The 144,179-nt window shown below is 41.2% G+C and overlaps 2 protein-coding genes across 9 annotated transcripts; one reads left to right on the top strand and one right to left on the bottom strand.

Annotated features, from left to right (window-relative positions):
• Window positions 1–32,081: 32,081 nt before the first annotated feature.
• Window positions 32,082–97,314, bottom strand: PTEN (phosphatase and tensin homolog). The gene is made up of 9 exons (XM_090056528.1): window positions 96,777–97,314; window positions 78,221–78,305; window positions 66,854–66,898; window positions 57,606–57,649; window positions 52,741–52,979; window positions 45,488–45,629; window positions 43,442–43,608; window positions 36,815–37,039; window positions 32,082–35,600 (listed from the first exon to the last, which is right to left on the bottom strand). The coding sequence occupies exons 1-9, from the start codon at window positions 96,853–96,855 to the stop codon at window positions 35,415–35,417; spliced, it is 1,212 nt and encodes a 403-aa protein (XP_089912654.1). The 5' UTR covers window positions 96,856–97,314; the 3' UTR covers window positions 32,082–35,414.
• A 9,521-nt stretch (window positions 97,315–106,835) lies between these two features.
• ATAD1 (ATPase family AAA domain containing 1) lies at window positions 106,836–134,991 on the top strand. Of its 8 annotated transcripts, XM_090057319.1 has the most exons (12): window positions 106,836–107,327; window positions 111,030–111,158; window positions 111,500–111,641; window positions 113,856–114,025; window positions 116,292–116,390; window positions 116,862–116,982; window positions 120,440–120,640; window positions 121,807–121,913; window positions 125,681–125,770; window positions 127,642–127,692; window positions 131,052–131,185; window positions 133,996–134,991. In XM_090057319.1, exons 4-12 carry the CDS (start codon window positions 113,864–113,866, stop codon window positions 134,114–134,116), a joined length of 1,086 nt encoding a protein of 361 aa, XP_089913445.1. In that variant the 5' UTR covers window positions 106,836–107,327; window positions 111,030–111,158; window positions 111,500–111,641; window positions 113,856–113,863; the 3' UTR covers window positions 134,117–134,991. The 8 variants fall into 8 exon arrangements, with proteins under 8 accessions (XP_089913445.1, XP_089913441.1, XP_089913449.1 ...); XM_090057315.1 differs by lacking the exon at window positions 111,500–111,641; XM_090057318.1 differs by lacking the exons at window positions 106,836–107,327; window positions 111,500–111,641 and adding an exon at window positions 107,410–107,428.
• Window positions 134,992–144,179: the final 9,188 nt, after the last annotated feature.

Below are 144,179 nucleotides of genomic sequence, written 5' to 3'. Positions count from 1 at the left end.
TGCAAGTGTGGGGATTCATATACTTTTGATTTATCATAGTCATCTTTTGTGGACCCCTTAGACATTATGTGGACCCCCAGGGGTCTGTGGACCACAGTTTGAAAACCACTAGCTTAAAGTCTCAGTAGACTCATGTTTTGGGGGGGAAAAAACAACCCAAAAAACAAAAAACCTTCCAGTGAAAACATTTTTACATGCAAATAAAAGTTTCAAGCAACACAAGATCAGTAGCTTGTCTTCACATCTTTCAAAATGAGCACATGTTGGCTCTGGCCCCAGCCTGAACTGGTAGCTGCTGATGTGGCAGCAGCCACTGCTACCAGACTGGGGTAGGGCCAAAGCAAGTATGTGTTTTATGCCCCAAGCTGGATCAGGAATAGAGCAATTCTGGAGCAGAAGCAAGGGTAAGCAGCAGGGGGTACAGACAACGGGCAGAGGGAACAAGTGGTGGGGAGCAGATAGCAGGAGAGAGGAAGTACCTGCCACCCCCTAACATTTGTCCCTGTGCCACTGCTCTCCCTGCTACAGCAGTGAGGGACAAGGGTCAATGTAAGATGACCTCCAATAATTAGAGTCCATACATGGAAATTATAACAAATGTGTAAGTTTTTCGTGTATAAAATATAATGGGGGGTTGTCTTAAATTTGGAGTCGTCCTGGATTCAGGTAAATACAATAATGGTTGAATTTAAATTTCTTAATTTAGGAAAGAGTTAACTCAAGCAATAAATTAAATCCGAGGCAAACATTTGACTGTCAGACCTATTGTGTGTTCTGGGTGTTATAAAGTGACAGTCACCACAGGATCAAGTCCCTGAATAAAGCAAGAAGACAAAGGAGGCAAAAGTGGAGGCTCTGCTATAACCTGTCTAGAGTTTAGTTTCTTTCTTTCGCTTCTTTTTACTTTTTTCTCTGTAAGCCCAATTTACCATACTGTGCCATCAATTCCATACTAAACAAAGCAATGTTTCAAAATTCATATCATCAGATGCTAGTAGGATCTGGTACGTATAAAACTGCATATATGAACAGTATATTATACTGGAGGCTGGGAAAAGGAGAAGTAGAACCTAATTTTCCCACTAAACATGTATGCTTTCATAACGGCAACTTTTGTAATTTACATTTCCTGTGTGCATGTGTAATTGACCTACAGTAAGGTGGAGAGGAAGTTGGGAATAGAGTAATGCACTATTACACTGCCTTTACAGTCTGAGAGTTAAATGGATCTATAGATCTATATTTGGGGACTGTATGCTTAGTGGGAAAATATATATATTTAATGGGAAAGAACATATATACTTCTCCCCCCCACAAAGATATAAGTTCTTACTTCATGAGGTCCCAAGTTTTTTTGTACGGGGGATTTATTTTGCTCTATTAGAAATGTAGCATTTATTAACTCAGGACTAAAAAAAGGAATTAAAAATGTGAGAAAAAGGTATGATATGAATATTTCCAATTATAAACTTTGTGGATTTCATATACTTTTTAAAGTATTTCCCTCATTTCCCAAATTAAGAATTATTAATGTCTCTTTAGGCAGACTATATATCATGTAGCTGATGAAATCTCATTGTTTTTCTGTGGGACTTTTCTATTTTTGCCATCTCTCCGTCTCTGTAATCCATTCTGAATATTGAGAATGTATAGTACCACTACAGGAGCTGCAATAGCTCTATTTCGTTTCATCCACCCCTATAATGTATGTTATCCTATTCAGCCTTAGAACAATTACTTTACATTGAGGGAGCCTTTTCAGTAAGCTCTTCACAATACACCCGACCTGAGTAAATGTTTTGGCTAATTCACTATTCATCATCTTTTTAAGATAAGAAAATAGATATTGCAACCAACCCCATACTTATTAATGATACTGTAGTGACTGTCACTTTATAAACACCTATTTTAGTCCTAAATGAACAAATGCTACATACTCCATTTCTTCTCCGTCTGGAATGTTGATCATTCCTCATTCATACTTTTGTTTCCTATCCATCCTATTTTCACCTCCCTTATCAAAATTGCAAACAAACAAGTTGTTGTCTTTGAAGATTTATTTGCACAGTTCAACTCTTTTCCTGTCATTAAATCTGGGTAAGTAACTGACAGATCTTTACTACTGAAATACTTTTAAAGATTGGCATCTTTGAGCAGGAAACAAAACTAAAACCTGAGGAATCATCATCAGGAGCATCTCAGATAGAACATTTTTAATCTTCCCTGACCCAGCTAACCACAGGAATCAAAATCACCATTTTTTCCTAGCCTGAACTTCTACCAAATATAAAGGGAAAATATAAAATAAAAGCAAAAACTTTCCATAAAACAAGGAACTAAGTTAGACCACTGAAGACAAAGGACCAGAAACAATTATACCCAACACATCCATCCACCTGTAAAGGCAATAACAACGGAACAGAAAATATTTAAAACAAACTCAGAATCAGCTGCCTACCACTAATAGGAACATTTGGGGTACAGACAGAAGTGACAATTTTTGCCCAATCTGGCCACAGAAAGCAGTTTATAGCCATCAAACACAAGTGCACAGCTTCAGACAGCTTCAGAAATGGCTAATCAGGTGAAATCTGAACCCTCATTGCAAAACATTTATTTTGTAATGTCTGTCTGTGCTATCTGCCAGCTAGCCTCAAGCTGTTTTCAGAATGGGATGGGGGAAGGGTGTGGAGAGAGTTAAGTCTGGCTGATGCTGAAGGTTAGGGTGGGTGTATTGGACCCTCCCCCCCAAGGGGGGGGGACTCCAAAACACCCACCCCACCCTCCAGTGTTGGCTGGAGAACTCTGAGAACAAGCTCCCTCTGTTCCCTTTCACCCCTCCCATTCTGAAAACTTTGCAGACTCAGAGGGAGGAGTGAACATTGCTAAGGGAAACCTGCTACAGGCTCCCAGCCAGCACCTAGATTTGCCTTCCCCTGAAATGAACAGTGAACTTCTGTTTGGTCCAGGGGATTGGTGAAACTCAGAATGCTTCCCGCAAAGCATTCTCAGTTACAATGGGGAGCTGCACTTTTGTCTGCAGCCTTGGAGTTCATTTTGCATCTGTCACCTGAGAATCTCAAAGTGCTTAACAAAGGTGTTTGGGTTTAGCACATTTTATAGATAGGCTTCAACCTTTCCCATGGATGACAACAGGCAAAATCCAATGGCAAAAACCCAACCTCTAGACTTTAACCAATGTGATTTTGCCTCTAGTATGAACAAAGATAGCTGTGCTTATAAATAATATTAGACTGTTATAGTTCAAAACTGGGTATTAATTCATATTGAACGTCATGTAAAATTTTTCTAATATGCAACTACTATAAGTGTAACAATGTTCAACATGAATTAATAACATTTCCCCAATAGGGAGGGACACAGTCATCATATTTTTGCTTCATTCTCAGCTAGGCCAATGTCTGTCCAATTTTTTTTCTGCTTAACTGGAACTTCTGCCTACATTACCTAAAATTTTGACTGCACTGTTAATAAATTGAATTGAAAGCTTAGGTTTTATATTTACTTATTAAGAACTCTAAGCATCTCTCTAAGCATAACCTGGTACTTGTGGATTCTACTGTCCTCCTCCTCTCCCCTATTCTATGTCTGCTTTAAAATCAGAGCAAGATGCTGAGACCACTAACAGATGTTAAATACTAGTGTGTATTTTTCTAGGAGTAGCATCTGTTTGGCCTCTTCCCAGGTTGTTGTTTTGGTCCACAGCTGCCTATTGCTGTGGCTGTGGCTCACGGGGGTTTCAACAGGATTATCCAGATTTTGGATCATCTTCTCCTCCTGGATTCAATCCTCTCTTTATTTATATCCAACTTATTATTTACATATACATTTGGTGGAGCATTTCTCTCTCTCTCTCCAAGATGATCCCTTGCCAAAATTATTAAAAATCAGAGTTTGAAAGTAAGAACAAACTGCTGATTTGGACATGTTTAAACTGAAATTCCCAGCAACGATTGTGTAGGAAACGTGCAACTACTGGGAGACTTAGGGTTCAAGGCTTTAATGAACACTGTCACTTTAAAAAACAAGTCATGGGATAAGGGGCCTTAATTTAAAGGACTAGGTTAATAAACAGTAGAGTGTAATATAGAGATACTGATGATCACTGATGGTCCTGTGACAAGCTGTGACCTGGCCCTGTGACGAGCTGTGACCTGGCCCAGGGGTTTTGAAAGGGCAAAAGATGATTGGAGGACTTGGGATTCCCTCTCCACACCAATCAGGCCCCAGAGACTTCCCCCCTGTGTCCCCTGATTGGCTCCTTGGGTCACCTGGAGGGGGATAAAAGGGACATCATGGGCTGACTCAGGAGAGACCAGTGAGGGACAACAAGGAAGGAGCTTCACAGAGCTGGCAAGAGCTGAGCCAGCAGGGTAGGAGCAGTTGCCCCAGAAGAGCCTGAAAGAGCAGGACCTGCAGGCAGTGGGACCCTCAGCAGTGCAGCATGCAGCCGGCAGGAGAGGCTTCCCACTGGGCTCCAGGATCCCCTGAGAGAGGCTGCAGCCAGCAGGAGAGGCTCCCCCGCTCCAGCAAGGAGAGGTTCCCAGCTCTGCTTCCAGCTCCTCCAATCAGAGGCCAGGCAGCTCAACATGAGGCCGGGGCTCCAGGAAGGTCAAGACCCCTAGCAGGGTAGAGCAGTGCCCCCAGTGGTGGCTGTGTGGCAGCTTTCCTGCCTTCCACCCATTCAGTCCTGGTCTGGGTTCAAGTCCCAGCTGAGGTGACTTGGGGTGAGTGAGCTAACAAGAAACAAATGGTCTTGCACTGGAAAGGGGCCATTGTGTTTCTCCCTCGTGGTACCAAGGCCCCATATTTCCTTGTCATTTGACATTTTGTGCCTTTTTTATATTTCACCAACCCACATTGTTTGTTTTGCTGTTTGTGTTTTTATATTTTGTTAACCTTGGTTTTTGTCAATGACTAAGTGTCTAACCTTAGTTGAATCCTGCCCCCTTGGGGCACTGTAGTGTCCACTATACCCTCTGATTTATGCCTGTTATGTTCCCAGTATTAAAAAGTATATGGTTAAGTCTCCATTGGTGGTCTGACTGCTCTATAGGGGGAGGAGAGTCCCTACACTTCCCACAGTGCTTGTGCACCTGCTTTGATCCCTTCAATTGGAGAGGGAGTACCTCTTGGAGTACCACCCGGGTTACAGTCCAAAAAAGCAATGCAGAAATATGCTATTTGATTAATGCAAAAAAGGCGTTGAGAGACTATCACGTTAAGCACATGACCAATCTTAGAACATGACTATTTGTAACCTTCAAAATTGGGGACCAGGAAAGATAACATGATGAAGCAGACTGAGCAACAGAGTAGGACCGCCTGAATCTGAAATCAAGATTTAATGTTTAACACATCATCAGGGATCCTGGTTTTCCCTGATAAAAAACATTGCAAATTCTCCGATATAAAAATCTCAATTTCTCTGGTAAAACCCACAAAATCTACAATTAAAATTAAATGCCGCCCCAGCCCTGATGGTGCCCCTCACTCCCCCCCCCACCACTACAAGCCCCCAGCCATGAGCAGCCTCAGGCTGACTATACCCTGCTTCCTGCCCCCCCCATGACCCAGCATGGCTGGAGACAGAGGAGCCACATGGGAATCTAGCCACTGCTCACCCAGTAATACACTGGTGATGTGCCTTCTGCTCACAGGGCTGCATTGAGGGAAGTGGCACAGAGCTGCACCCCTCAAAGCAATGGCAGATTCAGGAGATGCATTGCCAGGGCAGTGGTGGGGGAGTTGAGGAGATCCCTGTGCGACCCTGCTGTTCCCAGCTGTACTGGGTCATGCCTACGGGGCTGCAGAGGCCCCACAGGAGGGAAGCAGGGCAGAAGCTCAAGCCTGCAGCCTGTCCCATGCACAGATCTGGGAGTACAGTTCCCCCCTGCCCCCTGAGAGTGAAAGACATGGAGTGCCCAACTGGCTGCACATGGACCATGAGCAATGCTATTGACCTGCGACCAGGAGGCTACTCCACATCTTCCCCAATATTTCCCCATTCCCTGAGCCCCTAGCCAGCTCCCCGCAGGAGTGCCCGCACAGTCAACAGCACATAGAACCAGAGCAGTGCTATTGGCCCTTCAGGAAAGCCGCACATGGAGGCACCAAACCCGGTCAGGACAAAAATGCTGCTTACAGTCTCTATGTGCTACCAGCCTTGTCTTTCACCAACACCTCCATACCTTTCACCAACACCTCCCCCACTCTGTCAGCCCCCAGCTAGCTCCCTGCATCCAGTTTCCCCCCAAGACAGCTCAGGCTTCAGCCCTGCAATACCCCACCCCCTTGCAAGCCCCACTTACCTAACCTTACAGGCTCCAGGATAAAAAGTGAGCCTGAGGTAAGCCTTGGAACTGACTAAAAACCTCAGGCCTTACCCTTCCCACTGTGCAACCCCACCTCACCCCAACCCAGGGCTGGGGGTTTCCTGCCCTTTTTGCAATCAGCTCTTGCAGCCTGGAACCATGCCAGCCTGTGGAGCTCTTTGCAAAAGTGGGAAAACTGCTGGTTTCTCTGCTCAATGGGAAAATTCACTTTTTCTTTTATAAAAATGGGAAACCCATGGTTTTTCCCATTTTTCTATTGGACATGGAAAACCCAGATCCCCTGGTCATCATAAGGTTTTAGGCAAGTGACTTAAATTTAGCAGGCACATGTACACCATCACAAAGGGATACCAGGAACACTGCCATAAAGTGTACCCTTGATATGCCACAGGCATCAAATCTTGGGAATGAGGCCCTTAAACTCCACTGCTTATTGGCATGTGCTTGGTGTGATTAATTTGCTACATCCCCTTGTTTCCAGATTTTGAAAAGCATGGACCAGGAGTGAATGGGTGGGCCAACACAGAAGCAACATAGACATGTCCAGTGAGTTCTCGCTCCATAAAATGAAAAGCAATAATATTTCTCTCCTCAGCATATTTGACAGACTAGTTTATATTTGCAGAGTGCTGCAGGAATGGAAAACATTACCAGAATCTCACTCCAAACCAGAAACCTCAAATGCTTGGCTTCAATTTGTGTTGCAAGTTAGAGTTCAGGCAACTAAACCCCACCCTCTCTTCTCACTAAAGAAAAGGTTCAAAATGGATAAAGTCTCAGCCCTGAGGATGAAGACTCTTCCATTCTACAAGAGATGGGGCTCGTTTCATAACATTTTAAAAATCAGCCAACCTGAACCAGTTGATTCATTCAGTTCATGTCTATTAAATAAATACAAATAAAAAAATAAAACAAATGTTTACTTCTATTATTCCTGACACCTTGTACAGCAGTATCCACCAATACAAATTGCTGGGACGTGATATTCAGTAGGCCTGTGAGAAGTGGCTAGTATTTGCTTTGGATTTGGCCGGTTTGGGGGACCGTGATTCAATTCAGTGATTCAAATCACTGTCTTGAATAGATTCGCCAAATTTGATTTAGAGATTTGGCCACTGCCAAATTAGCTGAATCTCCAAATCAAACAGGCCCCATCCCCCACCGGGTCTTCCAGCCCCCCCATGGCTGCTCCACCTGCCCCAGCTCCTGGGTCTCTAAAAAAAAAAAAAAAAAAATCCCTGCACTCACCAGCTCCTGCCAGGCATGGGGAGTGATCACTGCTGCCCTCCACTGCCCTGCACTGCATGGGAGGCTCTGCCACAAGCCCCTGACGGGGCCGGGCAAGGCAGCCATTGATGGGGCTGGGAGAGTGGGTGGGGATTGGGAGGCTCTCGGGGGCTGGGGGAGCAGGCAGGGGATGGAGCCTGGCAGGGGTCCCCCCATGGTCCCCTCCCCTACTTACCAGCATGGAGTCCTGGGTCCAGCTCCTTGTGGCAGCAAGCAGAAACTGCCCAAATCTCTGAGTCTCTCCGAATCTTTTCCAATCAATTCAGACCTTTTTACTGGTCTCCCAATTCAATTCAGATTCAAAGATTTTTCTGCTGAAACAGGCTGACTCTCCTCCAAATTGAATCTGCACCTGAAGTTTCGCACAGCCCTAACATTCATTGTTACTAAGTATAAATGGCTACCAGGTCTTAGAGATTGGGGCCCTAAATTTTATGTTGTAGTCTAACATAAGTTATCCCTCTGTTTTGGCTAGTTACCACAGATGTACCAGTTACCAAAGTTTTGTACTCAGTGCAGGTATAGACAGTGATCAACTTACCCCTTAACATTCTCACTGTCTGTAGAGACAGTTCAGCTCCTTGATGCTGAAATGATCCCTTAGGCCTGTAAGGCCTAGAGCAGCCTTGACATAAGTAGGCTAAAAGTGCATTCATGGAGTTATGCTATTGTATAACCTGCTCCCTACAGAAAAAAGGGTCTGATGCAGCTTGTTTTTCTGCAAGAGTCTAATAATAAAAATGCTTGTTATGGATAAAAGGGTTTGTTATGGCACATTCCATCTGTATCTGAAGCAAATGGCTCCTAGTATCAAGACAAAGAGAAAAACAATGATAAAGTGAAGACATACCCCAAGTTGTTGATGAAAAACAGAAAATTGGCCTAACTGGTAGCTACATGACTACAGGACTATAAATATTACCCACCTTTTCCCGCCCCCTCTCTTTCTCTCCCCCCTTTTCCTTCCCATACCCTCTTCCCCTTCCTTTCCCCTCACCCCAGCAATGCCTGAAAACTGAAGATTTCTCTGCTCCCTTCAAGGAAACTTGCCCTCTCTGGAAGCCTGGCCAGCTCCTGAGTCATGTATTATTAGGACTGGTAATATACAGTTCCTTACTTGCTAAGACTGTATCTTGCTAAGATTACTGAAATTGCTAAGATTATATATATATGCTTGCTTTAAGTTAATACATTATAATGCTCAATAAAACTGATATATTAAAATGTTAACTGGGTTGGGCAAAATGAATAGGTCCCCAGCTCAGGGGAATAAATAGATTCTCATTTGGAGAAAACTGAAGCACACTAAGGCAATAATCAATCCTGCTGCTTGCTCTCTCTCTGTTTGGCAGAACCAGATACCACCTGGTTCTTAGGGCAACATCTCAAGCTAAAACAGATTGACCCCTTAGAGACACTTCCTGCAAAGCATGCTTTTCAGTCCTTTAATTAGTCTTATAGTTCCTGGCTGAAGCCTCTTTCATTTTTCAACATTTTTCTGGTGACTTCACTCCTTCAGAGGGGTGAGCACAAGAACTGGACATAACCTTCCACAAGTCCTCACTCCCAGAACACAGATCTCAAGATGATATTAACTCAATTCCAAACACAAGAGTTAATATAACCTCACAACTCCTTCTCAGGATTTCCCTCTATGTAAGTGTCCATACAGAATTGACCACAATATTACACTGTGAGCTTACATTTACATTAAGACTTCCTCTTCCCAAGTCTTTTTCAACTGCTGCTTATCATGCACAATTCCTCCCTGCTTTTCCTTCATTGCTAGACATACAACTTACATTAGACTTCATTAAAATGGACAGTCTGCTTGGGTTCCGCTTACTCAAGTGAGCCAAACTATTCTGCATCAGTATCCATTTTTTATTCCTCACTTGCACAATCTTTGTCATTTTCAGACTTTCACTGTTGATGTTATAGAGTTCTTTTATACCACCAGAGAGAGAGAGAGAGATCCCTTCTTTATTTTTCACTTGCACAATCTTCGTCATTTTCAGGCTTTTAGTGCTGATGTTATGTATTTCTTCTACACCACCAGAGAGAGAAAGAGACAGAGAAAAAGAGGGGTCAAGAGAATGGTACAGGACTCTGATGGAAAAATGCATTCAAGGATGACTCATGCTTAACGAGTTGTTAGTTAGCTAGTTTTTATTCTGTTCACCAGCATCTATTCTCCATAAACCCTTGCTGACTAGCAGTAATTATATTACCATATTTTAATTCTTTGTTGAGGCCTATTGCAGCAACTTCACTATTTTGCAAGGAATTGTTATCAGGATGACAAACGTATAGTTATAGTAACAGGATTGCCCCTTTTACACTTTCTAATTACTGATAAAATATTAGTTCTCTTTCAGGTTCTCTGTAACTTCCTTGGTATTCCAAGAGCTAACAGCTTCAAGAGCTCCCTAGCCAGGTCTTCTAAAGCTCTCAAATGCAGAATCTCTGGGCTTAGTGATTTAAAAGCATCTACCAAGCTTTGTCTACCATCCTTTTAAGTTATCATTGGAGTGGCAGATGTTCCATAATCCTGTGTTAGGACTACATCATTTGAATTTTTCCAAAATATAGAAAAGATTGTTTTTAATACTTCTAGTCTTTACCTATGTAGCAATTACTAGAAGTCTGGATTTATGTTTAGTTATAAATACTGACCTGGATTTTCTGGTCTCAGATTTATTACAACCTTTTTATTCCCCCATCAGTTATCAGCACTGCCTACCTCCTAACCCAAGTTCATTGCTATCAGCATCATCTATTTTCTATATACAGCTTGTTTGCTTTTTTAATAGATGTCACCACTTCCCCACAAACCCAGGTTGGTTTCCTAACTAAGGCAACCTTCTCTCGACTGGGTATCTACTAAAATGTTGCTAAACAATCACTGATCATCATTCATCATTTTTCTGCTTAAAGTCCCTCAACTGATTGAGTTAACATGTGCTTTCAGTTTTGTAATATGCCTTTGAAAGCTCCAAGTGTACATATTACAGGACTGTATTTATGCAGTATGTGCACAAAGGTAAGTCACAATCTCTAAAATTTCATAGATTTCATAGACATCAGGGCTGGAAGGGACCTCGGGAGATCATCGAAATGAAAGCTCCTGCTAAATTTTTATTCTGTGACAGATATCCACTTGCTAAATAAAGTGGAACCTACTGCAGAATTTCCCTTAGGGTAGATACAACACTTTAACAGATCTGTAATATTTAGGATATTTTGATACTGCATCCCTAGACCTTCAGCAGATAACACTCAAATCAAGGTCACCATTAACCCCCACCCCATGTAGTAGGCATACATGTTAAGAAAGTTGAAGTTGCCCTAAGCAATCTTTTGAGGGCTATAGCAGACACCATCTAATACCTCATCTTGCACTTAAATTTTAGGACAATTATTCATAAATCATACCCAAGTTCTCAGTAACTTGGAAAAAAGTAATGCCACTTTTGTCATAGAGCACTGTCTACTTCCCCTCCTTTTTACCTACACTGCCCTTCCTAACTAGGTTATAACTATTGTTTCTACTGTACCAGTCCTGGGAATCAACCCACCAGATTTCAGTAATACTAGGTAGATTGCTCATAAACAAGAGATTCCAGTTGCTTATTACCCAGGCTCTTAGACCTGATATAAAGCAGGTGAAGGGACATATGTGGTCTGGGGCAAAGGGCTTATCTTGCAGCAGTGGCAACAGTGAGGAAATTGGCTGCAGACCAGACAGTTGCCTGCTGTGGCAAAACCATGCAAATGGTAGCAGGCCAGGCAATCAAGGGTTGGGGTTGCACAGCCTTCCCTTGCACATCTAGCATCATTGGCCATGTCAACCAGGCCCACAGCGTCCTGGATTTTGTGGCAAACAATGCCCACAGCTAGCCACTTCCCCATCTTCTGGAGAAGTTTAATACCCATGACTCTAGTAGCCTGCCACCTAGAAGACAGGGTTCTCCCAAACCCAGAGCATAAAGTACCTTCTCCCCCACAGAACGTTGAACAATGTCCCAGATGACTAAAACCTTGCATCTTAGATTTCTTATGTAGTGAGGGGTATAGTTCTGGATCTCTGTCTTCCATCACTTGCAAAATGAGAAATAACTTTGTAAGACACATTTAGATATTATGCTCCTTTAGCACTCTTCCAAGTTCCCTAACACAACCTATAATCTGAGAGGAATATCTTGTAAAGCAATGTCTTTAATGCTAATAAGCTTCATTACCAGAAGATCCTCATTCATCAACTTGCATACAGTAATATAGCTAAGAAGGGACTACCAGCCCTGGGTGCTGAACTGGGATGGGGAGAGAGGACTCAAAAATAACAACTGCTGCATTGCTGGCTTAGCCTGGCTGCTACCAGCAGCAGACACCAATGCTGACTCATGAACCACTGCTGCCATCCAGGGCAAAGTGCCCAGGTACATCACTAGCTGCAAAACCTAGCCAGTCTTAGAGTTAGCTATATCTCCTGTATTGGTTGTAGGAAGTCAGCACATTATTCTGCTGTTCCCTGCAGAATTTTTTTTCCCATTCTTCTTAGTATAGAATGATCATCTGTCTTCCTCGGACAACTAAAGATCTTTGGAGCATGCTTAGATGTTCTCACAAGTTGGGTTAAAAAGTCAACTACCTGTGAATCTCCCAGACCTCTATATTTCATTCATCCTGATTCAGAGATCTTTCAAATTTCCTCCCTAGTAAAGACTTACCATCAATTGGGAGCTTCTAAAACATATGCAATTGTTAGTGGTCTGCTTCTCTAGTGATCACAGCCTACCCATCCTCGTTTGCCTCCAACTGTAGAGAACACAACATCTGTTGATTAGTTGTAAGCTGGCAAATTTCCTCCTTAGTTTCTCTGAGTCCAAGGAATTTCTTGTGAGTCTGGGGAGTCATGCTTCCTGAATCTAACCATCTGAGAACACCTTCGTTTTTCTGATTCTTTACAGTGTTGGTACTTGTCCTTTCAACTGAATCTTTTCTAGGAGTACAGCTACTAACTTACACTTGATACTTACAGGCAGGAAAGTAAACAGTACATGGCCAGTAGTACAACAACAGCTATCATGTGAAGGGCATAGAGCTGAACCTAAAATAAAGCCTCTCACAAGCCTCTAAGCTCCCTCCAAAATGATCTAATTCACTGCTTATGAGCTCACACACAACTGACCTTACCTTGGGCCTTGTGGCTCAGCTCTACCTCCTCATGAACAGAAGAAATAACCTCTCAGGAGTTTCGAATGGCAAGGGTGGATCAGACACCCAAGGACTGCAGCCACTTAGGAATGAGCCACAGCTACACCCCCTTAAACTATTCTTACTGCACCTGTTCACAGCTCACAAATTCGTCAAGCAATTGGCTTCTATCCTAAATTCTAGGCTCCTGAGGGAACCAGCAACAGAGTGGGCTTGTTTCATTACGCTGTAGACTAAGCTAATTGCTCTATTGCTGCTGTTTATTTTGGGGCTGAAATGTTAAATTGTGTTTGATTGATAGATTGTAAAGCACAAATGCAAGTCATTAGGAAGTTTGTCCAGTGTTTCCTCTCTAACATTTTTCTCGTCACAAACAAAAAATGAGTCTTTAAGTTTCTGAGCTGTTCCTAAACTGTGTTGGTATTATTTGAAAAGTCAGCAGGTTTCACAGGGGAGGGAAAAAGACTGGCATTTAATTAATTCTTACATGGCACACTTTTCTAGGGCAGAGGGTGAGAATAGAGGGTGGGGGGAAGTCTTAAAACACATGGGATATACTAAATATCCTGCTAATTTCCCATATACATGACAATAAAATGCTTTAGAATATAAATATGGACAATAGTCCTATAAGATGTAATATATGTGACATTTTCCAAGTCAGCCAAAATAAACGATGCTTCTGGTTAATGGAATACAAAATACAGAAGATGCTTTGACAAGCCATTCCAGGCAATCAGTACCTCACTACGAGATCTGGTCACTTCAAGTACCTTCCTGTTATTTTCACACACCTAACATTATGTTAACAGCTGCAAGAGCCAGGGTCATAGCTGCAGCAGCTTGGTCTGTATTGGGATCTTTTGATTCTTTTGAGAAAAATCACATGATGAAGAACACTCATGATTTTTTCACTCCTTTAAAACAAACCATCTGTTCTTCCTGAGAACAGCACCTGTAGGGAGCAGACTAGGGAGATGCTAGCTGCACAAGAGAGTCAAGTTCTAGTACTGCATCATCCCACTTGATAGTTCACAAGCACCTGTTGGAAAAATTTAATTAATACCATGGTACTTGCCCACCTTCATCCTCATTTAAAATTAGGTACATTATTTACAGATTAAAAAAAAAACAAAACCAAAGAAGTCTTTCATCACTTCTTCCAAAGTTTCTAAAAAGAATTTTCTATGCCCCGTGCAGAAAAAAAACCTTAGAGGTAATCTCCCTCCCCTAAAAAAAAATGAAAACAAAAACTGCAAAGTCATTTAGTATGACTATTTAACTATTAAAGTTAAGTCAGAAAGAAAAACATAAGAATATCAAAAAGTTGTGTGCCACTCAAGGCAAAACCAGAGCTGGATTTAAAGATTGAGACAAAATCTGTTGCATCCATGCAGATGGAAGGAAAGACATCTGTTGACTAAAAAAGTTACTGAAATTATTTTGAGAGAAGAAAGTTAGTTTATATATAATATACATGTGTCCGTACACACACACACGTTCCAGGATAATTTGTGGACTACAATCCAGTTTGGAGTTCAGTGAACTCTCCACTTTGGGAAGGAAATTGCTGTTAATCAATTGCAGCAAGCATGCAGGCTCGGGGCCAGTAAGAGGAAAGTCACTTTAATGGGCAAAGCAGATGTTGCTAAACTCATTGCAAAAGTCAGACAGGCTTGGGGCCAAGGGTTGCAGAAGGGGGCTGATTTAGCCTTCTGGAGAAAACAGATTGCTGCAGAAATGGAATTGTCGAGTGCAATGATCAGAGCTGGACTTAACTAGAAAAAATACAGAGGCCGCAACTCCATTTCTCATGTCTCTGGTTTTGTTAGGACAGATTTTAGATAAACTATTCAGGACCAATGTCTCGCTTAATTTGCTAGATCCAGTAGTGTTCCTTCTTCCAGAAATTATACAGCCCCCCTGAAAATAAATATTATTAAAGAGATGCTACAAATGCCCAGAAGCCACATCCTCTGCTGCTGTAAATTAGCATAGCTCCTCTGACTTCAAGAGATCCCTGCTAATTTGGGGTTCTGTCCACAAATGGTCATGAAGCCTGGAATTAGATTTTTTTCCAAACATATAAGCACATATTGGATCTAATAAAAAGCTAAAAGTGGAGTACTGATGAAGGATACTGACAGTACATAATTTGTAAATTTGTACATAATTTTTAAAAAAGGCCCAAATACTTCTATAGTGTTTCCTCCATTCCCCTGCTAGTTTCGTTCTTCACTTGGTATTCCAAAGTGCTACAACTACATACAAACTGAACTGCTTCTTGACAGTCTTTCCTCAGCTGACTACTCACTCAAGAAAGTAGATATTACACTAACCAAGTTGAAGTTCGTGTAAATGGTGTATAGAGAAACACATCAATAGTTTAAACATGATATGTAAAACCCTGAAAGGATGAAGTATTTTGCCTGTAGGGTTTTCCTTTAGTTTGGAAGACTTGTAATCCTAGTACATGAGAGTTTTTGTTTTGAAAAAAATAAACCTGCTTTATTTTGACCCTGTCTAAATTGGTCCCTCTGATCCATGTTTAGTACTTACTAACATAACCCAAGAGACAGAGACCATGTCAAAAGACCATAATGACTGACTGTTTAAATTTACTTAAGATTCCCAGAGCAACGCATACCATAATGCAAAATACTACCAACGAGCAATCAGTAATAGGAAGAGGTGCAGTCCCTTTTCATTATGTTATATGACAAAGACTGTCACATTGCCCAGCATTGTGAACTTAGAAGGAAAAGCTTTATTGTAATGCACAAGGGGTGGCTTTAGACTTTTGCACAATTGAAACTTTAGCGTTGTACTCGCATTTAATACACACACCAAACACCAGCAAGAGCAGGCAGGCAACCCAGTACAAAGAAGTTCAGTACAAGAAGACATTGTGTCGTAGCCATGGGCAGATCTAGCATTCTGAAAAGGGGAGTAAAGGGGGTGCGACCCTATGCTGCCCTTCACTGCCAGACAGAAGTTGGAGAACAGCCTGCTGAAGCAGGGGCTAAACACCTCACTTTGGGCCAGAGCACAGCCCCAGCCTTGGGCACACAGGAGCAACTCAAAGAAAAAGTACAGTGAATGAAGGAACAGGAAGCAGTCCCTTCTCCATCCTGCAGTGGGAGGTTAGGGAGGCTGCAAACTGATTTGTCCCTGCCACCCTTTTCTCCCATACCTGGAATTTGCAACTGAACCTGGTGCCAATTTCATGGTCTCAGTGGCTCCCTGACTCCCCACTACTACCCTCCACTGGCACAGGCCCAGGTTTCAGAGTCAGAGAGCACCCAGGGCAGCTGTGCCAGATTCCTCACAGCTTCCCCACCCCATGCCTCTTCTGCCCCAATGGGGAACTGGAATCTCCCTCCCTTTGCCATAGCAGGAATCAAAGGAGAATGCAGCTACACTACTAGGCCCCTCCTGGATCCACCTTTGGCTATGGCTTCAATCTTTTGCCAGAAAAGTATGTATTTCCCAGTTTTAGTCCAGGGATAAAAAATGGCTAAAAATAAGACTTTAGAATAGATGCAGATAAACATGTAATTATGACCCTATAATGTTGAAAAGGGTCTTGCAGGCAGATGTGTAGTAGTCTAAATGTTACATGACATTTAGCCACCTTCCTTTTCAGAAGGTTCTCTATTATGAACTCAAACTCGCTGTAGCATGTTTCAGTATGGACAATGCAGACTTTCACAGGCATGTCCCAAACCACATTAGCTCTTATTGTTTAAACTGGCTCTTAACCAGCTGTTAAAACATGCTGTAATGCTATCAAAGCATTTCTAATTAGCTTCCTGCTTTACTAGTACTTCAAAGTATTTCTGAAAGAGTTTAAAACAGCATTTTTAGGACACTTAACAACTATATTTACCAGGTTGCTCATCTAAAACTTTGTTAAAAGTGTTTAGGATCCCCAAATTTGCATTTTTTGTTTAAGAAATACAAGGTTAATTTCTTTAATACATTTCATAAATGCATTTCCTGACTCCCTTTGGCATAGTCTATATCAAAGAAGTGCACCAATATAAACTAATAAGTAAAGCTAAGGAAGGACCTAGTTAAGTACCCTGGAAATCACTTATCCTAGAAATCTTCGAGACTGGACGGTCACCTTGCTGGGGTCACTCGACCCCAGTTGTCTTTCCTGCCTAGTGTAGGGGGACTGGACCCAATGATCTGCAAGCTCCCTTCCAGCCCCTTACAATCTATGAAACTACAAGCCTTTACATAAGCACACTTAAGCCAGTTTAATCCTTGCTGATAATAAGTTGATATCTGTAAAATACTAGGCACAGTTAAATAAGCTTAAGGCTCTCTGTATTAAGGGTTTGCAAAGGCTTGGGAGGGGTTTTTTGGCCAATTTTGTTTTTAAATGGGCTGTTTGACCTTGTATTTTGCTGGCATAATCAAAACTTTAGGGACAGTAGTGCACCTCACTGCTATTCAATATGGAGGAAGACAGGCTTGAAAACAAGGACATTTCCTTGGATGAGACAATCTGCTGGAGGTGAATAGGATCTTAATGTCTCCACCCATCACCTCTCCCAGCACATTTGTGCATGCGTGTGTACACATGCGTACACACACACACTTTAGCGGGATCAGCCTAGCAGCTTTTCCACTAGAGTCTTAGTTCATAGCTTGGGTCTTTGGCTTCCCTTGCTGTTAGGGCTGTCAATATTGCCATCTGAACATAAAGGGAAAAAGCCTACTTCCACCAAAAACAGTGGGAGCTTTGGCAGGGACTTAAATGGAGCCAAGATTTGACCTAGGGTGCCTCATAACTCTCATTATAAACAACTGTAGCTGTTGTAAGCTCTGCATTCTACATCTTCCCAGACCCATCATTAGTTACTTACCTGTGGCAGTAGTCTCCCACATCAGGGAAAAGAAGAGTTAAACTGAATTTAGGGAAAGGGGATTGGGGCGGGGAAGGAGAGTTTTCCCAGCACTTCTCTGCCTAGTAAAATAATCAACTTGGAACAATTTTCAGGAACAGAAATTCATTAAAAAAAAAAAAAAAGGCTTAAGGAAAGGGTAGCTGTTCTAGCTTCCCTAGCTATTGTTTTAACCCTTCCTCTTGGTGACTTGATATTATTCAGACAATCTCTTTACAAGGAAATGTAAACGGATCAAACTTCAAAAGTAAAAATTCACTGGTCAAGCCAAGCTCTAAAATGAACTGATGAAAAGTATACATTTAGTAAAATGTTTGCATAAAATTGACCTACATGTACACTGAAACAATTATGTCTTTAGTGGCTATCTTGATTTTCTTCTTAGTAGTAAAATGTAGATGTCTTATTTAAAAAGTTTATAATATATGATACATCTCTCAAAAATATTGTTTCTATAGCATATGTCCCTTTTTCCAAGACTTAATTAAAATTGGTTTGATCAGACACTATAACATTTACTGCATTATTGCCAGCTTCAGCTAAAATAAACACCAAAAATCAGATTCCTGACTAAGAGAGACTGGCTGTAACAGGCTGTCAGCTTGAAATGACTCCTGGGATTTGTCATTTTGTTGGGTTTTTTTGCTTACTAGAGTCTTCTTTGCATTCCGGAAGATTCCCCTTTGATCTATAGTATATTTTTTGGTCTTAAGACATGTGCTTATGTGTTTATTTATCCATTTGTTTTGATCTTTCCTGGTCATAGATGCATTTTCCCATAGACAAATCTGCCTCCAAAATCTGTGCGCCAGCTTCTCCATTATCATCCAAGTTAATTAATACATTTTCTTAGCTTTAAAACTGAAATATTTAAAAACTTCCTCATGTATCAGCTTGAAATGTATTTGCTAGGACTCCCTCAATCCCCAGCACACTTAACCCTACACATACATGAACTCTTGCCATGCTTAGTTCCACCCTGCCCTTTCCCCTGAAAAAAATATTCATGACCAAAAATAGAACATTTTCCATTCTGAGAAATAAGCAGCATCCATGGGAATTCAGGGAGTGATGTTGCTCCAAAATATTTCTAATGGACACTCATGCAGCCTACGAAGTCACAACCCTGCTCTGGTGTAGTTGCAGTGCTCAGTCTCCCGAATTCCATTTTCATTTGCAGTCAGAATTCTAAGACATATTAATTGCCACCTGGAGAACAATGAAAAAACATCATACTGCCTTTTTTGCCACCAGGAAAAATGCTGGTCTTCTCCTGAGGAATTATTCTGAAAGCAGTTCCCCTAAAGTCAATTAATCAATCAATCAATCAGATGCACTAAATTGAGAACACAAGTCTTACTCTGCTGGCACTGTATGCAAGAATTAGCACTTCTTAATATCTTTACAAAAATATAGATTTTAAACAAGAAAGTACTTCAAATGGCAATAACAATAAATTATTGCCATCATACTATTAAGTGATACAAGAATCAGAAAAAGTACATTTTGTATATAGGAAGAGTGGTTTTATTTTTGTTGTTTTGTTTTTTAATTTTTCTCAAAAAAACTTTTAGGGACCCCAATATATATTCTATTACTAGCCAACGTCATAACCTGGAGGAATTAGCTGGTTGGAGTGCGATACATATGAATCCGATGCAAACTAGTTTTGAAAGGATCAAGTTTAAAAAGCTTCACTAATTTAATTAAAAACACTTTAAAAGGTGTGCAAGGGGTGTGACTTTACAAGAAGCAGAAGTTTCAAACACTGCCAAGGTCCTTAGGCCCCATTTTCAAAAATGGAAGACAATAAAGAGCTTAATTCCCATTTTCTTTCAGTTATAAGCAACTAGCTAAATTAGTTTTAAAAATCCCTCTTCGCCCTCTGCAAGCTAGCCTGGTGACATTCTACAGCAAAACCTAGGAAACCCAATCAGGAGGAAGTTGAGTTGACCAGAAAATTCTACAACATTGGTATTGGGCATCATCTATTTGTTAAAATGAAAACTTTCTGGGAACATTCTAGTTGGGATGAAACTTTTGCATGAAAGTTCTTAGTTCCAAGAAAGGATAAATTAAAGGAGAAAACTGAAAAGAGGAGGAAGAATAGCCAATATTCAGTTTTTAGAATCAAGGAGACAAAAATGTTACATCTGACCAATATGATTGTCTTCTATGGCAAGAGGAATGGCTCTGTGGATGTGGGGAGACCAGTGGAAGTGATATACCTTGACTTGAGAGGTTTTTGATGCAGTCTCCCATAATACTCTTGCAAGCAAGCTAAAGAAGTACAGGTTGGATGAATAGACAGGATGTAAGATAGAGAACTGGCTGGATCACCATGTTCTGAGGGTAACAGTCAATGGTTTGATATCTAGTTGGTAGCCGCTCTGAAGTGGAGTGCCCCAAGAGCCGGCCCAGGGGCCAGTTTTGTTCAATATCCTCATCAATATGACCTGGAAGGTGAGAGGGAGTACACACTCAACAAGTTTACAGATGACGCCAAGCTGGGCAAGGGGGAAAAGTAGTATATATGAAGGAGTGCAGGGCTAGGATTCAGAGAGACCTTGACAAATTGGAGGATTGGGTCAAAAGAAATCTAATAAGGTTCCATAACGACAAGTGCAAAGTCCTGCACTTAGGAAGGAACAATTCCATGCACCAATACAGGTTGGGGACGGACTGGCTAAGCAACAGCTGTGAACAAAAGGACCTGAGGGTTACAGTGGACAAACTGAATGAGCCAACAGTGTGTCTTTGTTGTGAAAAAAGCTAATGACATACTGGGTTGCACTGGTAGGAGTGTTGCCACCAGATCATTCCCCTCTGTTAGCACTGGTGATGCAACACTTGGAGTACTGTGTCCATTTTGGGGTGTCCCGTTACAGAAAGGATATGGACAAGTTAGAGAGAATCCAGAAGAGAGCAATGAAAGTGGTTAGAGGGCTGGGGTACATTACTTCTGAGGAGAGGCTGAGGGAACTGGGCTTATTTAGTTTGGAGAAGAGAAGACTGAGAATGGATTTAATAGCAGCCTTCAACTACCTGAAGGGGTGGGGGGGTTCAAAAGAGGATGGAGCTGGACTGTTCTCAGTGGTGACAGATGACAGAACAAGAAACAACTGTCTCAAGTTGTAGCAAGAGAAGTTTAGGTTAGATATTAGGGAAAACTCTCCCACTTGGATGGTAATAAAACACTGGAACAGGTTACCCAGACAGGTGGTAGAATCTCCATCCTTGGAGGTTTTTAAGACTTGGCTAGACCAAGCCTTGGCTAGGATTAATGTAGTTGGGGCTGGTCCTGCTCCGAGTAGGAGGTTGGACTGGATGACCTCCTAAGGTCCCTTCCAACCCTAATTTTCTATGATTCTATGATTCCATGAAATTCAGGTTCAAATTGCTATTCTGTCTGATTCAGTCTAAAGATATGAACTTGGGTCTTGCAGAACTGAGGTACGTGTCCTGATGCATGCATCTCATTTTTCACAAAAAAATCTCTAAAGAGATCTTTGGTCTGCTCTGTCATGGTTTGGGAATATTTCTCAAGTCTTCAAAATTTCAGAGGATGGAAAAATAATTTGCCATCCACTGGTGCCAGCAATAACAGAATGCTACAGGAAAGGGCTGAAAAGATACTGTGGGCAAGACTAGAATCATCCAAGTATAAGGATATTAATAACATCAAGTGAAATGGCTGCAAGCGTAGGAGGGCCCTAAAGAGCAGCGTAAGGGCAGGGGACACAGGATTCCACTCACTCATCCATTGCTATCCATTAAATGGCTGCACAAATCAACATATATATCAAGGCTTTTGGCCCCACATGCGTGTGGAAGATGAAATGGCTCCATTAGCCTCATCTTCAGACAGACCTCAAGGGAAGGTGATCCTCCTGCCATTCTATCCAGCCGCCACTCTTGGCCAATGTAAATGGGAAGCAGGGAAAGTATTTCAACATGAGACCTGGTGGTCAGAGTGAAAAAACAGACTTATTTACTTCACAGATTACCTACAAATCTCACTTTTAAGATGGGCAAAACATGAAAACCAGAAAATATGAACAAAAATGCTAGAGAATTCCAGCAGACCTGTTGACTCTTACACATGCTTACCGCTGCTGCTCTTGGGGTTGACATCTGTGAAATGCTGGCAGAAGTAGTTGGCTGCCGGATTAAATTCAAATGTAGTTCAAGGCCCTTATTTGGTTTCTTATACAGCCTCTCCCCAAGTATTATGCAGCTATACTGTTCTATTACAGCACTCATGATAACCCAGTCACCTCTACAATTTAATGCACCTCCTTTTAGTTCTCTCTCGACTAAATTATCATCTTCAGAATCTGCATGGGAGTGGGGAGGGGGGAAAATCAACAGCTCTTTCCAGACACCCACACGCCTCACAATCACACTTGCCACAAAAGACCCATGTGGACAACCATCTGCATTCACATCTCTGCACTGAGCTATCCCATTATCCATCTGTTATACCATATCTATACTCTTTCATGACAAGAATGCCTCCCAAACATTGCTTCCTTAAGACAATGTGACGGTTTCCAAGTAGCTCAGTTTTCCATTTGCAGACCAAGTTAATTTAAAAAATTGTTTACTCAAACTAAAAAACTCAGCAACAACCAACCCCCGCCCCAACAAGCCAAACAAACAACCTCCCCCCGCTAAAAAAAATTAAAGTAGTAAAACAAAATTTTGGGGAGGAAGGGATTCTTCCCCTTCCCCCAAACCATGTATACTTCTGGTAATCTCAGTTTTAAATGAAAAATCTTTTAAAAATGAAAAATAGCACCTACTTTGATTTCCCCCCTCCTCCCATTTTCAGCCAAAAAATTTAATGTGCACAATATAAATTTGCTCAATTGTTTTGGTCACCTGTGTTTTGGCAAAAACTTTTCACCCCAAATTTTTACCCATATCTTGTCCTTACCTTAATAAAGAAGTCTTCTCAGATTTTGGTAGCTTCTATATCATCCTATAATCTCCAACTGGAAATCACGCCTAGTGTCCACTTCCATATCAGAGAAGGTATTACTGGACTACTTTCATAACATCTTCCTAGACTGGATGACATTTCCACACAAGACTTATGGTCAGCTGACATTTGGAGATCTATATTTCACAAGTGACTGACTCTTCCCCCTTAAACAGTTTGCTTCATTCATCTGTTTCTTTCCTGCATCTCAACCTCCCGGTAAGATCACCTTCAGTTTATTTTACTGCAGATCCTTATGAAGTTGACTCCTGCTAACCTGACATCCCATGGAAGAGAGAAAATAAAAATTAGAGGAATGGATCATTGCAAGCAGATTTATCAGCTTCTAGTAGGTATTTTGTTTTCAAATTCAGACAGCTTGATGAACGCATACAGAAAAATTGTCCATTCCTGAGTTTTGTGGGGGTTTGGTTTTTTTGTGGGGGGGGGGGGGGGGTGTGAAGGAAGATGAAGGATTGTCTCACTGAGTTCCAGTTATCAGCTTCTGAGGGAAATATGCTACTTGGCTGGAGCAGATACACACAAGATTGTGCCCTCATATCCAGTCACCACCTCCTGTGACCACATTCATATGGTCCTGAAGGAAGGGATAAACAGGCATAGTTTAGCATATTTATAGCTCCCTAAACAATACCTAATATCTTGGTATGTATTCAAATGCCACCACTGACAGCTATAACACATTAGGTTCCTCTTCCTGTAACTAAGCCACTCCAGTTCTGAAAAAAGTTGGACTCTACATCACCAGGCAAAACATAATAGGCTCGTTACCATGAAAGGAAGTTTCCTTTTTCCACTTTAATTCCTTTGTAGTGAGTAGGACTAGGACTACCAGGTAACATTCTTGGCACGTCCATTCTGTTTGACTGGACAAGTCCTCCTGACACACACAGCAATTCACATAGCCAAACCTTTGACATTTATGCTACGACAGATCCTGAACCAAAGTATTTTCTCAATTTATCTTTAATGGCATTTTATTAACCCTGATCAAGGCTATCATTCTTACAATCCACTATTCAATATAAATATTCCATTACACCATTAAGTTACCAGATTAGACTCTAATGCCAATTCATGATGTACCCAGGACACTGCAAACATTATTAGCATTAAGTCTGACAACGCTAACCACTACCCTTAAGGAGTAAACTCCTTTATTCTCACTATACACCTGACTGTTGAAGATATTAGCTGTTTTGTACCATGATAAACTAGTCAAAAACTAAGCATCTAGAAGGTCTAATGGCACCTGAATGGATGCCTGGCTCACCCTCAGTAACAACTCAAATTCTACAGCTCCTGTTCAGAATGACATCAATTTGCAATTACTAACAGACTACCACATCATTTTTGTTTACAAACTCTTCTTACTCCTTCCCAAATCCAACTGGTGCACACCTTCTTTGTTGTAAACCCTAAAACCAATGTTCTCAATGAATTCAAATCAGCTTTTGAGTACAACTCCCTCCACTGCATTAACTGTCTAATACTTCAAACCTGGGTCTTTTAATAAACTGCGTCTTGGCCATGGCCAAAGAGGTAAGAAACTAATATATACAAAGCAAAAGCACTAAGGGCTGAAATTGAAAATGGACAGATAGTAGTTCATGTAGTTATCTTCTTACAATACCCCAACTTGCACATGATTCCAATTTATTATCAATATTAATTTATGTGCAGCCTCACATATGTACACTGCATATGCTGCAAGACAATTTTGTAGCTATCAAGCAAAATTCCTAGTCTGGTTCATCATGAAAATCCATCTAGTTGAGCATTTCCTGCTCTGGATAATATCTCTGAGAAAATGAGCAAAACTACTGATAAAAGACAGAGGAAGCAAATGTCCGTACAGAGCACATCTTCCCTCCATTTTATGAAATCAGGTCAGAAACATGGGGACAGTTTACAGGTTTGTAAGCAGTCCTGGAAGAGGGTCCAGTAACCATAACTGCCTTGGTCAGAATGTGGTCAGTAGGATCAGCCACACAATTGTCACCATGCTTTATGCTATGCTTGTGAACTTAAGAGATAAGCTTCCAGAAAAGACGAGAGATTCCTTGACCATGAAATGAGGAAAATACTGGAGCCTATTCCTTTGAGGAAATGTGCCCAGGTGAGGCCCTCTCCATGGAGTAAAAGGACCAGATCTTTTTGATGTTCAAACAGATCAACTGTGGATAACCCCAGTCTGGGAGAAAATGATCTGTAGAGCAGAGTACATGGGCGATTGGTGTCACCTTAGTCAGGGGAGCACCCTCCCTCCTCCCCCACAGCCAGTCTTGCCTACCAGGAGCAGAGGGGGGAATTCACTCAGGTACTCTAGATGTCCAAGAGGTGCATGGGCAAGAAAATGTTATTGATCCACAGTGATAGCAGATAAAACCAATGCAGGCAAGGCAAACAAAATAACCCTCCCCACAATTCTACACCTAGCAGTTCCAGCATCTATAGAAGAAAGGTATGTCTGGGCCAGTATGTAAGCTTCACCCTGTGGTTCTTTCTTGCATGTCAGAAGCCTGGAGATTGAGGGGGGGGCACCCTCCCCATCCTCCAATAGGGTGGGTGAGACAGGCTGGTGGTGCACCTTCTGTCCATGGTGGTCTCAGGGTCCCCCCTTGGGGATCCTTGGCTGTTCCGAAATCCTCCTTTTGTATTTTCTCTCTCCTCCAGTGACTCTTCATTTCTGGGTACCATTGATTGGTTTCCCTGTGGTCGTCATACTGCCCACATTCTGTGTCACGCACACATTTCAATTTGGTCATTTACTGGTGTCTTCATTTGGGCATACCCCAACCTCCTAAGTTGGCCTGTCAGCCAAAACCAGAAATCCTAGGGGAATCTGCAGGTGGTTACCGAGAGAGAGCCAACAGGGAAATTGTTTTGCTATCTTTTGTTATGGATTTTCAGGGAACAGTGTATTGCATGTCTTCAGTTTCCCAGCCTGTTTGTCTGCTGGCTTCGGACACAGTGGGCCTTGAAGGAAACTTGGTCACAAACAGGCTTTTAGAAACCAATTAACACTTGCCATTCCCCTGGACCATTATTCTAATGCACATCTACTCTACTTATCGGCCAATTCCAAAAAGCAAATCTCTAAATATCATTTTATAGCTGTCAATCCCACCAACGAGGCATCTGTCATGAGTGACAGTCAACGATAATGGTTAGAAGGAAAAAAATGGGATCCTTGTGCAGGAACTTGTTGGCTAGGTCCTTACACTATGCAAGGAAAGAGCAGACCATCAAAAGTTAAACACCATACAGGCAGGTGCATGCAATTGAAATGTGGTCTGATATGACTACCTGCACCTACATGATTCATGTGGAGGATGAAGATGAAAGTGCTAGCATTTCCTTGGAAGTCCCAGTCGAGGATAGTACAGAAGTAGGAGCAGAAGACAGTGCCTGTGCTTGTCTTGTGGCAAGAATACACTTGGTATTTATGTTCCCTTTTCAGGGGAGATGTGTAGAATCAGAGACCGAGAAGAGATCTTGGAGGGCATACAAAGTGTCATCCATGTTACAGCTGTTAAGTTCTGCTCTTTCAAAAGAGGTCCTATACAAGTACCTTTAGGAAGCTTGAAGTCTGGAAACCAGGATGAATATTGCTGTGGCCGTAGAGCATAAAGCAGTATGTGCAGCTAAGAAAAGTATTTGTTATATCCAAATCAGCCTGATGTGAAATTTGGCCATGAACTATCCCTTCCAAAAGCAGGCACTGAATGCTTGAGTATAACAACAGCCTATCAGCAATTTGTTTCAGGCTCAAGATCTTAAATAAAAATCATACTGGGCCAAAGCCTGGTATTTAGTAACTCAGAACAACAAGATGGCATGAATAATTTTCTTCCTAGCAAATCTACTCTTTTCAGCTTCTTACTTTTGGGCTGCTTGCCTTTTTGCTGGCCATGGAAACATATGCAGGTGACAGGGAGAGTGTATAGAACACTGCATCTAAAAAAGGGACCAATTTCTATTTGTCACTCCTCCCTGCAATTGGAGCAGAAGTGGCAGATATCTACCATATAATTCTTGTATGGTCTGTTATGCCTGTTGATATAGAAGGATGCTGTATTGGCTGCAGATTGCTGAACCTATGTGGGTTGGTTCTTTGACCTCAGTAGGAATTTTCAAGGTTTTGGTGACACTTCATGTAGTCTGGGAAATCTTGGGACACTGTGTCTGTGGAAAGACTACTGCCTTATCAGGAAAGGAGCCACTTTGTGGATGAAGGTCAAGCAAACCCTTCATTCTGGAGATGAGATCAGGTTAATCTTATCGTTTAGGGAGACCCAAAGGCTGAGCAGAGAAGAGAGGGCTTGCAATGTTAAAGCAGATGAATGGAGATCCTAGCTGGTATGATTTGTTGCTAGAACCCAAAGTCAAAACTGACACAGTTGAAAGACAGAAAAGGGCTACTAGAACCAGTGATTTGGAAACCAGGAGACAAATTGGTCCAGTGCTCTGTGAAGACAGAGAAAGTAACAGACTTCATTTTCACCAGGATCATTAGTTCATTCAAAAACTGTGAACCTAAGTGGCATTGACAGTAAAAGCAGATGTCCACTGAGGCACACCATGTCTGAGTGGAATAGTTGATGCATGTGCAGAAGCTTATGCTAGACTGTTGGATCTATTCTGCGCAAGTGTTGGGAAAGCCAAAAATGCCTGAGTTATCCAAGTTTTCTAGGCACTGAAGACACGGGCTTCCCAGAAACAGATTCTGGAGTTTTGGCACCAGGATGTTGTGTTTGATTCATCACAAAGGATTTCCACAGAGAACTTTGAAACAAGGGTCTCCTTCTGGAACAAGCAGCTAAATCTGCACTAACGTGAGGAAAACCTGAGGATGGCCCCCTCAGTAGCTGATTTGTACTCTTGCAGGTTTTGTGAATACCCAGATACTAGAGCCTGGCTTCCTGCTTCTTCTTGGCCCAATTTACAAGTAGTGCAAAGTCGTCCCTCCCCTCCCCCACAACATCATACCTGTCAGGGGGCAGGCACAGTACCATTACCGGAAGAACCTAACTTCAATGTTCTTAGGGGAACTTGAATGTGGCTAATGAGAAACCAGATCAACAGCTGAAGGAGATATCTGAGCACAACCAAGGGAAACATGGTTCTTGGAACCTAAGAAATGCCATGGAAAAAAAAAAACATGAAGCAAGAATTAACTCCCTAGGAGAGTTGAAACAAAGGAAAAGCGAAGGAATGAAAACAAAGACAGGTTCTAAAAGCAGCTCTAGACAAGCTGCAGTCTGAATGAGACTACAGAAGCTCCATTTTGAACCGTGGCCTCTGAGAGGAACTGAGAAACAGGGAAAGTGAACTTCCTTTTAGACTCTTAATGTAAAACAACAGAAGCAGTGGCAAGTATGCAGTTACAGAAAAAAAAAAAAATCAGAGTTTGAGTGCTTGAGGTACATGCACATCTACTTAAAAAATGTGGATGGACAGCACACATAGGACAACTAGCGCAATCCATGCAGAAAAGTTAATTGCTGAAAAACTGAGCAAACTGTGTTAAGAGCCAAGTACTCAAAAGTTAGCAAACATCTCAGTACATAGGCACATCATTTCTTATTATGTTGGAAGTTTACATGCACCAGCTTGTTTCATGTGCATCAAAAATTAAATCAGGCAGGAGTAACATATGTATTTCATCAATTCACATAGATCTAGCATTTTCTTGGTCATCTCTCAAAGAAAAAAAATGCTGTCAAAGCAATGAATGTAAAGGAGTTATGTTTAAATAATGCTTTCAGATTAAAATCTAGAATTCTCCATGAAAGTAAAAAAGAAAAGAAAAGAAAACTTTGTTTGGCAGTGAAAAAACTTACCAGAGACCAATGATAGCCATGCAAAGGCAGAGCAAACAACACAACAGGAAAAAAAAAGGAAGAACCAAGAAGCAGAAAAAATAGTAATTCTCATTTCAAGCAACACACGTTGCTTGTAAGAAAACCACTCTTTCCTTGCCTGCTTTATACAGATGTTTCTATTACATAAATAAGGATTACTAATGAAGGATCCAATAAGGAGGGGGTACATCTATGAAATAAAAGGAAATAAAGGGCAAAAACAGGTTAACAGAATTCTTTTCAAACATCAACAACACTCTGGAACCTGCATAGAGAAGAAAGCTAAAAGCCAGTACTGGCAATTTTACTTTGGCTATAGTTGCATCAGGAAGCATGTTCCCAGTGCTGAGCTCCTTAATTATTTTTCCAATGAGCTGTCTGTAAATGAAAGCTTTGTAATTATTTTAAAGTTTTATAAATGCAATTTTAATTTCAAGTTAAAATCCACAAAAGGCTTGGATATTATATTTTTGCTTTGGTATTCTTTCTTTGTTCTCTTCAATGTTCATATCTATATACAATATATGCATATGACAACAAAAATGCAATGAAATACAATCTTGGAATAATACTTATTTTCCAAATAACTTCAATTCTTGTGTAAAATAAGTAGACAGCTTCAGTGGGCTGGGAACACATCTCCTTTTATGGCTATAAAATACCTAACATATAGGTAGTAAAACTACTGAAAACTTTGTTTCTCTCTCGCACACTAGAAAGTAAGATTTAACCACTGGCTGACTGGCAAAGAAGGTTGAAAGAAAAAAAAAAATATACAGGGTAGTAGGTTAGATGCTCACAAATTCAGCACAGCATAAATGTACACACAATGAGTGAACTAGGGGAAAAAAGGCGAAAGTGAAAAACAGACAAACAATGTATTTTCTACCTTAGCTGCCTAGCACCTTTTAAAACTCCCTCTACTCTGTTTGCTCATAGGTGGGACTCTGAATAAATTAGTTCTCCACTGCTGGCTACCACCTAATACCCACCATGATTTTACTAGATACAATATGCAACTATATATACACACACATTCTCTCAAAATACGTAGGATCATCTCAACTTCTTTAAAGCAACATGACCAGGACACAATGAGGGATTCCTTTATTGGCATATACAGTTAGTTTATGAACCAAGACATCACTTAAAAAAAAAAGAAAAAAAAGTCTCATTTAAACGTCAACTATTCCACCTTTTTTAGCAGGATTTTAATCATTAGTTGTGATCACAATTCAGAAGTGATCCCATGACTACTTATTTTAGTTATAATTTATATTAAAAGAAGCAATTATTATATTTGGCTGCAAGTTGGCAATGCATGCCTACATAAGCATATTACCACCAGGATAATGATTTCACATTGCAGCACGGAGACTCACAGTTAAGGCACACTGAGAAGTTTGCACTGCGTCTGCCTAGGCTTCCCCTAGCCCATCTCTATATAATAAAAAATGATTAATTAAATCTCAAAAGTGCTTGCATCACTTCTAAACAAAAAACAGTTATTCCAGGTAAAAATGACGGCACTCCAATCCTGTAAGCACTGTCACACATTTGAAGCCAAATGCTCTTTTATCATTTTTCCTAATGAAGACAACTAGGAAAAGAAAAGGGAGGGACTATAGTACAAGGTAAATGTTAATGGCTTCTAAATGTGTTTTCTGTGAAATGTAAATGTAAATTTACAAAGACATTAAATTCATGAATGGAAGCAGTATCAGAGGAAGTCTCTCAAATGTGCAGCGTACTTGAGGTTTCACAAGTGGCATCTTTTCATACTGTTTTACTCTGAACAGAAAGCTGTATCTTTGACTCTATTCAGAGTCAGAAATGCATATAAACTAATTCAGAAATATCTCTGTCCTGGCCAGCAACAGACCCTCTTTAAATTAAATGTTCTAAATCTCTTTTAGATGCTCCTCTCTGAACTGAGTACACTTTGACTTCTAAACACTTCCATTTATTCTCGTTTCACATGAAAACAGCCTTAACACCATTATATTATTTAACTTTTGCTTAAAGAAAAAAAATTGAAAATAAGGAACATGTGGAACACCCTACAGGAGACTACTTCCCTGACAATAACAGACATTTAATCAAGTTTGGTTATGGCTACCTTTTAGAATAGATGACACACAGTAAGAATTCTGCAACACTGAAGTTGTTGACAAGGATTCCATTTGTCATTTCTATTACCATATAGAAATAGTGAATTGTTATAGCACCGAGAACACCATTTTTCTCCAAATGATCTCCAAAGCAGTAATCTAATCAATTCTTGAAGACATCTCAACCACATGCATATGTTAACACTTTAAAATTAAAAATGGGCAGTAAGGGTTCAGTAGTAGAACGTATTTTAAAAAAGAAAGAAGTTGTGCAATTTTCATAGTTTAGAGCCTTGGTAAGACATCACCACACACAGAATATAAAAATATTTTGTTTCCACCTTTTTCCAGAGCTAACCTGTCTGCAGCAACCTTGTTGAAGATATCCTTCAGACAAGCTGAAAATGAACAGAATACAGTATTTCTTCAAGCAAATACAAAAAATCTATTTTGAAACATGACTTTCAGACAGACCAGTGAGCAATACATTTTCTATGTTTTTTAATACAAAAAATATATTAGTTCACTAGGAAAAGACATCCTGAAGAACCTAAAACCACTGGAATTTAAATTAATAATTGTATGTCCCCCAACTGATTAAAATGGTATTTTCCTGAGAAAGTCCTTTTTCTTGTCTAAAGAGCTTAAAGGTTATTTAAAATAAACGGGCATTTTTACATGTGCTCTGGGACACCGCATCCAACACTTTAATTAGCCAGCCATGCTAATTAAAAACTCACGCCCCTGCACTGAAAAAATGGCAGCAGGCACTTTAAACTAAAGCTCATGATGTGTTTTATTTCAGTGTCCCGCCACCATTTAACCAGCACAGCGACATGTGGGGATGCTGATGTGTGACGCAAAAGGCTACCAGAGCACAGCTATTTCCATGCTTCCCCAGACTCTGTTAATTGGGTCTGCTCCAAAGCTCTGAATTTCTAGCACGTCAGAGCAGGCTCCCCGCACATTTATAGGAGCCCAATGTGTCTTGTGATAAAATGCTGATGTGAAAACCACAACATCAAAAGATGTGTGTTGCAATTCATGAGGGGCAAACTGAAAAACTGAAGTTGATATTGTAATATTCAAAATAAATGCATATGTCACATGTCTGATCCCAACCCTAGTTTGTTAAAAATAATTTTTAAAAACCTAAAAAATTAAAAGGCATTTTAACATGCAGTTTCATATTTTTTCTCTAAAGGCAAGGAACTTTTAGAGGAGTGCTGCTATTTTTGTGATGACATTTACTCTCTATTACTTACAAGTAAAATGCAACCTGAGCAATTTATATTAAAAACTTTAATAAAACACCCACACAATGACAAGAATGAGACTTTAATCAGTTTTAAGTGGAGTTTTAACACTAAGAGATAAAGGGTTGTTAAACACAATAACAAACGGACATCTGATTTGTATGAGGCATTAACCTGTACATGTCATATTTGATTTTTGTGTATCCTCAGTGCATAGCATTACACACAGAGCCACTGTTGCACAGCACAATAGTATTTGAAGAGGCTGAATCAGAGTAAGGCTGCTTAACAGACTGATTTTTTTAGTATATAGAGTGTATATATATATATAGAGAGTGTATATATGTATATATGCACTCCATATGAAAACAGACTGAAAATTTGAACTGGCAGAGTAAGAGGCAGCTCTGCCAAACATTGCAGTTAAAGCCCCTTTTAGTGCACAGTTCCACCCCTTCCATCTGCATGCATAACACTTTTTAACAGTATTTAAAGGTAAACGAGGCACTTTGTGGCAACCACAGGCATCGTTAACATATTGCACAAATTGCTATAACTAAACATGGAACTTGCACACTGGCACCCTATTTTTTTTTAAAGCTGAAACATTTGATGCTGAATGTAAACTCCACCTCATTTTACAATTTGTGCCACACCAAAGTATTGTGATGGTATTTATAGAACTGCCCTTTAGTAACTGTGGCAAAAATATTTCAAGTGGGGCTACAGATGATTTAGGGATGGTACAGGGCCTAAGAGTAAGCTCTTAGAAAAGTGATGCTTTCAAGTAATTTAGACATGTAAGCTGCTGCACGTCCAAGAATTTAAGCATACAGTCCAGAAACTCAAAGAGAGATTACCTATAGAATGCATCTCAAGCTAAGAATGAATACTGTCATAAATAAAGTTTTGAATAAGGACTAAAAAACCTTTCAGTCATAGTAATTCTTGTCAAGTTCTATAGGGATGGTAAATGAAATAAAGTATAATGCCATTTTTCCATTTCCAATGACTACACCATAAAATGTAAGCAAGGCATCTCAAAAAACACTGAAACATTCAAAATCAAAACCCTCATTCAGACCTTCACATTCCAAAGGAATAACAACAGTGCAAAAGCCCATTGTGTCTTATTTCCAATCTGGCCCTTAGCGTTACATACTGGAATAATACAAATTAAAATTTGATATTATGAGCCCAAAAAATGGGACATAGGACAGTGTCAATATCCAAGTATTTTAAAGCATGAACATTTTTGTTTATTAGCCAACACAACTTTCAACTGTTAAAAAAAAAACAGACAAGGTGAAATATGAATCAAAGGAAAAAAAGGTTAAATGTCAGGTCTCAAGTTAACCATCTCCTGCTGGTCAATTGCATCATGGAAATTATGAGTACTGGACCAGCATTCATGATGTTAAAATCTTATCTAATTAAACCTACAAGTCAGAAAATATTTCATTAACTTTGTTAGATGTTTAGATTATGAATGTGATGAGCAATATTAACCAACAGATAAAAAAAAAAGAGCATGTTACACCATTGTTTACCAATGTTATTTATATGAAGTCCTGCCTCTTCTCGTTGCAATTCATGATTAATGCTGTTGTACGGGGGCCCTACAGAATTCAGATAGTTGCTAACTAGGTGAGAACAAAATTTGCATCAATAGGGTAATTAAAGTGGGAAGAAGAAATGTAACTTTTGGATTCGCTATTCAGAATGCTTCAAGGTCATGGAGAATTTTATACTAACCAGAATTTTAACAGTTACTTCACATTTGTATACAACAGTAGTTGTACTCTGTAAGAAACCTGCAGTCTGGGCACATCAATTACAATATTCAAACATGAAGCTCGGTCCCTAATACTGGCGCTCTCTCGCTCGCTCGCTCTCTCTCTCTCTCTCTCTCTCTCTCTCGCTCTCTTCAAACAAATGATACAACATTGCCAGTTTAGAAATCTAATTCTTTTAATAGCAAACAACATGAGATAGAATATTTGGGACAAGTTTTATTTTTTAAAAAAAGTACACATCTTTATATCTGTCCAGTGTTGAGAATTTATTGCAACACTGGCTTCCTTTATACCATGTGTAATGTCTTTTTTTTTTTTTTTTTAAAACATTGTAGGTACTAAATATTCAAGTAAAATTCCCTAACAGTTAACGACATTAAAAAAAGTGTGCAAAACTGCAAAACTCATTGTAATAGAATGTGGAAAGTGAAAGTGGGGGAATGGCTGACAGATGTTTGATTGAATATATGCATCATAATCTTTAAAATAAAACACTAACCTGTAGAATCTCAAATTGAAATTTCCCGTGCACCATTACAAAATATTTTATATTTAATGAGAAAAAGCTTGCAAGGCAGCATATGATGTATTCACAGCAGGTATATGATTGAAAAACTAATAAAATATGTGTAAAATGTTGACTGGTGTATGTACTAATAACATCTGACTTTTAGCACTGGCCTTGATTACACAGGAGATGGAGCAGCCGTTACAATTGAGAAAACACATTTAATAATTCATTGTCAAATTTTATAACAATTTTTTCAAACCCAGTTTGGGTTGACAGCCTCCACATTTGTATGGTTAAGTCATTGTTACTATGTTTCTTAACTGTGACCCCATTATTTTAATATCCCTTCATTTGTGAGTCTTTAAGATGTTGTGGAAGGTTCATTCCTGTACCCCCTTTATATACTCCCTCTAGCTGCCTTTTCTAGCACCATTATGCTTAAAAAATAAAATGCACAAACAACAAGCAGTGACAGCAGCCGACTCCTCAATTGTCCAGGATGAATTACTGTAGCATGCTAAAGAAAGGTGCATGTAAGTAGCTGGATATGGTACAGTGTCCAGAGTCCAGCATAATATATTCCTTTCTGAGCATTTCCATTCCCCTATCCAAAAATACATGCATTAGAATGTAGTAAAACCTTTTAGAAACTTCTCTTAGCCAACTGCAGACTTATCTGTTGCCACGTAAGTGCAAAGAAAGGGGTAGGATGTGAACCTGTGTAATAAAAGCGCTTTTTCGCAACTTTGTTTGGTGACAGAACACAAAAGGAAGAATTCCTACGTATACACATCAGATCTGTCTCCACCTTTATAAAACTGGAATAAAATGGGAAAGTGCCATCTTTATATTTCCTAATTGAAATTTTAATGTCTTTGACACAAAAAGGTATATACATAACATAGCTACGTAACCTTTTCAACTGGACAAGTGTCAAACCCTGTAGATTTATAGGTCAAAACAAGATTGGTCAGGGAAGAATTGTTCCTATAACTGGTAATCTGACACAATGTCCTATTGCCATTCAAAAAGGTCCTTTTCAGTTTATTCAAGTTTGTCTCTGTGGTATTTTTTCCCAGATAAAAAAAATATTCAGACTTTTGTAATCTGTGTATGTTGATCTTCATCAAAAGGTTCATTCTCTGGATCAGAGTCAGTGGTGTCAGAATATCTATAATGATCAGGTTCATTGTCACTAACGTCCGGTGTTACTGAAGTTGAACTGCTAGCCTCTGGATTTGATGGCTCTTCTACTGTTTTTGTGAAAAATAGCTTCACCTAGAAAAGGAGCAGAACACAAAGTTAAGGAAACTTTTTTTTTTTTTTTTAAATTTACAGACATGGGCTAAAGCTGTACCCCAAAGGCTTTGCCGCCATAGCTATACCAGCCCACACACCAGCCAAATGGTCTGACAGTGAACAGATACCATACTAATAAAAATGCATTCTTGCCAGTAAAGTTTATTATGCTACCATCCCTCCTAAGTATTAAGCTATCCTGGCAGAGAACATAGTTTTGCTAGAAACGGTTTTACAGATTCACCAAAGTTTAGGGCTGGAAGGGAATTCATGAGACCACTGAGTCCAGCCCTTCTGCTCTGGCATGAAAGACTGCTGGGGTTAAATAACCCCAGCAAGTTCAGCACAAGGGGTTTCACATTCCCACATTATGGGAATATGAAACAACACAGCTGTTAAGATTTTCAACTGCAATGACCATTGTTTCTAACAACTACCACAGCAGTAAGCTATAGATTTTGTAATAAACTCAGTGTACAGAAGAAGACAGTAGATGGAATAGTATTTGATGAATCAAAGGAGTAATCTTTTGGCCACCAGCAATCTTTTGCTAAAATCAAGTCTACTCCAAACTGTCTGATACAATGTTACCTGTGACTTGCATTATTTTTCACACTCCATTTAATATTAATTTGCAGTATCTGTACAGACATGAAAGGTGTTTTATAAGCAACACGGAGATGCTAAAATGTCCAGAGAATTGTTTATTTCCCCTGGTATAAACAAGACATTCAATTTCATGAACAGAACCAAGTCGATGAACAACAAGTAAAGAATCCCACTCATTGATCACCCTGGCGCATCAACTCAGGAGCCAGTGATACCTCACAGGGTGGAAGTACTAGCAACACTGAAGACAGTGCAGCTATCAGGTTTTCTACTCTACTCCAAAATGACTCTTTCAGTTTGAAGGGATGAGCACGTTTATCCTAAATATATCATTCCGAAAGACATCATATGAAAAGCTGCAACTATTTTGACTTACCTTTACTGTAATTATTCTAATATCAGTTACTAGTAAGAAACAAAAAAACTTCAAACACTGGAAAACTTTTGTTAAACAACGGCAAATCCAAATGGAATTATCCTGTCTCAGTCTAAAAGGGTATCTAGCTAACAAGCTGTTCCTAGATAATGCAGTACATTGCAAGCTCTTCAAGCTCTATTTATTTTGTTTTTTGAAATATACTGACCTTGAAATTTGGAGAGAAATATCTGTTGGCTTTGTCTTTATTTGCCTTGTCTAGATCATTTTTTGTTAACGTAAGGATTAGATATTCCTTATCATTATCTGAGCGCTCTGTACTGAAAATACCATCAAGTTCCTGATCTCCAACTAGACTTCCATTTTCTACTTTGTCCAAATTTTCATCCAGTCCTATGAAGAATGTATTTACCCAGAAGTGAAACATTTTGTCCTGGTGGGTAGAATGGGGGGAGGAAGAAAAAAAAAGCCTGTATTAATATTTATCAGTGGCATAACTGTCATGTGCAAATCTATTTACTTGTTTTCGGGGAAAATGGTTTAAACAATACCAAGATGACACCCCATAATAGTCTACTCACTGTTTTAGTTTTACACAATGCAGATGAATCTGCATTAACCATATGGCTTTTCCTCAGTTAAATATTTTTATAGAAGTCATTTTCATTTCTTCCTAAAAGTCTTTTGTAAATCAAAAGTCTAGATCTACAAAGTTGATTAAAACTGAATGCAAGCAGCAAGAAGCACCAAGCTAAAATTTACCTGGAAAAAAAGAGTCATTTAATTCTATATACGCAGTGAAATAAGTAGCTTCTTTCTGAAGCTGATGAGTATACAGGCCTACTTTGCTCAGTAGCACTGCTAATCCACAAAGGGCTCTGTTCTGTAATTAGTATTAGTTTTCTAGGCAACAAAATGCTCTGTTTCCCTTTATTTTTTATATGAAAATACGTGTGGTGGTAAACAAACATCATTCAATAATAAAATCAGCAACAAAATTAGTTTTCCTTATGTAAATCATTTCACTAGTCAAGTGCTTTCTGATGCATGTGATGAGTAGGAAGCCAGGTATTTGCAGAGCTTGTGTACAAAAAAGGAAAACTAATAATTTATAACATTTATTTAGATATCCAAATTTACTGACATTTCTACTGCTCCAACGAAGACTGGGACACTTTCTTACATATACTGAGTACCTGACAGTTACCTGCAAACCTTCCCCCCGCCCCCATCTTACATTGTATCATAGAACTGCAGCATAAAAATGTAATCTAAATACTTAAACCAGGCCTCAGATTTGTAAATTACCATTCATGTTAAATCAGTGAGATTACATAGCCTGTTGCTGGAGGTGTTGTAGTGCACTCACAGGTGCTTGTTTCACATGCACCTTTTAGCAGGCAGTAACAAAAACTGTCCATGACCAAATTTAGTCTCTGAAGAAAATTAGAAGTCCACTATGCACATATTTATGTGGTATATGCTGAAAACTCCTGCATCTTTTTCCATATGTGGTTTTCTACATTCTGGACAACCAAGACCAGACCGGACCAAAAGATATCAAGCATGTTTAGTGGGCTAGGTCCTGGCAACCTCAGACTGCTTCTCACCCTGAAATCCACCATGACAAATGCAAATTCATTTTCCTCTTGAATCTTCTACCATAAAGCCCAAAATGGATCTTCCCATATTCAGAATAAAATGTAAGCAAAAGGATAAAACGTACTCTTACTGAGTAAATCTCACTACAGTTTGGTTAATGCTCAGATAACAACATACATATGTACAAAATGCAAGTTATTTCATGGCTTTAGGGTTTCATTTCTGCAACCCTGGTTTCATTAACCTTTTCTGGTCATTTAACAATTGAAATCACTTTTATATGCATGTATTTAACTACCTTTTAGGCATGTGTGCAGACTGCTATCATTGAGAAGAAAAGGCTCAGCTTCTGTCAGAAAAGCAAACTGGTAGATCTTTAGTTGTCAGAACAGCTTTTATGGACAATTAGCTAGCTAATTTTCACTCTAACATAAATTTCTTTTAAAGAGGCTATTAACCATGCCACACAACTGGATAGGGGGAAAAAAAAAGCTTGAAAAAAGTATCTTACTTTCATATTAAAACAAGTATTTTCTATAATGCAAGCAATATTTCAACACTTCTGGAGATAAATTCTTTCAAGTTAGTGAAAATATTCTTTGAATACATCCAAGTTAAAGTCTAGAGCAAGCAAAACTACAATTTTGCTATGATTTTGGACTTCAAAACCATATTTTGCTATGGTTTTGACTTTTTTGACAATATTTTTCAGGAGTCTTAAATCTAGGCCTTGCAAGGTACAGCAGGGGGTGGGAAACCTTTATGAAAGATGGGCTGCAGTTTGCAACCAAGCCACTGCTGCAAACTGCCTGTCCCTTGCTCCCAGGACCAGCACTTCGTTCTCTTGCTCACTCCACCCCAGTCGCTGCTTATTGTCATCACCAAGCACTGTAGATTCTTGTTGTCAACAGCCATTCCAAGGGGAAAATTCAGCAACAAGGGTAGAGAGCACGTAGGTCTGGAGTGGGGTGGGGGCATATCAGGCAAGTGGTAGAGTGAGACACAGGAACACGCCCATAAGAGAGTCATGCAGCAGAAAGTAGGATCTTTGGGGAGCTCCTTCTGTGATCCCTGCTGGCATATGCCACTGATCACCCCCCAACCACATGTCGGATCTGGCCTGCCAGCCAGAGGTTGACAACCCCTGAGGAAGAGTGTGTGAACCAGATACCCTGCCAGCCTTCAAGTGTTTCTTATTTCTAGTTCTTAAATTATTCAGAAGGGACTCCTTTGAGAAGAGCAAAAACAGCTGAGCTGCTAGATGAAAAGGATAAAGACTGAAGGGAAAAACAAAACAAAAATAAAACCAAGACAGAACAGGTCATAGAGACAGTTCCTTGCTACCCTCTGGGAGGGGCACTGATTAATTTAAAAATTCATCTGGAGAATCTTAGTAGTGTCTGCATCGTACCATGGTAATCTAGGCAACTCACCAATTCTTCTGCAAGCTTCCCACTTCTTATGTTACTTTAATAGAGCATTCAGGGCTAAAACGCCATGCAAAAAAATCTTCCCGTTAGCCAAAACAGGATACCCTAAAAAGGCCTGTTCACACAGGTGAAAAGTTTGGCTTGTTACCTTAAAAGTAAATAATAGTGTGGAAATCCAAAATGTAATTCTTTTTTTGGAGGCGAAAGTCAAACAATGATCTTTTATAGAAGTATGGTGAGGAATGTGGTAACATTGCAAATAACTGCTAGAAGCTCCCCCGAGGCAGAAATCAGAGGCTTTGCCTCCAAGCAAGTGAGCTTTCATATGGTCTTCAGTTTCACGCTAAGAAGTTTTAAGTATTGCAATCTTCTTCCTCTATTTCCTTGCTTGTCTCCTTCTTGGTTTCTACAGTACCATCTGAGCACTTACTTTTATTTCCTTTCCAACCACAGCAATACAAACAACTTGACTAGCTTTTTGAGATCATAGGTGCAAGGGCACGGGCATGTATTTATGACAAAACAGACACTTAAAGAAAATGAAGAAATTGACTAAATTTGTATTTCCTTCTTAAAAATACATCAATAGTTATTGCCAGTTATTATTACTGCTATCCCTTGCTGATGTGCATCTTAGTTTCAAACTCATATTAGATCAGCCTCCTATATTAAGCTATTCAATGTTCCCTTATTTTACAAGAGACCACGCATGTAAAAACAAACTTTCTGATATGGAAAAGGTTGAGTATCGTGGAAGGTTCTGAACAGCATTTAGTTCTTAATAGGAAATCAATGCAGAGCAGATAACCTGAGGAAGCATTTATAGCAACGTGTGTTAATGAACAGATAGGCTGCTGAGTATTTAGTGACTGATTCTTCTTTTCTAGTGCCCTACTCCTTTTCTATTTTTATGGGCTGTAGTTTTCCAACCTGGATGTCACAAGTGTTTATTTCCTTTACCAGCTCTGCATCCGATGGCATGAGGTTCTGTCAGAATCTCTGAAGCAGATATGTTTATACCATACTATTTTGGCATAAACAGAGAACAGCAAATTCTGTGGACTGATTTAATCATCCCAGACCTGATGAATTTGATAGTTTAGGGCACTAAAGAGGTAACAAATCTTTCACCATTACTTTAGTTAGTTTCCACTTTAGCCAGATGCTGACTTTGGTAACTACTAGATGCACTGGGGAGGTATCTACCTACATAGTTATAAAAATTACTCTGTTGCATGTCTACATAGTGCTGGCAATTCAGTTTGTGTTCTTTAGTGAACTGTAGAAGGATTAAATAAGTGGAATATGACAGGACTTTATGGGACTTTAGTATTAGAAAGATCTGAAGGTAAACAAGCACTTGTGCTATTATCTGCGAGCAGCTGTTGGGGACTGCTTTAATAATTCTCTCCCATCTCTTGACTGAGGCTATAAACAAGCCTAATTCAGCAGATTCTCAGGTGTAGAATCTCCTACGCAGGCTCAGCAATATTTTCCCATAGGAAGGCTGGAATGATCCGGCTCAAAGGAGGACCCAGCTGCCATCATTGCTTCTTCTTGCCTGCAGTGCGAATCAGGGAACCCTGCTCCAGCCAAAGCCACCTGATTATGGTGCAGCATGGGTAGAGCAGCGTTTTGAAAATGGCTGTGAAAAGGTTAACATTGGACTGCACCCCTTCTGCCAGTTAGCAGGGAGAGAGAAGCTGGCAGACAACTTGAAGCACAGCATCTTCATGCTTCTATTCCAGTGAAGAAAATTCCTCACTTAAGAGGTAACCCTTGATTATAGAGGGCTGATTGGTGAAGGAAAAGGAAGTTGCATGTGGTATGCAAATAGCTACAGTAGTTTGAGAAACTGGGATAGTTCTAGGGGTGCACCAATAGAGACTTTGAGGGCCAAAAGTGATAGCCAATTTTTAAAGAGGCATATTGGCTGATACCAATCTGATTTCCAATACGCAGCCTGGCAGCTTGAAGAGCAGTGTCCAGCTGGTAAGTCTGTTGTGCTGGAAAGGGAGGGGGAAGGGAAAAGGTGTGGGGGAGGGGGAAGATCAAGGCCCCTGAAGTGAGGGAGGGAGTGGGGCTGGGGCAGGTGCTGCTCAGCTGGGGTAGGGCACTGGACCAAGCCATGGCTCATTTGGGGGGTGTGGGGCGGGAGGCCGGCTCTCACTGCTGCACACACCCCAGGAGGACATGGTGTACCCCTGGATCTGTGCAGGGTGAAGGTGGACTGCCACTGCAGCCTGAGACCGGGTGGGACCTGGGCTGGGCTTGGCATGGCAGTGGCACTGGGAGAGGGGTTGGGGGGCTATGGCAAGTTTTGGGGTGGCTAAAACACCCCCAAGCACTGCTGCCATTCACCCTGAGCACAGCCCAGCCCCCACCAGGAAGAGCCCAGCACAGCCCCAACCCCATGCTCTCCCTCACCACAGGGGCCCCGATCTGTGCCCCCCAGCCCCTTCCCCTTCCACCACAACAGACTTATCAGCTGGATGCAGCTCTCCAAGCTGCCCATTTGCACTCCTCACCGCCTACATGCTGTGTTGTGGCTGTGTGCAGGCACGGAGCATTTATTGGCCACAACAGGCAAAAAAAAAAAAGCCGATTTCCAATACACTCAATTTTCTTTACATCAGTGCTGATGAAATATTGGGCCTACGTATTGGTGCACCTCTAGATAGTTCTCTGAGCCATATATTTTCACATGGAAGAATTAAGACACCTGGTTTAACAGGTTTAGGAATAATGTTTGATTAAAAATCTGTTAATTCAAACATCAATAATAAATCAGTATGCAGGGCAAATGCAAGACTTGGAGTACCAGCATATAACTTAGTATTTGTTTGGAATAACATGCCTAAGTTATTCATAGCTTTGCCACTCAGTTTACTTATCCAACAATGACTAATAATAACCATTATACCCCTCAGAAGATCCATGCATTCAATTATAAAATGATTGTTTGTCACATTAATCGTTTTTCATTTTATAAATGTATATTGTTACAGTATATGCAGTTGCCTCTCTCCTAATCCGCTCCCATATTTTCTTGTCTTTCTGTTATATTAACTTAGATTCTAAGCTCCTCTAGGCAGAGGAAACTACCTCCGTTATCATTAAATAATGTATATAAGATCATGCTACTATAAAACAATTATAATCATGAGGGGCAAACAAAGACTTTGTTATAAATGACATGCAAGTGTTTTAAAGTCAGTGTTTCCCAACCAGTGCGCCGCAGCACAAAAGTTTGCCATCAGAAATGAACAGCTGTGCCACAGAATTTTGCCATGGTGATGAGCTACAATAAGTATGAGGATGGGGAATGCCTTAGCAGGTGTGCTGTGGAAAATGTTTATTAATGCAAGTGTGCCTTGGGCTGGAAAAGGTTGGCAAACACTGTTTTAAATTACTTAAAACACTTATCTTGTATCTTGACTTCCTAATCTCCGCTCCTCAAATTTCCCTTCCTTGTACAGGTCAAAAAGCCTTATTTTACCTGTGACTAAATGGAACACAAACTAAAATCTCAGGTACCTGCCAGTATTTCAAAATGGAGAAGTATTCATGTGAAGTAGTACCTAAAATTAATCCAACACAAAAAAAAGCATGATTTTATTTCTACCGTAGGAGTAAAAGGCAGACAATCCAGAATCAAGATTCAGAACTCTGGCAAACAAGAGATCCAAGGATTCAACTTTTCATTGCCACTTTTCCAAAAATAGCTCCTGAATTCAAGATCTGCAACACAACCCTCCCCTTCTTGATTCTGCTTGATAGTATTTTCCGTACTAAGAACAAACCTTTTTCAACATCTTGTTCTGTTTGTGGAAGAACTCCACCTTGATATCACCACACACCGGCAATGGTTGAGGGAATTCAAAGTACATATATTTGTCTTCACGTCTTGAGGGTCCTGAAGGGGAGGTGAATATCTTTACTTTTAGCTGGTACACCACAAACTGAGGATCTGCATGGTAAAACACAAAGTGGTATAATTTCCCCATTAGTATTATCATCTGTCAAGATCTGACCAAGACGGTTAAATCAGAATAAACTAAAATTTGCCCCCACAAAGTTTTCTAACCAAAACTTCAAACTCAATGACAATGACACCAGGGACCGTTGATAGAAAAAAAAATCTGTCCTGAAACAGTTTCTGCTGGTGAAGATTCAGGACCCCACAACAACTTAGCTTTCATATCTTGAATTGAAACTACAGAGAGAACAGTTAATTACTTTTACACATTAAGAATATTTAATGTTAACATTACACAAAAACAACTAATATGAATGTTGCAACAAGTTTTTAGACTTCCTTCTTTGAAGAAGTTTGCATCATAATATTTTAAAACATTTGTCTTATACAGTAACTTTTACCTGGTGCAGACAGAAGTACACACTTATAACTAATATGCAGGCTGCTATAATGCTGACTAAAACAAAACAAAGTTAAAATATTCCATCACAAGGCCTGAATTTTGTCTGTGGCTGGAAAAAAAAAAGGGGGGGGGGAAACAAACTAAAATGCCCAAACAACTGGTGTTTATATGCATCCATAAAATCATTTTTTGCCATCTTTTTGCCTCCTTTTCTCACTAACTAGACTAGTTTAGTTTCTACAGAACCCTGCTATTGACTCCCCCTACCCCCTCTCATTTCTGTGCATGTCCAGGTTGCATGTTGCAACAACATTAGTTCAGATAACTCAGGAGGCTATGCTCGTTTCAAATTCCACTGTTAATTGCCCACTACTATAATGCCAGCACTGAAAGAGTGGAAAGCAACTTTCAAACATTAACAGAAAACAAATGCACAGTGCAATTACTACTCTGAAATTTAGTCTTTATGAGCACAAACAGGTGAATACAGGTTTTATATCAAATTTGTTTCAAGGCAATTTGCTTACATACATCATAGTTACAGATGATAATATCATTTATAGACCTTTTTTTTCCTATAAGCCTCTCCTTTAGAAAGAGGGCAGTAGGCATAAAATATCCAGAAGAATTAACAATTTTAGTCTCGAGTTAGTTTCTCAGTCATGGGATCTCGTTTCCACATGAAAACAAACATATCATTCATAGAAGCAAAACATCATTTTTCAACAGGAATTTTCAAAATATCCACATTCTAAAAAAATCCAAGGATTTAAGATTACCTAGGGCAGAAGATAGCTGGTATACCTCACATTAAATTTTTGAGTGGAAAATGTTTAAATCAAATAGCATCTATTTAAAAAAAGGGATAAAGCAAGTTCTCAGCTATGCTACACAAACCTCTATTAACTAGCTTTAGAAGAATGAAAGTGCATGGATCTTGCCACGTTTAAACCCAACAGATTCTAGCAATCTGAAGTAGTTAAACATGACTCTCTATCACAGAAGGATCAGAAGGAATATTAAGGAACATCTGAGTCTAATCTCTAAACACATACACTGAAACATGTAGGAATAACAGCCACAAATTGTTAGAGAAGGTTCAGACTGGACATCAGGAGACATTACTTTACAGTTAGGGCTGCCAGGCTCTGGAATGGGCTCCCAAGTGAGGTGTTGCTCTCTTCTATCTTGAGGGTCTTCAAGAGGAGGCTCGACACATATTTGGCTGGGGTGATATGATCCCAGCACCCGTTCCTCCCTGGGGCAAGGGGTTGGACCTGATGACCTGTTTAGGTCCCTTCCAACCCTAAGTACTATGATCTGACATCCTAAAATATGACAATCTAGTTTTACATTGTATTGGTATAAAATGTGTCTGTTCCAAAGATCCATGTAAAATAGTGTATAGAAATGAATACCTTGAATACCGTGTAAGAAAAAAAAAGAGAAAAGATTAATAGTACTTACTGCAAGTTCCGCCACTGAACATTGGAATTGTTTCAAACATCATCTTGTGAAACAGCAGTGCCACTGGTCTGTAATCCAGGTGATTCTTTAACAAGTAGCTATAGTAATACACATAGCGTCTCTGACTGGGAATAGTTACTCCCTAAATAAAAGGGAAGCCCAAAACTTCAAAAATTAGTCAAAACCATTCATTAATACTTCACAGCAACTGGCTCCTGCCTATTATTTTAGAACTTAATTATCTCAACCAGACCAATACGAGTGAAAAAAGGTGTCATATGGGAGACAAAAATTAAACACGGTATGTAGAAGTGACTGCAAAATAGTGCAGAAGTGGCCAAGCAAGCTATATACTAGCTAGCTTAGTTAGGTATTGGTAGCTGTGTAGTCACAGGAGAAAGGAACCTCAAGCACAGACCTGCTTTACAACAAAACATGCGAGACCACAGCAGACATACCCTTAATGACAATTTCTTTATTACTGGCCCCAAATCCTAGCAAGGTACCTAAAAATATGTTAGCGCAAAGCCAAAATCCAGCAGTGACAGTGAAAAATCATTTTCTTCTCTTCAAGCAGGCAGCCAGTTCACCTAGGCAAAGAGCAAAGCACTATACAAAGAAAATACTAACTTACACCATTCACTCAAAATATGCACACTTGTTGTGCAAAAGGTTTTTCAAATCTTGCTCATTACTAGGTCTTGTGCATACTACCTATTGCCAGTTCCACAACTGGTAGGAGGTTAAAAAGCTTCAGAACATAAACTTTCTCATTCTGTATGCTAAACTGACATAAATAGTAAGAGGCTTGATAGGTTGCACTGAAATCTGTTTTTCTAAAAAACATACAACTTTAGTCCCTTATTAGTAACAGAGTATTTATTGGGAAGACCTCTTGCACTTGCCATATTTTAAGTTTGTTTATTTTTAGAGACCCACTACAGATATTAAGTTCTCACTACATTTTAAGTCAGTAGTGTATTCTAACCACAGTTCCTAATAACACTTTCATTTGTAGTTCTGCAAAATTTTCCCATTATGAAACCCTTTTCAAAAAGTTTCATTAAGTTCAAAATGGAAAGAAGGTAGAATAGGCCACCTATCCCAAAATCCCTGTCAGTGCAGGACTGTTTAACTAAATTACATTTAAAAATACTGAACCAAAAATATGCTTAGAAAAACTAGAGTCAAGGAATAAAGTAATATTTTAACAGTGATTTTAAACTGAAATGCACCAGTACAAGTCACAACTTTTTTCTGAAAAGTGGAATAAATTGTAAGTGACAATCAGAGTCAAATTCCTGTAGAACTTTTATAACATACAGTACCTATCCACTCTATATTGTGGAACTGATTAACATACAGATTCAGGTAGTGCATTTTCAAACTAAAACAAAGAAAAGTTGCAAATATTTCTGAACTAATATTTCATAAACAGGCCCACACACTGGTCTTAATGAACAGGACAATGTTGAAGTAAAACACTCGGAACACTACCTTTATAAAGCAGCAGCTTTACACTGCAGAGCACAAAGAACTCCTTAAAATGTATTAATTCAGCAAATACCTCCATCCTAAAGAGGTACACAGCATCTGGCCGTTAAGTAGTTTTTCCCTTTATGAAAAGGTTATAAAAAATAAGGCTCCTTATCCTCTAAAACGATCCTAATATTTCATGAAATTGTATTTTTCCTACAGGACCTAAACACTGGCTTTCTGAAACCTGCAATCTAAACAGCCTACTCAACACACAAGATTTTGGGAAAATGTGTTACCTCAAGTAGTTGCCTTATCAAAACACTATCTTAAAGTAGCTTTTAGATCTTCCACTGAACCTGAACTTTAAAATTTGGAAACAATCCAAAATAACAAACAAGCAGCTGAGCAGAGTTTCAGTTTGGGAAGAAAAAAAAAATACAAGTAAGAAGTTTCCTCTTCTTATATCACCTAATTTCTGGAGCAAAGCCACAACATGTTGATGGTGAAATACTACATAAGCCAAGTGCCAGATTGGTATCTCAAACAGAAACCAATCTTTTCTCAGTCCATGTGACACTATACTCCAAATCAAATGGTCTCCCCGATTCCCAACAGAGACAGCCCTTTATATTAGGGTTGTGTGAAGCTTTGGTAGTCAAAATCGATTCAGAGGAAACTCAGCCTGATTCAGCAACCAAATCACCAAATCTAAACTGAATCAGGAGACCCATTAAAAGGTCCATATTGAATCGGAAGCCTCCAAATCTATTCAGAGAGATTTGGCACTGATTCGAAGATTCAGCCACAGACTATATACAGGCAGCAGTCCTCGACAAGGTTGGACACAGGTGCCTCCAGCTAATTAGTATGCTGTGGTGGGCAGAGGGAAGGGGCAGATCAATGCCCTCACAACGAGTGACGGATTGGGGCTGGGACAAGCTGCCCATCTGGGCCAGGAGGGGGCACGAGACTTGGGGAGGGTGGTACCCGCCACTGTACTCCACCAGTCCAGGAGGGCGTAGAAGTGGGCGTGTGCCCCCAGATCTGCATGGGGTAGACTGGACTGGACTGCGCTCCGGGTGGCAAGCCCCAGTCACCCACCACCAAGCTACATTCCACAGGGCAGATGGATCCAGGGCTATGCTCCAGGTGGCTAGCCCCAGTTCCGCCTACCCTGCAAAACAGCCCTGGCTCTGCACGGAGCAGTCCTGGCTCCACCTGCCCCACAGAGCACAGTGGAGCAGGGGCTACAGGGTGGCTGCAGCCACCCTAAAATTCCCCATAGCCTCTGCCGCCAGCCCCACTGCAATCTGGATGCATGTGCCCGCCCCCATGCCCTGCTGCTGCTCGCCCAGCTGGGGTGGGGAGGAGCAGGGAGGCTGAAGCCGCTTCTGCTGCTGTGCACCGCTTATCCAAGGCAGCACAGCAGCACCATCCCACACCTCCCTGCCCTAGCTGTGAGAGCAGTGGGAGGGCATAGCCCCTGCTCCCCAGCGCTTTCCCCCACCCATCCGGAGCACAGCCTGGCCCAGCCCACCCCATGCAGATCCAGAGGCACACGCCTGCTCCCATGCCCTCCCAGACTGGCAGTTCAGTGGCGGAAGCCCCACTCCTTCAGTCCCGTGTCTCCCCATCCCAGCTGGGCAGCTTGTCCCAGCCCCAATCCCTCCCTCGCTGTGGGGGCACTGATCTGCCCCCCACATGTCCCTTTTCTTCCCCACTCTGCCCACCACAGACTTACCAGCTGGAGGCATCTATGTTCAGCGTTGTTGAGGACTGCTGCCTGTATAGTCTATGGCTGAATCTCCAGATTCAAATCGGCTGAATTGAATCAGGACAGTGATCTGAATCACCGAATCATTGATCGTCCAAACCAACTGAATCCGAATCAAATATTTACTGCTTTGTACAGGCTTATTATATACCCAAATAGCTATGCTATATTAATGTGAATTTTTTCAGCATCCCTGAGGAAAGATTTAATGAAGTGGTATCATATTATTAAAAACTCAAAAATTGCCACTAAGTCTCTGGTATGCCTGTTCTTTCTTGAATATGGATAGAAAAAAAATAAAGTCTATATTACTCCTTGAAGGACCTGGAATTGTCCAACTAGACATGTTTTTAATAATTATAGGTAAGTTGTTCAGGTGTCAGTTTTTAGAACTGAACAAAAGTTAAGTGACACTTGAATGCAAAATCTCAAGTTTCAAAAACATTGACATGTAGTCTCTGACTGCTAACTGGTATTTCCTGAACTGAATCAAAGTATGTTGCTGCTCTTTCTTTTTCACTATAGCACAGACAGCATATCAAGAACAGCAAAGCCTTTGCAAGTCTTGACTACACAGTCCTCTGTAGGTACTCCACTGAGGTAGTAATATCAGCAGAAAACTGAAGGTGTAGACAAATTCAGGACACCAAATTTAACAGAAGACGTAATCCAAAAGTGCACTGAAATCTTAGATTGGTCTATCAGACATCAGTTCTGATATACTGGACACTGAATAAAGTCAGGTACCCAATCACAGCCATTCTAACATGATTTCAGAACATAATTTTTCATCTGCTTATTCAGACAGGACTATATTTAACATAATCATGATGTCAACGCCAGGGCATCCAGAGCTATTCCTCAAAAGTCAGGTGGAATGGATGGCATACATCCCTTGAAGGGAAACCTCTGCTAAAAACATTTCCACGGTCACTTCCATCTAGAACCAAACCTGCATCTATTAAGCTAAAACAGTACAGAAAACATGCGCCTTCTCAATGCCAAACCACCCCAGAAGTTTCTTTGATAAGATACTGGATAAAACAGAATTTTATTTTGGAATGGAAATAAGGAGGCAATGGATCTCCTGAAATAATCAACTCTGATGGTATAAACACACAATTCTTTTGTCCCTCCCTGCCATCTGCTTGCCTATGTTTAAAAGAATAGGGTACATAACTAAACCCCTTTCCAGGGGAAATGATACTAATTCTATGTAGTATCAGGTATCTGGTAATTTAAACACTCACTTCTAATCTGTTTCCCCTTTCCCATTTTCCTTGAGAAGTGTTAGACTGATTTCATGATAGAAATGTCAATCCATCAAGTTTTATGCAGGGGACTTCACGCTTACTCTGCTAGCTCTGAAGACAAAGTATTTAATAAATCAGAATACTTTTAACTAAACTGGAATGGCTCCAGCACAAGACAGGACAACCTGAAAAACTCCCTTTTAAAAACTATATTTTGCTGATGGCTGGAAGGCCTTTTTTCCACCACAGCATTATACAGGAGGAAAACGGATAAGGTAGAATGCTACCCGACTTTTGCCCAGAAAACTGTAACCTAGTTTCAGCATCTGTCATTTGTCTGATACAGTAAAGCATCCTGGAAAGTTTCCTTTTCCAGAATGCTTAAAGGGAGTTGCAATACGAGTACTGGAGACAGTACTCCTGACCAGTTAGAGTTAAACTTCTTCTTACAATTAGACTACTGTTTGCCACCTACATTATCTCAGTGCCACTAGATCTGTGAGTGGATAATTTATTTTGCACCTTAGCCACAAAATGTATCATTTACTAGTACTTGCACCATTCTCTGGACAATCTACAAACATCTTGGTACCTTGTAACCATAGCACCAAGTAATTTAGCATCAAATTAAAGTGTCAGTTTTCCTTAATCCTGTAAGTTTTGATCTTTGTTCAAATGGGGAAAGGTATTTGATCACCTTTGAGCAAAGCGTGGGTCTTTTGAGGCCTTTTACTTAGGACAAGAAGTCTGTTAAGACTGTTGCCTACAAAAAACTTCAATATTCTCTGGAGAGCAGTGCAGGAGATAAGACAGATCTATAATAGATATATGTATAAAAATAACTTCTGGATCTACATTTTAAGATGAAACCCATCTATAAACAGTATTTCTAATATTAGTTACCCAATTTGGATTTTTTTTTTTAAATCAGTGAAGGGGAGCTTAAGCACAGAAAGCTTAAATTCAAGATTACACAGCCCAAGTTAACTAAACCTTTCAGCTACCAGATCAAATAAAACACAATGTATCCCTAGCATTACAAATTAATAATTTTATTTCCCTCCTTTCATGTAGAACTTCATTATCCTTCTCCAAAAATAATTAAAAGTAGCTGTTTTTTAGAACTGTATGTTTCCTGATGTGATGTACATAACTACTTAAGCATATATTCTGTAAGACAACAGATTTAATATTCAGGATCTGCCTTCCAATTTTATGATGGAAAATCAAAAAAAACTGACTGAAGAACATAATTTACATGTGGGTTGCAGGTATTTTGGTCAGAGACTACTTATTTTTTACAGTGACACCCAAAACACTGTTCAAATGAAGCACAGTACCTGACTAACCATTCTGAAATACCATTTCAAATTCAAGTTACTCCAATATGTCCATTCAAAAGATTTATATTGAACCCATTTTCTTAATACCCAAAGTTAAGCTTATTGGGTTTGGGGTGAATTTCTGTATAAGAGCATGTGTGGAGGCAATTAGCCTTTAGAAGTTTCTACCTTTTTTGGGGGGGAGGGTGTTTAAACTCGAGTCACAGAAACAATTCTGGGGTTTGCAGAGAAGCCCAAGGAACTAGATTCGTTTACCAATCTAAAGATCGCTAGAGCAGCCATCTAATATGCTAAAAACAATGCTAACCAATCACAGGCCGGTTTAATCTGCTTTCTCATGGATCAGCTAGCCTTGTTAGTTCCTTAAAAGACATCCCAAGAAAGAATCTTAGGCCATCCACCCAGTAGAATGCAGGTGCTTATTAGAGAGCTAAACACAGAGATGAATATTTTTGTGCAATGTTACAGTAATTCTGAGACTTGCCCCAGAAAGGCCTGAATCTGACATTCAAAGGGTATATGTCTCTCTTAAGTACTTTATCAGTATACAAAAAAGAAAAAAAGGGAAGACAGCTCATTTAAGGTCATAAGACAAACCCCAATGTAGCTGGGAAAAATACAGATTAGAAAACTGAGGAGGGGGGGGGAAAGAAAAGAAAAAAATGGTCATCAACAAGAGATGGTCACAGTCAGGGGAAACAAAGACCCAATTGTACCATACAATCTTAAATAAGGCTGCTATGAGGTCTGACATGGGGTTAAAAAGTCAGAAGAATTTTCTATCATTACTACTTCTTTGAAACAAGGAATTCTTGTTATTGAAGGCCTGGTATAAGCAAGCAAATAGTGATGTACTCCATCAGACAAACTGGATGCAGTTAGCAGCATAGCTTACTAGATTAAAAATTGCATTCTTAAGGAACAGAAGCCAAGTAAAACAGAAGCAAAAAGTTATGCTGATAGTTAAAGCAAAATGGATATTGTACAGGTGGTTCAATATTAAAACACAAGAAGCACTGTAAGTAAAAAGCAGCAGCAGGTCTCAGGAGGATACAAAACTACAATAGTCCTATCTTCCAACTGGGTTGAAACAGTTTAAAAGGCAAGTTAAATCACCATCCACCAATTTTTATTAACAGAATGCAGAGCATCTTTTGAAGAGATAAATATGTAAGAGCAGTAATCAATCACTTCTCTTAAATATCAGAGACTAGGAACAGATTTTAACCTTGTTATTTTAATTATTCTTTGGAGTAATTTGCAGCATACAGTTTTAAAACCAAAGGGTTATTCAATTCAAGCAGTAAATCAACATCTTGGTACACTACTCACAAAAAAATATTTGTTGAAAGCATATCCCAAGGCATAGGAGGAAGGTGGAAAAAGCACGGGAAAAATACTCACCTTCTTGTCTCTGGTCCTTACTTCTCCATAGAAGTCTAGGGCTTCTTGTGCCTTTAAAAACTTGCCTCGATGTAACAAATATGCACAAATCATTACACCAGTTCGTCCCTTTCCAGCTTTACAGTGGATTGCTGCAACATGATTGTCATCTTCACTTAGCCATTGGTCAAGATCTTCACAAAAAGGTTTGATAAGCTCTAACTGTGGTGGGTTATGGTCTTCAAAAGGGTACTGTGCAACTGTAATAGAAAAAAAAGATTTCCAATACAATAAATTTAAATGTGAGATTTTAACTAGCTTTATTATATGGGCTACCTTTTATAAAAACACTAGTAAAAAACATCATGGACAGGTAACTGGATGGATTGTGTATGTTTGACAAGTGCATCTGACGAGCATAACTCTGAAATCCATAATTATAAGCTATTCAGCACTGCAGACTATTAAGTGTATATGGTGTACTCCCTCACAAATGCACAATTAAGTTTGGTGTTATCCAAATGCAAGGGAAGTACAACAAAGATAATTACACTGAAATGTATGCTCCGCTTTCTAGTTGTATAACCCAGTGTCCTTGGCAAACTTGAGAACAATTTTGCTCCTATCCAACAATATGCCTTGTGACAGGGCTGTCCAACTGCTGTCCCATGGTCTACATACAACTCCCTGAAAAGTTAGTAACCCACCCAGCCTCCACACCCCGCAAGCTGCTCTTGCCACAGTTGCTGGGCTCCTTCCTTCCTCCACCAGATTCTTCCTTCCTTTCCCCACTCTTGGCAGGAGAGGGTTGGACCAGGAAGTAGGACAGGGGGTAATAACAGACCACAGTATGAATACGAGCTGGCAGTGGGACACTGCAGCTAGTAGGGCACATAATACCCTGGCATGCATCAATCAATGCATCTCCAGCAAAACCAAGGAGGTCATTCTTCCACTCTACTCAGCACTGGTGAGACTGCAGCTGGAATACTGCATCCAATTCTGGGTATGACACTTTAACAAGGACATGGACAAGCTTGAGAGAGTCCAAAGAAGCGTCTTACCATGGCAAGCTATACAAGGAAAGGCTGAGGGATCTGGGACTCTTCAGCCTGAGGGAAAAGAAGGCTGAGAGGGGACCTGGTAGCAGCCTACCACTATACTAGGGGAATACATCAAGGGTGAGCAACTGTTTACCAGGGCTCCCAAGGGGAAAACCAGGATTAATGCCCACAAACTCCTGGAAAATCAATTCAGGCTCAACATTAGGAAAAACTTCGTCAGTGTCTAGACTGTGTAATAAGCTCCCTCCAGAGGTGGTGCAATTGCCTACCCTGGAAATCTTCAAGACCTTGCTGGGGTCACCTGACCCTCAGTTATCTTTCCTGCTTGGTGGAAGGGGCTGGACCCAATGATCTTCCAAGGTCACTTCTGGACTTGCAATCTATGACCACCTGCGTTATGCACCTGCTGGGGAAAGGGACCGGGCTGCTCCTGTAGGAAGAGGGAACCAGGCTGCCTGTGTAAGGGAATGGTATGTACAGATGGGGGGGGCAGGGAAGTGGGGAAGGAGGCCTGTCCACCTGTCTGCATGTCATGAAGCCTGTGCAGCTTGCAGCCCCTGAGTCTGCAGTCCATGCTTTGTACAGCCTATGGATTACTGGAAGTTGGACAGCTCTGCCTTACAACAAGCCTTTATTCCACAACTGTCATTTGGAAGTTCTATTTCCTTTTTAGCCAACATAAAACACAAATAAATCTTTAATTTGCAGAAGGCTTTGCATTAGTTTTGTTATTTGTGCTTAACGACTTATTATATGTTCCGGTTATGTAAACTTCTCTCCTAAGCAATGAGATTATTTAAGGTATAAAACAAAAGAGCAAATATACAATTATGTTGAAACCAGGAGATATTTTACAAGTAACTCTAGCACTATGAAGAGTACCACTCATGTATTTTTTTTTTTAAGTTTGCATGGACAGCTTATTCACCGACAATTCAGACAAATCCACTTGATTTTCTAGTCCAGCTAAAAGGGAAATGATAACTAACAGAAAATGAACACTAAATAAAATAGAAGGGTCCACAATACTTTACAGAATTAAATTAAGCTTTTATCCAGCTCAAGAAATGATCGTAAGCTGTACGGGTATATTTTCATATTACTAAGCTGTTTTGCATAGAAGAGTCCAAATATTCCAAGAGCAGCATAAGAAGGCACTTCAAACTGTTTTTGTACTTTAGACAGGTAAGAAGGAAGCTGAAATGCTTCTTTAAACACTACTCAGTGTAGCAGTGCAAAAATAAACTACTTAGATTCAATTTCAGATTTAGCTAAAAAACGTACATAGATATCTTAAACTGGAACTAGTCACAGTCACTGTAAGAAGGAGCCACAAAAACTGAATCTCTCCAGGGATCAGAAGGGACACCCTTCCTTGCAGAAAATAATCCAGAAGTATAGTAACTGCATCCTCTGAAGATACAACCATGGATTGGGGAAGAGGGGGATGCTATATTTATCTAGCAGGACAGTCTGAAGCTTTACATGGTCTCAGAGCCAGACCATGAAATAAAGAAAGGTCCAGGCTCCCCTCCACCACCTGTTAAAAATTCTGGGGAAACCCCTGCATGGAAACAAACTGAGAAAAGCTACAGCATACAAAGACTGAAGATATAACTAGATCCCCATATAAACCTAGCTTTTTGCCTAGAGACTTACACAAACTGTAGGCAAAAGCCCACTGTCCAAAGAGGACAAATGCCTTGTAAAGCACAGCTTTTATACAGTAGTTTTAGGGGGTTAGCAATATTTTTACAGTATACAGCTGTTTAACCTTAAGTATGGGCCAACTCCAACTTAGCCCACACCTTGGTCACTGGACCCCTTCTCCACAGTGCTGCTGCTTCACTCCACTGCTGTGGCCAAACTCTCCTGCTGGCCAAGGTACTGCAAAAGTCACCCAGCTCTGCAGGTCAGATAAAATGGCTCAGTCTGCTGGATTTGACCTGCCATCCCATGTTTTAGGATTGAGGGAAATACTCAGGACCTGGATTAACATCTGTGCTCTGAAAAATCAAGACATCAAAATACCCCCTTGCTTGGCACTCTAAGTTATTTTTTGAAGATCTTTACTACAGTTTTCTTTTCTGTCAGGGATGGGCAAAGGAAATGAGAAGCCTTGAGTTAGACTCATACATCAAATGCAGAACACTGCTTTATAATGATAAAAGGCAGGCAAACAGAAAAACTAAATGGTCTCATAACTGATTAAGCATGATGTTTATGAAATCTTATGCCTCTCTCGATTAGTGAATATAGAAGGTGCCACTCTGCTTTGTCTTCAAGTTGCTTCAGCTTAAGGTAACTGGTAAGGGCCTTGCCAGGCAGAGTGAATGGGATGAGACATAAGCATTAATATCTAATGTGCAGTGAAGAGATCTGAATAAATCAGTACTTCTTAGATTTCTGAAAATTGAACTCTTCATAACAGAAAATAAGAATGGAAGCAACCATGCTTCTCTGATCATTTGCAGTCAAAGGCCTAATCATTTTCACTTTTGCATCTCCTTCTCCCACCCTCAGAAATACTGGTGTCAAGCTTTAGTCTTTTTTTCTTAGGTGCCTAGATCGCTGAAATGCATGTATATAGACATTTAGATCCCTGGCAGACATTAATTTTTTCATATGATTAACATATGAAAAACATGTTAATCACACAGTAAATGGCAACATGCCACACACACAAATATTTAAGACGCGATAAACTGCCAAACCAACCACAAAATTATTACATATTAATATGGCACTTAACTTTGAACACGTCATGCAGACACCTAGTAAGAGCACAAGCATCTAAGCCTAGCCCAGCCCAGAAGTCTGGGTCTGAAGAGCCAAACTGGGGTGCTTTGAGACTGACATCAGGAAGCCTCAGGTGCCTGCTTTTCTTTTACTGTCTCAGGACAGCATGTGCCTGAGAATGGAGAGAGGCTACCCAATGTCAGATGTAAAGCACTGTGAGAACTGAAAAAAAGCAGGCATACAACCCACCTGCTTTTTTAGGGTCCCAAAGCAATGCAAGTCTATAAGGCCCTGAGGCAGCATGAGCTTAAGAAAGTGGAGATGCTCTCCAAAGACAAACTCATGGTGCCTCAGAACCTAAACAGAGCACACATGCATACAGCCTGGCATGGAGATACTCATTTCCTGATGCCAGGCTACAAGCCGCCAATAGGACCAGGACTAGATGGGTCCCGGTGCCAGGCTCTATACTTGCAGTCATATGACTGGGATCAGAGGGATTTTATGGCCAACCCACCCAAAAAAGAAAAAAATCACACATCCTGCCATACACATCTGGCACAGAAGGATGCACAGTTTTTGCAATCGGGCATACATGTCAGTCATGGGGCCTTAATGACAACATCTGGTAGATGTATTAGCTCCCATTTAGGCAAATGGAACAGTTCAAACCTCAAAGCCATTGTTTGTTTTCTCTATTACACAAAAAGAGAGCAATTAAATGAATTATACTCTGTTAATGTTCTATAGGACTTTTTTGGAATTGTAATACCACAAAGGCTTACATATTTAACAAAAGCTGAGATTCTAGAAGGCAACTTAGCATTGTCTGTTCCCATAGACATACTCCAGCTTCCAAGCTGAAATTCTAGCAATAATTGTCTTGAGCTCATAACAGTTAATTGCTGAAGACTACACTTTTTAGAAACTGTCAAATACTGCTACAAATGTCCCCCTGTAGAATTTCTAGTTATTACTCTTCTCCCTCCCAAATAGCCTAAGTTTAACATTATTCATTAGTTCAGAAAGAGGTAACTCTAGAAAAGAAATCTAACATTAATAAACCAGACAGTGCAAACTTACCTCTGCAATTAAATTTGGCGGTGTCATAATGTCTTTCTGCACATCTAAAAAGAAATGTTGGATTGTATTAGAATTCAACACAAATATTTATCTTATGCACATTAATGGGGTCTGTGCCACCTTGAAAGACAATAAGTCAAAAGAAACCACACATCTATCACCTGAACAGTTTAATACCTCAGCTAGATTTTACATATAAAATTTAGAATATATTGCTGTATAACATTTTCTAGCTGAGAAACAGTTGCTTACCCCACAGTAACTACCACTCTTCAAGTGGTATTCAGTGTTAATACCACTGCTAGGTCTCATGCAACATCAGAAGGTATTTTTCATTGTTCTTTTTAAAAGCAGCATTCACCGGAGCTATTCACACACACTATGTTTCCTCATACTCCAGTGCCAAGGCCAAAAAAGTGGAGTGATCATGATTCTCTGTTCAGAACACATTAATGAACTAGAATGAAGGCAAGATCACGGGATCCACACTGACAACATCTGCGGAACCGTTACTAGAACATAAGTAAACGTTTTCAATTGTGTATCAGTGCAGATCCCCCTGTAGGTAACTGACAAGCAGTACCCTCTTGATAAAGGGATGAACAACTAAATATCAACTGCAGTACTACTCTCTCACACTTCACATCTGCTATGGCAGTTAAGTCCAATGCATGATTTCAATGAAGGTCAGTGGGTTACTTCAGGTTCTACATTTGCCAATTTCTAAAATTAGCAATTTCTAAAGCATGTAAAGGATATTTCCTGAGCTGTACTGATGTCCTGTGGGTGAGATAAACCACAGTTTTACACCTCAAAGGAACACAATAAAAAACCAAATGAACAAACAAGTTTGTCCCCTGCATTTTTTTTCAGTGAGATGACCTGCCATTGCGAAAGACAGAACAGCCAAAACTAAGCAGCGAGACAGTCGGAGCTGTAGGGCTGTGGTGATATAGCAAATCCAGTGCAACTTCTCTCCTTACTAGGGGTGTACTAATAAAGATTTTTTGGGTCAATACCAATGGCTGACTAATAATGAGCCATATCAGCCAATACTGATCCAAATGCAGATATGCAAGCCTGGCAGACTGGAGAGAAATGGCCGGCTGGTAAGTCTGGGGGGAAAGGGAAGGGGGGGCGTAGATCAAGGCCTCACAGTGAGGGAGGGAGTGGGGTAGGGGCTGGCGCTGCCTAGCCAGGGCAGGGCAGGGGACAGAGCCGTGAGAAACTCGTCTGGGGGTCCCAGGGCAGGGGCTCCTGCTGCTGTGTGCACTCCAGGCAGAAGCGAAGGGGCCCTCTGGATCTGCACCTGGAGCGGAAGCGGGCTGCCATGGAAGGCTGGGGCAGCAAATAGTGCCGGGCTCTTCCTGGCTTGGGGACTGGGCTGGGGCTGCGCTTGGTGGCAATGCTACACTGTATCTACCTCATAGCTCCCCTCCCAGGATCACCGCCACCTGGCCCTAGCGCATTCCTGACCCCCCCCCCCCCACCTCCCCCTCCCAAGAGGCCAGTGAAGTCCTGGCTGTAAGCACACAGCCCACCCTTGCCCTGCATGCAGATCTGGGGGACACATGCCCCCCATGCTTCCCTTGGGGGTGCGTGCAGCAGCAGGAGCCTCCCCCCCACCCCAGACAACTTGCTCACAGCTTCATCCTGCAGCCTACCCCAGCAGGGCAGTGCCTGCCCCTGCCCCATTCCCTCCTTCACCATGGGGGCTTCAATCAATCTGCACCCTCTCATACCCCTTCTTCCCCAACAAACTTACCAGCCAGACGGTGCTCTCCAAGCTGCCAGGCTGCACTAATGGCTGCGTGCATGTTTCAGCTGCCCCCATACATGCAACATTTATTGGTGACATTACTGGCCACATCAGCCAAAAAAAGCTGATTGCCTATAGTGTCGATTGCCCTTTTATCAGTCTCAGTATGATATGGACTGATGCATCAGTGTACCTGTTCTCCTTACATAGAGAGTGCTTCAGTATAAAGCACTTGGGTTTACTGCAAACCACGGGGTGGATATACAGAAGTATGCATTCTGTAAGTCAAGAGTCACAAATCAAACTCAAGTCCATGACACAGGCAAATATCACCCTGAATGAACAGAAATGTTATGTACTTGTTTAGTCTTTCAATCTGCTTTCCTTCTAAAGGATAATTGATAATTTTATATTCTAAAGAATAAGCCTCTTCCTCATAATCCTCCTGTACTGTAGTTCCTACACAAAGCAACAAGGCCAACTCTTTTAAGAAATCTTTAAGAAGAGTCCTTAAGAGGTACAGGCGTGTGGGAAGGAGGAGAAAGAAAAAGGGTAGCTGTGGAGAGGATATGCACGACTCATTTGTCTGCTGTGATCATGATCAAGCCTGCTGGAAACGTCCCAAGCAGATTCTGAAAATATTGGTAGGTTTTACATTTGTTGTAAAGGGACTTCCAATTCTCCCATCAAATCTGCTGTCATGGGGATGGTGCTGGCCTTTTCTTCTGAGGGTATTCAGGCTCCTTACACTAAAGCCATGAAAAATGTCTTTTTTGAGGCTGGTATGATTTTGAATATAACAAGACACAACACAAACTCCTGAAAACTGCAGCATGGCCCTGAAGTCTAGAGCACTTCTTCTTCCCTATTACAAAGCTCCATACCCTTCAAAGACCAGATCTCTATAGCAGCTTGCCCCTTTTCTGAAATGCTTGATACTAACAACAATGTGGACTTCTTATTCTAACAGCCACAGCCTCGTGGTTTTGTCGGATACGTTCATGGCTATCACCTGGTTTCTACTGATCTTTAGCGTGAAAATCTGGACAATAAGGGCTTTTTTCCTGGCCAGGATGTTGTATTTTACAAACAGGGCATGCTACTTTACAATATGGAGCTGGGCTGAGACAAAGGTCCATTTTTTCAGTCCTATTCTTTTGAGATACTTTTGTGAACCTGGATTCCCTTTTGTACTTCTGCTGTCAGACTCAGCTTGAGCATGCTTATAAATGTTCAAGGCCCTTCAGAGATACCTGGTGCTTCTCTTCCACTCATTTAGCTGTAGACCGGGGCGGGGGGACACGGACACACCAAACAGACAGCTTGTGGGCTGAATTCAGACTGCAGAACCACTATCTGGCTAGCCAGGCTCCTGGAGGGTCACTGGACGTTGTGAGGGTGAGGCCTTCTGTGGAATTCAGGGCTCTTTGGTTCCACTAGCCATGACTATCGGTAGTGAGCTTGGCTCCTCACCACTAGACCCCTTCCTACTGGTGGGCCTGCTACTGTCGTCACCATGGTGGCTGCCCCCACACCCTGGACTGGATCCGGCCTGTGAGAAGCCCTGAAGGCGAGTCCTCATGTGGCTACCATGAGCTGTCAGAAGCAACTGAAAATGTAGGGACATCTGGCTGTGTAAAGAATGACCTAATAATGCTGCTGGTGATGTGGTGAATCCCCTACTCAAAATGTGAAGGTGGGAATCTGCTCCAGGACACAACAATCCCCCAAACAGAAAAGGTGTTGTACTGCAAGAACATTGGACAAGTGAGGTTTTGCTTGAGAAGGGGCCCAGAATTCCCTTCAGTCATTTACTGAAAGTAGAAGAGAGAGTCTCTACCTGTTATCAATGAAAATATGTAGCTCAATAAATGTACTACTAGTATACTTTACTAATGATAGGCATTGGATTCAGTTTAAAGACTCTAGACAAGCTCAGGCACCTCCACTGGTGGCAATAAGTACCAAGTCCTCTCCCCTATACATGATATCAGTAGATCAGACCTGGAGCCAGGTTTCAGAGGTTGGCTCTTTGGAGAAATGGTATTTAGAATCCTACTTGAGTGACTGATGTTAATGACCAGGTTCATACTCCACACAGCTCTGTCTGTGCCAAATTTTAGTTTCAAAGTCACTGGCATCATATCTATCATGGCTGCTAATGCCTTCTTCAATGCTTTCCCTTCTTTGGATTCCAGCATATGACATCCGCTTGAGGGAGACGTGGCCAGAGATCATTCTTTTGGCTACTCTCTGGATATTAGTAATAATTTCTTCTAGGTCAAAAGTGACTCTCGTGGACTCACAAGCATGTAATTTGAGCAAAGCATCCCTGGACTTGTGAAACTTCAAACAAAATCTAGCACAAAGAATCTGTTAAGAATACAGCTGTTTCCCAAGCAGATGAGGCATCGATTTTATCTGTATGCTGGAATGAGGTTGTCATGGTAAGTCCATGGCAATGGTTCTCAACTTTTTAGATTTAAAGCATTCAGTAACTTTCTAAATTTACTTTTTGAAATGGAGTATTGTTAATTCCACTTATTTTTTACTACAGAAAAACAGAGCAATTCTGTTCTAAAGAACTCAGAAAGACAACAGGAAGGTCAGAAATATTTCTGATGCTATGGATTCCTATGCAAAAATCTCTAGAGTTTATCTGGAGAATCGCGTGAAGGTGTCTCTGTACATCAAATGGTGTTAATACAGTATGGTACCCTTAAAAGAATTTCACAGCACCACAAGTCTCTGACAACTTATGTCTCTCATGAAGTGAAACAACAGATATGAAATACCTTGTGCAGTTTTAAGAGCATCAGACTCATGGCAATCAAAAATGGTGAAAAACAGATTTGAAATGCTCAAGAAAATAATGGGTTGGTAGGTTAAGTGTCAGGGGAACTGGTGATAGGTTAAAACGTAGAACAGTTGTGGCTGTGTGTTGTAATGGGAGCAGAATGCCACAAAGGACAGATGCACAGCCCCAAACACTCCTAGTTACAATATTCTGACAACACATGCAGGACCCACATGCATACCTATACTAGAAACCATGGCTGATGCACATTTTACATAAAATTTGCATACTTTTTTCATTTAGCACTTCAGAAGCATTTGTTTTAAAAATGCAATTAGAATGTATTTTAATACTATTTAAGGTAGTAGCTGAACCCCTGCCTAAAACCCCATATCCTTTTTACTAATGCCAGCAACCACTGTGTTTATGTAACCCTCCCTGCCATCAAAAATCCTGCCCGTTTTACTGTTCTCAATTTTTAAGAGGTACCCAAAATTTTAAACTGCCACAACTGAACTTGCTGCCAAACTGGCACCTTCTCAGTTCTATTCCCAATAATTTAGCTCACAGAAATGAAGGCTAAAAAGATGACAACAACCTATTTCCAGCAGGTGGTAGCACACCAGAGGCAACTAATCCCCTTGTAAAGAATGTGTACACAGAAGCAGAAGGGGTCACATTAATGAATAACTAAAAAGCTCCTTGCAAAGCTTCTCCTTTGAGCAATTACAGACTGAAGAGGATGAGAAACAAAGACCAGACTGGGAACAAAATGGGAAAACACTGTTTTTGGGGAGCTATAAACAGAAGATAAAAATAGAAACAGGTTAAAAAGGGGCAAAATGTGAAAATGAAGCTAAATGGTGAATATGCACAATACAAGTAACAGCAGCGAACAGGAAAAAGGGAGTTGACAAAGAGGAAACAATCACATTTATTAATATTTACTAGGAAACTGGAAGTTCAATTACTACAAACTATAATAAGGTTGTATCTGTCCAGTTTCAGCATTAGTTCAACTAAATCAATAATCAGTTTTCATAAAATTGATGCAGATGTCTGGTGTGCACACTGTTATAGGTGTCATACAAAAAATTAAAAGAATACGGTTACAAAGTCACGTACTCAGAAATTTAAAAAAAACCACATGCTAATGATACTACACTGTCTTACAGCACTGCTTTTTCCCAACAGGACTTCTGCTTCTTTTTTTTAAATGAAATGAACTCTCTTAACAACTCAAGAGTCTTGAGGCCCAGCATCATAGGGTTGTTCACTACTGGTTTTGTTTGTGGGGCCCCACACTATTCTCTATTCCCACAAGGGCCAAATGCTGGACCATAAGGACATTTACAGATTGTTTATCATAGATGTAGTAGCATTCTATTTTAAAATTCTGTTTTCATTCAAGGGCGTACGTTGTAGCCAGGTCAGTCTAAGGGCACAGGCAGACAAGGTTCTTTGGGTAAGTCTGATCCAGAAGAGCACCCACCAAGTTTATCAGGGGTGACCACCAGTATCTGGTGGAACGTTTGTTCACCAGAGCACCCCAAAGGCTGATGAGGTCAAACAGTTATAAACTACTGCAAGACCATTTCAGGCTGGATGTAAGGAAGAATTTCTTTACTGTCCGAACACCCAAGGTCTGGAACAGCCTGCCAGAGGTGCTTCAAGCACCTACACTGAACACCTTCAAGAGCAAATAGGATGCTTATCTTGCTGGGATCCTATGACCCCAGCTGACTTCCTGCCCTTTGGGCGGGGGGTTGGATTCGATCTTCCAAGGTCCCTTCCAGCCCTAATGTCTATGAAATCTATGAAACTGCAGATGCTTCCCCACCTGATGAAGAGTATTTAAAACTGAAAGCTTGCTAAGAAGAATTTTTCCAACTATCTAAGTTGGTCTAATAAAATGTATCAGATTTACCCAAAGAACCATGTCTGACTATTTTCATTCAATACATGGTTTTGGAAAAAATATTTTAAGCACAGTTTCTCACAGTGAAACTCCAGCCAACAAATGAATGTAGTGTTTTAGGAAAACCACTAAGTCACCTGAATATAGTCTAAAGTTAAACAAGAACAGAAAGTAAAATTGATCTTTTTAGAGCACAGTAGGGGTTTTTTGCATTGAGGTGAAGAAGACTGAAAACTGAGCTTCAAGTATGCACCAGCAAAAAGACAACCCAACTAAAATCTTCTACACGTCTGAAAAATTTGTTTCATAAATGGGTAACATTAGAAAACATTTAAAAGAGCATATTGACAATAAAAATATATCAAAACCACTTTTCTTATTACAGCTCTTCATTTTTAAACCAAAATTTCTTTAAAAAAAATCATTTTATCAATTGTTAAAGCACTGCACCCTTCACCTCTTCTAAAACTCGCAACTAATTCTTAGTTTTGGTCATAAGCTAAAATACAAACTGATCTAATGTTTTTGCTTCACTGTTTTTCCTGTCACCATCTGAGCCCATTTCAAATGACAAGCTCGATATTAAGCAGTTCAGCACTGCCTGATCTTGTGAATGATATCAAAGCCACACTTCACTGAAACTGACAGTTGAACTCAGCCCTAAGAAGCAGGAAGAAATGAAGTTATATTTATACTATTTTGCATTCTTCCAAAAACCAAACTGGTGCTTATAAATAGGATCAAATAATATTTCATGGGTGGCAGGCATGCTTTAGGAGGACAAAATAGTCTTCGGGTTGATCCTGACCATTCTAGTGCAAGACCTATTTAATAAGGACGTTAAGAGAATCAAAGCAATTTAATTTAAAACGTAATCTGCAAATCATCAACTCAAAACAATCTACTTGGCTTTGATTTTAAAAAAAACCCCAGAAAAAAACCCAAATGAATATTACAGGCTTCTACCTTTCAGAGAAGAGACCACATAAGACCACAAGATTGCCACTTGACAGACATCTCAAAATATCAATTTATCTCCCAAGTAAGCTAATAAAAATTCTCATGAATTTAGCTCCTGAAATGGCTATATAAAATTAGCATACTCCCCTTATATGTACACCGGGTAAGTAAATAATTAAAATTCAACAAAATGCCAGTATTGGTTGCCTACTGCTTATATTTATGACAAAACACCTTTATCTACATATTTCCACGTGCAAGAACTATTTCAGTACACAGTATTTTTCAGCTTAACTATCTACCCTGTAAGGTAATTGGATGCTAGTTAAGCATACAGAAATGGTGGAGAAAAGGCAGCTACTGGAAGCCCTGCAAATGACAGGAGCATACTGGTTTCACAACCATTTCCCCTGATTTTCAAAGGCTTCTAATAATGTCCCTGAAACTGTTAGAAGATCCGAAAGTGGCAGGAACTAGTCAATGTCAGGACTGTTAATCCCAGAGCACAGAGAGCACTGTGTACTCAGATAAGTGCACAGCCGTTTCAAGTCCCAAGGTTACACGCTTACATAGAGTACACTGTATCAAGGGATTTTAGAAACACTGCCCCTTTTAGGCTGTAAATAGTGCTAGCATGTCTTTAAGTGGTAAATTATATTCAGACTAGATGGCCTTCTAGACAGCCCACTAGTAAAAAAAAATCCAATAACTGGAACACATTCAAAAATTTCCAATAAAATCATTAAGTCCATTCCTACCTGCACCTTTTTGAAAGGCAACCCTACTATATTGTTTAAAAAGACATTCCATTCCTCATTAAGTTTCGCATGTTATGTATTTCTAATATGTTAAACTAGATATTAACGAGACAAACATTTTCTTTTATTATATTATAAGTACATTTAAGCTTTTAATAATTTATTGTTCTCAGTGTGACAATTATTGGGACTTGAACATTACACTGATATATTCAATTAATAAAAATAGAAAATAAAACAGAATTAAGGAAAAAGTAGTATTTTGGAAAACTCAGAGATCGATAAATCACAAGGATTACCCTTCTCAAATTCTATTTCTCCCTCTATTTCCTATCCCCGCCCTTTTAAAAGCACATACTCCAATTTCAACCACCACTACTGTAACATACATTATCTTTACATTTAAAAAATGAAGGAACAAACCCATTATCAGATTTTAAAAGAAGTTTCAAACAAAAGGGAAGTGAGGATCAAAAAAGAAATTGATAAAATCCCACGAAGTGTTTTAATATAAATAGTTAAGTAATACACAAACTACATCATTCAAAAAAGAAAATATTTACTTGTAAAAATTAAGACAACTCACCTCTGTCTGCTGCAATAACTTATTCAAAATAGTACACAGGAATAACAAAGGATAGATACAGATGCAAACAGGAGAACCTAGGCAATGATACAGCACTATGGAGAAGCAATAAGTAATAAGAAAATACATATTTTTCAATTTCTCTATAAGACATCATTAATATATCACAGAAGCCCTGCTGTGAATTACTTTTTCATTTCACCACATGGTTACAAGCTCTAGGATGGGATGCATGCCAAGTCATTTAAAGTAGATCAAGTAACATGAATCTATGCCAGCATTCCATTTAACCTCATCATTACAATTTACTAAATGAACTAACAGTGCTCTCAATCGTTTTTCTTGAACAAATTGTTTCAAGAAATCTGTAAAACAATATCTCAAACTGTCTCTGTATAGAAACCACTTTCACTTATAAGCTATTTTTAGAACAGGGCATTTGAAAGGTGTAGACATAAGAACATACTTACAGATTGTATATCTTGTAATGGTTTTTATGTTTTGAATCCAAAAACCTTAAAAGAGAAAAGGCAATGTATATGAATATATTATGTTACTATTATTTCAAAGATACCTTAATACATTTCCAGTATCACCAAAATATTTTCAAACTAGGCCTGAAGTTCAGGGTAATCCCCTCAGTATTTCTTGAAGGGGAAAAAACAAAACAAAACCACCCCCCCCACAAAAAAAACCAACCGGGGGGGGGGAGGAGAAAGGATCCTGTAACCCTTGCTCATACAAGCAGCTCCATTAATACAAAAATAGATACTTTTGTAAATAAAAGATAAAGGATTAGGTTGTCACTGTTAACTACAATTTATGTTTGGTAGTCACACTTCATTGATCAGCAGTGTAGCGCACTGATGCTCAAACTTTTAGCTCCAAGGGCCAGATGAGTGGCATGTGGGCAACCCACAGGCCAATCCCTCATGGGGTCAGCACCTGCCCCAGCCCTGTGCATACCATTTAGTGTTCAGGGTCACACACTATCCGCCTGGCCGGGGGACACAGGTCCAGAAATCTGCCAGCAGTCGAGCAGCAATTAGCACTGCCACCACTCCCCTGCTCCTAAATTTCTGAGCCTCTGGAAGGCTTGGCAGACCATGCGAAACAGCTTCATGGGCCAAGCACTGAACACCCTGGACGTACTACATTTTCAGCTCATGTATATATTAAAACGTAAAATTTACATTTTTATAAGAAGTATGAAGGTTAAACCCAATATATTTATTGTAAAAACAGTATTTCCAACTTAATCATACACTTGAAACTTTTTATGGGAAATATGTTATCTATTGAGCGATTCTATTACTGATTAATGCCACGAACCAAGAATTTAAAGAAACAGATTCTAAGAGATATAAATGACCATTATTAATAGAACTTTGACCTTCCCGACAAGGCCAACAAAGGTGCCTGGAAACAGTGAGGAAGAACATTATGGTTAGGGACCTACTCAAACTGCAAAAAAAATGGCAGTTTTCGCAGCAACCACAAAAAACCAGCAGTTTCCACAATTCTGTGCAGAATCCCCAGAAAATAAAACCTTTTTAAAAATAAAAATGCCAGCTCACCACCGATAGCCAGCACCTGCTGCAACCCACTGGTGGGAGAAGGGGGAAAGCGGGAGACAGGACAGGACACACCACTGGCATGAAGTGATGCAGCCAAGATGTCAACCACTCCCCTCCACTGCTGACTGGTTGAGGGCTGCCTTTTGGGCAGTCCTATCCTACTCTACCGATCAGTGGCAATGGGTAGGAACATAGGAAGGGCAACCCTCCCCACCAATCAGTTTCAGGGTTGGAGCAGCTGTAGTAAGTCTGGGAAAATGGTGGCTGGTGCTATATTCCAGCCATGAAATTACACATCTGCTGCCTCGATTTGGGATTTTTAATCATCTCAATTAACACAATTTAATCACTCAACTTCCCTTCCATTTGTGGAAATGTAATCCTCTGCAACAGCCTTAAATATTTCATCTAACAGCCCAAGGAAATTACTTTGGGCTAACTTGTATACTTTATGCTGAATTAATGGAGGAAGGAGAATATATCCATTGTGAAGTTAACTAAGTCACAGAAGTCAGGAGGACACAGTTTACGTTTTCAGAGTATTCTTACCCATATCTTTACCACTACTATTCATTAATGAAAATAAACGTTACATGCATAATTTTCACAGACCTCAGTTAAGACGATGTAAAGTAGACTTGCCGATTTACTTTTTCTCATGTCCCAAAATAAGTCTGAGGCATTAAGGTTGCAAAACTAAAACCAGATTTTTTTTTAATACTTCCTTCAATTGACATATTTCTGTCACACACAAAAAAAAACATGGTGGAAATCTGAGGCCAAATTTAATCAGATTTTTTTCCTTTAAGCAGCCCTAACTTGTACCAAGTTACAGTCAACAGAAGAGAAAGCCAGAACCTAAAACCAGGATGCCAGATTTCTAGTTCTCTTCTCTTATCACCACACTGCTCTAAAATCTGAAGCTGTAAGTTTACCTGAAGTCCTCAACTATTAAAAAAGATCATGTTCCCCCTGCTTTGTCCCTGCCTGTTAAGATACTGCCCCAAGACTTTTCTCTTATTAAGCAAGGAGGAAGACAAAAGCTATCTTCTCTATGGTGATGCAACAGAAACTCTTCATGCAGTAGCTCTTAGAAATTGAAATTGCCATGATTGTGTGTGTGTCACCTAGCAGTGTTCAATAAGAAATAACATGCAAATGTTTACACTGAACATCATCAACAATGTGTATTTGCACATCAGCCAAAAGGAATTTAATTAGCCATGGCAGAACATGCTGTTCAAAATGAAAAGAAACACAAGCTACTAAAATCCTGGAAAGCTGAAGCAAAAACAAGCTCTAGTTATCAGTCATAATACTCCAGAAGAGCCTAGAAGAACTTTGTGGTTAAACTGATGCGTTAAAATAAGAACAGATGTGAGTAGACATCGTGCAATACTGAATCCCAGACCGCAATTTCATCCATGGAAAAGGAAAAAAAAATATTTCAGAGCAAACTACTATTGGCACCTTTGTTGGCAATCTCAGGGATGTCAAGGAACTCTGTCAGGAAGGCTCATTCCTATAGGTAACTCCACCTAAATAAAGCTAGAAGGAGAACAGGGAAAGCTGAATTTATTTGTGCCAGTAATTTTAGTTTTATGGACAGATTTTCCAGTATCCAGAATTATCAAATTAGGCATTTTTTAAAACCCTAAATTAACAAAATACTCATTGCAGCAGTAGAAAAAAATATTGAGTGGCTGTCTATGAAAAGAGTATGTTTCTAGCGACAGAGTATTTGCAATATGATACTGTCATTAGTAAACTTAACATGACACTGACACCAACTATTCAGAAAGTATGTTGGCATGTCCCCAGAGCCCTTTACTAATTTATCCCGGACCTTGAGCAAATGTACCTTGTACATGAATTTTATAGAACATTTTATTAAACTCAAAGAAAATAAAGATTTTAAAAGTGAAAGATAGTTACTCCTGCTAAAATATTGCAAGTTAACACATTTGTACAGTCATGCTTCCTGTTTGAAAATGAGGAACTCAAGATAATGTAACTTAGGTCACGTCCAGTTCCTCTGCAGCCATTTAATTCACACACTTTTCATATCCAGAAACAGCTGATTGTGTTATGCTACTGGCTTTGCAAAATAGCTGTTTGCAAAATTAGTTCCTCCATGAACTAATACACCTAACTTTTAAATGATGGAATTAAGTTCCATTCATCTAACTTTAAGGTCTAATTTACAGACAACATATTGCATTTATATACTTAAATAAATTTTACTTTTCTACATTCTAAAACTACTAGGGTCAATATACAGAATTGTGTAAGACTGTCAGTCAAAACCAAAAACATTAAAACTACTTTCATTAGCATGCTGAGTAAAAATTTCCAGCCTGATTTTCTGATATTTCATGTCTAAAATCTTTTCTGAAGTGTGTCTATGTACACACACACACACACACACGTTATCCAGAGGAAAGATGCAAAGACCAATTGGCTTAAGTGAAAGCCGGAAATTACTTGAGATCAGAAATACCTTATGGAACACCAAGACAGATCTGCTCTTTGTGCCCATGTCTCCAGGCATTTCAACACAACCAGTCGAGGAACACACAGAAGTATTCCACATGTGCTCCATGTGATATCCCCCAAAACAAGGTTTAACCTACGACATATGTAATGTTCTTTTCAGGGAACAGCCTGTATGGTATTTCACCACAGTATTCCCTAGCATAGTGCTCAGACCGAGCAGACATGGCCATAGATATTGCAGACTGATACAAAGGGACAAACAGAGTTCTATGCATCACTCCTCAAATACTCTCAGAAAGGTTCAAAACACTGGTGATTCAAGATGAGGGTGATTCTCATCTGGGAAGTGTATAGAACAAGCTTCTCAGGAACACTATTTTCTAATCTTATTACTTCAATTTAGCATTAAGGAACAAAAAGCAAAAATTGATGCAAGTGAAGCTCACTGAGCACTGCTTGAAATGAAGGTAGTCTGCTATGAAAAGAATGATGATTTTGCAGATATTTTGACAGTCATGCATAAAAGTGATTCTTACTACAAATTTATTTTGCTTTCCACTAGAATCTTCTGCATTTCATTAGCCAGTACAGAAACTTGAGTTCAGGATGGAGAACACAGCTGTAGTCTCCATCCTGGCCTGCCTTGCCCTGTGATATCAAGTCTCCAACACTGGAACTAATGACAAATAGTCTGATCACTGACAGTGCCTTGTCAGGATGATGCTACTTAATACAGTAAAGCTCTCCTATTTTACCTTGGTGTGCGGTATGAAAGACCAGACAAAACTCACAGAGGAGAACTTGAGATCAGCCAAGCAGGCACCTATCTGTCAGTTTAGATTTTCTTCTTGCTCGGGCAGAACTAGTAGCATGTCTTGGGCCAACAGTGGCACACACCTACAAGACATTTTTCACACCCCTGGAACAGAGGTCCCAAGATGAAGTCCTTCAGTGGCCACTCAAGTACTACACTTCGTTCAAGTCATTAGGAATGCTTCTTTTTTCTTTTTTTGCCTAACAAAAAGCAAAGTGGATACGTGAATATTACCTTTACTCATATGCACTATTTTCACTTTCAAGAGAGAACTATCATCTATCTGTTGAGTAGATGTGAAGTATAGTAATGTGATGCCTGTGAGTAGCTGCAAACAGCTCTACTGAGGTAGGAAATCATTTCCTGCAAAGTGGTAAATGCTGAATTCCTTTGGAGTTCAGCATGCAAACTGCATGGAATAGGTAAGCTTCACATTGACAAACAGAGCAAATGTGAACAGCACTGAAAATGGTAATATCCAAAATGGGCCGCCTTTGAAGCCTGGTCCCTAATCTGTCAACCACTTCAATAAAAAGAAGCAATTTTTCCAGAACACCAATGTCCATCTCAACAAGATTAGGACACACTTTTCTAAGAGATGTGGCACACATGTCTGTTATCTAACAGTCAGTTTAGCATCAATTTGAAATTGGATACACAAGGAATAAGCTTTCATTGGTTTGGGTGTTTTTGCTTTTGGTGTTATTGAAGCAATACCCATCCACTCAGTATGGCTATGCTGCACAATGCAACAGAGAAATGTCTCATGAAGTGTCTAAACAAGTACAGCTACTGTAATGCACAGCACAATGCAGGCTAGTTTACTTGCTTCCTTTTTCTGTGGCTGTACTACCCAGCTGAGGAGAGTGATTCAGGTTATGCAAAGCTCCGTACTACCTACTATGCTTACAGAGAAGTTGTTCTCAAACTTATTAGACTCGAAGCACCCCTTGGAAAATGCCAGCTCTTAGTTTTCATTTTTTGACTACAGAAAAATACTAAAGCAATTCTTCTGTTTAAAAACAACAACAACAACAACAAAACACAACAAAAAACAAAAACCTCAGAAAGAACACAACAGATCAGAACTGTTTTTGATATTATGGACTCTTATTTGAAATACTGGGTCTCTCTCTTGAACCATGTGTAGGTGTTTAGACATCTAACAGAGCTAACACTATGGGCACCCCAGGGTGCTGCAGCACACTTACTGTGAACCACAACAGGTCAGAATATTTTTAGCATTATGGATTTCCATTTGAAACCTCTGCATTACTTTCTGAATCAGGTCTACACACCTATCAGGCTTGCTAACACCATATGGCACCCTTGAACCCATCTCAAAACACTGCACAATGTCATAGCACCCTGGTTGAGAATCACTGCTTTGGAGTTTCTAGTACCCAAACTAGTTTGCTTAGAGTTAGTGCAAGCATCTCAACACTGGCTTTTATTGTACAATGCAGAAGAAGTCTCAACATCTGAACACACAGCAGAATGGAATTTTCCAATTCTTGGTCTGAGAAAGTAAATACCTAACATAAGGTTTCCAGAGCAAGGAAATCCTAAAATTAACTGCCCCGTATCACCCAGCGAAAGTGAGAATGGCTACTCTGGAAGGCTGCCTCACCTAGTATCAGACTAGGATTTTTCTGGAACTAATGGTAACACCAGGCTGAGATTATCAGCAGTTCTCATTGATCTTTTCTTGCTATCCAGTGATGAAACGAAGAAAGATACCAGAAGTGTTGCCAGGTGAAAAGGAGATGCAAGGATTACTTCAATTTTAGAGTCATCTGGTGAAGAAGGCTGGGAAGCGACAAGATCTCTCATGGTTCCACATGGAGATGGAGAGAACTGTTCTGTATTACAGGGAGGGATCACTAATTTACTGTCCATCGGGAAGAGTTCAACTTCTATAGATTCATAAGAATAAAGAAATAACATCTAGGGAAGCCCAGAAAGATTCCCATAAGGTAAAGTGAATATACGAACACTGAAAACAACCTGAATTGACTTTAGTAGCAAAATCAGCTCCCTTATATGGCCATAAAAAAAAAAAGATGCACCTGACCAGACGCAAAGATACAACCCAGAAATTTTCAAGCCTCCATGCCAGAAAAAGTACATGAATGGCTGAGTGAGAATGTATGCTTAATTTGAAAGTTAGAGAACAATTTCTGGTCTTGTCTTCAAGTTAGTATTTGCATCAGATTTAAAATATATTCAGAAAAAAGTATTGTATGCACTAATTGCACCTCCCAGAAGTAATTTATCCAGAAAAACAAAATGCAATTCCTCAGCTAATGACTACTGCACAGAAAGGTTAAAACAGAAAACAAAACTATTCGTAACACTAAATCAACAACAAGCTTTTTGGACAAAGGTAAAATGTTTCCCCTATAGGGTACTATTCTTCACAAATTATGGTTTAGAACAATAGTGCTCAACCTTTTTTGGCCAGCAGCCCAGATGGGCAGTGCCTGATCCCTCCAAAAGGTGAGATCTGACAGGACCTCATTTGGCTGCGCAGGGGTAGAGAAGGGGGCAACCTGGCCCTAAATCAGTTGGGCAGTGGAAGGGGACTTGATCTTACCCAGCCAGGCCCTGCAGGGGGAACAGGGGGGGAACAGGGGAGGGGAGCTGTGACCCAGCCCCAATCCAGGTCCACAGCAGGAAGGGGGCACGGTTCAACCACAACCTGGCCAGATGGAGGGAAGGGGACATGGGTTGGCCCTGCAAGTGGGGGAGCATGGAGGGAAGGAGTGAGTGAGGCCTAGTCCTGAACCAGCTGTGCAGGGGGAGGGCACACTGCCCCTCCCTGTAGCAGGAAGGGGGTATGGCTCAGCCCCAACCTGGCTGGATGGAGGGAAGGCGGTGTGGCTGGGCTCCAAACTGGCAGTGTGGGAGGAGGGTTGTGGCCCAGCTCCAACCTGCTCTGCAGAGCTTAGAATTTGGCAGTGGGGGTGCATGGCATTATTAATGGGCTCTGCTCTCTAGCTGCCAAATTTTTCAATTTGCGGTGAGCCCCACGGGCCAGATTCCAAGGCTCCATGGGCTGCATTTGGCCCACAAGCTGGAGGTTGAGCACCTCAGGTCTAGAATGCCGAAGTACTCCACTAATAGGCTGTTATTTAAAAGGAGTCCTAGAAAGGCAGGATGATCTTGGATATGAAGAACAATGGGACAAGCTACCTAGAAAACCTATGGAATTTCCATTCGCTGGAGATTTCAAGAAGAGACTACCCAGGCATCTACATGGGACTGTTTAGAGACAGCAATCCCAGATATATAGATTTGGACTAGAAGAGTCTGAGATCCCTTCCAACCCTAAAACTCAAGAAGCCCTGGACTTACTGGGAATATAAAGCACACAAATATACACCATGGTAGCTCAAGAGTTGCTACTGAATCTGACTACATGACCCTGCTTCCCAAATCCTAAAAGCTAATGCTGACCTCCAACCCCTTTATTCCTCATGAAGATCTGTTAATGGACTCCACATTGTTTTAGACACACATCCCCACACAGTCCTTCAGAGGACCTGTGTCCTTCTCCTGAAATCCCATGTCCGACATTTTACAAAGTACTGTTTTAAGGAAGTACATCCAACTATACTGGCATTGTGTTTGTACATCTGGAGTACTTTTGCATCTAGACACAAAGACCTATTCACAATGCAAACTATACAGTTGCCTATTTCAGTACTGCCAGCCTGGTGCTCAACATAGCTAAGCTTCCGTAGACAGTGACAAAGCATGTTAAATCCTTTACTCTTAGCTGAGATAGTGTTTAAAAACAAGCATTTCAGCTAGGTATTTGGGGGCCACATTTTTGCCACCCACAAACTGCACCCATTTATATGCTTTAGTGTTCAACTATGCTCAATATCAACCACTTAAATTAGTTGTTAAGCAACTGGTGTTCATTATGGTTTAATTTTCTAGGACAGACAACATCAGAGAGCTCTGAAAACAGACACTATTACATCTCTTCTCCAGAAAAACTGATTCCTAATGTTCGAAATAATACTGGAAAAATCTTATTTCAGTTAAACAGTGCTAAAGATTCCCCAGTCCCCAAAAATTTTAAATTGGGCTTTTGATGTTTTTAGCGTGTTTATGAGCTAAAGATATTTTTTCCTCCTATGTATTTGCAGCTTTTCGATGTTTCCAAGTATTTTATACGTTAAAAAACAAAAACAAACCAACCAACCACCATTTATCAAGACTGAATTCTCCTTTGCTAAAGCCATAACCAAAACAGCAACAACGTTGCAACTTGAAAGACATTATTTCAAAGTGGTCATTAAACTGGTCAATAGACATACAAATATTCAAAGCACACAAATATTCTAAATCACACTGTAAAAGCTGTTCCAAGGTAACTTACATCTTTATGTTCCTATACCTAAATTTTTGCAACATTAACATTGTTTCATTCCAAATTAAGGTTACAGGCATTTAATTCACTCATACTTAGGGTGACCATGTGTCCCCATTTGGCCAGGACACTCCACAATTCTGTAAACTGGTCCCAGCTGGTTCATCAGAAGTCCCAGGATGGAGTCTGCCAAGGAGGTAGAGTGGCACAGCTGCTGCTGTGTGTGAGCAAGGACGTGTCATAAGCAGGTGGAGTGGTGCCTGCTGCAGTCCACCCACCTGCCTTGCTCCCACATAGAAGCAGAGATGCCTGCCTGTCTGGTGCACAGAGATGCCTGCCTGTCTGGTGCACCATGCTGCTCTACCTCCCCTACCAGACTCCCTTCAGCCTGGGACTTTTGATCAACCAGCCACAACAAATCTACAGCATCCTGGAGTGTCCTAGCCAAACTGGGAGATATAGTCATCCTAATTACACTGTCAAAAACATGGAGAGCCAATACTTATATCCTAAAAGCTGATGTGTGCTCCAAAGTGGCAACTCCCTCTCCTCTTGTAAAACAGTTAAAGATTATATCTGTCCATAGCTTTTGTGCACTGACCCCTCAGTGCTTGTGGGTTACCTTTTACTTGTTTTCCAATTGCTACAGGACAGAATTTTCAGAGCACCCCAAATTATTTAAGAGCATGACTCCTGCTGACGTTTGAAAACGTTTGTGATCCTAACCCATCTGTTCTTTTCGAATTCTTCTGCTCCACATTTAATCTGAAAGCTTAAAGTGGTGGTTTCCAACCTTTTAAAACTCAAAGCACCCTTTTCCCATAACTTTTCTGAATTCAGCATAAACTTTTCTGAAATGGGGGGGGTTTGTTTGTGTTTGTTTTTTAACTATGAAAAAACAACAGAGCAATTCTTTTGCTACAAAGAACTCAAAAAGGTCACAACAGGTCAGAATGTTTTTGACACCAGGGATTCCTATTTGCAATCTTTAGATTTATCTTGTGAATCACGCACAGGTGTTTGCACACCTAACAGAGATAATATTGCATGGCACCCTTATAAGGATCTCATACCTGGAGTGTCACAGTACCTCACCTAAGAGTCATTGCTCTAAAATAGCCTATGTTGAAATATACTAGATGCATTTTAAAAAATAAACTTGAGTTCAGAGTTACCTTTAAAATTTTATCCTTTTAGAGAACAACATCCTAGTCTTCCAACAGGGATAATCTGAACTTCTTTTGCAAAAAGAGCATGCTAAGTAGGACTTATTTATAAGTTGATTTTTTTCTTCTACACTTCAGATATTACCTGCATAACGAAGTGCAAAAGCCTTCATCTGTAAACCTGTTACTATTCACTAGCTGAAGTCAACGTTAGATATCTATATATATATAAAATTCTCTTTCGAAAAATAAAGGATGTGAACAAGCATCCATTCTGAAATGACATCAACTGGTGAAAAACTTGTGACAGTTTGGATAATTAAACCATTACTTCAATAGTTCTCAACTTTTTTAGACTCATGGGACCCCACAATAGATGCCACCACTCACCTTTCACTCATTTCTGCCTACAGAAAAATACAGTAACTCTTCTACTGCAAAACTCAAAGACTACAACAGGCCAGAATTTTTTTAATATGATCAACTCCTATTTGAAATTTCTGGGTTTAGCTTGTGAGTCGTTTGTAGGTATCTGCACAGTTAACAGTGATAATACTGTGGCATCCTTGAAAGGATCTCATTCCACCACCTGACAACCAATGCATTACTTTCATACTTTTCTATACTCAAAGAACCCAAGTTTTACCGTAAGATACTTGGAGGGAGGCCGTAAAAAGGAGGGAAAGTACCTTTTTTTTTCTCTCTCTCTCTTGCTGCAGAGAGGATGCAGACCAATGGTCTGAAGTTGCAGTGAAGTTTAGACTAGATATCCAGAAAAAAAACTCTTTACTGTGAGAAAAATGAGGCAGTGAAACACACTGCCTAGCGTAGGACACAGGTTCTTGTCCCTCTACTCAGGGTCAGATCGATCACCATATTTAGGGTCAGGTAGGAATTTCTACGCATGGTCAGACTGGTATGGACAGTATCAGGGGGCATGGTCCTCTAGCTGGCACCTCTTGAACATATAGACATTTTATAGAAGCAAAACATTGGCTACTGTGGTTCCCCTGCTTTACCTGTGGCAGGTTAGGGTGTTAGATCTGTGTTTTGTCAGGGTTGACAGTAGTCTTATGCAGAGTTTATGTTACGGCTGTATGGGATTGTCTGGATAGGGATGACCCTGCTTCAAGCAGGGGGCTGGACTAAATGACCTCTGGAGGTCCCTTCTAGCCCCACTTCTCTATGACTCTAAAAGCAGAACTCACAAATTCAATATATGAAACAAATGTCCAAACTGAAATCCCTGGAAATATCTTCTAGTTTTACCCAGTTTTTACTGAAGTGATCCAAAGAGCTATTTCTACACTCAAATGTACTCTATACAGTACAGCATATGAATGATAAATAACATAAAGGCTCAACAAGAAAAATTAATATCATAAAAAATTAAGTCTTACCTTACTACATCATCAATGTTGTTACGGTACACTCCTTCAAGCCTCTCTGCAGGAAAACCCATAGCAATTATGTTTGGATAAATATCTGAATGTCCAAGTTAAGGAAATATTTGGAAATGTTTTATAATACACATAATTACAACAAAAACATAATAGTAAACAGGCTCTAACAAAATATAATTGTTTAACCACTTCTATAGCAAGGAATTTAAAACAACAGTTAAAGGTTACTGGAAAGGGCCAGGAAGATAAGGGGATGGAAAGAGATGGAGAATATTCCAAATAAACAGTCCTGGAGCATATAATGTCTGGAACAAGCTTGTTGCAACCTCAGGGGAGGGGTAGGAAGAAATGACCCCCCTTCTCAGATATACTGCTGGACAATAAACAAATAAGCAAGAACCATTCAGACACATTTAAATGTTTAAATCAGTACAGTTATAACTGCTCTTAAGTATCTGCATTGAAGTCTTGCATACTGGCTAGTACAATTTCTATATACAGTATAGTTGATATATTACAAGGAAAAGTGCATTTACCGAGTTCCACATAGAAGACAGCAGCAGAGGAAACTTAAAAAAAGGAATGGCTATCTGAAGCCAGACCATTCACTGAATGCGATTTCTACATGAAGACTTAAGACCAATCCACTAACAAAACATTTAAGTTACTGTAATATAGCTCCTAATTAACAATCTGGCTTTATATTTTCCTCACTTTCAAATAATATCACTGTATTCTTCCAATTATATAACTAAAGCTAGAAACAAGGACAAAGCTAATAACACTACTTCAATATTTTTAGATTGAGATATTAACTCAATAGATACAATAGAGAAAAATAACAGAACTGAAAAAAGGATTAAAGTGCTAGAGATCCAAAAAAACTTTCCAAACATCACATCAATTCATCTGAAATGTGCTGTTGCTTAAGTTTAAGTATCAGGTTTGAGACTTACCTATCTACAAAACCAGAAGAACCAAAATTTGTGAAAAGTTATAAAAAGTGTGTTTACATACAATAGAACAAATCACATTCAAACACTGAAGGTATGGGTAATACATGTACTATGAAGCAGAAACTACTGCAACTTCATAAAATTTCTGTAGGTATCAGTAAATATTATAATTAAAGCTTTTACTGACCAGTCAAATATTAAAAATAAAGTCTTGCCATTTATTCTGAAATTTACCACACATTAGCCAAAAGATAAAATACTGATTTTTTTTTCTTTTATATCTTTCAAATATTTTCTTTCAATTTTTTTTTTCTGATGGTAACAGACCAAGTCCTAAGCACATTCATTTTTCCTTGACATGGAATTTACAGCTGTCTGCTCACATAGTAATAAACAATGCTGAATTAGTAGCCACAACAGTAAGTAGATGGCAGTAGTTAGCTTTCTCTGTTAGCAATTGTTACTTTTTCATTCTTAGGAAAAATCTTGTCTTAGTATGTAATAGGAACCACACCTGAACAATTAGTTACCCAACCAACTTATTTTTAAACAAGCCTACTCCATAGAACAAGCATCTTCCTAGGTTTCAGAGTCATACAAGTCTAGTTTCCGGTTTCAGAATTACACCTTTGCTCATAAAAATGTTTAGTCTCCAGTATGCACTAAAAAAAAATGGAGCTATAAAAAACTACTGTGACAGATCACACAAATTTGCATTAACGGAAACTTGAAACATAGGCATTCAAAACAAAAAAAAGCAAGGAAAACAGACTCATTTTGTCATGGCACAACTAAGCCCAAAGCTTTCCCCTAAAAGATTTCTCAATTTATGAAAACTGTATATAGAAGAAACTTTTTTATGCAACATGCTTCATCCCTGGATTTTTTTTTTTAAATAAACATCAATGTACACCTGATTATGATCCCCCAGGCCTTAAGTCACAAGTAGTCTCAATTCAGCAGGTTTGCCATCTCACTCATTTGAATTCTAGTTTCTGGTACTCAACAATATATTCTAGTATGTTGCTTCAACGAATCACAATATTGTACTGCTCACTATCTACATATCGGAAGAAAAACATCTTCAATATTTACTACCACTTTCATTTTCTGTCTGTGAAATAAGAACCAAACATTTTCTGGGATTTCTAGCTGGTGCAATCTGACATTAAGAAAACTATACCAAGATGAACAAACTGAGCATCTGACCAAAAATACTATTACCAACATGCAAGCTAACTGACAGTTACAAACAACACAAGTTCTTAAAAAAAGGAGACTTAGTGAAAAGTTCTCCACTGACTAGAGAGGTCTCTTGGCTGGATCCTGACTGTGGGGTTTCTCCCAGGCAGCAGCTGCAGAGCCAAATGATCACAGGGCAATTGGGGCTGTATCAGCATGGTGTTGTGTTTGCAACTTGAACATTGTTTGCCCTCCTGCTGTTGACAGCCAAGTACATAGGGGCTTAAGGGCCCTAAATTCTGCAGCAGGCCACTCCCCCTAGCCATGCCCCCCAACTTGCAGTAGCAGATCAGGAGAAAGTGGGGGAGAAAATGCAGTGGTTACTGAGGGGTGGGGCAGAGGCATTTCTATTCAAGCAGTTCAGAGACACAATTGACTTTATAGCTTACTATCAGCTCCCTGATTCCTGCTGATCTGTCCCCACTTCATGGGTGTTAACAACCCTCTATCCTTTTGAAGGATCTTTATGTTGCACTATGCAAACTCTATCCTTCCTTCGGCAGTTGTGCTGCCTGTTAACCATTCCAGGTAATCTCTCTACTATTTCACAACCCTGAAGACTGTTTTTAGCTCTAGCAAAAAACCTTAACTAAGGTGAATATCAACTCAGATGTCAGAATGATTGACAGTTAAGCACTAAAGGCACTGTCAAGACTCTCAAGGCTCACTTTTGTTTTATAAACTTGAATGAGGCATATATTTACCTATAATGATCACAGCACTAATCACACAATATCTTTTGACTATTTAGACTATTTTTGTCTAGCTTGTTGCATGTTAATCTAGCAAATTAGTACACACTGTGATAGTTGTATTTGTTTTTGCTTTGATCTGAAACTGAATATAGAGCTAGCACTTTAGCCTATTACTGAAGTGTCTAGCTTCTCTAGAACTGGAGAAAAATAGTTGCTGTGTTACATATTCCACACTATCTACACCTCCCTTTTCAAAATCTTCAATACACCCATGCCTGCAGGTAGCCCAGTATGACACAAAGAACAGGTCTGTGGACTGGATCAAGTCCACAGGTCATACGTTTAACATCTCTGGAATAGAGCATTTCTAAGCGTCCTACTTGTAAAACTGTCCTTGCTGCTCTACACCATTAATTTTATAAAACAAACTTCTATCTATGTGTATGAAGAGAGGTAAGAATTGACACAGGATGTTACAATATAACTATTACATCTGCCTACTTCTGTAGGGATGCATTTCATTCAGGGCCAAAGTTATAACAAACAAATTTGTACGGCTACAGGAACATACTTAAATCTAACAGCAGATGAAAGTTTGTGACCAGGTACTTTTGTCTATAGCCTATATGGGAACCTATAGACTGCCATCTCCAACTATGGAAGGTTTCTTCACTATCCAAGGCAGTTGCAGATGCTAACTCTGAAACATACTGCAAGTTTAAAATACAGCGTGTCAACTAAACATTAGAAAACTATATGGGGGTGGGGGCAAACTTAAACATGGCAGTGTAATTTTAATTAGCTATATAGGTAATAACAAACAATATAATGAAAAATGATGCTTCCTCTTGAGGAAGAAAAACAGATCTAGTGGAAAAAGCCATTCACATAAATAATTTGTAGGCCACTTCCTTGCCATCTTTTGAAATGGTATTTTTGAATTTGACAAGCAAACAAACTTCTCCATAATGCTGAGTTCATTCCCACAGCCTAAAGCATATTGTGTAGGAAAGGAACTCGAGATGTTAAAAAACAAACCCAAAAAACAAAGCCATGGGCCATTAGTTTTCACAATTAATTTTAAAAAGAGATCTTATTTTTCTTTATTAGACTTGCACTTGAATTCAACTGTAGAGAGGCAGTGTTTAGAATAGGGGTGTCAAAAAGATTAGGCCCATGGAGCCCAACCATCCAGCCTTCAGTGCTGCCTGTGGGTCTTAGACCTGCTCCACACACTACACATGGTGCTGGTCTGGAGAATGCACTGCATGCAGTGCCCTCACTGGGCTGGCCCTGCATATGAGAACTAGTGAGCAGGACCAGTCTGGCTTGGGCATCACATGAAGCATGCGCCTCAGACTTACCACACTGCACCATGTACCAGTCTGCATGCAGCGCAAAGGGCTCATCTGGTACACATACTGTATGCAGCACCCACGTTCAACTAGCCCTGCATGCTGGATCCATGGCCTACAGACCAGCCCTGCTTGGTGCGAGTGCCACATGCAGTGCACAGGGGCTGGACCACTACATACTGCATGTACCATATGGGGTCAGTCCAGGGTACACATGGCAGGCAATGACCATGCCAGTACTGGCCCTGGCATGCAGAGCTCGTCTGTGAGCCTAATCCATTCTCTGGACCAGCCACATGCCCCTTATCCAATAGTGCACAGATGAGTTTGATACCCTTGGTTTAGATTATGTTCATTTTAATACATTTTCATAGGTCATAATGGTCAATGCCAATAAATTAGGAAAAAGGATAAAGTTAGTCAACATTTAATTAAAGTAAACCAAAAAGGTCACACTGGTATTTCCAAATCATTAAGTTGTCTCAAACCTACCCCAAGAGAACAGCAAACATACAAAACTACAGGCTTAAGTGTAAACAGAGAAAAGTTCCCATTTAATTTTTTTTAAAAAGAGATGCAATTCATTAGATTTCCTGAGGAACTGATTTTCACACACAAAAAATACACTATTCAAACCTCCCCCACTACAGGTTAGAGCTGAATACTACCTAGAAATGGCAAATGAACAAGTTCTACATATTTAAAAACCATACCAGGCATAGCTGCATCTTTACTTCTTGAACAAATGTTAAAAGAGGAATTGCTGTTAAATTTAACAAAACCAAATAAAGAAAACTTTGCATACAATTATCAACATATTCCTCATAATAGACTGAAAAAAGCCACCAATGGGAACTTTTACATGTGCTCTAGGGGTGGGAGGTGCAGCACTTTAACTACAGCAGCTCCAAGAGCTACTTTAATTAAATCATAGCCATGTCTGCTGTACCAGCGCCCCCATGCTTAAAAAAGGTGGCAGGGTGCCTGAACTGATGCTTGTTGGATGAGTTTTAGCTCAAGCACCCCACCACCATTTTTAAGCATGGGGATGCTGATGCATGAGACACAGGAGGCTGCTGGAACACAGCAACTGCCATGCTCCAGACTGAACCTGCGCCAATGTGTTAGAATTTCAGCACGTCGGAGCAGTCTCTATGTTCATATATAAGCACCCATTCTTTCTAAAGTTATGTCTGGTCATAATTTTGTTCAAACTCAAAGTGAAGGCAACAAGATCATTAGAACCTAAAAAGACTACTCCAATTCTTGACAAATGCTACTGAAAGGTTGTATGTTACCTTTTGAGTTAACTCTAGTCATCTACTGGTTAGATGGTTTGTAACATTACAGATAAAAGCATGCCATAAGCAATGTTGTGTTGCTCTTGCTGGTCTTTAGATGATCTAAAAAAAGGAAATAATACCTACCACAGACTCAGATCTTAGTTACAATATAGAGTCCCAAACAAACTGCATTAGCCAGCACTGCACAATAGCCAAATCCTCATTTCCTGAAACTGTCAGTTTTGCTTCACAGTGCAAAAGAGCCCCTTGATTTTCTGATGACTAATAATCTTACCTGTGAAGGAGCACAGTACAAAGTATGCAAATCCTCCATACAGAGTACTCAAATTTTGTCTTATCACTGTACAGCTAAAACCCACTGATAAAATAGCAGCAATGAATGCCATGCAGAACTCACTGCCAGAAGTAAATCATCTCTATTAACCATAGTATTGGTTTTCAAGGCCTCTCTATAGTCATATCTAATTTTACTTTTCAAAATCTGCCTGTAACTTCAGGACCTGTTAGACCCAATTTCAGGACTGGATTTAGACTAACTTTGCTTTGCATGTATCCAACCATGCACTTAAGACTATAATGAACCTTTAAAACATAGTACATACACTAACATCATACTTTTTCATTTTATTCTATACGAATCTTTAAAATGGCAAGAAATGGAATAGTAGGAATACAATCTTGTTCTAGCATGACAGTCCAAGGCAGCATACATGAGTCAGAAGTTTTTTGAGGAAGGGCACTTGATGCCAGAAAGCCTGTCCAGTGGCTCTCTCAATTATGCAGCTGGTCAAATAAAAGATACCACAAAAAATTCTTGCCTCAAGGAATGGAATAGTTCTTCTGGAAAGTGACTTACTAGACAGTTTGACAGAGTTTAGAGAGAAATAATGGTACTGGAAGAAAACAAGTAATTTGCTAGAACAGATTTTAAAAGCAGTTTGGCCATATCTCAAAGGTCCCACCCAATTTCTGTACAGTTTTCTTGGCAACACCCCTACAAAAATACATTGAGTTTCACTGGGCAAGCATCCACAGAAGCCTTTTGGCGCACATGGAAGCGTACCCAGTACACACACTCCCTTATTTAGAGACTGCATTCCTCTTCCTTGGTTTGGTACACAAAACCAGCATGCTATTTTTCTCTAACTCTGGATGATCAGGAAGTAGAAAGGAAATGAACAGGAAGAAAGTTTTACAGAAAGCAAAGGAGGATTCCTTGTAACCAGCCAGCTGCACTTTGCCAGCTCTACCATCTGTGCCTTAAAGGACAAGAAAAGACAGCCTCTAATGTGGCTTTCTAAAGGAACAATTTTGTGATTTATTAGCAATACATCTTTAACTCTTTAGTGCCTCTTCTCTTCAGTTACAATACTTTGCCATTTAACTGAAACTTTTATCTTATAATTTAAGCATAAACACCACTATACTTGCATTCTAAGCAGGACATACCCTAATTAGTTTACAAAACTTGATATAAACTATAAAGAAATCTCCCTGAAATAAAACTATGTATTAACTTTTAATTTTGGATCAACATAGAACAAACTGTCGATAGCAATTTTCTTGCTTTAAGCACTACGTAAAGGGGGCTGGCTTTACTCCACTCAATTGCATGTGAAAGTTCTGCACACCCTGTTCTCAGACTTCTAACTGCAATATACTTCAGAGAGTAAAGGACAAAAAAAAGGACATAGCGCATGATGGCACATGAGCTGTTATAGTTGTCTGACAAATCCCCTAGAGTGGTTGCTGATGTTAAGATCATGAAATAGTTGCCTTCAACACCAAGAGAAATAAACAATACGAATGAAAAGTTTTCAACAAACTATGCAACAGTACAACTGTAGTGTTCAAATAATTAATGCAGAAGAAAGGAATTCAAAGAAAGAGCAATTAAAAGGCACCTGGAAGGGAATGAAGGACAGGGCCTTGATTTTTTATTTAACTTCAGGTCCACGTTTTCAGTACTACAAGGAAGTATGAATGGGACCACAACAACCAAGTCTCTGTAGAGGTTTCTGGCACTGATGGAGCATCTAGATACAGTTGAAGATGTGAACCTTTCAAGTCAAGTTACTTTTTATTCCTACTAGACCTGCAAGTCAGGAACAGCTTAAGTAAGAATGCCACGTTCTATTTCTTGTAACGGATTAGATTTTACATAGGATTTCAGCTAGCTGCAACAAAGTAAGGCCACTACAATCAGTAATTTTCACAAAGGATTATTCGAGGACACTAGGTTAAACAGGTATAACCAACACAGTAAAACTGTACTGCTAAATATGGCAGTTGGTAACACATGTTAAAGGAGTTTGGCCCTCAGATCTCAGGGTGATTTCACAGGCCTGGCAATTTGAAAACTGACCTGAATGCAGAAGCAGCAATCTAGAACCTCTACAGAGTGCATTATCAGACAAGGAGCCACTTCAAGAGATTCAGTTTCTCAGCAATGCTCTTATCTACTGAGTTACACCTACCGTCTTAGCAGAATTTGAATTTATGCATACATGGCAGACATTATGCTAATAGTTTATCTTAAGGAAAAGATAGGATAGAAAGTTACATTTTTGCTCTTTTCAAGATGACGGATCTATAAACTTTTGCATTTTTGCTCCCAGCAGGGAACTGAATACAGGCAAGCCTTAATTTTATAGCTGTTCCAAGGGACATCAAAACCTTTCATTAAATAAAATTAAAATAATTTACCAGACTGGATGGCAAATATTTTATAATGAAGAGTTTTTAGGAATTTTCAATTAGTAAAACTGGTGTTCACACGTTTTTCTACCATTAGCAACAACATAGCTTCCTCCCAAGACAGAAGCCAAGACAGACAAAAGGAAAAATGCAAAACATATGAAATAGTCTTCCATGTCAGAATTGAGGTGGATTATTCGTTTTCATTCTAAAAAAGTCCAGCTCTTTTTTCATTTGAAGATATACAACATAAAATAAAACCTTACAGTCAAGCAGTGAAAAAAAGAACCAAAAAAAAAAAAAAAAATCGCAATTGTTCCTGCGACTTCTATTCCTCTGTATAGCCATTTTACAAGACACTAATCTTATTTCATTCCACACTTTTTTCTGATAATTTGAGATTACTATACGGAACTAAATTTACGTAGACAGACAAATCTGGCAACACCTAGCTTCCAAATATTTGTTTATGAAATCTAAGTGACATTAATAGGTTTAAGGCAATTACCTTTTTTTTAAATAGAAGGAAAAAGACTTTGCAATTAATGTCCCTCTTATAATATACCAATTGCATTTAAGCACTGTTCAATTCCTTTAACAGTTCCGCAAACTTTTATCCTTGAACCTAAATTAGCTACAGCGCCTGTACAAACTTTATTCAGACATTTATGCATGCACCTGATGGACTGTTTAATTGCAAGATTAGGTACTTTTGTTCTTTACTGACCTCACAGTATGAACAAAGATGATGCAAATGGCTCTAAGGACAGAAATATTGTTACATGCATTAGAAAATGGACAAAGGAATTGCCCACACCTTAAAAGCCATTTGGATTAAAGAGAGGGTATAAACCAAAAGTATGCTTTCAAAATTCATTACACTGTGCTAGAAAAAAGTTGAGCCAATAAAAGGGTATCACCCACATCATCCTTGCTTCCTGTATTTCCTGGACCATCACAGCTACAACATCACCCTAACACAGGTGGAAGAGGCACTCTGATTATGGGAAACTTTCTTACTCCAGAATAATTTTGTATCCAGCCATTTGTAATATAGAATAAAAGAGCTTTTTTGATATTAAGTTAATTTACTTTTAAATCAGATTCAGGAACAGCAATAAGAGTAATACCAAATATAGATAAGCCCTAAACTATAAGTAGGAGCTAATCCTGGTTTTGTCAAAGCTTTTATGTGATGTTATGTACTCTTTATAATAATCTTGTTCTACATGAGGAAATAATTAAGAATGCACAGGCAAAGTTGATCTTCAACCTGGAATTTCTTAATGTTTGAGTGCTTTAACTTTCTATTTGAGAAAATATTTAATACTATATGTACTGTCAATACCTACATACACAATTATCAATACTGATACACACAGGTTAAAAAATGGAAAATTCCTCGTACAATTAAAGAAATTGTCCAGATTGCATAGCCTACCAATGCATATCATAAAAAGGAAATATTTAAACCACTGAGCACCCACACTACACTCAAGTTCAACTATCACGTGTCCAAAATGTCTCCACCCTCCTTCTAAACCTATACAAGAAAACCTAACTTTAAACACCAGTTTGCATTTTTATACAAATATGAAGTACTGAAATTTCTGCATGCCTGTACCAAATAAACTGATCGCACCTCCACCCAAATTCTAAAACATTACGGATATACAACTTAGTCACAATTCTGAATCCAACACTGTTTCATTTACATAAACGAGGGGTATCAGCACTACCGTTTCTCACCCTACCGCTGCCAAAATAAATCCTCAACGGGAATTCAGCAGCACAAGTGGGGTTCAAGGTGGCACAGGGGTTAATATCGGTGGCAATTCCCCACCCGTCCAAGAGCCCCATGGGTTAGATTTTTGACACCTCTGACAAACCATATACAGAATTACATACAGTGCAACAACTAAAGACACCAATCCTCTATCAATCTATACACACAAATTATGTCCCAAAATGGTCAAGTCCAAGAACATCTTTTTGGTTCCTCAACATGCAGGTAAAAAAGTAGAGTGTGAAATAGTTTAATACAATGGAGAAGAAAACTAACTTTCACTGGATTCAAATTAAGATATTTAATAACTTTTTACTCATTCCCTTGTTTTGACACTTTAGATCTGAAGATGAAGAAACACAAGAAACCTTTGCGCAACATCATAGTACAGTGGTGCAATCTAGAAATAACCAAACTTTAGACTAGCCTGCCAGAGGAACAGCATGCCAATTTTTGTTTCAGTAGGTGACTGACATCACTAAACCATAAAATTGCAATTCCATCATAGAAACCATATTTAGTACTATTCAACAAACAAATGATGCATTCTAGGCAAAAGCTTCATACACTGACTTTAAATTAATCATGTTTTGAAGAGTATTAATGCTTCTGTATGGCGTGGGATGTCAAATTATGACAAAGTCCTTTTTATTCCTGTAATATTAATATTGTATAGATTTCTCCATTTTTGAAACAGTCCCATCCAGCCAATATGAATTTCTGGTGTTCAGAACACAACAAATCAAAAAAAATGTTCAGGCATAGAATATTCTTACACCTTCTTTTGGCAAAAATTAAAGACAAAAATGCACATGAAGATGCCTTAGTAACACACACATTAAAAATACCAAGTTATTTTATTTCTAAAAACTTCAACCTGCATGGCTACATTTAAAACTGCTTATGAAAAAGCTATTATACAACCATGAAGCACATTAAAACCAACCAACTATTTAACAAAATACTTGTTTGTCTAAGGGAGCTGTTAGACAAATTATCAGCAGACCTAACTAATTTTTCAACATCTGCTACACTGTAGCAATACTAATCATTACAAGCATTTCATAAGTTTCACATTCTAGGCTATATTCTTCCCTCAAATTCATACAGAAGTTAACAAGAGTAGCAAATGATGATGTAAGGGCAGAACTAAGGCCTTAATGACTTAACACAAATGAGGAGCACAAATTCCTAGAAAGATTCACTTTTCAGAAGTGCTCAGTACTGACCTGCCTGCTTCTATTTAAGACATGACACTAAGCAGGGCCCATACTTCCTTAAAAAAGGCTCAAGGTCTCATTCTTCAGCAACAAAAGTAACAGTATACCCATGGGAGATCCCTGAAATGCAGCTTTGTACAACGTTCTAATAGAGTTAGTGTGGTATGACTGTAGTTGCATTCCTAACTCTAACAGTTCCTTACTTTATATTAAAACTGAAAGTCTACTTAAAACAATATTTGCTCTATTAAACCTTACGCATTTTGTATAGTATGAAGTACTATCCATTTTAATAACTGATTAGACAAATATATTCCGAGAACTACATATCCAAATAAGCCTTCCATTTAAACTGTTAGAGTATGCAATTTTAATAAGGAAAACTAATTTGAACCACTACCTCTTTTCAAAAGTTACAATTTAATTTTTCTAAGATGGATACTTAATTCTGAGTACTCATCTGTCTTCTACTGAAAGAATTGAAGAACAGAAAGTCTAGCTATTGCCCCAAATACTTGTAGGCACCCCAAAAGTACTCATAAGTGAATATAAAGAGAGCAGGATTACAGCTTCTGTTGATTTAAAAGTGTGCACAAGCCTTTGTTAATTTTTAACTTCATGGTTAGTTTGTGCAAACAGTCTCTTTAAAGCTGCACATTCTAAAATTTTCAAAAGATGCCGAGATCAAGTAGTTCCTCATGAAGTCTATGCTGTTATAAGTTATTTAAATCACTGCTAAGAACTGAGTATGATTTAAATCAAATAAAGTAAGGTCTTTTTTCTGACAGCTATAGCATAAAATCAGAGCTGATTTTTTTGCCAAAGTGAACAATTGCTTAAATACAAAATCAGTACAGGCTTTAGTTACTAAAATAGTACTGTTTACAAATATGTACTTTATGTGTGTATTTATGTAATAGACGCCATGGACATACATGTAATGTACTGCTTCTATGTTGATCTTCCTTTATCCAACACTATCCCACACTATCAGTGAGGTTTAACATTAAAGAGCATGGGTTTAACACTACGGGTGTGCGAAACGGCTGTTTTGTTTCAGTTTTAGATTCAGCCGTTTTGGAGGACAGTGATTCGTTCCTGTGTTTCGGATCACGGTTCTCCTTTGATTCGGCTGAATCTGTTTATCTGTTCCGAAGTTTCAACGCTGCTTCGGAGATTTGGATTGGCTGGGGAGAGCAGCAGAAGAGGCCCCCATGGCTGTCCTGCCCAACCTCATCCCCACCTTCTCAGCACTTCTTAAAAAGGAAAAAAAAGCCCTGCACTTACCAGCTGCAGCAGTGGTGACTGGGGCCTCTGAGGGCTTGTGGCAGAGTCCCCACCGCAGTGCGGGGCAGTGGGGATCCCACCCCCCACTTGGCACCAGCAAAGCAGCTGTCATATCACGTGGTTGCAGCATGACTTGGCAGGGCACTACACATTGCCTGGGAGCTGGGGCCTCTGGGGCTGAGCAGTGCCAGGCTCCAGCTGACAGGTGGAACTGCCCCAGCTGCTAGACAGCGTGTGGCACCCTGCCAAGCTGCACTGCACCCATGCAACGCGATACCTAATGCACAGGTGCCAAGCAGGGGGAGGTATCCCCACTAGCCCCACTGCACAGGAGGCTCTGCCACAAGCCCTCAGAGGCCCTGATCATAGCTGCTACAGTCAGTGAGTGTGCTGCTTTTTTTTTTTTTTTTTTTTTATAAAGTGCCAGGAAGGAAGGGCTGGGCAGGGCAGCCATTGGGACTTCTCCCGTGGCTCCTCCGGCTGTGGGCTGTGCCTGCCTCTGCCTTGGCAGGGGGGAGCTGTGGGAGAAGCCCCCATGGTTGCCCTGCCTGGCCCCAGCCTCGTAGCACTTTAAAAGGAGGGCTACAGGGCTCTTCCTGGGGGAGTGCCTCCGAAACATTTTGGATGGTTTCGTTCCAGAGCCTTCTGTTTAGTTTCAGATGCCAAAACACCTCAGAAATGAAACAGCTGCCAAAATTCCGCAAAGCCCTACTTAACAGCACCAGAGCCACCATTTCTTGTGATTTCTGGACATGTCAAAATTTTATTCTCAACATACTTGTCAAGTACTACAATCTGACTTTACAAATGGAAAAAGGTCCAGAAAGATTAAGTGACATGCCCACGGTCACATAAAATGTCTCTGGTGAAGCAAAGAATTAAGCTCATATCTCCAATATTTCAGGCTAACCCCTTAACTACCGTTCTAACAGAAATGTGTAAATTAAAATCCCATTGCATACGTAGATAATTAACTCAACGTAATACTGATACTAACCTTTCTTATCTAAAACCCAAGCTCTTAAAATGCTTCAAAACCACATGCAACCTGTCAGGAACTGAATATTACTAATCAAGAATATTTTCCTGAACACAGGAATATTTTCCTACTTGTGAAATCTGAAAACTCTCTCACATTTAGTGACTGTAATGTTTTACTAATTAAAGTCCCAAGGATATTAACAGAACATTAATACTCTTCTGGAACTGCAAAGCTTCTATTACAAAATTTCTAATGAGCACAGTTAGATTTTTACCAATTAGAAAGACTGAGTCTCAATGAACAAACCTTCCAACTTTAATTCTATTTTAAATGAAATGTTTAAATTCCATCATTACCACATCATAGCTTTATTTTCAAATTCATTTTGCTAAAACTAATATGTCTTAAGACATTGTTTTTAAAAAAGCAAAGCTTTTGGAAATGCAAATTGAAAAGTGGTTTTATAAAGCTGTGAAACTTCCAGTCCTAAATTCAACTTAAAATACCTTTCCTAACGAACCAAAAGGCCAATTACTGCAAGATCTTACAATTTAAGTGGCAAACCACTTTTTTTTTTGTTTTATACACACAGTACTATCAATGTGGTTACAAGTCTTTCTGTAAAACTGGAGATCCAACTCTACTTCAAGATCAGCACTTGTCTAACCTCTTACGAAAAATGGGATTCTGCTATGAACCAATATTCATAATCCAACTATCACAAGTTTACCCAACCAAAATTATATCCGGTCTAAGATTAGCAAGCGCCACCTACAACTTCATTTTTCTACTTCCATGCCTGAAGGCTTCACAAGAGATGCAAGTAATTGTCCATAGTTGGAGATACATTCCTAGTCAATACAAGTTTCATGAAAGTTGCAAAAAGTTGCCAGCACTTACCATTTCCATCTACAACAAAAAATGTACCAAAAAAAATCGAGTACATAATTTCAGAAATATAAGACAATCAGAAATCATTAAATTCCTCAAAACTAATTAAAACGTAGAGAAAGATCAACTAGCTAGGAAGTTTTTTTTTGGGGGGGGGGGGTTGTTTGTTTGTTTGTTTTTTTATAAACAAGGTGTGGGGACAGGGTCTGGATGACAGAATACCAAATAAAGAATAATTAACATCACAAAAACCAACTCAAGAACAAGCATAATACTTTAAAATTATTTAAATCCTTTAACAAAACAGGATGTCTTCAACTTGAAATTCATTTCTGTTTCTACTTTCAAAGATGCATAAAAACAATACTTGTAGCTAATCCACATGAAATTTCATTTCAACCTGAATACTGTAATGAAATAAATTAAATACAGTACAAACTATTTTAATGCTTACTAAGAGATTTTTGTGTTGATCAATGAGCTAGAGATGCTAGTTTTGAGAAGTAACTACAACCACACATAATTCCAAATCTCCCCCAAAACACCTCTTAAATATAACCTACCTGTCTGAAGTCACTCTCTTTATAAATACAAAACCTTTGTAAGTCTATGTTACTTTTTAAAAGTTTTAGGCAGCAGCCAACTAGCAAAATCAAAATACAAAAAGCTGATGCTCCAGCAGACTCTCACAAGACACTGAAACATCCAACTTCCAGGCATCATGCCATCTAGTAAAATCATCAGCTTTGATCGAGGGGAGAGCAAGGGTATCTATATAAAACACATATGGAGAATTAGCCAGGAGCAATGCAGAGGCTAGGAGGGTTCCTCCCTACACTTGGAATTCCAAGCCATGAAACTTCTCCTGAAAGCAAATGCCTAAACCCTTTCTGCAAAAAAAGACCACATAAATCAGATCAAAATGTCTAATAATTTAGCAGTTAAAACTCTTAGTGGGCAAGGTGTCCAAGTTCAAATCCATACACTGTCCACTATAGAGTAAGGGTTGATCTCATACCTCCCACACTAAGGTATTATGTATTCACTGGAATAGCTTCCCCTTTGAGGAGCGATTGAGCAATAACACCATGTGAAAATAATCAGTACCCTGATAATTAAGGCATTCCCCCTTGAGATGCAGAAGAACAATGTTCAGTAGGTGACTGACATCACTAAATCATAAAACTGCAATTCCATCATAGGAACCATATTTAGTACTATTCAACCAACAAATGATGCATTCTAGGCAAAAGTTTCATACACTGACTTTAAAGTAATCAGGGACCACCTGGAAAGACAACTAAGGAAAACCCCTATTTTTAGTCTCATATGGGGGCCTCAGTTTAAGCTAGGGCTCCAGCTGCAGGGAACTATCACCCCCTGGGGATTTTGCATGTATTCACTGATAAAAAACAAAAACCAAACTTACACACCTTAGCTGAGCTGATTCTGAGACTATCAGAAGTACCTAAATGGTAGTCTGGAAGATAGGCAGAGGATAAGGCCTTGGGTCCTTAGGTCATGCAGTTGCACACCTTACCCCATAATTAAGTTCTAAATTTTCTTCCCCACATAAGATGGGGGAGGATGGGAATGACAGGGAACTTAATTTAGAATTTAGTGCACAAGTAACACACAAAAAGAATGGGTAGGATACCTAAAAGAGTACAATTTAATACCTTCCAGATGCTAGATAATGAATAGTTATCCCATTAAAAACTGTAAAGGACTTCCTTCTTTAGGTTTCACAGAATAAAGAAAAAAAAACCTCAATTTTCTTGGTTTAATATTCTAGTACATCCAATTACATTTTGCCAGTTGGCACATACAGCATTCTTCCTTCATAAAGTAACTGCTCAGAATCTGCAATAATGTATGTACAAGGAAAATTATGGCTAATATTGGAAACCAACTCGTCTGCAAAGCATCTTTAAAAATACTTTGCAAAGTAGTTTTAAAAACTACAAGTCTACTGTACTTAATTCAAGTACAGTAACTAAAGTTCAATTTAAATCATTTTACATTATCTGTAAAATTTTACTGTAAAATAGTCATTTTACAACTTACTGTACAAGTACAGTAACTAAATAAAGTTTAATTTAAATCATTTTACAATTTGAATTCCAAAAATAGGTTTATGTTTTTTTCTGGGCGAGCACATAAATTCTGTAACAATACTAAAGATACCATTCAAATGCTGAGCTAAGTAAGAGGCCAAATCATTAATAGCCCACAACTCCCTTGCCAAGAAACACAAAATAAGTATACATAGATTCAAAGATAAATGCAAGTTCTGTGTTGTTGGCTTCTCTTATTACACCTTTGAAAAAGACTTTTTAAGAACAAATCTTAAAAGTGAGACAAACAAAATTTGGTTTCTTTTCTTGCTCCTAGTTTTTTTTTTTCCCTACTTCCTTCCCACCCTTAACTTTCAAAATTACAGAATTACGCTATTAGGAATATTATTACATGGATGTTTATGCTGTATTGTTTGAGCAGATATTACTGCAGATGTTCTACTAACCTATAGCATGATGATGCAGTCTTGTATTACTATTCAAGTTATGTCATCAAAATAAAGATTTAAAAATAAATTAAGACAGTTCTAAAATGACAGTAAAGCATTATTTGGTCAGTATGTTCATAAAATAAAATAAAAATCAGGAACGTACATCTCAAGGGTCATCTGCTGATGCCAATACACTTATCTGTCAAGTATTCAACATTTTAGACTGAGTCCTAAATCAACATAACGTTACAAATTCGATCTTTCATTTAGCTATCTGCATATCCAAGAACTCAACTGCATTTGTAGTTGCAACTGTGACGTAATTCTCTCATGTTCTGAGAAAACTGTAAGCAGTTTGTCCTTATTGTGAAGCAGAACATATTCTCATTCAGCACTACTAGACAAACTTCTGGTCCTTGATCTAATTTTCAATGTTTATAATTTCCAAATGTAAAGTCTTAATCCTTGCATTCAGGATGTTTTAGTTTAAAGAACAGATAAAAATAAAAAGTGGGTTTTACCTATAGCATCTGTAACCACCTCCGTTTCTGATGGAAAAATAATGACAGATCCTTTCACGATGTTGGCAACACAAAGTCTAACATCTGTCTGATGCTTTCATAATGCATCCCTTTAAAAGGCCAAAAGAACTATATGGTTCTAATGCTTTATGGTTTTTTTAGTCCTAATGGCTTACCAATATTGCAAAAAACTCTCTCTCACAGTTTCATATATCCAAAACAATGCTTCAGTCAGTTAACAAGAACCTAATTATTCTCATTTGCAAAAAAGACAGGGGCTTCATACCTACAGGAATGACCAGTAGGAAGTAAAGTTCAATGGCTAGTAATATTAGCTTCCACTGACGTTTGTTTTTAAATTAAAAGGATAAAGGTAATTGCTTATTTTCTTGTATTTGAACACAAGCATCTATGGTCTTTAGTTAAACCTCAGGTTTAACTAATAGAAATGTGATCAAAGGGATCCATTTGCTACCCATTTACACACACAAGCTAACACTAAGGCTATGTATCTGCTAAAGGTATTTCTGATTCAAGAAGCTAAGATACCAAATTAACACAGTACACAGCTGTTTAAAACAAACAAAAACACCAACCCCCTCCCATCTTCTATTTAAACTAAACCCAACCACAAGGAGAGGTGAAGGATTACTTTGAGCATGGGCACCAAGTCATTATCTGGGAGTGTCAGTGAGGCATGACACCAAAATAAGGTAAGTGCCAGTGCAGGCCAGGGGAGAAGACTCCAATTCCAAATGAGCACTAATGTTAATCTTTTGCAATCGCCATTAGCTGCACGTAATCCCCGTTAACCTGCCTGACATGACTGTCAGGGATCAAAGGACTTCTCAGCCCCTATTTTCTCCAACCCGGCACCAGCGGCGGCAGGCCCAGACCCCCTGCTCAGTCCCAGGAGCCCGCACTCCCCGCACCGCACCGCGTCCCCAGCACAAAGGCCCGGCCCGGTCCCGAGGGCAGAGGCCCCGGCAGGCGCGGAGGGGCCGGCTCCGTGTCAGCGCGAGGCCTCGGCGGGAAGGGCCGCAGAGCCGGCGCTCCAGCGCGCTCGGGCCCGGGCACCGCCGGGGGATAGGAGCCCGCTGCAGGATACAGGTCAGGTCCAAGTCGAAGCCATCCTCCTGGTATCGCCTTTTGTTCCTGCTGACGATCTCTTTGATGATGGCGGTCATGTCTGGGAGCCGGGGGCCGCCGAGGAGCCGCGCGGGCAGGCAGGGCAGCGGCGGCGGCGGCAGGGCGCACAGGGCTCGGGGCTGGGCTGAGGCGGCTCCCCCAAGCCTCGGGGCGGCGGCGGCGGCGGCCGCGGGGCTCTGGACGGCAGAGCGGGGGGGCGGCCCGCGCGGCTCAGCCCGAGGCCCGCAGGCGGCCGGGCCCTGGGGCAGCGGCGGGCCCGCCTCCCCCTGCTGCTCCGGAGGCTCCCGGCGGCGGCGGCTGCTGCCCCCTCCCCGCGCGGCCCCGGGCGGAGCGGGAGTGGGGGCCGGGCCCGGGGCGGCGGCGGCCGCGGAGGGGTTCAGCGTGCGGCCGAGTCCCGGGCTGCGCCGCCGCCGCCGTCTTTGAGGCGAGCGAGGCGGGGGCGGAGAGAGGCGCCCTCCAGCGCTCCGCGCCCCAGAAATGGTGACAGCGGCCGGGCCCCGCTCCCGCCCGGGGCGGCGGCGGCCCCGCGCTCAGGGCCGCGCACCGGCGGGCGGGGGGCGGGCGGCAGGCGGCCGAGCCCCGCGCGGGGGTGGCGGGAGGCGCGAGGTGATCCGCTCAGGATCTGGGCTGCGCGCGGGGCCCCGGCCGGGCCCGTCTCATGGTCGCGGCCTCTCCGCGCGCGGCAGCTCCGAGCGCCTCAAGCCTCCATCATGGCTGCTGCGCCGCGGAGGGACCAGCCGTCGAACCGCCCCGTCCCGCTGGCACCGCCCCCGCGCCCTCCGCCGTAAAAGTATTCCCGCCACATCATCGCCCCGCAGCATCCACCCCCACGTCGCGCCGGCCCCCCTGCCCCGCAGCTCGCTGCGGACCCCTGCCCCGGGGGCTGGGGTGGTGCGGAGCGAGAATAGAAATTCCTTCTGAAGGGGGTGTTGAGGGGCACGGGAGCAGGCTGGCGGAGGGATACGCTCACAGCCAGCTCGGAACTAGTTTCTCGGGTCACGTGCCCCCTTGCCCGCTGCGCGCCCCCTCCCCCGGCGGCGCGAGGGGACGTGGGCCTGGCACCGGGCCGCAGGAGATAGCTCGCACCCCGCACAGGGGGAGCTCGTGAAGGAGGTAGCTGGAGCCCCGGGTCCGCTAGTCCTGGGGCTGAGAAGGCCACTTGGGGTAACTTCTTGGGGAAGCTTTTCGGGGCGGGAGTGCCACTGGCCGGCCCCGGTCCCCACAGGCAGCAGCACACAGCCGCTCTCCGTGGCTTCCCCCAGTGAAACGCGGCCGCCCAGCCCTACGCGCCTCGGGGCAGCTTTTCGGGCTCCAGAAGGAGGCTTGGATTCAGCAGAGGCTGCAGCTGGGCTGTGGGACAGCAAGGGCCCACCCCTGCCTCATCTGCAGCCGGGAGGCAGGTGAACTGTCCCACGTCCCGCAGGTCATAGCCGACGATCCAGGCTGCCTCTGGGCCCCGCTCCACCTCGGTGAAAATGTGGAATGAAATTTGTGAGAGCTGCTGCCAAATGGGATTGCGGTCCTCCCGCGGGCGAGCCGTCTGCAACGCGGGTTGTGGTGCCACCTGTTGCCTGTGATCAAGAAACCCCCTCGTTCAGAGATTAGCTGCAGTCACTGAAAAAAAATTCAGGGTTACCACCCTACTCTGTTGCTGCACGGCCTACATCCAATGCTAACAGCACCAGCCCAAAGCCTATGATATTAAAGGGCCTGATATTTCAAGCACTGGGAAGAATACAAGGACAAGCCTCCATAAGCAGGAAGGCAGCATAACTGTGATGGGGGTGCCTCCCTATGCAGTAAAGTGCAGAAGTGAAGTGTAACTTCCCAAATGCATGATAATCCCTAAATAGGAGAAGGAAGGCACACAAATCTAATGGAAGGATTGGGCAGCCAACAGGATAGTGAAAGATTTGAAATAGAATTTTTATTCCTCTTTCAGGTTAGTGGGACGAGAGATTTTCTCAGTCATAAATGTCTGCGGATGTCATCGACCAGTAACAAGGGAAAACTATACTATTCCCTGCTTTTTTTAAAAAATACCGTATCAAAATTTCTTCTTACTTCTGAAACTTCCAGCATAAGGTGAGATACAATTCACCAAGCTCAAGAGTTGTGAAGCAGAGGTTCTCTCATCATCTTACAAATATCAAGACATGACTTTTGAGTAGAAAAGCCCAGTGATTTCAGTTATCAGGTGTTCTTTGTTTTTTGAGCATAGTGCTGAAATATTAGCTTGTGTTAAAATTCCTAACTCTGAAGTACACTTTGCAGGATATATTCTATGGATATGCTTGAAAACAGCACCCCCTTAAACACTGTGCCTACTTCTTAAAAGATGTCATTTCACAGGTTTCTCATGCATGGAAAATAATCAGCTTAAGACATATTCCCCTTCTTGAAAGAGCCCTTAAAAAAACCAAACAAACTAACAAATATCTCCTGAAATCTATGACACAAACACAAAGAGTCCATGAGGAATCCACTGAACCAGAAAAACAAAACCAGATGAAGACCTTCCTGAAAGGATGAAACCAATAGGAAAGGAAGACCCAGGTCTGGGGCATTACCACATATGAAAAATAGGTAACCTAATCCTCTAGGATACAGCTTTGATTTCTTTCTTTGTCATCTTGAGAAACAACACTGCATGCATTCATGTTTACAGTATTGGAGTGTAACCAGAAGATTTGATTTTAGACACTGATCCATATCTTTTGTTAATATATATTTGTACAAAAGCTAATCTTTAACTTACAGCATAAAAATCAACAAACTGCCCAGTTTTTTTATTTTGCATGATATAAAATGGAAATATCAGTCTTAGCTTGGACCTGGCATCTGTTGGCTTATGAAACAATACTACCTTTCCCTTTATTTGCCCTGAAATATTTTTCATCTGCAGATTTTTTTAAAGTTAGTGCCAAAGTAGTCAAATAATTATGTTGATTATTTTTGAAGTGTACTTCCTAGTGTTTAATTTATTTTTAAGTGCATAAAACACTTAATTTTGTTCAGCAGAAGGGAATACAGGACCAGGGAAAAACATTTTCCTGAAACAAGGCTAATTCAAATACTCCTCTAAGAAAGAATAAACTAGTAATGAAAGACTCAGTATCACAGATAATTTTTTTTAAATGTGTGTAGACTTAATGATTGGTGTGTGAGCATTTTAAAAAAGGAATAGGAAAAATATGGTTAAGATGACTATAGCTTTTTTAACATTGAAGTTTGAAGGAGCTGTGAAAAAATAATGGCCTTATGTAAATTGATGTACATATTTTAGATTACATTTCTGGTAAAATATATTTTTATTCTGTAAAAATGTATAAAAATTGTACAGAAAATATGAAGTGATAATGTAATAGCTCTGAATGAACTACAGCTATATTGAAATCGCTATTTACAGGGAGGTTTTTTTAGGTAGGAAGTATTCACCTTGTAGATGCAACCAAATTAAACTGAAAGATACAGTACCTACTTTGGTTCTCCCATTTTTTTAAGAACTTGTACACATTTTAGTGCATGGATTTGGTGGTAGAATCCATGAGTCATGTTAATCTGATTTATTAAACTGGGTAGCTCATGTACATCAATAAATCCAAATCCTATTATGGTCAGTAGAATGAATTCCAAGACAAATCCTGTGTCAAATTCTTGAGCTAAATAATAAGGCTAAAGCTGGGCAGACATACTGGAGAAGGTAGAGAGAACGACAGACACTCTTATGAATCATGGAGAAGCAGTACAAAAAAAACTTTTGTAACCCAATAGCCAAAGGAGTATCTGCATGTCCTAAGGTGGGCTCAGTTTCATAGTTTCTAGGGTCAGAAGGGACCTGAGTAGATCATCTAGTCTGACCCCCTGCCATGGCAGGAAAGAGTACTGGGGTCAAATGACCCCAGCAAGGTATACATCTAGCCCCCTCTTAAAGCCCCCCAGGGTAGGAACCAGCACCACTTCTCTTGGAAGTTGGTTCCAGATCCTAGCTGCCCTGACTGTGAAGTAGCGCCTCCTGATATCTAGCCTAAACCTGCCCTCTGCCAGCTTGTTACTGTTATTCCTGGCCACTCCTGGCAATGCTCGGGGGAACAAGGACTTCCCCAGTGCCTGCTGGTCCTCTCTGACTAGTTTGTAACAGGCCACTAGATTCCCCCCTCAGCCTTCTCTTGTGGAGGCTGAACAGGTTCAGGTCCCGTAGCCTTTCCTCATAAGGCCTGCCCTGCTGCCCCCGGATCATGCAAGTGGCCCTCCTCTGGACCCTCTCCATGTTGTCCACATCCCTCTTGAAGTGTGGTGCCCAGAACTGGATGCAGTACTCCAGCTGCAGCCTGACCAGTGCCACATAGAGGGGGAGTATCACCTCCTTGGACCTGCTTGAAATGCATCTGTGGATGCATCTTAAGTGTAAAGAGGATGGGAGGACAGTCCAGTCTCTCAGATGTACAAGGGATGCTTTTAATAATGTTAAAAAGCATGATTTTTGTTATACATAACCTGTCTCTTCATAGTCTAATGAAATACAATTTCAAGTCAGCAGGTGTTTTAGTCATCAGAACAACCCTCCTTTTCTAGTGTATGAGAAAATACAGGTAGTGACAAAGTGGAATTACGCAGCTCTGTCTTGGAAAGGCTAGTTTAATACACCAATAAAATAAAACAAAACCAGTGCAACAACAGAACTGTTGAAGGTAACAGAGGATAACAGTTAGACAACAGCACGTAAGCTGCTAAATGGGGGAGTGTGGGTCAAGAGTGACAGGCACCAACAGGGCTGAGGTGGCGGGGCTGTGGGTTGGAAATGAGGAGCAAAAGCATGGGCAGCGGCATATCAGGGCTGCTTGGAATCATGAAGCAGGGAGGGAGGGGGCAGGTGCAGCTGGTGCCCTGGTGAGCAAAGGGGGTAGGGGGAGCTCTGATACTCTGTGATAAAAAAACCCAAATCAAATGACAAAATATATAGGTATTTAGAATTTATTTTATTATACTTTTGAGGCACTGGTAGGCTTCCAAATTGCTTTAAACTTTAAATACATCAATAAAACATTGTGTTCAATCGATACCTATACACACATTTTATCAAACCTAGACATTTTATCTAAAATTGTTAATAAAATTGTGAGTGAAAGTGAGAAGAAGGGTCTAGATATTAACTGTAGCAAAACAATATGCATGGTAATTACAAAGATCATTCCAATATGCAACATCAAAGTGGACAAGGAACAGATAAGGTAGTCAATAAATGTAACTACTTGGGAAGCTGCGTAACATCAGATGGTAAATGTGCTCATGAAATAAAATGGAGAATAGGGATGGCATAAGACAGATTTTTGAAAATTAAGAAGATATTTACAAATAGTAAAATTTTTATGAGGACAAAATTTAGAGTTTTGGGTTGCTGGGTTATACCAGTCCTCACATATGCATCAGAACACTGGACAATATTGCCAAGTATAGAAAAGAGAATTAAAGCAACTGAGATGTGGTTCTTAAAGTGCATCTTAAAGGTATGCTGAACAAGTCACACTTCAGATGCAAGTATTTTGTTAAGAGCAGACTGCAGGAGGAAGCTGCTTATTAACATTAGAAAGAGACAGTTAAACATGGGTGGGTGTGTACTGAGAGAGAGAGAGAATTTTGGATTTTTATTAGAGAATTTTTTACTTTTAAACAGAGAAAACCAGGATCCCTGCTTATGACATAAGGCCTTGAAATAAAAGGATCGATGAAAAGCAAGGACATTTTAGAAAGGTTTCTATGAGACACAAATATACTAGAGAACAAATGATTAAAACAATTCCTTGTTTTTAAAGTAGCTACTTCTAAAGGACAAACCATCTATCATCATAGTTAGAATACTTGATGCTTATTATTTGGCACTTTCCAACTGGGAATCTCAAAGTATTTTACAAGCATTAATGAGTTAAGCATCACCATATGGTAAGACATTAAGATGGTAAGCTAGGTACCATCAACCCTAATCTATGGATAGGGAAACTAAAGCTGAAAGATATTTACTGACCTGCCTAATATTGCAGCAGAAACCAGTGGCAAAACCAGGAAAACAGCCAATATCTCCTGGCTCACTGTGCTGTGTTTTCGTTGGAGGGCTATCTTTTCCTTTATTTAAAGTATACTGAAAAGATTCCAGGCAGCATCTGTGAGGTGAAAGAGTGGAGGTTATTCAGACTGTTATAATCGTTTTCACTTATAAACCAAAGTATCTTCCAAAACAAATATTCCATAGATATTTTTGTTTATCCCTAATCAGGTTGTTTGCTTTTTAATCGGTTAGAAACCTTGATTTGTTAGAAAATAAGTTAAACTTCAACTTGTTCTTTTCCCATACATGAAGGACATGTCTTAAGACTCAGGTAAATCTCAGAACACAGGTGGCCTACTTACAGTAATATTGCTCCAGGTTATAGAGATAGGAAAAGTGAGCACAGCTGAATAGTTTGGAAACCACAGCATCTGGAACCATTTTATGCCTCATCTATCAATCTGCTTGTATGGGAATTGAGAATTAACATTTCAAACCACACTTCCTTACTTCATGACAGATGAATCCCAGATCTGAGGTTATTATTTCACCTTCTTCCTCCCCCAAAGCAAACTGGATGGACATCTGTGAAGGTCATATTAAAGAATCCTGGATACTTCTCAACTTTGTTCAATTAAAATGCATTAATATATATATAAAAAGTTAGTCAACATTGTAAAGACAATCAATTGCAAGGCTCTGTTTTCATTTCCTTTTATATCTTTTGTTTGCTTGGTTTTTTTGTGGCATTTCTAATAGTTCATGTCAAAATAAAGGTGAACTTTTTCTAGATTATTTTGAGACAACTGATTAAAAGGGTTAGAAATACACAAAGTAAAGCAGTTTTTTCATCTTATATAGTATTTGTTTTCTTCTCATGAGAAAAAAGTGTTGTTTTGCCCATTTAAAGTTTTTTATATGTCTTGTGTGTTACCAAATGTCCCATTTAAAGGTTTAGGATTTTTTTTCAAATAATATATATTACTAATTTACTTTTTATATTGACTCTGGTCATTCACATATTGTATAGTGCATATGCTGATCATACCCCTATTGTACTATTATTGCATATGCTGGTCATATCCTGTTGTGTTATATCTGCATTGGTGATTTTACTGCTGTACTACATGACTGTGCTAGTATTTTGTAGGCATACAAAATTTAAACTTTGGAAAAAAGAGAAGGCTAGGATGGGAGGCATATGAGAAGAGAAAAAAAATCACATCTTGCATTAGTCAGGCATGTGTACTTTGTTAGTTATTATATAGCAACTTTATAGAAAAAGTATGGTACTTTTTCACTGAAGTTAAGTCCAGCTTGATCCTATCTTGTTAGTTTTATTTCAATTCCTGTTCAAGCTAAATCCTACATCTTGAAAATCTTTTGAAAGAGTATCTTCCTAAAGCTAAGCATAAAGATGTCTGTTCATTGCTAGTACCCAAAGATGCCTACATTACTAGTTGTGCCTGTAGAAGTTCCTTCCCAATCTTTCTCTTTGCTTCTCATTTTCCTCTGTTCCTGATCTGACAGTACTACATGACTAATGCTCATGTCCTAATCCTAACTCCCTATAGTTCATTTTGCCCAAACCACCTCCAGTCCCACCCTTGTCTTGCCACTCAAAATAGGGTCTTCATTAATCCTTCCAGGACTGATGAGAATCTTCTGACTTAGAGAAGGATGAAGGATTCTTATGCAATTGTGAATCAGCTAGGAACTGGGATCCTCCCCTATTGTATCATGCTTCTAGCTGGATATTGCCTATCAACATAATAATTTTCTCTCCCCCACACACATTTTGGGTTGTACAAAGTCCCTACCATCCCCAGTCCTGAGCTCATGAGATTCATGGCACAGGCATTTCCTCTGGCCACAGCCAGAACTAAAGGTCTGTCAAATTGTAGCTTGGCCACTAGGATGTTCAGAGCTTAAATAAAATATATTGAGGAGATGTTGCATTTAATTATTTATATTTTTTAAAAGTTCAAGGATGTTTTTTAAATATGCATTTAAAAATCTAAATATATTACAAACTTTAACTGAAGGCTGTAATATGTTAGTATAATACAAATAAGCATAATATTAATTTACTGTATAAGAAAAAGTCGTAAGCTTAATAGAAGTTTGAAATAAAGAAATAGCCTGTATTTCTTAATGTACCCATATATTACCCCAGTCTCTGAGCCCTTTGTAATTGCAAATTATTCTCAGAAAAAATCTTGCTTCATTGTTAAAATAAAAGCTGATATCAAATCTTTGGGACCCTGGCAGGATCACACCTTTCAATGCTACAAGAGAGACTATTAAATATTTTAACAAAAGGAACTCAAAAGCAAAATCCCTACTGGAATATTTTTGTCTATGTTGCCTGTACTTCCACTGCAAGGGGTCATACCTGGAAGCCCAGTCCTGACTACTACAACTGCTGCATAGGTTTTTCTTTTTTTGATGGAGCCTTGAAAGATCCATAGCTGGAAACAATTCAGTCCTTCCTCACTGAGTTAGATATCAAGGTTCCTGGGAGTCCGGTATATTTGTACTTCCTCATCAGTCCTGGAACATCCCTTCAGGTTGCTGAAAAGTTTGGGGTCAAGGAAAAAAAAAAGATTCCAAAGTCTAAAAAATGTCTCTTTTGGTTCACTTTTTCTCCCCTGCAACTCATACGCTTGGCAACTCTATGTAAAGTCATTGAAAGTGAAGGGAGTCCTATAACTGAGAGTCTAGTACTGCCCCATATTTCCTTATAGGGAAAGGGGATGTCACATATGCAGAAGGAAAACTTTTTCTTTGCTTCTACATTTCCAATTCACCCAGTGGCAGGAAAGCTCTGCTATATTCCTGCTCCTCAAACCACATGAAAACTTTGACATGGAGAATATGTACCGGAACAAGGAAATGGAAGTCTTCCCCATCCATATTGGGAAGCTGGCAATCCATTTTGTATTTGGTCCTCATCAGCAGAGAGCTGCGAAACAGATTTTCTTTTTTTCGGGACAATATGCACTCCAGTTGCCTAATACTTTATACAATTTTCCCCCAAGCTCTTACTACACTTAACAGGTCTATTTTTCCATTCAGGATACCTGGGGGTACAGACACCACACAAACAAGGCTCATAATATCAGTTCATAAAACTGCTGGTCATGATGTGCCAGTCTATGCAAACTAACATCTGTATCAGACCTCAAGCAATGACATTTTTACCCAGAGAACTCATCTCATTGGAGGAACAAAACTTTCTACCACCCCCAAATAAGGCCACACCAGGAATAAGTGAGAGCTCACCACTTGTTTTCTTAGTACATGTACATCTATTTCCCTCTCTCAGTATGTGTATATCTATCAGTGACCTTCCAATCTGTTAAGATTCAAGGCACTCCTCAAAATATGCCAGCTTGTAGCTTTCATTCATTTTTGGACTACAAAAAAATAACAGAGCAAATCTTCTGTTGCAAAGAACTCAGAAAGACCACGGCAAGTCAAAATGTTTTTAACACTAAATTTCCTCTTTGAAATCTCTGTTTATCTTGTGAATCATGTTTACACACTTACCAGTGCTAACATAGCATGGCACTCCACGACACCCTGGAAAGAATCGCAAGGCACCCCAGGGTGCCACGGCATCTGGTTGAAAATCATTAATTGTATTATATATGTACACACACATGCACATATATATAATTGGGATAGAGTTAAGACAAGTTTTTAAAGACAAGGCATTGGTTAAATGTTTGCCTCTTGCATAATTCCTGGATCATCACCTCCAGATTATTCTTAATACCAATATATGCGTGTGTGCATGGGTATACACACACACACACTTAATATATATTTCTAGTAAATACTGTAACGAAGGGGGCTCAAAGGCAAAAGGCCGACAGGAAAGTGCCCGTGTCGCCTGGGCTTCCGCCTCAAGTGCTGCTGCGCGGCAGGCGTGTCCCGCCCGCCCGCGCTCCGGCATCTCTACGAAGACCCGTGCAGGGCCGCCGCGCTGAGGACAGGGCTCGCAGGCAGGAGCCCTCGCGGCGGGACCCTAAACGATACAGACAGACAATGCGGCAGGGCTTTCGCTTGCAAGTCCCCGTCGTTGCCATATTTACCAGCCAGACCGACGAGCAAGCGATGCCGGAGCTGTGACGACCCAGGACTAGGGTTGCCCGGACACCGCCTAGCACGGGACGAGCCGGGGCAAGTCCGTCCCGCCGGGGCAGCCGGGCCGAGAAAAAGTGTCGCCTACGAAACCCTTCACGGGCACCCCCGCATCTGCGGGCCGAGGCAAGGTGCCAGCCCGCCCCGCGGGGGCAGCGACAGGGGACAGGGACTCGCGCCCAGGCGGAACCTTGGTGCGCTGCCGCGGTTCCGTGCGGACGGAGGACGGGGCGGGACTGCCGGGACTCGCCGGCTGCCCGCTTCCGTTGTGCTCGTGTAGTACCAGTCGCTGGCCAGGCTAGGGCAGAGTAGGGTGAGGTGAGTGTCCCGCCGGCTCGGGCAGGCGGAGCAGCAGGCCCGGTCAGCACCCGCCCCCGAGGAGGTCACATGCGGCGGCCGCTTACGCTCCCCGGGCTGGGGTCAGTCAAGGTCGTGGCGGAGGAGCCGGGCGCGCAGGGAAGGCCCGCGGAGACTTGGGGCTGGATGCGTTCCTGGGTGGGGGTGGGGAGGGAGCTCCGCACCTAGGGGCTGCGCGGAGACTTCCCGTCGCAACCGCGCGAGCTCTTGTAGCCGGGTCACACATGTCGGGCAGTGGCAGGGCCCGTCGGGGCTGAACCCGGGGACATCTTCCCCCAGGCAGGCCCTGCCGCGCCTTTTGGTGCTTCTCTGAGGGTTGTTACCTTGTCTAGGAGAGGCCTCAGGCCCTAGCAACAGCCTGGAGCAGGATAGGTCTTAGCAGCCAGTTCAGGGCTGGCTCCGGGTTGGTTTCCCCCTTAGGCCTTTCTCCACCTTGCAGTGTAATGAGGAAATGGATGCAGGGTCCACAACACTGTGTATACCTGACTCGTGGGCAGGCAGCAAGGGTTCATTGTGATGCAAGCAGTAAATAAGTTGGTGTTGGCAATGGTCGTGTTACAGGTTGAGCAGATTGTGTATTGTGCCCAAGTAAGTGGAGGACACTGGAAACGTTTTCAGCCATGGCAAGTGTCTTTCCTTTACAGTCCCATGGAAATAGCTCATGAACTAGGTTAGGTTCAGTCACTGCCCAGAGATTAGTTGATAGTCTTGTGTGTGTGTACCGTTAGAGTCAAACTATTATCAGGGGTTTCCCTAGGAGGAGAGGAAAAATACCAATTTTAAAAAAATCTTAGGCTTCCATTTTCTTTTGCAACAGATCTAAAATGGCTGGAAATGGAAAGCTGAAATTGGCAGGAAAGGACACCTCAAAAAAGCCTTGAGTGAAAAATGTGATGTCTTGAGCTACTAGGTCTTAAAGTCAGTAGTTTCATCCTGTTATTTTTATGAAGTATAATTTCTTCATTACATTTTACCAATACTCTAAGCAATGCTAAATCTATGCTTGAATAGTAAAGATAACTGCTTAGAGAATGTGTATGTTTCCAAGGGGACATGTATGGATGTATTCTTCAGAGAAGTCTGGTTTTACTGGTTATTAGCTTTAATGTTGCAGAAAACCAGTCCCTTTCCTCACTTGATAAGAAATGTCATTAAGAAAGACTTCTTTGTATGGGAAGGCATTATGCGGTTCTGTAACCACCCTTCTTGTGTTTCCATTTAAGTACAATCTTCAGTGTTGTGGACACTGGGGAAAGGCATTTGGGGATAGCCCTTTCAGGTTGCTGGATGTTGTTAAAGGAGTTACCATTGCCTAAACTGTTCTTTCCATCCTCTGACCCATCAGTGCCCTTAATCTGTTCTTTGAGTCTCTTTTTCTTAGACAAAGTCACCACAACAAAAAAATACAAAGCTGTTGATGACAGTTGGAAGCCAGAGTAACCACCTGCTTTCTTAGCTTATTGTTTATGTAAAAATTAAATATGCTGTCTGCATATTTTTGTTTGTTATGTCTTATATCTCTCTATAATGGAGCCTTGTAATCATCTTCAATGATTGGCATAGCCAGGGACTACATTCAAGTGCTTTTCATTACTGTGGTTCAGAAGGTTTTGATTTCTATAATCTGGTAATTTCTCTGTGCTGGTCAGAAAGGTGATGTGGTATTTCTGGGCAGGTATGTTTCTGTGAATACTGCTGGTATTCAAGCTTTCCTTATTCAGTCCAACACTATGTTAAGCCATGGGGTAAGAGATGGTTAGGCATTTTGTACACACACAAGGTGTTGGGAGGTGAGATATTTACCATCTTTATTACTGGTATTGTGCTAACAACTTGGGACTGCAGAAATGGCTTGAAGCTTTGTTGTACACTGGTCAACACAAAGGCAACCAAAGGAGTCCTGTTCCAAAGCGCTTGGCACCTTGGAGGATTGTCATGAACCTCACTCTAATTCAAGGTGTTTGTGGGTTCTCATGAATGTTTTCTTATTAATTTTACTAATATGACATGTATGTCTCTTACATACGAGTAGTGTCTGTAGCAGGACACTGAGGTGCCTGCTACTGGTGAATCAGTAAGTAGGGAGCCCAGCTGCTGGTTGCCAGGGTAACCAGGGGGTGGTCAGCTAATCAGAAGGGGCAGGGCCTGGCTCTTATATAACTCCCAGGCTGAGGCTAGGCAGGCAGTTCCCTGCTGGCAGCTTAGGGGGAAGGAACTCTGCTGGAGTGAATAATGAGTAGAGGCCAAACTGCAGGTACCGCCTGAGATTGAAGACAGAGGGAACATCTCTGATGTGGTGAGAGGAAGGTTGGAGCCAGATGGCTTAGAGTTATATTATAGCCAAGGGGCTTGTGTTTTGTTTACTGTTTGACCAGAGGACCGGGTGAGGCTATAAGGGGATGGAGGAGGCCTCATAGGGGAGCCACAGCTACATGGAGACCCCAGAGAAGCCCTGGAGAGGGGGCCACGAGAAGCCAGAGTGCCTGGGGGGCAAGTTTCCGAGACACGGCTGCGGGAAGCCAGAGCGCCTGGGGGACACGGCTGAGAGACCAGGGCTGCGGAGAGCCCGAGCACTAGAGAGGGTGCAGAGAGTGAGATAGACCAAACAACATCCAGTACATCTGTGAGGCTTGGGGCATGGTACGGGGGTGGTTGGAGCCACACATAGCCCATAACGCTGGGGGTGTTCGGAACCCCATTGTATAAGCAAGGATTGGGGTAGCGGGAACTGTGACGAGGAGGACGAGCAGCAACCTCCCTTTAACTTTCATAAGATCAAGATGTGGTGGGCAAGACCAAGGGTGCATTAACACAAACTTGACACGGTAGGGGGCACTAGGCGAGAGCACAGCAACCCTAGGATGTCGTGTGTTCCCCCACCCCTCTCCTGGTACAGTGTCACAATGGATTTAGCCCAATTGTTGTGATGTTGGCATGAAATGTATTGAAATTACATTTATAGGAAATACCACATTTTCATACTTTAGCCAGGAATGTTTAGTTAAGGCAGTGATTAATTTGTGTTCCTCACCTGTTTATACTTGGGAGAAGTAACCACTGAGAGTTAGCATTTGTCATGATTTTGTTTACTCCTCGCCCTTACAGACCTGCACTGACTGGCACGTGAACCCAGCCCTTCCAGGCCTTTTATGATTTAAAAGTAGAGAGACTGGTTGTAATGTTACCTGGGAACAGACTATTCAGAGAAGGGTGTTTCTAAGAATAGGGAAAATAGGTGAGAAACATGTCCTTGGGATGCCTGAAAGGGATGTACATAGTCTCCTGGTCTTAATTAGATCAGGAAAGACTTGTTAATTTGATAAACATGCACCTTTGGGAGGGCAAGAAGATCATCCATACTATGCATAAAGTATGTTGTAAATGGCTAGATAAATCATTACTTAAGTCTACCCAGATTTGCCTAAAGCTTCTTGAGGATAAGGGGCTTTGATCTCTCAGTTAGCAGGCCAAGTAAAAACCACATTCTTGGCTTTAAGATGCAGGGTAAGACAGGTCTGATACGTTCTTTTGTTTGTTTATTTTTATATTGCCATCTGTTTCTCAGCATTTGGTTACTGATTTCTTATGTCTACTCCTGTTTTTTATTATAAATCTTTTTGTTTATCTTTTTAATTTACCCCAAAAATCACACTTACTCTGAAGATAAGTACTGGACCACACAGGCAGAACTCATCTCTAGAAGGAGAGGATCCATCTTTTCAGAGAGCATAACTGGATGAGGGTGTGATTCTTTTGGCTGGCAAAATCCCCTCTGCTAAAAGCTGCTAAGAGGTAGGTGAGGCAAGTAAAGCTTGAGGATAACATAGGTCAGAGAGGTGACCTTTGGAATATTTCAGTCTGTTTTCAATGGTCAAGCAGCAGAAGGCAGATAGATTTGGAGTTAAAGGGCATTCCTGAGAGAGGTGCATGTGCCTGCATCTGGGGCTAGGGAAAGTCACAGAGGACACATCCAGATAAGTACGGCTGTGTGGTATGTGGCACTGCAAACACATCTGCAGCTTCACATACCGCACATTCAGATGTTAGCGCTGCAGGGAACCATTGCCTATGTGTGTGCTTCTCCATTTTTTTTTTCCCATGGATTTTTTTTTTTTTTTTATCCCTGACTTCAGGGGTCAAAAACCTGCAGAAAAAGAAATCGGAGCAGCGCACGCCATTCAAAAGCGGAGCCAGGCTGGCCAGAGCTGCATTGCAGCTACCAGCCAGGCTCCACGCAGCAGAATCAGTGCTGCTGCAGCTCTCGGAGGACCCCAGGTAAGGCTGCTGGAGCCAGGCCAGTGCTGGCCCCAACCTCCCCTACCCTACCTGGGGTAAGTTGCCATGTGCCAAAACACACATGGCGTGGGTGTTCCCTGAGGACAAGTAGCAGTGGCACAAGTTGCACTGCAACTGCTTGTCCCTGGGGAACCAAACGTCTACGCCACGTGTGGATGTGGCCAAAGATGTTATTGGTAGTGGAAGGTAGAGAACTTGCAGAGTAAGGATTGCTCGACTATCATCCATGCTTACCTTTCTGAGAGGCCCATTTGTCCTTCCTCATTTATCTAAGGAGAGCCACGTTTTTTGTTTTGTTTTGTTTGTTTGTTTGTTTATTTTTGACAAGAGGGAAAGTTAAGTACTCATGTCATGGAAGAGGAATAGAAACCAAAGTAGCTGCCAGGTTCTGTATGTTTTAGGTGGTAATGTGCAAGCAGGCAGAATGTCAAAAAAATACGTATTTTAAAAAGATATTAAAATGAAGTCTTTGTTCAGGCAAATTTAACTTTGTTTCCCTTTAGGGTTGAGCCATTTATAAAATGTCATCAGCAAATTGTCAACAAAAAACATCTAACATGTTTTCATGTACCAAGGATTTCCAATCATTTTTTAAAAAGTAACAGAGAGGTGGTTCAAATATTAAAAAACAAAAAAGCTTTACAACGCATAACATTCATTGTAAATGATCTTCACTGTCCTCAGAGTTTGTAAAATAAGTACTTTATTGATGGTATTTTGGTATAGGTTAGGTATCTTTATTGCCTTTTTCCTGAAAAATAGGTTTTACAAAATTGGCAAAATGTATGTATAATCTGTTTAGTTACATGTACTCTGTAAAAAGCCAGCTTTTATCTTATACTTCTTAAAAAAAAAAAATTCTTTGAGATTTTATTGAGATTATATTCCTACAAATGTAGAGCAAAGGCTTTAAAACAAACCAGTCTACTTTAGGGATCAATACAGAAAGTTTTTAGCCAATGCCAATGGTTAGGTATTTAATTGTAGTTTTTGATTCCCATTTGCTCAGTCATTGTGTTTGGCATTCAAGATCTTCAGAATAACATCCCTGTTGTCTGACATGAGTGTAGACATGGCACTACACAACCATGGTACACCATCTATGAGCTATCCACCTTTTCCTGGCTGACAGCTGTTTGCAGGGCAGCCCTGGAGGAGAAGCAGTTCCTGCTGCTAAATAATTATTTTACTCCTTCACACTTCACACACAAAATTAGGCAATGAGAAGATGAGTGAGACTGCTTGTGATTCTTAATTTGAGTCCCTGCCAGTTCCACAGTATGTAGACTGGGGATGGGAAAGAAGATCCCAATGTGTTTTGTTTTTTTTTCTCTTTCCCCCCCACACTTCACTTACAAAATGCAGGCTGTAACTTCATATCAGTGGAAGGCAGGGCAGGGTGGCACCTTAAAGATTTAGTCTTGTAAGGTGTTGACCTAATTTAAGACTAACAGAAGCTTGTACTGTCTTAATTTTAATTTTAATTCCTATCTTGGCTTTGATGGAAGCCAACCCCAGTCTTTTGATGGCTGTCTGCCACAAAGCCAGAATTCTCAGCCTTCCAGGGACTGTAACAGCTCAAAAGGACTATGTTGACGGACTGCTTTAGATTCAGACTAACACTGAACTTTCTACCGCTAAATATGGAACACATCTCAGTTGGACAATGGTCCATAATAAGAAACATGCAAAATAACAGGAAGTGACATGAAATAGCCTCTGTTTTTTTTTTTTACTTTGTCTTCATGAGTCAGCTTTTTTTGAGATCAGTAAATCATATGATTGGAACAGGCCTGAATGGGAATGGGGTAAATTCACAAGTGAAGAAGTGTATCCCTTTGGTAAAGTATTGTGTAGCTGATATGCATCGGCATCTTCTTGAATATAGGAACTAAAAGCACTGAAGCAAAGCTGTAAGAGATTGTGGTTGCCTTTTTGTATTCTGTCTCAGAGGTGGAAATGAAACCACAGATGTTGAATATATCAAGCATTAAGTTGTTAACCCTTTTCTTTTGAGTTTTCTGGGCTTGTGCCATTATGGTAAAGAAATTATGACATATTCAGAAAGGTATAAAAATCAGAAAAAATATTGCACAGAAAGTAGATATTTCTAAATGATGTTTTGAAATGAGCGTCTTTTCTCAGATTTTAATAGCTTTCCCCCATTGACTTTTTTTTTTTTAATTATTCAAGTATTCAAGATGGTACATGCCGAAACCTTTTCTCGCCCACTGAGTCGGAATGAAGTTGTTGGTTTAATTTTCCGCTTGACGATATTTGGTGCTGTGACGTATTTTACCATCAAGTGGATGGTAGATGCAATTGATCCAACCAGGAAGCAAAAAGTAGAAGCCCAGAAACAGGTACGATCCAACTTTTAAGTATTTCTTCTTCTGGAAAAAATGAGCTCTTACAAATAACCATTTATGTGTAGAGAAATGTTTTCACCAGTCACTGAAGCCTGGACTTTGAAAAAATCCAGTCTGTAGAAAGCAAGACAAACATTTCACTATCAGCAGTTTTTATTTTTTAATGTAAAACAAAGCTTCTAGTTTATGTGGTTGTGAAAATAGCCACCTTAGTGGAAAAGAGTGTAACATTATTTCCAGAGTCAAGGAGTGAGCCTCTGCCTTTTTTGCTATGAGCAGCTTTGCTAAGCGTCAGGGAGAGATAATTCATCAGCCTTGTAGCTGCAGCATAAAATTCCCTGCTGCTTGTGCAGCTCTGGGGGAAAGGAAAAACCAAGAAAAGAGAACTGAAGGCTATCCCCTCACTACAGCACTCAGCATTGTTGGGAAGGGACAGGGAGACAGAAGGCTCCTCCCTTCCTCTTGCTACTGTTGTTGGAGCTCTACATACGCATGAAAAAAGATAGAATCTGCAAGTTGCCTCTGTGGGCAGCACCTAATTATGGGCCAGTTATCTTTCTCCTTTCCAGGACTTGTATATTTATGCATGGGGACGTCTCACTTACTTGCACTGTCTGGTTTCTTCTCCCATCTGATATATTTCTGGTCTCAAGCAAGGAAGTTTAGCCTCTTGATTAGTACACAGTATAAAAATGGTTAAAAATGAACAAGAACATGTATTAGGTATATATAACAATACCTTTAGTGCAAATGGAATAAATGTAGGTTGAGTATATATATCGTAATTGGTTTGACCCAGATATGTGGCTAACACCTTTTGTGGGTTCTTTGATTATAAATCTGAACCTCTAGGCCTCTATTTAACCAAACATCATTCCAAAGTCAGATTTCTTCAAGTCCTGTGCTAGGGCAGTGGTTATGTTGATTTGGAAAGAGAAATGCCTTCTGTTGTATCAGACACTACTTCCTGCAATATTCTAGGTTTTGAGCAGGCCAAAACTATCCTGTTCAACTTGTGAAATTTAAAAAAAATTGTGTGCTATTGTAGCATTGTATAGGTGTAGATGATTATTGCACCTCTTAACCATTTTTTGCAGTCTAACAGTAACATCAGAGTTAACTTTTTGAGCTGCCTTTTGATCTTTTTGTCTGTTGTCTTGATATCCATTTAATAGCCTGGTATCACTAACTGTATGAAGATGTCATTCACTGGAGTGGAGAGAAGTGGGAACTTTTTCAGTTTTTGTGTCTAAAACTTTATTCTTGATAAATTTCTAGAAATATTTATAGACGCACATCTTTTATAAGGAAAGTTCCTATTGGTCAGCAAAGCAAGTTGTAGCACCAGGAGGAGTCCTCAGGTAGTCAAGGCTCTGGCAGCTCCCAACATTTTTATTTATATACTAATAAAGCAGTTTCTCAGCAAACTTAAAATACTAGAAGTTTTTGGACCTTCTTAACGTTGGTGCTAATGTTGGTTGAGGTTTTGTTTTATGCTTTTCAAGTGCAGAATGAGCTTTTTTAGGATAACTAATTAATCTTTTTGCTTCTCTGTATTTTTATTTGCCAAAGCTACGGTAAATAGCGGATGAGCTCTCCTCTGTTTCACACTCTGAAAATAGTGGGTACAGCCCCATGGAGGATTACATCACGCAGCTGTCAGCCTGGTGATAGGTGGAGAGCTGTCAGCCAAGCCCCATCACGCAGCTGGCATAAGACTGCATGGTGTGACTACCCTGCCCCACATATTCAACTAAAGGCTTGTTGGAAACCAGCTACAAAAATATTATACTTCACCAATCACCTGATCACGTAGCTGGGTCACTATTTTATGGTGCGATCAACAAGTTAATCGCATCTTAAGTGTAATGACTGCCGGGGCTTTAGTGGCAAGCAACAGGCGCATATATCACCTACTAGTGTGCTTCAGTCCTTTTCTGAACTGAGACAGGGTTTTGTCTCTCTTCATCTGTTGTCAGTCTTTGGCATCTCACTCAATTTATTTTATAACATGTTGTTTTTCAATGTAACATTTGTCTGCTGGGAATTGAGACTGTGAATTAACTTTGGGTGTCACTGAAGAGTCATTAAATAGTAAAGCTTTTTCACATGAGCCATTTTCAAAGACATGGCTTAATGAAAGTGGCTCTTTTTGTCTCCTAATTTCCAGACCCCAAAATGGCAAGTTTCAAACAGTGATTTTAAGGTGTTTAACTGTTTTCCTTTTTCTTCTGTTTATACCACTGTTTTCTCTTTCTAGGCAGAAAAGCTAATGAAGCAGATCGGGGTGAAAAATGTCAAACTTACTGAATATGAAATGAGTATTGCTGCACATCTAGTCGACCCACTTAGCATGCATGTAAGAGACTATATTCTCTGCTTATTTCCCTTATTATTCCTATAATAAAAAAGTTCTTTTTACATGCATAGAATGAAGTGAAACATTTGTAATGCATGGACGATTTTGATAGTCTTTGACTTTAATGACCCTGTTCTTCAATGAGGATTTATATTTTCATGAAAATGCAATTTGAAATTTTAGAGTTCATAAGTCATGTCAGAATGTATCCTAGTGGGGATTAACTCTTTACCCTAAAATTATTTGGACTGTATCGGAGAAAGTCACCTGTATTAACACTGGCTTGTTAAATTATGCTTAAAAATAATTAAATTGACATAAGTTCAACATTTTATCATGCCCACATTTTAAGTTTCCTTTAAAACTTTTACTAATTTGATTATTAAACTTTTACTAATTTGAGTATTGTTTATTGGCAGTGACTGTGGTCAGCTTTAAAGTTTTGCTTCTAATACTGTTTTTATTTATTAGGTAACCTGGAGTGATATTGCAGGATTAGATGATGTTATTACGGATCTGAAGGACACCGTCATCTTACCCATCAAAAAGAAATATTTATTTGAGAATTCCAGACTCCTGCAGCCACCAAAAGGTAGGAAGGAAGCATTTGGGGTATATGTATGGCTTAAAAATATAATTACTTAGCAAGGAAGAAAAGTTAATATCTGTGTTTCAAAAAAGACTAGTTGATTGTTGACAATTATGGGCCTCATTTTGCTCATTTTTCGTAAAATGAGATATTTAAGATGCAGTTCTTGAATGGTGCTCTTATCACTTTATAGAATACATTGCTTACTACTTGAGCTTTCTTGTTGATTTCTGGTGGATCTCTAACAAGCAGCCAAAACCTTAGAGGGATATTTATGAAGAAGTTCAGTTGGTTCCTTGTTATGACGTGCATTTTTTTTATTCAAGTGAAATACAATTCTGTGGATGTTATGAAAATAGGAATACATTCTGTTAAATTGTTGGCATGGATTGAGTATGACTAGTTTAAAAAAACCTGCCAAATAGTATGCGCTAGTTAGTGTTATTGTTTTGTTAATAGTTTTTATATGGGTATCCCTGCCTACTAACGTTTCATAGTTTCTAGGGTTGGAAGGGACCTGAGGAGATCATCTAGTCTGACCCCCTGCCATGGAAGGAAAGAGTACTGGGGTCAAACAACCCCAGCAAGGTGTACATCTAACCTCCTCTTAAAGACCCCCAGGGTAGGAGCCAGCATCACTTCTCTTGGAAGTTGGTTCCAGGTCCTAGCTGCCCTGACTGTGAAGTAGCGCTTCCTGATATCTAGCCTAAACCTGCCCTCTGCCAGCTTGTTACTGTTACTCCTGGTCACTCCTGGCAGTGCTCGGGGGAACAGGGACTTCCCCAGTGCCTGCTGATCCCTCCTGACTAGTTTGTAACAGGCCACTAGATTCCCCTCAGCCTTCTCTTGTGGAGGCTGAACAGGTTCAGGTCCCGTAGCCTCTTCTCGTGGCCCTTCTCTGGACCCTCTCCATATTGTCCACATCCCTTTTGAAGTGCGGCACCCAGAACTGGACGCAGTACTCCAGCTGCAGCCTGACCAGTGCCGCATAGAGGAGGAGGATCACCTCCTTGGACCTGCTGTGGATGCATGACAGGGTATGGTTGGCCTTCCTAACTGCATCCCCACACTGCTGGCCCATGTTCATCTTGGAGTCAATGATGACTCCAAGATCCTTTTTCCATTTCTGTACTGACAAGAAGGGAGTTCCCCAGCCTGTAGGTATGGTGCCGGTTGTTCCTCCCCAGGTGCATCACTTTGCACTTTGTCGGTGTTGAATCCCACCCTTGTAACCTGTCTAGGTCCAATTATAGCCTATTCCTCCCTTCTAGCATGTCCACATCCCCCCTACATCTTAGTGTCATCAGCAAATTAGAACAGGATGCTTTTTACCCCCTCGTCCAAGTCGCTGATGAAGATGTTGAACAGTGCGGGCCCAAGGACGGAGCTCTGTGGAACCCCACTGCCCACGTCCCTCCAGGCTGAAAATAACCCATCCACCACCACTCTCTGGGTGCAGCCCTCCAGCCAGTTGGCGACTCAATTGACTGTGTGCGTGTTGATACCACAGCCCCCCAGTTTCTTAATGAGAATGGGGTGAGAGCCAGTGTCAAAGGCCTTCCGAAAGTCCAGGAAGACTATGTCCACTGCTACCCCTGCATCTAAGGATTTGGTGATCTGTTCATAGAAGGTTGGTCTGATGGGACCTGCCACTAATGAACCCATGTTGGTTGCTCCTAAGCATGACCTCTCCTCCTGGCCCCTCATGGATATGTGCCAGAATAATTCTCTCAAAAAGCTTGTCCAGGATCAAGGTAAGACTAACTGGCCTATAGTTTCCCGGGTCCTCCTTCTTCCCCTTTTTTGAAGATGGGAACCACGTTGGCCCTCCTCCAGTCCTCTGGCACCACACCAGAGCACCGCGAGTGGTCGTAAAGCCGTGCTAGGGCTCCTGCAATGACCTCAGCCAATTCCTTTAGTACTCTAGGGTGGAGATCGTCTGGACCGGCTGACTTGAATACATCCAGTCCCTTCAGAAGTTCCCTAACTAGTTCCTCACTAACCCTTGGCCCAGGTGCACCTCCCCTGGGGCCTGAGGGGGTCCAGCAGGGGGGTGACTGTTCTGGTCCCTGCTTAAGAAAATGGAGGCAAAGAAATCGTTAAACATGTTGGCTTTGTCATCTGGTGTGATGACCAAATTTCCTAACGTGTCCTGCAGAGGCCCCACATTACCCGGAACCTTCTTTCTACCCCCTATGTATTTAAAAAAGGACTTCTTATTGTCCTTAATCTGGGAAGCTAGTCCTAGTTCCATCTCTGCCTTGGCCTTCCTGACTGCCCCCCTACATCCCCAAGCAACTGCAGTATAGTCATCCCTGGTGATGGCCCCTCCCTTCCATTGGGTGTACACCTCCCTTCTAGCAAGGAGACATTCCTGGATGCTTTTGGTGAGCCATGGGGGCTTGTGTGCCCTCCTGCTCCCTTTGATCTGCGTTGGGATTACCTCCCTTTGGGCTTGGAGGATTGTCTCCTTAAGGGGCGACCACTCTCCTTGGACACCTGGCTCCCCTCCCCTCTGGGACCTCAGTGCTTCCCTGACTATTCTCCTTAGCTCCTTGAAGTTTGGCCTCCTAAAATCTAGGGCTGCTGCCTTGCTGCAGGCCTTTGCTACCTTGCGCTGGATGGTGAATTCCAGCAGGCAATGTTCACTGCCGCCCAGGTGGTCGAGCACCAGCAGCCCCCCCCACCAGGTCATCTCCCATGGCCAGCACCAGGTCCAACAAGGCGTCTCCCCTGGTGGGGCTGTGCACTTCCTGGGTTAGATGGAGGTCCTGCATTCTGGCTAAGAACCTACATGAGCGGTCAGACCTGGCTGACTGCTCCCCCCAGCAGATGTCTGGGAAGTTCAGGTCCCCCATGACTACCACATCCTTAGACTTCACTACATCCGTGAGCTGACCTAAGAATTCCTGGTCGAGCTCTTCCCCTTGGTTGGGAGGTCTGTTGTAGACCCCCACCGTTAAGTCTCTTTCCCCTCGACTGCCTTGTATTCTAACCCAAAGCACTTCAAACTTGTTGTTTTGTTAATATTTTTATATGGCTATCCCTACCTATTAATGTTTTTCAAAAACCTTTTCAGCAGGGCAGAAAATGGCTATAAACCAGTTCTATCAAATGCACAAAGCAAACAGATTTTTCATTAATTTTAGTCACAGTAATCTTACACCTTAGTGGTAATTATAGTAGGCACAGAACTTTCAGACAAAACATGACTTTAAAAGTTGATTGTTCCTTCTTAAAACAAATAGTTTTAAGTATTAAAACGAAGTAAAGCTATTTGATAATTTAAAAATTGTATTTCATAAAGTAGCAAAAATGCTGCAATACCAGTATGTGGATGGCATTCAGTAGACTGGTGGTACTCAAGTCAGCAGAATGTGAGTTCTTACATAACAATATCAGTTAATCACATCAGTCTTTCTTTCAGTGTTCATAAAACCTTAATACTTTTATTTTTCAGGAGTACTTCTGTACGGTCCTCCAGGTTGTGGTAAAACTCTCATTGCCAAAGCAACAGCAAAGGAAGCAGGTTGTCGATTTATTAATCTCCAGCCTTCAACACTGACTGACAAATGGTATGGGGAGTCTCAGAAACTGGCTGCTGCAGTCTTCTCCCTTGCTATGAAGCTCCAACCGTCCATCATTTTTATTGATGAAATAGGTAAAACAATATATCTATAGTCATAGAAAAGAAAGATTAAATGCCAACTTAAAATTGATAGGTATATTAATTTATTACCAAGGTCTACCAAAAGTGATGGTAGTGCAGTAAGAAATATAACCTTGTGTTGAACAACAGTTGTGTATAGTTGCATGTTTCTGCATTCTTTTTTTGCATAAAATGTCAAATCAAAAAATATATATTGATGCAGAAGAGCCACTAATTTTCCATCTCCTTTAGACTAACTGTCATTTAGGAAGCCCATATTTAGAGAGGAAGAACTTCCCTGAAAGTGCATGACTGTTGCTGGAAGATCTGAATTAATGTTGGTCTCATCTTGATAAATATTGAGGAAGGGGGCTGGGGAAAACAAGAAATGGCTAGGTAGAAGTAATAAAACAAAAAGAAATGAAAGAGAAAAAAATAGAGAATTTATAGTGGTGAAAAATCCTTATTTTTAGAGAAAGCAGTGAAGAGAATTTTGGGATTACTAACTTGCAAGTTATAAATCCAAGATTAATGAGAAAATAACACTTCAGTTAAAATTGCTCATTCTCTTCCCTCAGGCATATATTACAATAACTCATGGCCCTTGGAGGAGAACAATTCACTGTGAAGATATAGTAAAGCTACATCACGCTGCTTATAGTCACTTTTTCCAGTGATGTCTGTATTTATTTATTTATTTAGAAAGACTCTTCTTCTGGAGATGACTAATAGGGTTAGTGTTCTCCATAACTGTGAATTCACATAGATTCAACATGCAGTGACATTGATTTTAGCTCTCTTTGTAAACTTCTGAGCTTGTTGGAATCTGAGTGAAAGCATGTCAGTGTACTGCATGAGGAGCAAAGATGAATGTTTATTTTTTACTTAACTAAGAATAAGAAAATTCAGAGCTAGTTCACCCAATTATAGATAAGAAATGTCATGTACTGAAAAGTATGAAGCTGGAGAAGATATGTTTTTTTCTACTCTAGGTTTTCTTCAACATCTGACTTTTTTTTTTTCTTCCTCTCAGTGGTGTTGAGCTTTTATCTTCTTGGTACCAACTATATTTTTCTGTTGTTACTATTTTAAAAGTTTGTGCCCAAGAAATAAAATACTATATGGTTGGTACAGTTGCATATATGGTGAACAATGTTCATTGAATCTTTTTCACATAGATTCCTTCCTACGAAATCGCTCAAGTTCTGACCATGAAGCTACAGCTATGATGAAAGCTCAGTTCATGAGCCTTTGGGATGGTCTGGACACTGACTACAATTGCCAAGTAAGTGAAAAGATTTAAGCTGATAACTTCTATAATTCTTTCATAGAAATCAGTGTGTTTTTCCTCACTTTAAGGGACACAGTATTGAACATAGTAGCTGCCAAAAGCATTATTCTACCTAGTTTTGTTACTGGATACAATTGGGACAAAAGTTCGCATTAATAATTAATTCATTCATGTTTCAGATAACTCCTTTATGTATGCTGACCATTTGAAAAGCTTTCTAAAAAATGTTTCTTTTCAGTATTTTTTTGATAATGCAAATGCAAGATGAGAGGGCCACATTTACCATGTGAACAATATGAAACAATCACTTAATGACTTTTTTCAGGCCAGGTGAATCTCAGACCCAGATTTACTGAAAAGTCTTGACATGCTCCCTTTACCAGCCCCTTCTACTTTTCCCACAGAAAGCAAAATCATTTATACCTAATGAGCTAATCTGAAAGTACAGGAAGCTGCCATCATTATCAAAGGGGAAATGCTGGCAATCTCTGTTTTATGTATTCAAGCCCAGTTTTTGTCATCTAACTTTAGTAATATCAGATGTTAAAAAAGGTTGATAGTACGTATGAGACAGAAGTGATCTGCTTAGTCTAGGACTGATGCCTACTGGTGTGGGAGCAGATAGCCCATTCACCCTGCCAATGACTTTCAAACTTGACCTGAGGAAAAATCATTGTAAGGTTGAAAGAGCAGTTCATTTCCCTATGTTGTCTTTGTGAACTGTCAAGATTTGGGGAGCGGTAGTTTTAGAAGCTCACTGAAAATTGGGTATGCTTGTTTTAATACACTGTCAAAAAGTCAATGGACTGAACAGTCACCTCAGACTGGATTTAATTGGGCATCCTGGAAGTGAAAGAAAGTGTTAGGAGTTGATTAATTTTTTTAATCATATATTGTTTCAGTTCCACTTTCCTTTTCCTTATTACCAACTTCCTTTGCTCTTTCATAGCTGTTCTAGCTGTACTTTTTATAACTTGATTTTTTTTAAATTGCATACAGTTGCAGTCAAATATGACTTCTCATACATCTTTTACACAATTGGCATTGGTATAACTAATGTTTCACCACATTAATCAAAAAATGCAGGCTGTTACTTTTTATGTATCAATGTTATGTATGTAAATCCAGTATGTCAGTAGGATGTTAATGCTAGCAAAATTTACACAATACGAAACTGGAATTTAAGACGGCTTAGCCTTGTGTTCCCTTTAGCACTGATTTTTGCCATTGCTTTAACATGTTCCCTTTTTAAAAACTGTGAAAGCTTCTTGGAACTAGTCCAGTAAAGTATGCTTTTGCTGCAGTAAAACATAAATCTGGTCTTGTACATCTACTATTGAGTCTGGTGTACCAGATCTGAAGAAATCATTGTGTCCCTTACTCATAATTCTTAGCCTGATGGGAAAACTATTATAGGGAAATCTCTACAAAAAATGATTGAAGAGCTCTAGAGGTATTATGAAAATGCTGTTATTGGATGTGCTTGGTTAGAATTCATTACTGTTAAGAAAAAAATCTTTAAAGAGGTATCTCCAAAATAATTTTGTTACTGTTTTAGTATTTTTCTGAGAACTGATAAGTACACATTTCTCAAAATATTAATTGTCAAAATTTTCTTGATAATATTAGTTTGCTTGTCAATCCTAGACAAAGAAATGTCCTCCCTGAAAAGAAGGATTATCCTATATTTTATTACTGCTGTAAAATTCAAAAGAAAATTTTAAAAAAGACTCAGAACTTTAACAATAGGCTGTGACAGGCAATGCATTGTTGTGAATTTTAATTGGACCGCTGCCTCAAGTGCACCTGGAAAATATTCTACTCAGTGGAAGGTCTGAAGTGTCATGGAAGAGTTGTTAGGGTGTTTTTAGGGTTTTTTTGTTTCGTTTTTGTTTTTTAACTTTTTTTTTGTGCAGGGATGAGGAACCATGACCAGAGAGAGAAGTAAGATCAAACTTCAGACTTATCTGATTTTTATCAGAAACTGGCCTGAACCACGCTGCCCCCCAGAATCAAGGGAACACAAATGCAACTTAAAGCCATTTTTTTCACCCATCTCCAAGGCTTGTGCCACAGGCAGATCAGTTTTGACACTACTTCTGCACTGTAATAAAGGTTGTTGCTCTGACTAAATGGGCTCTCAATGCAGAACTTTTGGATCTGGTCTGAAGAAAGACCCCCAGGGCTTCACCTGTGCGATGCCGGGACTGGGAGATGCAGCAGCGGTGGCTACGTCTTAGCGCCAGCCAGCTTCAGACCTGAGATGGGTCATTTTGTTGCTGACAACTGATGTGAAATGCTTTGTTAAATATGAGCCAAGGTTCTTTGGGTAGATGTGCTATCTTTTATTAGACCAGCTAAATAGTTGGAGAAAAGTTTTTTGTAAGCTTTTGGGCACAAACCCACCCTTCTTCAGGCATTGGGAGAGTCTGCTGCTGTTATGACTTCTCCAAGGTAGAAAAGACCAACATTCTTGTTAAATATGAAGCATCTTAAGGGCTGTTTGCAGACGATTTTTTTTTTTTTAAACAAAAAAAAAAGAGCTTTACCAGGAGCAGCAGTGTGTTGCTTCATCCCGGCTCTACAGCGTCTTTAAAGATTGAGTGCTTCAGCAGGGCTTTTTGGTGCTTTTAGCTAAAACTGATTCAATCAGCTGTTAGATAAAAGTATCATAAAAGCACCACTAAAGTGCCTGATCTTTACAGATGTTGGCCAAGCCAGGTTGAAGTAATGCACTGCCCCTTCTGGGCAAGTCCTTTTTTGATGGGTGGGAGTTATGTCTGCAAGCACTCTAGATGTCTACTCTCCCACTGTTTTGTGTAGTAGTAATTTTGAGCCTCTGGGTGGCAGCATCACTCTAAACAAGTGAAGGCACCATTGGTTCTGATGCCTAGTGCTCAACCTACCATGGCTCATTGTGGGTAATGATCCAAATCGAAAGATAAGCAAGAATAGTAGAATTTTTCAGGAGTCCAGAATTATGTAGTAATCGCTTCTCGGCCTCTTGAAGGCTCAGATCGAGCGAAAACATTTAATTATCTGACATTCATGTTTTCGTGACAGAGCATGTACAATACCTGTGGTTTACAATAGCAAGTGAGAAAAAGATATGAATATGGGCTGGGGGCAAACGTTCTTTTGAGGTTGCATTTGAGGTGTTGTCATGTTCAATACTGTTTTTGAACAAAATTTTTAAATGTTATTTATACAGTTATTAGAGTATATGAGATTTCTCTAAAGCTTTTCATGATTTTTGGATCCAATCAATAATACCACAGTAGTAGTACCTTTTTGGGTTTTCAGGTAGTTGATTTTTTTAAGGATATTACTTTTTTGTGAAATTTAGTGTTTACATGAGATGTTGGATTCATAGTCTTAGAATTCAGAGAATATAAAGGCTCTTCTAAAATGCCTTACTTCATTAAGTTCTGGAGAAGACTTGTCCAGTATGAACTAAACAAATGTGCCAACACCTGTAAAAGTAGGGGTTTTCTGTTACTACCTGTTTATTTGAATTGTTTGAACTTTCAACCTTGAAATCTTGAAACCTACAACCGTTTAAAATATTTTCATGCCTATTTAAATCCTGCTGTTAAAATGAATGATGTTGGCTTGCTTGATGGAAGGTAGTACAAATATCCATGTATTTTGTGACACTGCTCTGCCCTCTTCCCCCACCATCCCACCCCCCATCCTCCACACACACATTCTATGATAATTTCCTGATGCCAGTTTAATTATTTCTGGCTTTCTCTATATAGGTGATAGTGATGGGAGCTACCAATCGCCCTCAGGATCTTGATTCGGCCATTATGAGAAGAATGCCTACAAGGTTCCACATCAACCAACCTGTAAGTTATCCCACAGTGCATACAGTTAAGGGTTGTTTGCCCAAGGAGTTTGCAGAATGGGGGCACCTGTAGCCAAGAAACCTGTATTTGCCTGGGTAGCAAAATGAGCTTGAGAGGATTTTTTTTCAGAAGTACTGATAATTTCACTTTTAATGTGAAATTTCCCATGCGAACATGAGTCCTACACATTTCAGCTAGAACCAACTTTGTGCCAACAAGAACTTCCTAATATATTTCTTGCATTCAGCCTAAAGGAATAGAGTTGCACACTTTGGCATTCTGATTGGACACTGTTCACTCGCACCAAGGGAAAAGGAGGTTCAAGTTGCCTGCAGGTGCATCTATACACAAATGTGTGTACACATTTCAGTTCTTGGGAAGTTATTAGCTCATCCTGATCTAATCTTCACTGCCACTGTATCCACTCCTTGCCACTGTCAGATGGTATTCCTCGAGGTTGCATGGCCATTTGGTCTGACCCAGTAAAGAAGTTCTGTTCTTAACTCAAGGGCCATCCAGATGGATCAGTTATGAAAACTTCATGGCTGTTATACCTGGCAACTTGGAGCACTGTAGTTACTATGTAATTATTTTTCTCTACTGTAGCTTAAAATAAAAACTGAGTAGGACTGGGAGCTGTGAACCAGCTACTTTCAATAAGCCAGAGTTCTTTAAAGGGCCAGAGGAAAAGCTAGCCAGACATTTTTTGAGGCAGTGAGTAAACTATTAATCTGTACAGCATTTGCATTTAATCAAATGATTCTTGATGAATGGAAGTGAATTTGAATGACCTGTTCCTTGGGAGAGCCAGGTTTGTCTAATGGCTCTGCCTTACAATCTTAGTCGCACTTTTCTGGACATGCCCATAGGGACTGTGTGGTAAGTGGCACTGCAGACGTGTTTGCAGTGCCACATACCATACATTCAGGTGTTCTCTGCGCTGCAAGGTAGCAGCACTGGGGGGGAGGGGATGACCCCAGGAGATCCTGGGGTCAAAAAACACTTGCAGGAAAAAAGAAAGCGAAGCGTGTGGGGGCAGTGTGTACCACCCAAACCCACAGCCTGGCCAGCCAGAGTCATGCTTCCGTTGCCAGCCAGGCTCCAAGCAGCAGGATCTCCACTGCTGCAGCCCCAGGAGGCCCCCAGAACTCTGGGTATGGGTTGTGTGGCCAGCCTGGTCCTGGCTCCACCCTCCATTATCCCACCTAGCGGACATGTGCAATAGGCGTTCCCCAGGGACAAGTAGCTGTGGCACAAGGTGTGCTGCTGCTTCTCGTCCCCAGAGAGACAAATGTCCATGTTCACGTGGATGTGGCCTACAAGGGTATGCTAACTACTTAACCCCTTTTCGTTAACCTTCTTGCAGTGCCTGATTTTAATATAGTCTATCTATCCCAACCATGATCTTCAGAATAAGCTTGTGACTTTAGAAAACAACACTTGCAGCAGTCCCATTGTTTATGTGACTGACAAAATATGTAATGAATAATATCTTGTTTACATGTTGAGCATCTGCTCTCTGTTAGGGCAGATGCATGCTACAGAGAACTCCACGGTAGCTGCGTAGGTCTGTTTGCCCTAAACTAACCTCATGCTGAAGTGTTTGTCAGTTTCTTCTCTCTTTTTTTCTTTAATTGCTGTAAACATGTGAAACTAATAATACTCTGGGTCCATCACGTAGCATACATGTTAAAGAAGCTGATTTCCCATTGCCGGGGGTCAGTCTGTACCCTGAGAGATGTCTTGGGGGTGATGCAGTACAAGATAAGGATGTACAAGTTGAGTGCCATTTTTAACAGCTAAAGCAATGCATTATGTTGGAGCAATTTCTCTACTGTAACAACCCAAAAAACCTCTTTTTTTATTTAAAGGCTCTGAAACAGCGAGAAGCCATCCTGAAACTGATACTGAAAAATGAAAATGTAAGTTGGTGCGTTTTTTCTTTTTAATCAATTCATTTTTCTTTCATATCATTATGTGGGCAAATAGAAGAGGTTGGAAAATATGTTTTAAAATCAGCTGATTTGGCCTGGGTATGGAGTATAGTCAAGAACATGCCAGTACACTGTCAGGGAGTGTTATCCATTTTGGGTGTGACTTCAGTTTTGAGAAATGGAATTATTTAACAGGTTAAGCTTGAAATGGTGGTTAAGCTTGAAATTTTAGTGTTCTAGTCTCAGGATTGCTGAGTGAATCATAGTGCGTCTGGGCAAATTACTTAATCTTTCAATCTGTATTTCCTCATCTGTACAAAGATGGCATTTGCCTGCCTTCTGACATTGTGGTAACTAATTCATACTAGAAAGCATTTTGACTAATAAATTAGTACTGATTAAGTGTTTGAAGGAAAGGGACATCAAAGATTTTGAATACTGCAGGTATTTTCTCCAGTTAATTTGGGAGTATTTATCATTTATTTTGATAGCGCTGTTTTTTGGAAGGATTGGCCTCTGAGTAAAAAGGGGCTGCCTCTTACCCATCCCAATAATGTCAGTCACAGGTTATACTATAAAAGGAGGAGGAGGAACCAGAGAGTTGGGATGTCAGTGATATTTTCACTATTGCTGTTTGCAAAATTTAAGACATGATTTTTCTGGCTTTCTATATAGTACTCCATTTAATCTATTTACATTTCCATGGAAGACTTCTGGAATTTGAGCCAACAGTGGTAACTCTGAGGGGCTATTTTTCATAACCGTCATAGGTTGAGACCTGACTAATAAGGCGCATCTTAGCAATAGAACTGATTTATAATCTCCTTCAGTTGCCGTCTTGTGTGAGCTGATCCCTAAGAGTGACTGAGATTGTGAAGAAGGTAACTTGCTGCATAAGCTGTCATTTAAAATTATTTGAATGTCAGGTAGTTTCTGGCAAATTACTTAAGCACTTTACCTGTGAAAACAATCTATATTTAAAAGTTAAAGCATCAAAATAAAATAATCTTGGCTTGCTATTAGACTACAGATTTTGACAGTGGCAGTTGTTTAAAAGGTTTAGTTTTAGGAAGTCCACATAATTGCATAAGTTAGAGCTGGAAGGAATCTTACAAATGATGTCCCCCTATTTGGTGTAGGTTAATGCTTTATACACAGCTGCATTTCCCTTTATAAGAATTTAACATCCTTCTTCTCTATTTCCTCACTCACTGGGGTCTTGATCTATGTCCCCCCCGTGCCCCTTCTCTCCTACCGCCCCTTCCCCTCTGCTCCTATGCAGCTTTATTTTCTCTGAAGAACTGCAGTTCTTTCCACTTGTTTTACTAAAGGATCTGTGGATGCTAGTGTTTTCAGATGCAAAATATTGTTGGTAAGGGTATGCCAATAAATATTTTTTGGGTCGATGCTGATGGCTGATTATTAACGAGCCATATCTGATTGCTAGTATGCAGCCTGGCAGCTTGGAGAGCAGCATCTGGCTGGTAAGTTTGTTTGGGGGGGAAGGGCTGTGTCAGGGGCAGATGGAATCCCCTGTGGTGAGGGAGGGAGTGGGGCTGGGCCAGGTGCTGCCCAGCTAGAGGGGGGCATGGGGAGATAAAGCATGGGTAGAGGGGGATGGATCCTGCTGCTGTGCACACCCCCACAGGAGCTATGGGGGATGGGTGCCCCCCAGATCTGTGCACTGAGTGAGGGCAGGCTGGGACCAGGGCAGTGCCTTGCTCTTCCCAGCAGGGGGCTGGGCTGGGACTGTGTTTGGGGCAGACAACTGCAGCGCTGGGAGGGGTCTATGTGGTGGGCTGTGGCCACATCAGAATTCTCTGTAGCCTCCCTGCCAACCCTGCCCCTCCCAGCATTGCTGCTTTCCTCTTTGAGTGCAGCCCCCTGACCAAGAAGAGCCTAGTGCGACCCCAGGCCCCAGACTACAGCAGCAGCCTACCTTTACCCTGTGCACAGATCCAGAGGGCACATGCCCCCAATGGCTCCTGCGGGGATGCATGCAGCAGTGGGAACCACACCCCCTCCCCATGTTCCCCGCCTTCCCATGAGCCTCTCATGATTCTGTCCCATGCCCTACCCCAGCTGGGCAGCACCTGCCCCTGAACTCCCTTCCTCATTCCAGGGGTCTTGATCTATGTCCCCCCATGCCCCTTCTCTCCTACCACCCCTTCCCCTCTGCCCCCAACAGACTTACCAGCCGGATGCTGTTCTCCATGCTGCCAGGCTAACCGCATGCATGCTACAGCTGCGCGCATGCACATGGCATGTATTGGCAACATTATCGGCCACCTCAGCCAAAAAAAGCTGATTGTCAGTAATATCAATTTTCCTTTTATCAGTGCCGATACAATATCAGTGCATCTCTGATTGGGGGATTCTGGATCCTCATTGGAGCTTTCAGCAGGGAATGAGGATTCTCCTGGGTTCTCTGCTGAGCCATGCCCCTTATTTGGTACTTATGTGAGCAAGTAGTTTTTCCCTTCTAATCTTTTTTGAAACCCATCCATATGCCAGATGGGCGTAGTTTTTCACTAACTTATTGTGTACAATGAAAATCATGGTTTTCCTTAAACGGTAGTTAACAGCAATATGAATGTCCAAGGATATTTTTCAAATGTACTGTGCACTTCCCAAAAATGAGTGTTAAAATGAAACTGCATAAAGCCAAGGGTACACTTCTGAATAATGTCTCAGAAATAAGCTCTTATGTTGACTGTGTGTTCAGTTTCTTTCTTTCTTTTTTTTGTGGAATTTTTTTCTACATGTTGACTAATAAGCCTTTTTCCAGTTCTTATTTTTTGACTTTCTGTACAGAGGAGAAAGGACTGGTGTTGGAGTGCACGTCGGGTTTTCTGTGTCTGACTCATTGCATCAGCCGGTAGCCACAAAATGCTGAGTTGAAGAAGTTGCTGTAAATCAGTCTGTAACTACAACTCAGCATTCCAACAGCTGTATTTTGCTAGTGGAGATAAAGTCTAAAGATTTTCATTAAGCTTATGCCACAGGAAGTGATTCTTCTTCAGCTGTCAGCGCTGTAGATTTGTATACAAAAACAAATATAGCAAAATGTATACGCTCTCCAGTGGTTGCCAGTGAATTTTTACCAGCTATCCAATTTTACTATTGAAGCTTTATTTTTACTTACTACCTGAACATAACTAAGAGGAGGGGATAATTCCCTTATGTTAGCAAATGCTCTTCATATTTACTTTTAGTTCCTAAAAAAGGCAAAACTTGATATAAATCTTGAAAGGGTTCTTAACCCCCAACTGTGGCTTTTTCGTATTTTAGTGGAAAAGCTTAAGTGACTTGCATGTTTTCATGCTTTTGCCGCTGTTTCATGGCAGGTGGACAGGCATGTAGACCTCCTAGAAATTGCTAAAGAAACAGATGGTTTTTCAGGGAGCGATTTGAAGGAAATGTGCCGGGATGCAGCGCTCTTTTGTGTCAGGGAATACGTCAATTCCACGTGTGAAGAAAGGTACGCGTTTTTATCTTTCATGTCACAGCAGCCAGGCTGAGGCTGAGAGCTCCTTGGGCTTGATGTTTGGTAAACAAGTGGTTGTCTTTGGTGCTATATTTTTGGTAGCAAAAATTTGTGTAGGGAAAAAGAAACCATTGCTTTCTATCAACAAGTTTGATAAGATGTAATGCTCATTGTTAAATGAAAGGTCAATGAATAAATCACTTCATCTTATGTAGTTAATCAGGTTATTGGTGAAAATATTATGGGTAACATTCTGGTAAAAGATTAACCCAAGGGGGTTGTTGACAGCCTTGAACTTTGCCTTTGTACACTGTATCACTGAGTCAGGCTGAGATCTTGGATACACTTTCATGTGCCTGTGACTTTATTGACCTTAATGTAATTGTCAGGCTACATGTCTTCAGGTTTGCCTTCATTACGTAATGACCATGAGGTGCCCCTTGAACTGTGTTGAATTTTTTTTTGTGTGATTTTTCACCCCTTCTTAAACATTGAAATATGCATTGTATCATCAGTGCTTCATAGATTCTGCTGTAAGATCACTGACATCAGAATTATTTTGGCCTGTAGCTGTCACCAGAATTCCTATGGTGATTTGAGTGCTACATTTTAACCATTCTACTGAAAAGTGAACAAAGAAAAAAGCTATATCTAGTCAGAATTAATTCTTTATGGGTGCTTGTACACACAACAGGGGTTTAGTTCTCCCTAAATTCAAATAGCGTGTTTTTAATTGGTGAGGTTTTTTTAATTGTCATGTTTAAAAACCCACCATTTCAATGCGTCACAGCCCCCTCCTTCCCCCCACCCCCTTGCAGGCTGCACCAGGAAAAAAAAAAAAAGTGGTGAGGGGCCAAATCCTTCCCCTCTTTCCGCCCCCCCCCAGCAGAGCTTACCTGCCTCTCCTGTTGGGGGGGCGGTGGGGTGGGAGGAAGCGAGCTGCCAGCCGGCCACATGATCCCTGAGCTGCGGTGGGTCCTTCCCTCCACAGCAGCAGCACCCACCCACTAGCAGCCTGCCCCAGTCGTCCTGGGGGGCGCTGCCATCACAGACAGAAGCACTGGGCCCCACGCAGCTCAGGGGCTGCGCAACCTGGTGGCAGCTCATGCAAGCAAGCTTGACTAGGGGGGTGGAAAAAGAAAAAAGTGGTGAGGAGCCTGATCTTTTTCCTCTCCGAGCCTGCCTGCCTGAGCTACTCGGGGCCCAGTGCTTCCTTCCATGGCAGTGGTGCCCTCTAGGCAGCACCCATCTGCTAGCAGCCCACCTAGGTGATCCCAGGGGGCGCTGCAGCTGCTGAAGCAGGCACCATGCTCTGCACAGTTCAGGCAGGCAGGTTCTGGGAAGAAAAAAAAAAATCAGGCTGCTTGCTTTTTTTTCCTTCTTTTTTCCCAATGGAGCCTGCCTGCACAAGCTGCTGCTGTGTCGCAGAGTCCCTGAGCTGCATGGGGCCCAGTGCTTCTATCCGCAATGGCCAGGACCTCCCAGGCCAGGTGATAGTGGGCAGGTGCTGCCTCAGGGGTGCCACCACCACGGAGGGAAGTTCCAGGGTCTCCCGCAGCTCAGGAGCAGCTTGCCCTTGGCCTCAGTAGAGGCAGGTAGGCTCCGGCACCTCATGCACCATCCCTTCTACCTTCCTGTTGCCTGGGACCAGCCGGAATGGGCTGGCTTGCCTCTGGGGCAGAGCAATGAGGTGGCAGGAGGGCAGGTGGGAGTGCTGGTAGTAGGAGAAGGTGGTGGGGACAGTACACGGGGTCGTGGAAGCCCGCCAAGCCTAAGCTTCTCTAAGAACATCTGGGCTTCCAGCACCCTGTGCACCATTGCACTTTTGTTACATAGCAAACTAAATTACTTCGTTATGTAGCAAGGTAAAACCCATCCAAGGTATTTTAAAGTGGAATATGCTGCCAAACGTGTACATTGTCACAAAATTCAAGTGAAATATACTACTGAACACAAACAGCAATGCATTAAAGCAGTGCAGAAGGGCAATTAAGCTGCTTTAAAGGCCAATTTTGTTGTATGTACAAGTACCCTATAAACAGCAGAAGCCAGAAGCCACTGATAGTTTACACTGTTCAGAATTTCATTGCTAAGTGATGGTAAGAGACAATCAACTTTTAGTCTGTGAAATGCCTTCCACCTCCTTCCCCAGCAGACCTGTCACTTGCCATGGCGGCCCTGGGCTGGTTTAGGGGCTTGTGTTCATACATCTGCACAGCAACTAGTCTTGAGGGTGTTGCTAAAATTCAGGCCCTGCTCTGCTGCACACCCAGAAATGTGCCAGTGAGGTTGCCTGCTGCTGCTGTCACACCAGAACGCACCAGAAGTAGAGACATTAAGTGTGGCAGCAGTGACTATCCATGGAATATCCTCCCAGCTGCCCTGCTGGGTGGGGGCAGCTGTGTGTGGAGGGCAGAGCTTAGTGTTTCGTGCAGAATCAATGTAGACATACCCTACAGTTCCTCTTAACTTGTTTTCATTCCCATTGGACCAGCTCCTTACATTTGAACAATCTTTTCTACTAATGCAATATTGTAACTTCAGAGGAACCCACATGCCATTGTGTTTACATGCACCTAGATGCATGCCCTGTGTTCCAGTACTGCAATGTTGAATATTGCAGCAAGAAACAGGCCTTACTTTTTTTTCCTGCAGTACCTCTGGTAGGTCAATTACATCTATTGCTATAAACCATATATTTGCTATTTAGCACTAGCTACCTGTTTTTTATAATTGAAGATTACTTTATGCTCTGTAAATTGGCTCCATTATGTAACATTTGAATCATTTGAATGTTTTTCTAGCCATGATGAAGATGAGATTCGGCCAGTACAACAGCAGGATCTACACAGGGCAATTGAAAAGATGAGGAAGTCAAAGGATGCAACTCTCCAGAATGTTTTGATGCACGTTGGTTTAGATTAAGGCTGAAGAACTTGTTGCAGTTTCTGATAAGGCCTAGTTTGGTGACTTAGTAATTTAGTGAAAATGTGGGTTGGCAGGGGAGGGGGCATTCTTCAACTGGCAGAGTTATGTTTCTGGAGTTGTTTTTATACAATGAATTCTAAGTTATTGAAATTTAGTAGTATCATAAAATTAGTTATGTAATAATAGATCATGAAGTGAAACAATATTGCCCCATCCAAGGGCAAATGCTGGTGTTTTGTCCCATTACAATACACTATTGCAGCCTTAAAGGTTCTAATGTGGTACATGGTCCCTGCTGGCCACCTGTGAGGAGGGGAAATAACAGTAACAGTTCATGTATATATGTATGATTGTGTGTGTGTGTATATATTAAATGTATATATCCACACATTTTTTATATATAGGCATAATCTGTAGATAACTTAAATATGGAAATCTTTTTTTACTTAGTTACTGAATCTAACCAAGTCAGAAGATGTATAGATTAAATTTCAGTTGTGTTCATTACACATTTACAACTTTATTTTAGCAACATGTAAAAAGGCAGAAAATCTGTTCCTTAACTACAGGGAGTCTTTTTGTTTTTTGGGGGGATTTTTTTTTAGAGTTGAAGTATTATTGATCTTTTGTTCCATATTTAGTGTATGAAATCATCTGGTGCCATTTAGTAAAGGTCATAAACTAATGTACAAATGTTTGAATATTTTGCATTTTATATGAAATCCTGCTATTGGGGCTCTTTGTTTTAATGCTGGGTATTTTGGGGTTTGTTTGGGTTTTTTTTACAATTTCTTCTCTTCAGTGGAATAATTACGATTTGAACCTTGTTAACTGGTCTTTCATTAAACCCCACATTTTAATCTCTGTAAGAATGTGGCTTTTCCATTTTATTGAATACTGTAGTGAGAACTCATCTGACTAATTTTTGTTTAAAAAATATATTGTAGCCAGTATTAGCCAGAGCAGATGGCAAAGTGTGTTTTGTGGTGTAATGCTTTGTTTTCCACATTCACTTAATTGAAAAACCAAAAACTCCAACAGGGCATCCCAATAATAAATGTAAATGAGCAATGTCCAACTGTACTTCATTGGCAATAGTATAACACATTTATGTAATGCTTGAAAAAATATGGGATCAAAAATGTAAGGTGTGAAACTTTTCCAAGTTTTTAGCATTGTTTTGGAAGACAACTCCAATTTCAGTTTGTTTTTATTGCAATGCTATGGAGCTGTACCCTAGGACAGTGGTTCTCAACCTTTTTGGTACCAGGACCCATTTGTAAACATAGTCCTGACCCAGTGCCCCACACTCCTGGCCCACTGCCCCCAGGTCCCAGCCCCCCAGTGTGGAGGGGTGAAGAGGGGCAAGTAGCCCCTTGCAGGCTGGAACTCTGACAGCCTGCAGGAGAAAAGCCATGGTTTCCCACACTTTTCTCCTTTAGTGGAGAATCCATTTTTTGATCCACTGTTAAAGTTTGTTTGCGACTCTTTCATATATTCTTGCAACACAGTTTTTTAGATCGCAAACCATGGGTTGAGAAACACTGCCCTAGGAATTCTGATAAGTATATTTGTGCTTGGTATATTTGTGCTCGACTCCACACCAGGAAGGTTTAGGCTTGTCAAAAAGCATATCTGAGATAGAAAGTCAAACATGGGCTAATATTAGAAGAGGAAAATTAAGTAAACCAGTCATACTAAGATATGAACATTCTAAAATGAAAATTCATCACATTTTTAACCACGCTGTCAGCTTGTAATTAGTATATCAAAGGTCTCTTTTAATCTGAGAACTTTTCTAGTGAACGCTTTCTGCCAGATGAGCATGGGTGGCAGTTTGGGGGGGGTTGCTTTTTGACTCTGGAAAAGCTAACAGTAGTTTTTACATACTTTTTGAAGGCAAAATAGAATTCTGCAGCAGCTAAGAACACTAATTCTGGGATGCGTGGAACTCTGATTCTAGAAACCACTTCAGTGAGGGAAACGTCTTAACTTAAGTAAAGGCACTGGGTACATGAACAAGTTACGGTGAAGTAGAGAGAGTGAACACTTAATACTTGACAGCTGCTCAGTGGGAACAGGCTGTGGTGCGTGCTTTTAGCAAAAGCTAATTAAGTGCTGAGCAGTGACAGTTCAGCCCTCTTCCTTGGAGGGGTGACCTGTTGTAGGCTAGTCTTGAATTTGCGGGACTAAGAGCCTATACTAGGGGTCGGCAACCCCCCAGCACAGGCTGAGCATGGCACGTGAGGCCATCTTCCTTGGCATGTGTTGGGGCCGGGGAGGCAGCAGCTGTTAGCAACCGGCCCCAGCTCTGGGTAGCAGTAGCTACTGCCAGCTGGGATGCTGCAAGCTGCTATCAGCAGCTACCCAGAGCCGGGGCTGGCTGCAGCCAGGAGGCTACAGACAGCTGCTCCCTCCCAGCTCTGGCACATGCTACGGGGGCCACAACAGCTGTTCTGTAGCCTCTTGGCTGCAGCTGGCCCCAGTTCTGAGTAGCTGCTAATAGCCATGGAGCCCAGGCTGCTCCCCTGGAAGCTCTGCTGCAAGCAGCCTGGGCTTTGTGGCTGTCAGCAGCTATCCAGAACTTGGGCCAGCTGCAAACATCTGCCTGTCTGGCCCAGCCCTGGCCCCAGCTGCATCCCGTCCCCAGACCTGGCCCCAGCCTCTGAGAAAGCAGCACATACTGGCAATATTCCCCACTATGCGGCCCTCATTGCTTCTGCAAAGCAGCATTGAAACCTGGCATGGCAGGACACAGTGGGGAGCGCAGAAAGCTGCCTGCTCCCACCTCCCCACTGCCCTGGCCACACTTCCCCTGCAGGTGGGGGCAGCAGTGAGGGGCACAACCCTGTGCTGTTGCCCAAGCTGCTCCTGTGCACACAGCAGGAAGCTCAGAGCAGGCAGCTTTCTGCACCCCCCCAACATGCCCTGCTATGCCGAAGCAGCGAGGGGAGCACTGCCAGTATGTGCTGCCTCCCCAGATCCCAGGGCCGGGGCTGGGGCTGGGGCCAGAGCAGAGAGGCAGCAGATGTTCACAACTGGCCCAGGTTCTGGGTAGCTGCTGACAGCCACAGAACCCAGGGTGGGGGGCAAGGGGCACAAGCAGGGCATCCTGCCATGTACCCCCCTACCCTCATTTTGTTTTTCTGGCACTTGCACCTTCCAAGGTAAGCATTGTTGGGGGGTTTGGTACTCTGGCCAAAAAATGTTGCCTGCCCCTGGCCTATACCCATGTAGTGACTCTGGAGCAGCTGACACGGTAAGCCCCCAGCCATCTCCCTTTACTTCACCCTAGGTTGTATGTCAATAAAATGCTAGTACTATACAGGATTTTATCCTGTAACACACTTCCTTTAGTCCCAAAGAAAATAACGGGTATTAAAATAATGTGAAAAATGTCCAGAGGAAAATCAGCAAGGATTTGTAAAGTAACAGTGACAGACAACTTGTGTATCCAATACTGACTAAATTAGAATTACTAAAATTCTAGAATTAGTAAAAGAGTAGGAGGGACTTTAAGAGGTCCATTTATCTGATTCCCCCTGCTCAAAGCAGGATTAGCCCTGTCTAAACTACCCTTGTTAAGTGTTTGTTGGAGTGAAAGGAAAATGTAGTAGATGCATTAAAGTGACTGATGGTTCCTCTGTGGCCTTGCACATGGTTAGCATTTTTGTAATAAAAGCAACTTCTATGTTTTTAGTTAAACTGTGCATTATGGCTGCCTGTTCCCAAGTGTAGATGAAGGGAAATCAAATAAAAATCATTTATCAATTTAGTTTGTTTTACTAAAGCACTTCAGTGCACAGATGCTTAGTGTTCACATACTGTTCATGTGCTTAGGATCTTCCTGAATCAGTGGCCTTCCTGCATGAGGAAGTATTGTCATTTTGACGGTGCCTATTTGACTATGTTTAGGTCTCCTGCTGGTCTGTCTTGGTTGGTATCTTAGGTTACTCTCCCCTGTGGCTGTAAGTCTTGTCAATTGAATCCAGCCTGTGTCCTGCCTATTCATGAAGAAGTCACCTAAATTTCTGAGGAATACCATTGAACTGCCCTTCTGTCCTTGAGGTCAGCTTTTGGTTCCAATGCTTGGCGTGATGGGGCCACTCAGTGTCAGCCCACCCACCCACCTGTCTAGGGCAGTCTGCCCTGATTCACCTGCCATGCCTTGATGCGTCTGAAATTAAATGGAAAAATGCAGGAGGCAGCCCATTTAACACCCTTATGCGAAGGGTGTAATACACTACTCCAACCTTCCCTTTACTGTGTCCCAGGCATCACAGACTGCATCCAAATCACTCCTAACTTGCCCAGCCCCAATGCTGAGCTGCAGGTGTCCATAGACATGTGTTGACCTCATACTCCACTCGCTGCCCCTCCCTGCCCCCGATCTCCTGTGTGCCTCTCACTAGGTTTCTAGCCCCTTACACTCTACCCCCTCACTGGGGCTATGGGGCCTTACACCCCATGGGCCTCAGGTGATTGTCAGCGTGTATGGACCTCACTCCTGGCTTGTGGCCCATTCAGGCCTCTGGTGTCTTCAGACATACCTGGACCTCACTCTGATTTAGGCCTTGGGCCTCAGGCCCTTCTGGCGCTGGTGCTGTTGCCCAAGCCTGCTGCTTTTCTCTCAGGGTGCGTTTCCCCTAGCCTCTTCCCTCCACAGGGTCACCCACAAGGCAGCAGGGGCTGAGGCTGTCCAGCACCCCCTGCTCACCTTTCACTAGGGAGGCACTGGTGTGGCATTTCCTGGGAGCTGCCCTCCCACAGGCAATCCTACCACACCATCCTACCCTAGCAGGCTGTAGTTTTAGGTCATTCTCCAAGACCAACTGGAGGCCTACCTGTCGTGCTCTTATTCCTACACTTGGCCCCTGGATCTTGTACCTGGGCTGCCCTCTCTCCTGGACACTCTACTGCAGCCTCCATCTCACAGGCTGCCCTCAGTCACTGTCCCATCTCTCCCAGGCCCCCTTTCTAGGATGCCTCTCAAGAGGCTGAGCTGTAGCCTCCTTCATATCAGCCTGCTTGCTGGCTGACCCCTATCCTCTTTTGGCAGTGGATTCCCCCCAGAAGGGAGATGTTTGGTCTGCTTAAGGCACTGGACCTGCCTTCAGGCCACTCAGGGTGCCAGTAGCTCTCCGCAGCCCTGGTCTGCCCCTCATGGTGGGCTTCCTTGCCTTTTTGGCCTGATGGCCCTGGCACCCTTGCAGTGACCAGTCGAGGTAAAGGGTCAGTCTGGCAGCAGCTGCCCTTCCTGCTCGGCAGGCGTCTACCCTGGGCCCCATCAAAAGCCATCAACCTCCCCAGGCTTGCCTAGAGCCCTAGAGGTCTCAAGCATCAGCCTCTCTCACCACTGGGCTCATCTGAGGCCCTCAGTAGCCCACCAACTCTAAGCCCCTTTTACAAGGCAGGCCTCGTTCTTTCCTAGACCCGTCACCTTTTCCTCAGGGTTTGGGACCCTGTTGGGTCCCTAGGAACCTCCTCCATCCCTGTAGTTCCTACCTGTGACCTCCAGACTGTTCCTGGGAGCGACCGATCCTTAGCATCCCTGCAGCAACTCTTCTCGCTGTTCCTTGGGGCCTGTTGTACTGTGGCTGCACCACCCTACTCCAGTCAGGCTGCCATCTGATTGGCCCTGCAGTCACCTGCAGACTGCCTCACAGCCTGCTCAAGTGCTTAAAGTGACAAGCACCCAAAGATGCACCTCCACACTTGGAGAAAAAGAACAAGAACAGTTCAACCTATTTGGTTATGTGAATAAGCCAGAAGGATGTGGTGTAGGACATCATTACAGATTATCCTGTGAACTACGTTTCTTTTTTTCTCTTCCATTCACAAAGCAGGCCTCTGCAACTCCTCCACTCATTCTGCACCTTTTACTTTAAGAATCCAGGTATGAATGAAAGCACTAGCTATGTTTGCCCTTCCTTGGCACATGTTGCTGTGGTGTCTAAATGTGCTTTATATACATAGCTTCTCTTGGTTTTGAGGGGCTAATTTGCAATTTGCTGTAAAAGAACTAAAAAAAAATGTCCCTTAAACAACTAAACTGAAGTTGCTTCCTGAATCTGGTTCTGAATAGTTTGATGATCCCATACCCACATTGTGTTGCAGTGGCTCTGACAAGTGATCCCTTGTCTCAGTGAGCACGTTGTAGAGGCAGTTAGTATAGCCAGGTTCAAAAAGGGATTCGCCAAATTCATGCATGGTAGATCTATTAATAGCTATTAAACAACAGTCAGATATGCTTCCTCTGGCATCTCTAAACCAATGATAATGGATCCCAGGGGACATAAAGAACAGGGCATAGATCACTGGTCCTCAGTCTTTTCCTGATCAAGGCATTCCGCCATGTCTCTGAATGCAAGAGCATTCCTGGCCGAGAACCGCTGTTGGTGCTTCCTCAGCTTACCTAAGTGCTTCTCAGCCAAGTTTTGCTGCCAAGAGGGACTGCAATTGCAATGAAACAGCCCAGTGCTGCAAAGTCAGGCTGAGAAGAGCTGTGCCACATATGCACATTCCTGTATTAAGGCTCTGATCAGCATTAAGTAGACTGGCCCCTAATACTCCTCCTGGAAACAGTAGTGGATGGGACAGTTCTGTGCCTGTTTCCGAGAGGAAGTTGCAGGGGACAGGTCCACTTTGCTGCCTCTTTAGGCTTGTTAGAGCCCTAATGCAGGAGGAGCATATGAGGCAGTTTTATGTGCTCACTGCACCACATGGCACCCTGGAAGGAACACCACAGCAGCCTGGTTGGGACTCAGTGCTCTAGATATACCTTGTTTGTATGCTTTCCCTTTAAAGCATACACTTCTGGCATTGCCAGACATGGGACATGGGGCTAGAGCAGGGGTAGGCAAAATACAGCCCACTGGCCAGATCCCACAGCCACTTGACTGGATCCAACCTGCAGTGCTCTGCCCAGGGCAACCTGTGCTATACTCCAGCCCACACCCGGCAGGCCCAGTGCAGGCTAGCACACACAGTTTCCAGCAGGGTTGCTCCTGGTGCAGCTGCAGCCAACTGGGTGCCATTCATCTCCCCTCACCTCCAGTGGTGGCTCCCCTTCCTGCTCCTGCTGCACCACTCTGAGCAGGGAGGAAGCTTCAGCCGGGCAGCTCCTGCCCCAGCACATGGGGCTCAGAACTCCACCTTCTGGCTGCCTGGCACGGGTGACTGAGCGGGTGGAAGTCAGTTGGGAGCTGGAGCCTGAGTCCTACACACTGGGGCAAGGCTGCCCACCTAAAGTTTCCTCCCTGCCCAGGGTGATGCAGCAGAAACAGGAGGAAGAGCTGCCACTGGAGCAAGGAGAGCTGAGCAGCACCTGAGTAGCTGCAGCTACACCAGAAGCAGCCCTGCCAGTAAGCTGTGTGCTGGGCTGGGTCACTGGTCACAGGCTGGAGTGTGGTGCAGGCTGCTCCGGGCAAGGCTGAGCCCCACATGGAGCACCATGGGGGGTAGTCACAGATGGTACAGCCCAGGTGAGCTCTTCTGCACCCCTTCCTCTCCTCGCCCCTGGCTGGCTCCCAGGACTTAATGCCCAGGCAGCTCATGCCCCCACCCCCCATGTATGCAAACACCCCCACATACACCCAACCCACATACACACTCCATATACTCCTTTCCCCCCACCACAGGGCAGGGACATGCAGGGAGCAGATCATGGCTCTGTCCTGGATCTCAGCCCTGTGTTATCACCACCCTGCAACCCTGCCCTGTGATCCTGGCCTCACCTGTTTGTCCTGCTCTCAAACACTGCTCCCTGCTCACCCACAGCCCCAGCCACATAGGCACAGGGAGCCCACATAGGGAGTTTTGGCAAGTTGTTGTGGCAGGAGGTGCGGGAGGAGGTGCTGACTTGGCCTGCCACAACTCATCAAAATTCCTTATGTGGCCCCCTGGGCCCAAATAACTGTTCACCCCTGGGCTAGAGGGACCATTGGTCTGACCCAGTTCTGTCATTGGGAGATTTGTCCTGAAAGAATCTTGACGCTAATTCCTCAAATGCTACTTTTTCCTACCAGTGGGCGTGTCTACGCATGTATTTACACGTGCCTTTGTTTAAGACACGCTAAGGTGATTTGGCGTGTGTCTACACGTGGATGTGCTAATGCACATTAAGGCACATTAAATTTAGGTGTGAATAGCTAAATTACATTAGTGCACATGCAAATGAGCTAATGTGCATTAGCATGGTGTGTCCATTGACGCGTACCATTTTAATGCACATGAGCACGTCTATACTTGCACTAATGTGACTTAGCTATTCGCACCAAAGTTGGATATGTGCTTTATGTAGACACACATACTTAATGCACCTTAAAAATAGTGATTTTTTTAGGCTAAGCCCACTTAAAAGAGGCATGTATAGACATTCCCGGTGCGGATGAAATTAAAGTCAGCTTTATACACTGATTTTCTTGAGACTTGGGCAAGACAGATTAGATTTGTGAGTTGTCAGCAGCCTTAGCTAGAAGTCACAAAGATCTCCGTTATTCCTGGAACTCAAGTTTCCAGCTTTAGAAAGATGTGGATTAGGCTGTGTGGGTGACCACATAAATCATTTTCACCTTCAACAACATTTAAAAGGAGAACCAGGAACCTTCCAAATTCATCAGAATACAGCCTTTGAATTGCAGATCAGCAGTACTGGAGTCTAGTGCTGACAATTTAGGATGGACTTTTTATGAGAATTTGAAAGATTGAACCCATAACCTGTTGAGGTTGAATAGGATTTTGGTGTCTAACTTTCTATGGGTGCTTTGAAAATAACAGCTGTAATTGTAAATATTAACTTTAATTACTCATAATTTAATTCTCAAATAAATGCATCTGCTTTTCAGCTGTTATAGTCTCATGCTCAAGGGCAAAGCTGTCAAGCGTCTTTCAGTGTACTGAGGGAGTATTTCACACTGCACCAGATTTTCTATAGATTTAATATATTGGGTGTACTGTTGTGCTGATGGGACATTTAAATATTTTTTTATTGGATAATGTAACACAGGAACAGGCAAAAAATGGCCCATGGGCTGGATTTTGCCCACCAAGCCATTCTATCTGGCCTGCAGGACCCCGCCAAAAAATAATCATTTCTTGCCTGTGGCTGCCCCTCTGAAAGCCAACAGAAGCCACAGGCTTTCAGCGATTGCACACCATTGGATTGGGTAGGCTCTGTGCTTCCACTTCCATGGGGCTCCCAGCACTCTAGCTGGGAGCCCCATGTGAAAGCACCAAGCACGACAGTGCACAACTGGACAGCTTGTTAGGAGGGAGGAAAGCTCTTTCCTGCAGGAAGGGGGGATATTGTTCAGGTAGGTGTGGGGTTTGTGGGTGGGTGCAGGACCCCCTGCCACAGCCCTCCCCATGGGCACAGCCCTGCTGCTGGTAGTGGACGCTCAGGGTGCTCAGTGTCTGCTGGAGGCAGAGCCCCCTAATAGCACGCGACTCTGGCTGAATCCCGGGAGCTGCATGTGGTGGCATGGACCTGGCCCAGCCCGCTGGCGCACATCTTTGAGCCAGACCAGGCTGGCTTCATGCCAGCACTGCAGGCGGGAGCCATGCTCTGTTGGCCAAACCAGCTTCACACCTCCACGTGGGGCTTCCAGTACTCCAGAGGGAGGCTGCACGGGGAGGCGCAGAGCCCACCAAGCCCAATGGTATGCAGATTGGGAACAAACGTATGTAAATCAGAACAAAAATAGTTTTTGAAATAAAATATGTATAGTATAGTATAAAATACAGATATTTGATTTTTGGTATATGATTTGTTTTTTTTCCAGTTCCAAGAGTACTTCTGGGGGGTAAGGGGAGGGACTCCTGGTGGCAAAGGTCAGGGGTTAGAGGTGGGACTTCTGGTCCTAAGATGACGATCAGAGGGTGGGGCACCTGTCAAGAGGAGGGGCTACCCGCATCTCATCAAAAGTTGTTAAGCAGACCTCCAGCTGAAATAATTACTTACCCTGGGTATAACAGGACCAGGCCCCAGAAGTGGCAGTGATGCCCCCTTGGTGGCCGAACACCTTCCCAGTTCTGTCTCTAAGCTACCCTCCTTTTGCTC

The sequence above is a fragment of the Crocodylus siamensis genome, chromosome 7 (assembly GCF_052110815.1).
Source record: "Crocodylus siamensis isolate JL-2025a chromosome 7, ASM5211081v1, whole genome shotgun sequence".
Taxonomy (NCBI): domain Eukaryota; kingdom Metazoa; phylum Chordata; order Crocodylia; family Crocodylidae; genus Crocodylus; species Crocodylus siamensis.
The sequence above is the reverse complement of the archived record's forward strand: the minus strand, read 5'-3'. Positions and strand labels throughout refer to the sequence as shown.

Coding starts and splice junctions, on each gene's coding strand:
- PTEN (XM_090056528.1), bottom strand. CDS start 96,855: ATGACCGCCATCATCAAAGAGATCGTCAGCAGGAACAAAAGGCGATAC. Junction 52,980..57,605: donor CGCCAAATTTAATTGCAGAG/GTAAGTTTGCAC, acceptor TTTCTATTACAG/TTGCACAGTACCCTTTTGAA. Junction 35,601..36,814: donor ATTTCTCTCCAAATTTCAAG/GTCAGTATATTT, acceptor CTCCTTTTCTAG/GTGAAGCTATTTTTCACAAA.
- ATAD1 (XM_090057323.1), top strand. CDS start 113,864: ATGGTACATGCCGAAACCTTTTCTCGCCCACTGAGTCGGAATGAAGTT. Junction 116,983..120,439: donor ACTCCTGCAGCCACCAAAAG/GTAGGAAGGAAG, acceptor TTTATTTTTCAG/GAGTACTTCTGTACGGTCCT. Junction 121,914..125,680: donor ACACTGACTACAATTGCCAA/GTAAGTGAAAAG, acceptor TTCTCTATATAG/GTGATAGTGATGGGAGCTAC.